Source organism: Aythya fuligula, chromosome 13, assembly GCF_009819795.1.
Source record: "Aythya fuligula isolate bAytFul2 chromosome 13, bAytFul2.pri, whole genome shotgun sequence".
NCBI lineage: Eukaryota > Metazoa > Chordata > Aves > Anseriformes > Anatidae > Aythya > Aythya fuligula.
In genome coordinates this window covers 13,740,223-13,883,190 of record NC_045571.1, presented here as the reverse complement: position 1 = coordinate 13,883,190, position 142,968 = coordinate 13,740,223, and the positions used below count along the sequence as shown (strand labels likewise).

The following is a 142,968-nucleotide window of genomic DNA, read 5'->3' as shown; positions in this document are numbered from 1 at the left end:
GCTGTCTATGCTTTCATTATGTATGAGATAACCATTACAGTAGACCTTCAGCAGTTGTGTTCTGTTGTCCCATAAGAAGCACACGCTATACCACGTGAAAAGGGATAAATCAATCCCAATGTTTCGACTGGTGCCAAAAAGATATACTCTCAACTGCTTGTTTTCTCCAGAGAGACCAAGCTCTAAGTCATTTATGTCAGTGGATGTGTTGTTAGTGTCATAGGAAAATGCTGCCCAAGAGCTTGTGTTAGCAGTCCGGTTTAGATCAACGCACACAGTGAACTGACATAGCTTAGGAACACTGTGGTTGATCAGAGATGCGTACTTTTCATTCCTTCCCAGTAAATCCAGTCTTTCTCCACGCAGAGAACATGTTTCTGTAAGAAGAAAAAGCATCAGGAAAGAGGGTAATGAAGGAAAATGAAGTGTCACTTCAAAGAAAAAGCTGCAATATGACCTTATTCAGGTTACTTCACTGAAAGTCAATTAAACAAAAAAGGAAAATTAAAAGTTTAATCTATTTCTGGTTTCTGCTGGTTTTGAAATTTAATTTTGAGAACACCCACACTACCAGTAAAGAGAAGATGAGTTTAATTCTCCAAAGGAAATGCTGAGGCCCTCAAGACCTACCAAATACAGAATTCAGGTCCACATAGTCCAACAGCTGCATGGGTGTTCAATGTAAAGGCATTGGCCTGGCATGCTCCGGGAGAAGACCTGTTTGCATGTTTGGCTCCCAAGTGACATATCAGACCCCTGACTTTTAGCCTTTAGGTTAGGGTTTCTGCTAATAATAAAAATAATCAGAATGGTCCTTCTCTCAGGCTCTAGAAAGTTGGTCTGGACAGCTTTTTTTTTTTTTTTTCTGGACTTGCTTATTTTTCAATTATCTAGTTATATCTTTACAACCTACTCATACAGGTTTTGCTGAGAAAGGCCAGAACCTCCCCGAGTAACACCAGCCACAGCCCCCCACTCACAGAGAGAAACTTGTCTGCATGCGACCCCACTGCACTTTAGTAATGCAGCTCTGCAGAGTAGCAGAGCAGCAGTTGTAACGGCCATAAAACAGCCACCTCAGATCAGGGATCAAAAGAGTAAGAAGCCAGGCCTCATGGGCTGGCCAAAGAGAAGGGAATCATTATGGGATGTATGACTGGCAGAGCTGGCACCCATCCCACAGTTGACCAGAGTACCATTGTACTCTACCGGAGACAGGCTGACAGATAGGCCTTTTAGGTGTCAGCCCTTCCAATGTCCTACAGCAGACATATTAGAAGCCTCTATCCAAAGCTGAGAGAAAGTGGGTACACTTGGCAAGATCTAAACATAAGTGCAGTCTTTTTATTATGGGGGCTTTATCTGGAAAGAGCTAATTTTTTTCCCCAACTGCACTGTGTGCTGGAAGTGACCCCAGTGCAACAGGGTGCATTTTAGAAACACAAATTATCTGTGTGTTCTGCATTCTTCTCAAGTAAAATTAAAGAAGGGAAAAAAAAAAAAAAAAAAAAAAAAAAAAAAAAAAAAAAAAAAAACTAATTATTGGTCTTTGGAGATCTATGGTTGAGTGAGAGGGTGCTGAATGTGTGAAGCACAGCTTACCATGGTTGACTCAGCACCTGAATTATTATGGGGGAATTTGGTTCTGCCTGTAGCTTCATGTTTTTCCCAGAACACCAAGAAGCAACTAAATGCACAGTTCCTATTTTACAGGTGAATAATGACAAAACTTCAAGGCTTTTTACCTCCAAACATGAACAACTCTTGTGATGCAACAGAAACTTGACATTTCACACCTTTTCATATTTTCTCATTTGCACTGACTCATCTGTGGCCCAGACTGAACCAGAAGAGGGTATTGTATCTTGCCCAGACCTGTAAGTCTGCAGGCCAGCATGTACTTAGGGATGCATACTAGGCAAGGACCCCAGCCCCAACTGGAGTTAGCAGCGAGAGGTCCAGGGCAAGGGTAACTCTTGCACTGGGGCAGAACAAGAAAAAAAAGACAGACTTCTATATATGTACTGTGTTTGGACAAACCAAGGGAACAGCACACACTTCCTGGGCTGTGGGGTATGCTGCGAGCCTCTGCCAGCAGCAATGGGCACCTGACAGCACCATTCCTATGGCTAATCCTGAGGGGAATTACCTGCAAGAAGGAAAAATCCAGCAGCAACCGTCAAGATGCAAAAAGCCTTGTCAGAAGGGGGCTGTCCAGGTCTACACGTGAACATCTTCATTCTTTAGGCATGTTCTGAAAGAAAGATGTTAACACTTACACACTTACCACATGCTTGGCTGAGAAATTCGGTCTGCTTTCTGCAGGTTGCTGAAATGGCATTTGCAGCACATAAGCCCAGAAGGCCTCACTCCCTGTGACTGAGCAGAGTCACTACATCAGTAATCTCAGTGGGGGTAACAGCTATATAACCCTCTGGTTTCTGCTAGTTTCTTAAAGAGATGAGGTCTAGGCTATCATGCTGTCAGTGCATGTTTTGTCCAACCATAACAACTCTGCAAACCTGCTATCTGGTTTCAATCTGCTCTGACGAAGGAGTCAATGTCTGAATTGGTGAAGATCCTACAAGTGTTGGGACAACATGAAGAGAAAATCCTGCCAGCAAAGTAAAGCCTGAAGTGCTCGTCCATGGCTCTGTGCCACAGATTCTGGTGAGATGGGGGATCAGGGGGCAGCAGCCAGGGCAAGAGGCATGAAGAAAAGCAGGATGCAAGACGGCACACAGACAGCACAGTCAGACAAACTGTTTTCTCACTGTTGGCCTTTGTCTACAAAAAAGCTTTCATCAAATTAATTAAGCCCTGGGAACACACTGGTAATTGGGGAAAGACTTGCTCAAGAATATAAACATACACTGAGCACTTAAAGCAAAATGGAAAGATGCCTCTCTAAGCTGGATGAAGTTTGTCCTGTTTTGTACTTCAGTTTGACTGAAGTCAAAGACAACTGTAGTTAAACCAGAGCAAGTGAATGGACAAGCAGCCTAGATTTCTGAGCATCCCAGACTCAGTGCTGGCATCCTGCACTCTCCCCCATGGTGGTATGCTTTCTCTACTCACTTCACTGGGGTCAAATGCCAGGGCTTGTATTGGTTTAGGACTACACTGGATTAAATCTTCAACTCATATGTATAAAAAACATCTGTAAGGGAAGGACTTTGTCCTCAGATCGTCTAAATTGGCCAAGCTCCACCCAGAGAAGTCACCTGGCTTAACATCAAATGCAACCCATACCTGGGGCTTTCCACTAAGGGTTACTACAGTCTGACCACTGACAAAATGGAAATTGTTCTTTTGTGTCCCGATGTGCACAATAAACATTAGAAAATTATTATTAAAAAAAAAAAAAGAGAGAGAGAGAAAGAGTTAATAACCACTTTCTGAGTTTCCTTTTAAAGCTGCACTTTACAACATTTACAGAAAGTTAAGAAATTTCATCCAGCTTTCCATTTAGTGCTGTGACAGCGACTTTTGCAATAACATTTAAGAAATAAATCATTATGCTCCCAGCCTGTGGTAACTAAACAGAAGTTCCTACATATTTCAGGTGATTCATACTTTCTCCTAAAAACATCAGTCTTTAAAAAGGTGCTGCTCAAACACTCACCTCCCTGCGTAGCACAGAAATCAAGGTAGATTTTTACCAAGTCCTCCACACTGCTTCTTCTGGCAGATGCCAAAACATAGGTAAAGAGAAACATGAAGAGAAAATCAGGTGGGACGTTGTGATGTTTTCAGTGGGTCAGGCAATGAAAAACAAGTGACTTCCATTCTGAAACTTCATTCCTTAGGTACTGGAAAACCTGCTGTGACAACAAATTTCTCCTTCCAACCTTCTTCATTATCATTCCAGCAATGATTTGCTTACTTTTGCAATAACGTTTAAGAAAAAAATCACTATGCTTCCAATATGTGATACTTCCCAGGTTGTATTCAGTTTAGTCCAGAGCAAAGTCCAGAACATGTAGCATTATAAAACACAAATTAGAAAGGAACAGATGAAGTGTTTCCCTTGTTCCTGGTTCAAGAGTGGCTGCAGTAAAGGGCATTAGTTTCAGTTTCCCTACAACAGCTCTCTAGCTGTTTGTAGTGGGTAACACTGTAATGTAAAGATCAACTTAACTGCTGCTTGCTACTGAGAAATATTTCATGTGGTGAAAGTGAGGAATGAGAAGCACCAGGAAAGGAGAGTCCCACATGGCTGTCACTTCAGCTACCTTGAGGTTGTCTTGAGTTCAGGGAGTTAGCTCTGGAGGAAGGAAATGGTTTGCTCAGGACCCTGGAGGGTTTGCCCCTGTCTCCTGCAGCACCGTGTGTGATCTTAAATGTTTTGGCAGTGGCTCCCAGCAGTTCAGCTCTCTAACTGGATCTGAGTAGGGAGATGAGAGGAACCAGAGAAAGCCTGAACTTCCCAAGGCTGCTTAATGCTGCAGTTCATCCTGCTCCTCTAGATAGCCTAGTCTCTAAACAGGATGGAAGTGTCCCTCTCTTCCGCTCTCCTAAGCAATCCAGTCCTCTGTCTTCACCTTTTTCTTGACAAATCTGTCTCCTCCTCTTGTATACCCTTATATAAGCATCCCAGACTGGAAGTTTCTCCTCTAAAGACCACTACAGCACCACTTAGCCAAACTGTCCCATTGCCCAGGGACTCCCCTTCTGCACTGCCTTCTCCCTGCGCAGCAGCACAGACCTGCTCATGGTCAGCAGCTGCTGCAGAGCACCCACACACCTTTATCCACCAGCCTCAGTGGGAGGTTTTGCTCTGTTTCTTTTATGGGCAGAGCATAATCACTGAAATTACTAGGCACGAACTACTTGCCTCTTCAAATCCACATTGCAAATGTCTTTTTTTCAGGTATTTACATAAACTCTTGCATGGAAAGCCATTCTTCAAGCATGGGACAGAGCAGGACTGTTCAAGGATGGGTGCTTTAGAAGTCATCCTTTTTCTATACCTGTTAAACCAGCATTACAGTATCATGGTATGGAAGGAGTTCCTACTGCAACCCCAGAGCAATTATTGAGAAGGCCTCACTGTCCCCTTTCTCCCCTTTCTCCATCTTCTTCTTTCTGTTTCCTGTTTTGTCTTCAGTTTAGTGTTTTTAATTATTCATCACAAGTTGTTTATTAACTTTGCTAGAGATTATTGCAAGGGATCCAGAAAACCCAAGTGGGGGCACCTCCTCTTTAACACTAAGTCGCAGGCAAAGCCTGATTTCATAATCAGCATCCCACATCAATTTCTGATCAAAACTGTCCTGGGAGTCTTTAGAAGAGAACACTCAGGACTCAGAGCAGAAAAAAATGCTCTCTGAATAAGAAGTACAATGACATGAACAGAAACAGAAAATGGCCATGAACACAGAACACTTTCAAACTCACTGTGGCCATTCAGATAAAAAGGAGTTTTGCTTTACTTTGGATGTGCGAAGATTTTTGCCAGGAGGTTGCTATGGTGACTTTTCAGCTTTCCCAAACCTCTTCTTACTATAATTACATCTCATAGCCTTTGAGCTGGGAATCTTTGATTCTTTGGATGAAGAATGTGGGTGGATGACTCTTCAGGATGTTTTTCAACCAGCCATATTTATTATAAAGCAAAACAAAAAGATTCATATCCTTGTGCCTTTAACAGCTGCTTACAATTCCTGTCAAACCTTCTGGCCTCATTGGCTGCCATCCTTCTGAGACCTTCTTGAATATTTTTTAACTAAAAGGCTTCCTCTTCAGAACACCTCAATACTGCACTGACCATCAGTTAAGATTGTTTAGAGAATGCTTAGATCTCAGCTGGACTGAGTTTTCTTCACATCACTGTGCATTTACATTTGGTCCCTAAACTAAAATACGCAAAATGAGAGGTTATTTTTGCATTTCCTTAGCTTTTGTTATTTACATCAGTTGTCGCTGATTGAAAGTTGAAGGCAAATATCCTCCTTATTTTCCTGTCAACAGACACCCCCATGTATGCACAATTCCCCTGGGATAATGCACCACTAAACAAGAGTTAAGGACAAAAATACATACCCATCAGTTGAGCCAGTGTTCATTCCTGGACCACAGACCTCCCTGTGCTGGCAATGGGGCTCTGGCATGCGTGAAGAAGCAGCTCAGCACCGTGCTGGATGGGGTTTGTTCACAGGGCAGTAGCTGACTGGGGCTGACCTCTGGACGCTGCCCTTCAGCACATGGCAACAGCAGAAATATGGTCTGTAAATAACACGCTTGGTCATAAACTGCAATCTTTCAAACTTTATTGTGAAGGATTAGGAATGATTTAGGATCACTAAATAAGGGTGGGAAGGAAAAGATTAGCAGTGTGTTAATCTTTCAAAAACTTTGAAGGATGTAAATATTACAATTGGGTTTGGTTTTTTGGTGCTTTTTTGTTTTCGGAGGTAGATAACAGCTACTCTGTGCAAACTGTTAGGATAAAATTGGTTTTTAGCACAAAATGATTTTTTTTCCATTCCTTTTTTATTTCAAAGCTATGAGAAAAGCTTTTTGATCATGATTTATTAAATCCCATAGTAGGTACGTTAGAAGTCTGGGTAAAATCCTTATGAAGTTCTAGGCATTCAAGAAGTATTACTTTAATACAATCAAACTTTTGGAGTTATTCAGGTCCTTTGCTGCAGGCTGATTCAAGAATGACATATATTTTTGATTCTGTCAAAATATCCCAGGTATTTTTAGAAGAAAAAAATTCAAAATTTTTCTACATTTGTTTTTAATTTTTAAAAATACATATTTTAAAATTAAAAATGGGACAAATATTTTGTGACCCAAAATAACATGTTCTGAAACATGTTTTCCTCTTTCTTTCTTGGTTATGTTTCCATACAAGAAATAGTAAAATTTTTAATGAAGTGAAAATCCCACTCTCCCCTGGATGATTACCAATGAAAGAAACTAGCCATCAGCAAACATTTTGCACCTTGTTTATTGCAGTCTCCTCTGCCATCACCTCACATTGTCCTTCTATGTGATGAACTTCCAGAACATGACACTCAACAGGACCACTGTGACTTTCTTTTACTGCCACCATGAGACAGCACTACTGTTTTGGCAGACCTTCCTGGGCAAAATACACATCTGTGCATCCCCCACTGGGCAAAATACACCCCAGGTGTTTGTTCACTTGCATCAATCTCATTGCGTGCAACTGCTAAGAGGTACAATCACTTTACTCACCACATGTTACAGCTGGAGCACTGGGCGCAGCTGTCTGCACTGAGTAAAGGGCTCATGTGAGGTTTCTGACAGCCAGAGTGGCTCAGCCTTGGCCTTTCACCTGCCACAAATGTTGTGTTAGCCCCAAGGATCAAGCCTCACCAGCATTTCTTCCAGCAACTTTAACAGAGAATCTTCTACATGACCCCTGAAGCTCTCAGCAGCACCTATGAGGTGGCTCATTGATCCAGTCCACTGCTATTGCTATTACAACCACAACATATAGTCTCTTAACGCTGGGATGGAAAATGCCACTTCTATGCAACACACCCATGCTCCACTCCCTTGCTTAATGGCCCTGGATGACTGCAGCATGAAGGCTTACATAAATTGCAGTGTTAATCTCATAACTGATTTTATTAGCAGTACTGACTCTTAGTCCTCTGGAACTGTGGATTATGAAAATTGCCTTGAAAATCATTTGACATGATGAGAATTTAAAACAGGACCAGAATGGCCAGAGCAGTTAATATTGTGTTAGATTCACCTTGTGGGACATTTAAGCAATGAAAGAGAAGAAAAACTGAGGTAGATGTGAGTGGCTGTAGTGGGATTTTATAAGAGGAGAGACAGATCTGTAGCAAAACATAACTGAAATAAATAAATAAAATATTCCAGAAATGACCTGTTTAAACCATCCTGTCTCCACAACAGAGTATTATTGAAGACACCTGGTCTGCTCTGAAAGCAGTAACTCAGATGCCTTGCTCTGCACAAGCTAATTTGCAACATTTATAAAACCCTAGACCGTGCAAAAGACTAGTGCGAGTCCCTCACGGGGACTCTGATAAAATCTTCCACATTTGTCACATCGGTCTGCACCACCCTGCGGTGCTTGAGTGCATTTAGCTGTCCTCAGTGAAACCAGCTGTGTCTTAGCTGCCCCCTGCCCACCCAGACAAGTGGATGCTGCAGACACATGTGCACAGACTGAACCTAAGAGCAGACCACAGGGCTTTGGACTTGTTGAGGTAGAGGGGATGTTCCTCACTTCCCTTGGCTTCTTTGGTTTTCCCCACTAAAATCCCATTTCCAGCCTACCTCACTAGGGAAAAGCAGTGATTCTTTCTGCTGCAAGAGTAATTTCATTAAGTACATCCCAAGATGCCTTCCTGCAGAACTCTGTGACTTTAAACTTCATCTCGAGAAACGTGAAGAATGGGGTCCTTAGACTAACGGTTCAGCCTCACTAGACCTCCCAGTAGGTGAGCCCAGTAAATACACACAATAAACAGCAGAAGGGCCAACAGTCACATACCATAATAGCTATGCAGGTAAACTGCAGATGCAGCTTTCATTTTATGAGGTATTTGTGACACACAGGAGGAAATAGTTTCATGGAATTGCACTTACGTTTTATTCTAACCAACTTCTCATCCTTCCCTTGTTAAAGCAGTAATCATGTTACAGCCATGCCAAGGCATGCAAGGTGCTAACAGCAGAGGGTGAAATCCTGACTCTGTGCCAGAAGTGACAGCCACTGACTTCAGTGGGAACCCAGTTCACTCGCCACAAGGAGCTGAACCCTGGCTGATTGATACTTGCAGATGTTTGCAGATTCTGGGCTGACTGGGGACCACTGGATGTCACTGTTGCCCCACGCAAGTTCTGCCGATGGGCCTTTTCCTGGGCTTACAGCAGGTGGCTCCTGCTAAGAAAATGCCGTCATTGAAGCAAGAGTGAAAGCAGCATAAAAAGGAGACGAACACTGCTTATTTTTCCAAAACAGCATTTAAAAGAAAAGGTAGAACTGCAAGAAACAGAGTGTGAATTCTGCTCTCAATTCATTGCTTCCCCAAGAGTGACATGAGCTTGTTTCCTCGGGGCTCGCAGCAGCATGAGAGCAGCTGCCCTGTGGAAGGTGACTTGTGCCAAGCTGGCACATGCTGAACGAGGCACAGGCTGCATCCCTGTCAGCTCCGTGTTGCTGCTTAATGTATGAGCCTGAGAGACTAAAAAGGTTGCTAAGCACGGCTTGCGGCACACTGTAACCCATCCGAGGAACAGCAGGGCTGATCTGCAGCAATAGGAGGAGAGAGCACTTTGCAAGGGGTGCACCCCACTGCACCCGGCTGGGGAGCCAGAGCAGCCTGAGCTATGCAAGCTATTCTGCTAGGAAAGTGCAGATGACGCAGAAACTCAAATAGATAAGTGTCATAGCCAAGATTTTTTCCACAGCCTGAATTCAGTGTGTCACATCACTGCTGCTTTTCTCATTCCTGTGGCCGAGGAATGTCTTAAAGCGATCATAACATTTTCACTAAATGTTAACCAAAGCCCTGCAAAAGCTTTGCAATTAAACATATGAGGTGAGATTCATATCTCATGTCAGTGGGTATAAATTCCTGCTTACATTAGACCAGGATTTAGCCCTGGTTGTGCAGTCAGGGGCCCAACACATGAGGACGTGTAGCTGGCAGCACACCACACTGTCCCATCAGCACTTGGTTTTCCCAGGATGGCCTGACTTGCTAAGGGGCGATAGCCCTTCTCTTTAATGTGTCTTGCAGGCTATGATTTATTCCTAGTTTTGGTTTGGTTTGGTTTGGTTTTTGTTTGGTTGGCTGGTTGGTTGGTTTGGTTTGGTTTTGTTGTTGTTTTGTTTTGTTTTGTTTTTTCCTATTACCGTGCAATGCCAGGAGTCTTCTTACTTAGTCTCTTACCAAAGAGAAATGCATTCTATCCATTAATTTTGCATATTAAATGTGAGTGGGAGAAAGAGATATTGTTTTCTCTCTGTTCCAGCTAGTCAACTGCTAGCATCTGGTGACAAGGCAAAACACTCATGCAGAGGTTTAGCCTGATCGATGGAAACATTGCTCTGGGGCCTTCCCTGAAGAAGCTGGGGATTTTGGTGCACCTCTCATGTAGGCGGTGTGCACCACACAAACTGCTACCAGATCCCAGTTACTCCTCTGCTGAAAAATGAGCTACACCTATCTTTTCCCACCAGACATACCTCCAGACAAGTGATCTGCAAAGGGAGAAAAGGAAGGTGGTGTCCTGTTTTAGGATGGGTGAAGGCCAGGACAGCTTGTTCTCAAACAGTACCTCAGCCCTCACTTGCCATCACACCCAGGGTCCAGGGGCTGGCCAGCAGGGGGGCTTCCTTCCCCTCCTGCAGCGGCCAGACCATGGTTACAGCAGCGCTCACATGGCCAGTGTTTGCCCGGGGTACAAAGGGCTTTGTCCTGTGGCTTCTGCCTCCTGCCCGTGCCTGCAGTTGGCTGTCCATTTTACCTCTGCTAGCACAAGGCAAACCTCACGGCATTCAGCGGTTTGAACCAGACAGGTTTATTCTCAGTGCACTCTCATGTCATCTGCACTTTGTGCAGAAAACTTTGGGAATTTCATAAGGCACCCTTTTAACTCTTTTAATTCCTCTGTAAGTAAGCAACGGCCTTCACTTAGCAACTGCCTGACTCATTTCCTTTCTGAGCAATCCCCAGGGTTCATTTGACATTACTTCCTGTTCACATTTTCTGCATCTTCTGATATTTTTTCCTTTTACAGCTGAGACAGGCAGTTAAAAATAGCAACAGGATTGCAGTGTGTTTGTAAAATCAATACTATCACCCCAGAGATCATCTCAAGCCCTTTCTCTGAATCATTCCATTTTCTGTTGCAAAATTACCGTTAAGTCTTGAGAAAGGACACATTTTAGTAGTCCTGAAAAAAATTCTTTATGAGCATGTTAACTTCTTCAGTACAATTCAGATTTATGTTTTGAAATACCTCTGAAATAATATTGACATTAACAATCTTGTCAGAGTAGAAAAAACAGACTGAAGGGATGAAAGCTTTTTGCCATCTTTGTATTTTCTCCAGATGCCTACAGGATTTATGGGCTTCTGATCCACTCTTCTGTACTAGTTTACATTATCATCTAAAACTGCCCTAACACAGAGTTAATTTTTTCCTGTACAGAGATACCAAAATTCCAATACACGGAAGCCCAAACTGAGTGGAATGAGCTACAGGTGATTATCTGCTCCCATTCCAGGTGATCCTGGTCCCATTCCAGAGCAAGGGGCTCACTGAGGTCACAAGAAATACAGCTTAAATCTGAGAACTCACTACCCATCCAGTAAAATGTCCTTTTGAAACCAAAAAGTTATGATCTACAGCTAGTGATACTTTTGTGACCGCCATTTGTGCTGGCAGAATCCCAGCTCGTGCTGCTCCCAGGTCGAATCCATCGTCTGGCAGCTGTCAAGGGCACATCTCTGCCAGGAGTACCAGGAGCCACAGCCGAAAGTGCATCTCCAAGCCCTGGGTGCAGGAGGTGCTCCCATCTAAGCCTAGGTTTGAATTCAGTGGGATGGATTTATCTTTGTAGGGACTGCAACACCCTCCCAGTTCCCACCCTGAACATTACATTTGTGCTGTTCAGGAAGTCTGGGAGCTGGAGAGAGCTTTTAATTGTGTTCTCCCAGCTCATTTCTAATTGAATTTTGCTTTAGCATTTGTACATGAGAGGAGCAATAATTGAAGGGGTAGGGACTCTGCTTGAGTCAGAAGCATACATGTTGAGCTGATTTATAACAGGTAATAACTAGGGCCTTACTGCATTGTTCCCATCAGGAAGAGAGGCTAAAAACCCCAGCCAGATATTTACATTATTGCACATAGTCTCGTTTCCTTGAGCACAGTAGAAGAAAACCAAGCAAACTTTCTTCTGTTTCCAAATCAGGGTCATGAGCATGGCCTACCCCCAAGACAGTCTGTCCTTCTGTTATTTCATGAGTCCATTAGATGAGTCCTTTTCTCACTGACACACAAACCACCTGGCTTCCTTCAAATCCTCTAGCCTTTACAATTGCAGGTGCAAGCTTTGACATGTAGACCACTGCTTTGGCTAGGAAACCAAAGAGAAACATTGACTCTTAGCTGTCATTATAGAAGTAGGTGGTAATTGCTCTTTCTATTCAGTTTCAAAGAGCAGAGTGGTAAGAGAACCACCAGCTTTAGCCACGTCTGCAATTGATGCACCCACCACCCCAAGAAACTTCCATAAATCCCAATTTATTCTGTTCTGCTACAGCTTGCTGGAGATAAATTTCAGATCAGATGCTACAGAGCACCCCTGTGTGCTAAATCCTACATTTAATCACTTCACGCAGGTATCCATGTTGTTTCATTTTCAGTATTAAACCACACAGTGTGTTCAAGTGAATGGTAACTTAACAGGCCCTACTGCATCAAAGGCTTTTAAGGAAAATTGTCCCATGGCAGCAAGATGAAATCCAAACGCAGAACACAGCTTTGTGCTTGTACCATTTCCCCCTGGAAATGAGCTATTTGTCAGAAAAAACAGCAAGCAGGCATGAGTAGTTCTTTCTTTATCTCTGCAGGTGGCACCAAGCATTTAGTTCTGAGACATACTTGCTCTTTTAAAGCTATTTTGAATATCTAAAAGTTGATCTCTGTGCTATCCTATAAACCCTTCCCAAATCAATATACATACTAGAATGATTCATAGCTAAGGCAATAGGTTCTGTTCTGATTCTTGTCCCTAGATGGCGGTGACATCAGATGCATCTCACTGAGGTGATGCAATGCTTATTCCACCAGCACCTGAGTAAAATCATGACATTTTCAGGAGCTTCCTCTCCCTCACATAGAACAGGAACTAAGCAATTCTGGCTAAAAAAGTACCTATCTTATAGAAGCCTGTATATGCATACTCCTTTAAATGTTCCTGCTAGGGGAAATGAAGCTGCTCCTTCCATCCTGACCACTGCAGAAGCCCTTACTCAGACAGGTCCTCCTGTGCACCATTTTCTTCCAAGGGTTCTCATGCTGTGGGTCAGCAGACAGCCTCACCTCACCCACCCTTCTCCTTTCCTACTGTGAAGCCCCTGGTCCTGTACTACTGGATGGAATGGGAATGTGTCTCTGAAACCCACAGAAGAAAGACAGTCCCATCTGTATTCTGTGCCAGTCCCCATGCCTATCTGTAGGATGTTTTTGCAACCCCATATGCCTCATTTAATTTTAACTCTTCTTTAATTTAAAGAAGATTATTAAAGAATTTAGCCTGGGTTCTTTAAGCTTTCAGGACTCAGCTAGGGATTATCAATCTTTGTCAGTTACCTTTTTGGGTGCTCCTTCACACAGATGGCCTGACTTACTGCATTGTGTCAGAATCACACTGCATTTCACTGCAGTGTTTTGGAGCTATTACTCTTTCCCCAGGCTAATGTATTTGCCACACTCATGTGCAAAGGAGAAAAAGACAGCTTCATGGTCTGAGCCAAAAAAAATGTTATGACTTATTAATTTAGCAACACATTTTATTCACCACTGGCACTACTGGCTGCTGAGCAAAATAAGGAAGTCAGATTCATCCTTGACTCCTGCATTTCAAAATAAACAAATCCATCTATAGTACTGCACAGTCACCCTCAGAACAACCATAAGATGCTGGGCTGGACATTGATGGAAATAACTGGAAATAGACGATATTATAACTGTTCCATCCTCATCCTGTTCCACAAAGCACTCTGTTGTTAAACTGGATTGTACGCAGGTTTGGAACTATATCCGTCACATCTGACAGCTATCTGCATTATCCTTGATTTCTTAGTTGGGCTATCCATGTACTCAAGGTACATACACAATAAATTTAGAACTAATTAAGATTTTCTTTTATTTCTTTGTGTCTTTGGGACACAGGGTCACGTATTATTTCACTTACGTAGGGTCTTTGGGCTACAACTGAGTGTGCTGCTGTACTCATTAAAATATGTTATAGAAACATTATAATACTTAAAAGGTAGATAGTGTCTTATAGTTTCAAAGCACTGTACAACCGTGAACTAATTGAGGTTCATGGCATCACTTTTAAGCAGATAAGGAACTACCACTGAAAGGTAAATAGCAGCCAACATTTATTACCCTGAGGTCTCAACTACAGCAGTTATTTTTCCAGGTGTGGGATAGCAAAACAATTGAGTTTGCTCAGATGTCACTGTGCAGTAATAACTGGTAAATGTCAGTATTCAGATGGAAATTTGAAATGGAAACCCCCCACTCCCCTATGTTGTTCCACCCACTCACCAGCAAAAGTTGCACAGCTATGGTGCTGTTATTGCAGAATTTGTCATAATTTCTTTTCACACAAGCTACGCAGCCTTGATTCTGCCCTGAGTCAGGGGGTAGAGGCTGTCTGAAAATCATGCCCCTGGGAATCCCCTGAGAGGAGACAAGCCTACAAACCTGGTAGGCCGAGCAGGCTGCTGTTGTACCAAGAAGAATAACCTGTATTGCTGGTGGATGAAAGCACCACACACTCAGATCTTCTGAAGCACTAGGCGCTTCTTTCTTTTCCATTTCCTGTAGCAGAGCAAGCTTCAAAGGGCCTCTGCATGAGCCTCCTGCTTTCATCCAGTGCTAAAATGCCTTGAAATTGGGACTCTCATATACCAAGGCAGGTGCTGCGTCACCCTGGTAAGGTAAGGGATACTCTTCGGGCCTTTTCAAATGTCTGTCCCTTTTGTTTTTGCACTGGACATACCATGCAACCTCAACCACTGATTTGCAGCTGAGTCTATATACACATGGGTATTATCGCACTGTGTTCACAGTAATTTGTATAGGCCACGTACCACAGGATTTCAAACCACTTAGCACTCACCACTGTTGACTTGAGCCAAACCTTCACATGTCAAAGCAGAAGTCCTTGCAAACAAGCTAGTAGAGGCTCTATTAGCAACTCTATGACCTGTGCCTATGACCTGAGCAATCATACCAAAAGCCATGCCAGTCCCAGCAAACAAGAGTCCTAGAGTCTTCCATTGGCAGGGACAGAGGGCTGAACAGTACCCAAACTAAAGAGTTTGTTCTGAAAAGCTCACTAGAGCATGGATTTGAGTGCTTTATGAAAGCTGTTTTTTGCCTACTGAGCATTTAGATGATTGGTGGCTGTTGGTCATGGCATGCTGTGCGTGGGCATGGGACAGTGGATGGTGGGTACACTGGTGGGTTCTGCTTAAATTCATGTCATTTATATGGTCAACAAGCATTGCCACAAAATGTATGTAAAGGATTCACACATGCTACTCCTATACCTCATTTATTGCAGAAATGTGTAAATGTCTTGCTAGTTTGGTACTCATATTCCTTGGGAAAAATAACTAACTAAATAAATAAATCTAGCTGTCCTTGGTAAAGATATAAACAAATGCAAGGCTAGAAGGTAACAGACTGGAAAGAGTAGATTTCTTGGGGGGCTACAACCCTGCATTTTGCTGAATCCATTGCCCAGAGCATCAATTTACTCATCATGATGCACTTACCTTGTACTCACAATTCTAATTACTGAGCCAGTGCTCATTACAGACAGATACACTGGAGACCTAATTGCAGAGTACATCACTGATTACATTAGAGGGATATGTAATAACTGATGGGCTATGCATGTAAAATGTAAGTGGCACACTTTTAGCATGTGCATGATTTGTACCTCTTATTTAGAAAACTCTAGTTACTATAGACAAACCTGACATATGCCACCTCTACACAGCAAAGTCTTGCTGCCGGCTTATTGAAAACTGATCATTTTATAGTCTTAGTTTTGATCAATTTTTTGGAAATGGAGCACATGTCCTTTCTCCGTGGTGGAAAGCCTACTTCTGTTGCAGCTCACAGTTGTATTTTGAAAATTAGTTCTGCTGGGAAAACTTTGCAAGCACATTCTCCAGCACTCAGTGATGCCCCATATAGCAAAGTTCAGCTCTCTGCAGCTCCCTGAGGAGGGGAAGCATGGAGGGAGGTGCAGGTGTCTCTTCCCTGGTCACCAAGGACATGACATGCAGGAACGGCACAGAGCTGTGCCAGGGGAGGGTCAGATTGGACATCAGGAAAAATCTCTTTAATGTGAGGTTGGTCAAACACTGGCACAAGCTTCCTAGTGAGAAGGCTGATGCCCTGTGTCTCTTGGTGTTCAAGAGACATTTGGACAATGCCCTCAATACTACACTTTAAATTTTGGTTAGCCCTGAAGAGGTCAGGTAGCTGGACTTGATGATCTTTTCAAGTCCCTTTCAGCTGAACTATTCTATTCTATTCTGTTCTGTTCTGTTCTGTTCTGTTCTGTACTCCTTGCTGCTATTGCTTCAAAACCAAAATGCTTTCTTTAGATTGCAATATCAAAGTCGTCCCAAAATTGAAGTTAGAAAACAGATGTGAAGCCAAAGGGATCATGGAATGGTTAGCTTTTGGGTGACAGATGATTAGAAAATGCTCAAGGAGAAACATCTGGCCTTTCACTTCATACTCCATGCCACCATTCAGAGCTTTAAAAGAAGAGTAATCCAAATGGGAAAACACAAAACCTGTTTATGACAGATGCTAGATTTATTGCCTGTCTCTGCAATACAGTCCACAGTTTGAAGAGTAAATTGTACTGCTGTTATTCTGTCAATGAATTCTCTAAACAACCCCAAAAAACTCAAGCAGGAAAAACAGCCACAGATGAGCTGATGCTTGTGTTTTAAAGCTCTCAGCTCCAAATCTAGCCACTTATCGCTCCTTTCTGAAACTGAACTCCTGACTTTCCCAGTAGTACAGCTCTAGTTGGGTGACTGTTTACCAAGTGCCATCTAATGGGTTCAAAACTGACTTTGAGATTAAATTCAGAGGGGAAAAATGTGTTAAAAAAAAAAAAAAAAAGAGTTTTATCTGTGTAAAATGAGCATAAGCCTGATCAGAATCTGACCCTGCATTTCTCACTATGTGTGTGCGTGGATGTGTGGGTGCAGGGAGGCAGAGGAAATATGTGACAGAAGTCATAAAAGCTCCTAGATAATGCCTCTAAAGTATTTCTAAGGCATTGCACAAGTAACAATATTCAGAGACATAAATTCAGACAGAAGGGATCTATTTTACGTGGACAGAAGAATACTCATGTGGAATACACGCACAAAGAAGCTTCTTTAGGCAAAACAAACAAACAAACACTGGAGTCATTTATCTCCTTGCCCTCTTTTTTTTGCTGGAATACAGGAACTCCACAGTGTTACAGCCTAAAACTGTGGAAGAGGCCTCCCTCTGTCCCTGCTGAGTTCATCTGCAGAATCCCACTTCAGCCTGTTCAGCTGGGCAGGGGTAGAGGGCCCATTTCATGGGCAGACAAGGTAGGGTCTATGGAAAAGCAGCCTGTGAGACCATGGCAGTCTTTCGAAATCACATAAGAAGCCAGTGGGAATTGCCAAAGCAGCAATCTCCATGCCAAAACAGGAAAGAACACCATAGATTACAGTAACAGCTACACTGCTGAAGCCTCTTTTCTAAATATTTTTCTTACAAAAAGGAACTACTCTGTTTGCTCAAGTGTTATTTCAGAATGAAATTGGTCTTTGAAAACTTATTAAAGTAAACCAAGAACTAAAATCTTTCTTGATATAGTTGAATAGAACTTTTACCCCTCATTGAACTCGATAAATTTGAATTAATTGCATAGGGAGAGGCAGATTCAACAGCAGAATTACCAGACTACAACTCCCAAACGAGAAATGGAAACACAGCTTCTTGACACTGCAAATGCAGCCAGTATCCATCTGTGCCAGGCACACAGACTGTCATTATTGCGTAGCCCTAGCAGTATCCTTCTCACACCAAAAGCATATTTGGCTTCTGACAGAGAGGAAAACAAACAGGATGTTTTCACCCTAAAGTACAAATTGTTAGCGCCCATTCCAGTGTGTGCTGGAAGGTTCCCCTTACAACCTGCTTGGAACTGCAGCTGGATGGCAGTGGGACAAAGGAGGGCTTTTCAATTAGGTACATCCCCAGATACTGCAAAAAGTTGTAATTTGGATTACAGTAGTTCCAGCTATTAAATGAATTTGCAAAATCATTATTCATCTTTAGAGTTTTGGTGGGTTTTTGTTGTTGCTGCTGAAAAGTGTTTACTGCCTCCTCTCCACCTCTGTGAGCAGGGTAGTGTAGCCGTCACTGACATGTTCTCCTTGGCTCAACTTCACTCTCCTTCAGCATGGGAACAGCTGGGCAAAAAGCTGCACATTGCCTATACTAAAACTGCGCAGGGAACAAAGATGATGCAAAGAGACCATTAAATCTAGGCCCGGCCATAAATCTGAGAAGAGCAAGCAGCAATATGAAGCAAAATGTCTACAAAGAGCTTAGAAAATAGGAGCTGTTCCTGACAAATATCACTGCTACTGCAGGTAAAGTATTCAAACTTCAAGCAAACAGCTTAAATCAGCTTAAGAAAGACAATAATTCAGCTCTCCTCTGCTCTGCCAAGAAGCTCTGCACATAATGTAAGGTAGCGTGAACAACTGTTCTTTTTCATCTAAGGAGACTTACTTGAAAACTGATTTTTCAAAAGAACCCACCTTTAAGCTGATAGAGAGAAAAACATCTAAGCAGTCTTGAGTTACTGAAAAATATGTTAAATTCTCAAATAACTGAAAAATTATTCTTTAGTCTCAAAATTCCCATGAGTACTCAGTTCTACAGGGAGAACAAACAGAAGGATTTTCAGATCGTTACATAGATTTGAGGGGTCATATAAAAGTTTTCAAAAAACATCCTCTCAGTCAGATGCACAGCACTGTCAGCATAATACTGTAACTCTCCACAATGGTGTTTTATCACAACACCACTTTGAACAATACAATATTCATAAAAAGACACTGCTGGAATATATTATCTCACTAGTACATGATGATAAGATTAAGTTGTTTGGTATTAGAAGTGATAAGGATTAGTGTTATCAGTGTTTGGCTTGTTGGACTTGTATTACATAGTGCCATTGACAATAATCACATCAAAATTTTGGATAATTTAGCAATAATTCAGTAATAATTACCAGATTAAGCTGTAAGGCAAAAAAACAGTGCGGCATTTGTACAATGACTCAGTGTGATAGCTTTGTACCTAAGAAAACTGATTCTGCTGATTCACCTTAGTCTTTTATTTGAAGAATGTATGCCCTCAAATGAGAGCAGGACAAGACAAGAAGGATATATAAGAAAACTATTTTCAGAACCAGTCGGCTACTCTTCGAATCCTGCAAAAAATTCTGGCCTAGATTTTGGCTCGTTGGGGCTGGGAGTAGCTTACTGTGGTTCAGCCACTATTGCTGCAGGCTCCCAGGCACTGTGACAATACAAATAGCTAGTGAAGACAGCACTAGATGTTTACACATGCTGTGAGCACTTGAACACAAGGCATCTCAGTTCAGATAAACAGATGCAGTGTTCACATGTGTTGTTTAGGCAGTCACTTTAGCAAATCTCACCCAAGAGATTAACTTTTGTTATTTACCAGTATTTGCTTGCTATCTTCAGCATACTCAGCCTACCAAACACATGCATATAAAACACAAATACAGTGACTGTTAACCTCGGAGGGCTCTGCTTGAAGGAAAGCCATAGAACAAATAAGTAGTTGTATGAACACTGAAAAGAAAATAGATGCTAAGAACAGGATTTTAAATTCCTATTTTGACCCCAGCTATAACTAAAATTCGGATGTCATGGGGAATACATATGTTAAGGCAACACCTAGATGTTATTCTGTTAAATGAGACCTGGCATGCACAGGATGACAGACAGGAAAGGAACGGACCTCTTTCCATATTTATTATGTTCTAGTGCACCTATCATACACCTAGCACTTGTTCATTCTCACTTTATTCCTTTTCATATATATTGGACTCCTGTGTTTACGAAACTATTATATAGCAAGGGATTTACATACAGAATTGGTATTACGCACATCAAACCATTTCTGCCAGCTACCCAAGGCAGCCACAGTATCACACTGCCTTCTCTTGAACTCATTTATCTTTTTTCACAGCTTAGTACATTCTATCTAAATTTAGAAGGCAGTTTTGCAACCATTGCATGGAATAACCCTTGTTCTGGCCAATAGACCCAAAACCCACAAGCAGGAGTTGTAGAACCACAGAGCTAGAAGAGACCTCAAGAGGTCATAGAGTCCCTTCCCCTACCCTATGATCAGACCTCCCCTTCTGGGTTGATGCTCATCCACCTACAGATCTCCATTGTCAGAGATTTACCACTTCCCACAGCAATCCATGGTTCCCTATTTCTACCTGATAATGTTTTCCTTAAAATTAACCATTAATCTGCCTTAATTAAAATCAAGTCTGTTGTCTTTTATGCTTTCCACTGCAGTCACAGACAACAGATTATCACCTTTCATTTGTCTCTTCTTTAGGCTTAAAACAAATCATAATTCTTTAACTTTTTTCATCTCAACTCATTATTCTTTTTCACCTCCTCTAGATCTTCTCCAATTGGTTTATATTTGCAAATAAGCTGCCCTAACAGTTGTCCTGCTGGTTGGTATCTTACCATTGATGAGCTGAGTGGGAGAGCTGCTGTATGTCTAAGAGCCTACCCTTCTGGTCATGCTTTCAGGAAGGGTGCTTCCCTTTTCACAATACTGTGACACTCTTGACTCACACTCAGCTTGTGACACCCCAGATTTTTTTCTGTTGAATTTGCTACTTAGCAAGCTCTCCCTTCTTGTCTTTCTGCAGCTATATATTTCCGTCCAAATGTTTCATCTTGCACTGGTCCCTATTTCTCTTCATTTTCCATGGTTTATGAAAATTTTTCAAGATCATCTTTAATTCTAAGCTTCTCCCTTCTATATCAGCATTACTTACAAATGCAATAGGAATGCCTTTCTATTTATGCCATTCTATTATTCAGGTAACAAACATACTAGACCATGAACAAAGGGCTTGATTCTGTATCTCTTATATTAAGCAATGTTGTCTGCTAACTTTACATACAAAGGATTATTCATACAGCTAAACAGAAGTGAACTTGAGCTAAGACTGAAAAATGGGGTCCTTAGAGTGCAGATGTATTAGTAACACAGACTGTTACAGGTACTTGTCCCAGCAGGAGAGTAATAAACAAGAATGTGCAGTTAAAGTCCATTTGGAAAGAATGTTCAATAGGTACAGCAGTTTTCATGCCACCAATTTTCTTCCTATCAATGACAGCAGTTACATTCACCACAGGAAACCCACTATAATCTGCCACAATATATGCTTTATGATTCTGGATTTAGAACATTTTGGAATACTTTCTCCTGATCATTTATTTTTTTTTAATCCTGTGCACAGATATATAGATAGATCTAATGTCCCTTGTTTCTAGTTTTAGCCCGTATTCATTGAGATTCTTACATAAATGAAGCTGAACACACATGGACATTTTACTGTTAGATACTTCAGTGATCAAAGCAGTTAGGATCTGCATGCCTACAGAAAATTTGGGGGCTGTTTTGAACTAGAATGTAAAACCTGTTATAACAGATCTCAAACTGAAGTCCAGTCAAGCACCACATCTAACGGTGTGTAACACTAGATAACTGGGGAAAAAGGGTAAGAAATAAGAAACGGGTGGGTGCCTCTTCTAATACCTTCCCCAGATCTAACAACGGCCTAAGTATTTTCTGAGCTAGCATTTTTAGCATCTGGGTCATTGTATGCACAAGCTTCTATTTAGTTAATTTCAACTGCTATTATTTTGATTAATTTTGGTATTGTTTAAACTGAAATAGAGAGCATAAAACCCCTAGAACCACAAATTGCATACAGTGCCATAGCTCTACTGACATTCATCTCATAATGCCAATATGCACCAATCAATTATTTGACCTAAAATATTTTGGAAAGAATTGTCTGAAACTATCGTGTGAAAACTAAAAGGACAAAAGAAATGATGGTAAAATTAAATTATTCACGTTTCCACGGGGACAATGGGGAAAAAAAAAAAAAAAGAAAGAAAAAAGAAAAAAAAAAGGACGGTCTTTAAAGGATTAGAATAAATCAGCTACTGCAATCAAATCTGCAAATGCAGCAAAATCGAAAGATGATTGCCAATGCTGCTGAAGCCATGCTAGGTCAAAATTTTAATGAAGTTCTTCTAAAAATGTATAAGCAGTAATTGCACGATTGAACTGAAAATCTGAGAAACAGGGTTAAACAGGAAATTAAGATGGAAGTTACAGTTATGATTGCTGAAACATTAGCTCAAACATTTCTAAGCTGCTCACTGAAGAAAAAGATATAATGCATTTTCCACATTGGGGCAGATTTTCTCAGATCAGTTATTGTGTGTTTAAAGATGAAAGATAACGCGCATCAAGCAGTATGTATATGTAGGGAGATCAAGAAGGGACAATGCCCTACTTCTAACTCAAGAGCTCTTTTATCATTCATGAATTTGATGTGCTTGCCCTTTTAAATTGCCTCCACTGTCCCACCACAAACATACCAAGTGCAAAACACTCGGTTTATTGGCCTTACTATAATTTATACTCTGAAGCTTTGCATGTGCAGAGTATCAGACATTAAATTCCAAGGACTGAGGCCACTTGTATTCATGTCTATTGAAATGGAAAGAACATAAAATAATATCTCACTGGAAAACTCATTTTAGCTGGCCATTCCATTTGTAAATGTTATCTTCAAGCAGAGAGATTTCTCCCATGACAGTTATCCTATTTTTCTCAGAGGGAAAAAATAAAAATAAAAAAATAGACATTTACCCCTTTTATTGCACAGTGTGTTAAACAAATTCTGTAACTTAAGGGACATACATGCAGCCTAATCAAACTTCAAAAGCACCCCAAACATTCACGAGCACCCTATGCAGATATGAAAAGTACAGCCTCAGAAAATGTCACTTATAGAACTTGCAAAAACATAAAAATTACATTTTTTTAGGTAGTCTGACCATTTTTTATACCATGACGATTGTAGTTTATGCTGTAGAGAATGAATATAAGCCATACTGGTGATATTTTGCAATAGCTATTGAAAGAAATAGGGGAAAAGATGAGGATACAGAACAAGGAATCAAGACACCTCAGCTGTTTTATTTGCTGTACTGCTTTGTACATGACATAAGTAGAGACTTTGATTTCAGTGACTCAGTTTTCCCACCTGTAAAATGAGGATAACATATCTACATGTCTCGCAGGGTAATGGTGCAATTTAATTTCACTGTGTATATAAAGCTCATTTAGATTGCTAAGTGGCAGATGCTGTATAAATGCAAGGTATTATTATTACACATATTACAAACACAAATTTGGGAAATTTGGCACAGAATGTTTTGGTTTTATCTCCTTTAGCTGCCCTTTTGTTTTAAATAATAATCATCATCGGTATTCTATAACATTGAGAGGAAACAACAGACAAAGGATTCTCTGTACACACATGCTGAAGTGGGGGAAGCCAATATAACAAACAAGAAACAAAGAACAGGGCAAGTCTGTAGTCTGAAAAAGCAAGTTAAAATGGAGCCCTGCTCTAAATTTTTGTAAGGTTCCTTTTTACTCTCTTGAAATACCACATGCATGATCTTACAGCTACTTTTTCCACATTCTTCCCATTTATGGGATAATGCTTTGGCCCTCTGGCAGGTAAACTTTCCATTTGTGATTTCAAAGGGAGCTTTCAGCATAAGGTCCAAAGAAACTAACCTTTAATAGAGCCACTGATGTTGTTTTATCCTTGCTCTTCCAAGAGCATAAACCTAGAGGCAATTCAAGAAGGAACCGCTCCAGAATTCATTGATAACCAAGGCAGCAAAGTAACAAGAGACAAATTTAAATTGTCATAGAACAATAATGTCTGGGAATTTCATGTATGTATGTATGTATTTATTTACTTATTTTTGTGAAAGCCTTGACCACCTCTCCCTTAACCCCATTCTTCTTTTGGAAATGTGTAGAGAAACAGTGGTGCTCGAAACACAGGACTCAACCCCCAGCACAATCGCAAGCCATTGTGCGCTGAGTTACAAATGGGGTGTAACCCAGCTCATACATTTGTGGCTGCTTGCTTCGTTTGTATTCAATGAATCTGAATTTCCATGGGACTGATAAATCCCAGGACGTGCTTCACCTTTACATCTGGGGACAACCATGTTTAGGGAATCAGCCACAGCATACAGCAGTGTCTGACAGCATTGGCAGCTACAGCCCCTGCTAGCTCATCCAGCTGTGTAAGTCTTCTAGAGCTCCAAGCCCACTCGGCATTTGTCACAGCAAGGTCACTCCACTTTACTATCTCAACTTCTCAGCCACCCAAGCTGAGACTAAAACTGGGTGCACCGCCTGAAAATTCACCTGCTTCTGCTTCCCCTGAGCCCCTCCACCAGCCTATACAGTAAGAGTGTTTGTAATGAGTCATTATCCTGGACATCTGGACAGCCAGCCGAGTTTATTTCGAGTGCTATTTGCGGGCAATTTATGATCACTAACAGCAGGATAACTTTTGCAGTTGCTACAGGGGCAGAGAGGTCCCCCCGGACCGAGCCGCAGTGGCGGCGGCGGACAGGCAGCGGGCTGGGGTGGGGTGAAGCACCGGGACTGGCCCTGAGGGAAGCACTGGGGGCGGCCATTTCTCGCCGGGCCTCGCCGTCCATTTCGGCTCGCTACGCCCCCGGCAGGCAAGCACCGCCCTGCCCGAGCGGCCGGAGGTGCGAGGGGCCGGCGCCGGGCGGCGTGGCGGCTCGGAGCAGCCCTGCCCGGCCCGTCCCAGCCCAGCCCAGCCCAGCCCCGCGGCGGCGCTGCCGGGCGGTGCGGAGCCTGCGCATTGCGCTGTGGCGGCCCCCTCCTGCCCGGCCGGCGGAGCCGCGAGTCCCGGCGCTGAAGATGGCGGAGGGCGGCGGTGGTGGTGGTGGTGGAGCGGCGGCGGCGCCCCCCCCCTCCTGCTCTTCCTCCTCCTCCTCCTCCTCCTTGAAGGGGCTGCGGGAGCAGATGGGTGAGAGCGGCCGGGAGGGGAAGGGCGGCTGCGGATGGGTGTGGGGGGGGTGAGGGCACGGGCAGCCGCCGCCACCGGGTTCCCCCCCCCCCTCCAAGTCCCTTTCGGGGCCGGGGAGCGGAGCCTGGGGCCGCCGGGGCTTTGTGTCCGGGCTGCGCTCCCGGGGGCGGTCAGGCCTGCAGCCCCCGCAGGGCTTTGGTTGGGTCCCGGCGAGGCGCCCTGTGACTGCAGAGGGAAAGGGACAGGATGTGGCATCGCTTCCGAATCAAAGATTTGATAATAACTTTTTTTTTTTAAAACTTTTGTCTTGAGACCCAAGGAAACTCTGCCTTACGTTTGTCCTCCAGTGCATTTATGTGCCTATTTGTGCAGAAGACCCCTGGTAATTCGTACTCTCTGCAATGTGTGTTGTGCACGCATGATGTATGTCCCAAGCGTAATTTCATGGCACAGCTGCACACATCAGCTCTGTGGGTGAGCCATTGTAAAAGATCAATATTTTCTTTAAAAAAGTAAGGACACAGAATCATGGATTTTGATTTAATTTGATCTAAACTAACCTGGACTATGTACAAAAAAACTACTGCGGCAGCCTACCACTTAATTGTTTTCAGTGCATCTGTGTAATTACATAAAGAAGAGCGCTGGCAAAAGGTCCTGAATGCTCAATTCATTTCTGGCAGTCTTTCTTCTTCACTGTGTTCTGTATCAGAAATATTTTTTTCTCTCTTTTGAAATTAAGACAATCTAATGTTTGAGAAAGATAACAGCCTGCCAAAAGATAGCACCTCTCACCTGCACAGGCCATGTCTATTTGATCCTTATCCTCGCTGCTAGAACTGCAGAATTTCCTTTTGCGCATTGGATGCTCTTATACTGTAGATCCCACGTTTTTCTCTGGCAGAGGGCACCCATGTTTGCTGACAGCTGTCATGGCCTAGATTTAGTCCCCAAAAAAAAGAGGTGAAATGTTCCATGAACCAGTCAGCTTCTTCTCTCTTTAACTACACACATGTGCTAATGTGCACATTGTGTTGAAAAAACAAAAACCCCTCACTAGATCCTAGAAAGGATAGACCTTGAGGTTTTTTTCCCGAGGCAACAAAAGTCACTGAACCAGAATCTAAACTTCAGTTTATATAGAATGGATTTCTACCACTTACGTGTTGGAAGATGAGCTCATTGCTAATCTGAACTGAAGCAATGCTGTCTGTGAGTGTACAGTTCTGTTCCTAACTTCTCCTTCACTATCTGGAGAAAGCAAATAATGTTTAGAAATCATCCTCACAATCCAGTGTTTAACAGTGGAATTTGTGAGATAATTGCCACTGTATTTGCTGCTGTTTGGCAGAGTTGTGAGCAGTAACTAAGTGATAGAGCAGCTGTTTGGGGAAGATCTGTTTAAAAAAAAAAAAAAAAAAAAGACAGCATGAGGAACCTTGTTCTGTCCCACGCTGCTGTTTGTCAGGTTTGGAGATGTGGGGAGAAGGACATAACATTTTGCTTCTGTAAGGTCAGATGGCTGAGCGGGGACCTTCTCAATTCCAAAATACCTGCTAGCCAGAATTCTAACAGCCAGACTCTGCTGGGCTGTGGACAATTACGTACTTTGCTGTCTTAATCTGCAGATCAAACATCTCTGCAAACAAATACAGTGCTGCAAGTACATTCAGTCCTTTGCCTTTGAACTTCTGGTTGGGAATCTCATGTTTAAGGCCACTAAATATAAGTGGGCAGCATCTTGCTGAGAAACCACGTCTCCTTCTGGTATGTGTGTGTATATATATGTATGTGTATATATACATGCATATCTATGTATATATACATATACACCTTTTGTGAAGTTATCTTTTGTGTAGGTTCCTTTTGTAGGTCTTTAGTACAAGACACTGCCAGGTCCTTGTTCCCTGCCTCTGCTTTCTGCTACCAGCCTTTTGATACTGGTTTGATTTTCAGCTGATTGGTACTGATTGCCTGTCTGAATTTAAGAAGAGATTGGACTGTGAACTTAGGCACATGGTCTGAACTTTTGGGTAGACCCGTGCGGTGTCGAGAGTTGGACTTGATGATCCTTAAGGGTCCCTTCCAACTCAGGATATTCTATGATTCTATGATTAGTTACTTTAGTCCTTGAAAATGTAGAATCCCAGGGTGCCACTAACTTCCTTATCTATGTGGTAAGGTTAAAGAGAATCGTTGTCTTGCAATTCAAGCTGGTATTGAGATAAGGAAAAGGTGTTTCTTTTTCTTTGAGTATCAGTTGTAATTAAGAATCTGCGCGCCAAATCATGCTTGCTGTATCAATTCTACAACTCCCTTGCAATATTTTTCTGCCCTTCACACCTGTCCAGTCTTATTTCCTTTAAGAAGGTGACAAAAAGCAAAATTTGCTTCTACAACCAGAAGCTATTGAACGTTGCAATCAGTGATGCATGAACAGGCAACTTCCATTACATATGAATTGTGATTATACACTATGAAACAGCAGCATGTAAATGGCAGATTGTTTCTCCGTTCTTGTGATCCACGCTGGCTGTTGTCACCCATCAGGGACAAAGAAGATATTTTTGCTCAGATTCTAATACCATAAGCACTGCTGAGGCTCATAAAGACTGAAGAAGTGGGGGATAGTGAATTACTTCGTAGGTTATCCAGTAAGTGAGGGGTTTTGAGTGGTATGGGTAAGCAGAATTTTTAAAATACATTTTTAAGTTGTTGTAGTCTGCATTTATTTTATTGTTTAACCTTCATTTTCACTGAAATACAAAGATCTCATCTTTCGTAGCATCAGTGACAGGGGATGTGTCTTTACTTTTGCCAGAGCTTGGATACACAGTTGCTAGGATTTCCACTTGTATTTCGAGTCATTGTAGTGAAGGTGCTTCAAAACATGCACTTTGTATATTAAAATGCTATATGTAAATTTTCCCTTCCAAGGCCTACACAGTCTTTTTGGGAAACCTGTTGCATGACATGGGACAAAACTAAAGAGCCTTTTTTCTTTGGCCTTTTCGACAAATCTAGCTGCAGGCACAATTCCCATTGCCTACATGGCCAAGCCCAGTTTGGTCAGTTGTCGACTAAAGCAACAGCTTCAGTCAATCCAATTGTTTGTTCTGCTCTGCTTAAGTGATTGTCTACTGTCTACCTTTGTCCGTTTTTCCTGGAATGCAGCTCCTTTACCAAACACCTATATACAGAATTTACATTAAAAGAAGTCTAAATAGATAACTAATAAGGAAAATTAGTTGCTCAAGCAAGTATTGAGGAACATGTGCATTTTTGTCTGGTCTCCAGGTAATAGACATCTAATAAAATGTGACTTTAGTGCACAAGTTCATAGCAACAGCTATGGAGGTACTAGAGAAGTGGTGTGTAGAGAAAACACTTTGGGACCCAGTAGCCTCATCAGACAACTGATGATTTGATCTCTGCACCAGAGCTTCTGGCTGGAAGAGAGGAAGAACTAACATTCACATTTGGCTCTTCAAAAGCCTTTCAGTTTTACAGAGTGGTTTTGACTAGAGGTGGTCTTCATAATTTTTCTGGGAAACTGTAAGATGAAGAATCTGCCTTTGTCAAGTTCCTGATAGCATGGAGGGTGGTACAGTAAAAAGCATCTTCAGTATTCAGTTGTCTTACTTGGTAGTGTTTGTACAGATGGCTCACGTGTTTTCCATCTGTGGAGCAAAGGCGGCCTGGTGACTGGGGCATTAAAGTGGCATTTGGTAGATCTGAGTTCAGCTTCTTGTGTTCTCAAACTCCTCATGGCTTTGGAGAAGGCCTTTAAGGTTCTCCTGTGCTTCATCTTATTATGCTTATACATAAAGAAAAAAAAAAGTCTCAAAACTATATGCCTATACAACATATTTTGGGAAATTTCTTATTCACAATATTCCATTTCCTGATTTCCCATTTGTTTTTTCATGCATTAACATTACAAAAGATACATTTGGATTCCATGCTTCAACTGAGATGAAAGTATTGAACAAATAATGACTTGCAAGGATCACAGCTGTAATGGTGGAAGCCCAGAGATTCAGTCATTTTTACTGTCCCTAACTGTATACAGCCTAAAAACATGATTGGAATCAAGGACTGCTTTTTATTTATACGCTTGTCTTTTAAAATAAGAAAATCGATAGGAGTATTTAAATTACTGATATAATATTATTGATTCTCAGTTCTTAAAAGCAATAAGACAGTTAAGCAGAAAAGTGAGGAAAATGGAAGAAATATTCTGGGATAGTCATAATTATAGAAGTACTGAATTCTGCTATCTTTATGTAAATATGATTAAATAATCAAAGATGCTAGCAGCCCCATTGTGAAAGGATATCCTGACAAATAAAATTCTGAGCATGCAATTCTAACGACTTCTCTGAATATGACTTACCAGATGACTTGGGATGCCTTAAAAACAAACCAGGGACGACAAATTCCTGTCAACCACAAATGAATTGGAACTATTTAGCTTCTAATTATGCAGCTTACAGCCAGGTAGTTCTTAATTGATGATATGCTTTTGATACATTTGCACATGCCTGTCCAATAATTAAAACTGTTTTAGATGTAAGTGATTAACTTGCTAGCGGTGTAGGATTCGTGGAAGAAGACCACATGTTGCTCGATGTGTTTTCATTTGAAGGAGAATCAGTAGCTGCCATGCCTAATGCCTCCGCAATCCACTGTTCACAGCCATGTTCATAAATGGACACAAGCATTTGCTCATAAGGAACGCTGCTCTAGATGCTTGACCTTTGATTTCTTTTAAAATATTTTCATTTTCTGGTCAGTTTTAAACTTCTGCCTTGCAGGTGAAGGAGTCCACAGTTATAGTTGCCTTTGACAAAAATCGTTACCATTGATAGTGTTCAGAATGCCTCTTCCTTTCCTCTGTTTTCTGTCTTCATAATTCACAGGGAACTTCTAAAGTACTGTTTTATGAGTATTTAGCTGGCTCTTAATTCACTGACACCCTCTGCTGTTTAAATGCACCGACCCGAATCCTGGAAGGGAGAAAAGATACTGCTGTGGCTTTTGAATAGCCTTCTCTGAGCAAGAGTTTTAATGTTTTTTAGTGTTAAAATCCTCCCAAATCAGAGGGGGGTTGGCTACAAGAGTATAGAAATTCTATAGAGATCTGTATACTAAAAGAACATGAATGAATAAATGTGTTCTGTGAAATTGAATGTTTACCCTCGTTTTAGTTTTCTCAAGATAATTGTGTAAAGAAACAGTTTGGTGGAACAGCGCTGATCAATGATACGTAAGTTGAGTTCTGGACGTTCAAAGCCTAGGACAGCAGTCTCAAGGCCAGACCAGCAAGTGTCACCTTACATTCAGCTTTCTCTGAAAGGTTTTCTGTCACTAGGTAATGAATTAAGCAAACCCATAGTATCTTGATTGTTCTCTCATGCCCTTTTACCCTGCTTGTGGGTTTTGTGTTGTTTTTTTTTCACCCATTGGTCATTTTTAGCTTACCTTCCTTGTAGTGAAATGCCTCAGTACTTTTATTTTTTAATTGCTTAGGTTAAGCACGCAGTTTTAAGAAAATTTACAGTTTAGTTCCTTTTGCATTTTGTGCCGCCGTGTTCTCGCTGTTGACCTGGCAGCATCTGATAGCACTGAGCTGGTGCATGCTGTATGTGAGTGCTGTATGGGTCTGGAGGTTGGTCTCTTAGAGGTAAATGCCAGCGTAGTCTCCCTTCTTCTGAAGCAGAGAGAGTGTTGGAATGGGTTCTTAAGCTGCTATAAGAAATTCATCAAGTGTAAAAGGCAAAAGCAGTAGTTTTCACTGCTTTCATGTAAAGGAGCTATTATCCTTTCATCTAAAGAAAGCTCAAAATTGTTTTCACAGGATTTGTCTCAAGTTAGTTGTGACTTGTCGTGCTAGGCTGTGTTCTGGCATTGTTTTGGCTGCGTGAATTAAACAATTGGCAGCCAGCAAATAAGAGGACAAAAGCATTTACAAGAAAATGCTTTGAGCAAGCAAAAGAAACCAAGCTACTCAGGAAAGGGGGAAGTAGGGGATAAGAGAAGTTAGCTAATTTCCAGTGTTAAGGGTAGTGCAATATAAAAGAAAGAAATCATAAAATAGATGTGAGAGAGGAAAAGAGGACAGAAGTTTGTCCTGAAGTTACTTTTCACAGTGGCTGTGCAGGTGTACGAAGAGGAGTCAATTTAAGGCAACCTCCATAGCTGGGGGAATACACCAGGTTTGGCTGACGTCTGTCTGTCCTTTTGCTGGCTCCTGGGCTGGAGAAGTATAGGAGGAACTCAACTGCTCTGTGTGGGTTCGCAGCGGGACTGCTCTGACAGCTGTTAAGCTAGTCAGCATGAGGGACAAAACACATTAAAAATAATTTTTGAATTTATTTAATATTTGAATTTTATTTGAATTATATTAAAAATATAACATTTTAAATTTATTTTTATTTCATTTATTTTTGAATTTATATGCAAAGTGCTAGTAAAGAAATAAAATTATCTGTACCAAAGAGTGAGTATAGATAATCTTCTGCACCATGTATAAAATGTCACCATTTTACCTTTTTGTTCCTTCTGTGGCTGTTAAACCTGTCTCATTCTGGCACGTTTGCATACACCTATATATAAGCATATAACCTATGTCATGTAACACTTAAATTTCATAGTGAACCCACATAAAATGATGTAAGGGTATATTTATTATATAAATTACTTTTGTTTTAGGATAGTGTATCAGGATATTAGGATATTGAAATTTCCACAATGCAGTAATAGGTAAATATTGATTTCTGCTACACTTGTGGATGTCCACAAGAGATTTTCAGTCATAGTTTATTTCAGCAGCTTTAAAGTCATTATTTAATAGCTCTTTAAAAGAAATCACTCAGAGTGGATGAAAGCATTTTTTGTTTGTCTTGCAGTTGGCAGACAGAGTTTGTGGCTGCCAACCCACAGAAACTTTGTGCAGAAATATTCTCTTTACATCTAAAATGCACCTACAGTGTGTTCTGTTGGAGAATTTTATTGAGGCATTTTAGTGCCTTGCTCTTTCACTGAGAAACATAATGAGCATTCCGAACTTTCCAAATCCGTGGCCTCCCTGTACCTGTGTCTAAGGAGGACTCTGCTTCTAGACAGCAAGGAAACAGCAGCAATGCATGGCCATTTGCTAAGGAGTACAGCTGGGACTGTAAGCTTTGTGTATGCCTTATGTAGGAAGTGTCAGCTCTAAAGAGAGGTCATTGTGCAAATGAGCTTGGTAAGCACAATGCAATAAAGAGATTAATAACTAATACCACATAGAGCACAGAAGTGATCTGAGTTGCATTAAACCTTTGCAGAGAGTTGGGAATACGTGAGCTGGGGAAGCATCCTCTTTGGCGTGCCTTTTTGTACAAATCGTATCAAAAGAGATTGGTGATTGGTGAAAGAGTACCTTCCTATTTAAAAAAAAAAAAAAAAAAGGTGAAATCATGCTGAACGCAAAGCCTTTTCACTTTACTTTGGGAAGGCGAGGAAGAACTGTGGGGAAAAGAGAGTGGCAAAGGAGAAAATGAGGGATGCAGAAAGCCACTGAGTAATTGAGAATAGAGTACCTGCTATGACTCAGTTTCATTACTTTCAAGTGGTGAGTAATAACATACCTTACTTGTAAAGAACCCCAAGCTGTGAAGCCTGGTCTCTTTTCCAGAAAAGGGGGGTGAATGTAGCTACTCAACCCTATAGAAGTCCTCTGTGTACATGGTATAGGCAGCGCTCCTACCAACTCTATGATGGCTTCTCAAAGAGGTGACATCTCTTCGTCCTCTTTAAGCCTTGTGCTGGAAGTTGCTTTCCCCATTAAGCAGAGAGAAGCATAACTCTGGTCTGAGTGGTGTGAGCAAGGTTAAAGTAACAGAATATGAGAGAGAGGAGGAATTAGGGAGACTCCCCATAGGAGGCTGGTTCACAATAGGTATCGCTAGCTTTTGGACCAAGCATTGTACTCAGCTGATTCTGCTTGTGGACAATGGGATAGCTTCTCTGGCTAGAGAAAGTTTTTGCAGATGGCTGCCAATTCATTTAAGAACAAATTTTGATAATTTGGCCTGTGCTCTTACTACGTTCAAGTTTGGTTTAGATTGTGTGCTTCCCTTAGGGAAATGTGTACAGAGATCAACCCACAAATTAACTAACAATCTTCCTGGTGCCTTGCTGAGCATGCCCTAGGCTGAAAAAGCACGTAACATCTTTTTGAGATTGCTTCAGCCATATCTTTGTAGATTTCCTAGTAAGAAGTAGGTTTTTTTTAATTATGTGGATTTTTTTTTGGATGTTTCCAGTTCTTAATCTAAGTATGGATATTTTAAGGATAATTGCAAACTTACTTTCTTGCAAATATATCTCAAGTATTTGTTTGTAGAGCTGCTAATTTGTATACTATAAATGCTTGTGTCAAGCAGTTTTCCAGTGGGAGCAGTACTTTTGATGAGCTGAACAAATCATCCTAAGATGCCTTGAGCATTGGGAAGAAAAACAGATTGTAGTAGAGAATTAGGTGCAGAAATAGACTTTAACACCACAGGACAAATGCTGGGGGGGAGAAAGCACATAAAGGTAATAAAATAGATATCCCACGTAGGGAATACGTCTAAAATGAAAGGCTGCAAATAGAAACTAGAAAAAGGGTAGGACAACAGGAAGCTCTTCTGGCCTGCTGAAGCTGAGAGACGGCGTGCACTGTTTTCGGAAGATCTGCATGCTTCCCATCTGGTGAGTGCCCAGACAAAACAGGAGAACCATCTGCTTCCCAGCTGGTCCGTCAGAAGGTGCCTGCTGGGCGGCACGCGTGCCGCTGGTGGAGCCCGTCGGCCCCCGCAGCCTGAAGGTGGGACGTGAGGAGCACCAGGGAAAACAGAGAAAAAGGGGAAAACGGGGAAAAGAGTGTGTAGGGAGGGGGCTGTTCCGTTCATCATTAAAAGCCTGGTTGTCCACCAGTTCGTGAGAGGGTGCGGTGCATCCTGCTGCCCAGGAGTAATGCTGTAAAGACGGTATCCAGTTTTTCAAACTGACTAATGCATGGTCTTGCATCTGTTTATCTTAACCTGTGGTAATTAATAGGTGGAAATCAGCTTAAAGGAAAATACGTGGAAATCTCAGCCTTGAATCCTAACTTCTTCCTGCTTTGGAAAAAAAGGTTAAAAGAAATAGGATCTGAGGAGTGTTACAGAAAGGGATTACTAGCAGCTAGGCAAAGAGTTACTGCTTGAGAAAAGAGCTAATGCAGTACAAAAATGACATTTTGCAAATATGACACAGTCTGCTATAAAATCAGAGATGTTTAGTGGGAAGTTCAAATTCGTTCTGTTTTATGCATTGCTTGTTGGCCTCTTGGCACCTGATTTAAACATTTGTGAAAACGTGTAGATTGACAACGATGCTTAACATTGAAGAGATCCTCTAACTTTAGTTTGAAAGGCTTACCCTGGGTTTTTTTTTGTTTGGTTGCTTGGTTTACATGATGAGTCAGTAAATCATAAGAACCAGAAGGATTGCTGTGAAAGTCAGCATATTCTGCTCTCCCTTCTGGTTTGGCACAGGAGAGGAAAAGAGAGCGGGGCAGCGTCTGGTCGGGTGAAAGACACCGTGAAAGACGATGCGATGGGAGCCCTCAACCTTGCTAGGTAAAGGGACGGAGCCGGTTCAGGTCCTAATGAGGCTTGCTAAGAACAGCAACTGTGTGGGTCCTCTGACAGTCTTGGCAGTGGCCAAGAGCATTAACTCGGCGCAAGGATAGAAATAGAAATAAAGCTTTATTTATAGCAGCGGGCTCTTCAGGGCATATTGGAAACCTAATCAGAACGGGAAGCGTCGTCATGCTCGGTGCGAGGGAGGTGCCACCAGACCCGTGCTGTTAGCTGGGCTGCGGGCTGGAGGTGAACCAGGACGAGTCTGCCTTGTCCAGCTCGTGGCAGCTCCTGGTGCTCTGTTTGGGTTGGGTTGGGTTATCTTGTCCGAGATGTGCTGGGCCAGATGTATAATGTTAGATGGTAGTGGCAGGGCAGAAGGAAAACTGCTGCCCAAGTTACCTCACCATTTTCCGTCCCAAATATCCCTATTTTATTATGCACAAATGCAGCTATTGGTACTGGCCACATGGGTGTCTTGTGCCTTTATAAATTTTAGCTGAAGTATTTAGTCTACTGTAAAATAAGCACACATATCATGCTGATAACAAATAATTGTTGTGAAAGCCTTTAGTGACTGCTGTGGGAGGGAAGCTCAGACTAGAAAGGAGATTTAGTTTGCCTCTTAGGGAATTTTTCTTCTCCAGGAAGTTTGCTGAATGTGTCCGTGAAGGCATCCCCCAGTATGACAGCACACAGTACAGCCTGTAGTGAAGTGGTTGTTAACTGGTTTCCTGTTCTGGGGTTTCCTGATTAATTACAGAAATACTAGGCTTATTTTACAAAAATAGGTAGGTTTTGTGGGAAACTCATTTCAGTGAAGCTTTGCTTCATAGCAGATTGCTGCATTCAGTATGAAAAAGTGTTCTAAAAAATCACAGGCATCTTATGCTAAAGAATATTTAAATCTAATTAAAAAGTCTTTTTACCATATTAAAGAAAAATAAGATCTGTGTTTTTTTAAATTTGTACAGTACAACAGTGTGCAGTTAATCTCCCCATACAGTAGAATGTTGATGTTGAAAATTACAGATTTTATCGTAAATTGACCATAAAATTGACAAAGGCCATTAAACCTTTCTTCTGATGTGAGATTTGGTGAAGCTGAGCTCACACATTTTGAGGATGCATGTAATGTGATAGCTGTTTCCCTTTTAATAATCTTGTGCTTAAATCTGTAGTTCGTTTTTAATTCTCATTTTGTTAGTTAAATGGATTGTTTTGGTATGACATGAAGGTGCACTCCTAGTGCCTCTGAATCTTGCACTTCCAAATTTGTAAGCATGTTGTTTCTATTAAAATTACAGATCATTGAATCAGTGATCAGAAATGTTTTAACTGCCATGCAAAATCCTTTGGCTAAGTATTTCTGGACCTTTTCCTTCTCTGTGCCCTTTGCAAGTTGTACTGGTTTTGTAACCCACTTTTATGTTCTTCTATAGAATCTCAAATATTTTTTGCAACCTTAGTTATATTTTTAAAATGAACTAATTGCCTTGTAGATGGGACACATTTTTAAATGGTGCCTTCTAATCATAAACATTATTTAAGTTTGGTGTGCTTTTTTTAATGAATAAATGCATAATCCCATAAATCCATAATAACCAGTTTGTTCATCAAGATTTCTAATAGTAAAATACTTCTACAGGTAAAGTAAGATTAATTAGATACCTTTTTACATTACAGCTTGCTTCTCTCTGTAACTTTGTTACAGAAATTTGGGTGTTTAAGTTTCTGGGAGTACAGGCAAAATTCCAGTGCTGGTTTTGACTAGAACCTGTGTCAAGTCGGGTGAATTTATTCTGTTGTGCTCAGTTTCCAGCTGGGCTGGGGTGAATTTTCTCAGCCCACCTGTGTACCTCTTTCAATGGAGACTGAAGAAACAATGCAACTGGGTTTCTATATTTCTCTTAATTTAAAATTGTATTTGAAGATGCTCGTATTTTTTTAGTCTTTGTGGCCTACAGGGGTATAAATGTTCTGGCTGTGTGTTCCTGTGCTCAGAAAAACCTGCAGTAGGCTGTTCTTCCTCAGAGTGTTTTCACATCTTGTTGTGTGCAGCAGATACAACTTGTCTGGTGACCTGAGCCAGATTCATGTCTATGTGACCTGCAGTACTCACAAAATCAGCTTTTTGACTGTCTTTTCATCTATGTGGTGAAATTACAGTGTGCCTTGTTCTAGCTCTTCTCGTTGCAAATTGGTAATCTTACCATGTCGCATTATATCAGGTCTCTTATTTGTTTGAAAAGAGCCTCCAAGATGCATTGGGTAGAATTGAGGAAGACTTTTGTTTGGGGCTGCAATGAAAAATTAATTCAAGACATGGCAACAGCTGCGGGTGACAATTTAGAGTTGCTGAATAAGTATTGTAATCAGCATTTATCACTGACATCACATGGGATTAAACACTTTGAGGTGATTGTTCTTCTTGGGCACAGCCTTAGGGAGGATTATTACCATGACAGAGCTAGTTGTCATGGCAATACATGAAGAGGAGAGAGGCTCTTCCTTCCTCTTTTCCTCTTTTGCAGTTTGCACTCCTCTATTAAAGGAAAGCCTGAGATCATTGACAAAGCTTTTTTTTTTTTTTTTTTTTTAATATAACACCAAAATTGCTATTCATCCTCCGTGTTATGGTTTAAATCATAATTACGAAGTGGATTACCCTTTCTGTTTAAAACAGGTGTTACCTTCTACTTTTTTATGTGTAATTGATGGCAAATCTGATGTGTCTGGTGCTGCCCAGTGCTTCCTCTTGCTTTTTCCAAAGTTAAGCATTTCTGAAAGACCCCAGTTTATCTCCCTGTATCTGTGAGCCAAGGTGACTTGATGCTGATGAAAATGCGTCCCTGGTGTAAAGATGCTGTCCATTCAAAGCTGGGCAGGGAAGTGGGGTAGAGCTGTCTGGCCCAGAGGCTGCCCTGCCTGCTCTCTGTGCAACGTTTTGCCTTCAGACCCTAAACATCACTAATTAAAGCGAAAAGGGATAGCAAAATAAAGCAGATTTGTGAAAAATGATACAGTAAATAGTCTCCCTGACTTCTTAAGGGCTCTTCTTAAGGGCTTTTGTCATTTAGTGAAATTAATATAGCCAGCATTCAATTTCTGTATGATTAACTGGGAGCCATAGTCCTGCAGTTCTCTGTATTCACCTTGGGAGGACTCAGAGAAGGTGAATTGGTCTCTCCACAATTGCTCAAATTACTATTTTGGAATCTAATTTAAAATTTATTTTTGAAGATCCAATTTCAGAAGTACAATGTAAGCATTCCTAATGGTTTACTTTATACAGCTAACCCACTTTCTTTTTCATGTCATGAAATAATGAAAGATGCTCAGAAACTTTTTCCTGCTTGGGTCTCATCAAAATATTATTCGAGCACTGCTAACAGTCTATTATGTTTGTTTAAGCCTGCAAATACAAGTGCGTAGCAAAAAGTTTTTATTAAGTGTTTAAGTCAGACTTATAACTTTACTAAATATTGTTTCTCTTATAATAGTTCACTATTAAATGTTCGATTTTTCTGAAACCATGTATTCCTTTTCTATGCATTGTAAAACATAAGCTTTTGTCTCTGTTGCTTTTACAAATAAAACCTGTGTCACCTCTGAAATCTCATCTGAAAAATTGTTTCTTCTTAAAAAATGAACAGGCCCGAGTTAGTTATTAAATTAAAGAATCTGCAGCCTCAAATAGAACTTGATGCTTTTATTTTATGTGTTTATTTCATGAGTTAGGGTTGTAGAAATTCTCTTAATATGGAATGATTCTTTCTCACAGTTGCTGCAGCCCAAGCCATAGCAGAAGAAAGAAGAAGCCAAAGTGGTGTTAGCCCTATTGCAGTCCAGACCTCAATAAACATAAAGACAGCAACTAAACCAGGTATGATTATTGGTCATTGTTCTTAATGAAGTGTTGGGTTTACAGGGAGGTTTTTAAAAAGAAGTTTGATTCTCTTTCCTTAGTAGTGATTAGAGCATGAAGTGCTTGTTTAGATGGTTCACAGATTCATTGAAGGTCTAGTTCTGATGACAGGCTTTTTGTTCTCAGTGCTCTCAGTTCAGCTGCTGAAGTTGCCTATCATTTCAGCAGGACATAACAATGAAGATAAATGCATTCTTCATGTTCTGGTTTGCTTGCCAGTTCACTTCCGTCTGAAATTCAAGTTTTTATACCTACAAAGACTCAGGCAGTCTTGGTTCTGCTTAGCCTGAAAAGTAGCTATCCTGCAGCACTTTGAATTTGTCAAGATGCATAAACTATCTGTTCCCAGATGGAGTTTTCCTAGATTCCTGTATTTCTTGATCATGGGAATTAATATGTGCAGGAATAAGGATCAGAGTTGAATTTGGAATAAGTGTACGTTCTACAACGTCTGATGTTTCTCAGGCTTTCTTTTGACTGTACACAGTGGACTTTTTAATCTTGTGCATACTTTCAGCTGCACCCATTAAAAAAGGATCGGTTGTAGTGAGGGAGTAGAAAGGGGAATGGGGAGGGTATTCTGCCTCTTCTTAGTTTTCCAGTTGAGATCTCTAATCTCTATATAAAATGTGCAGTGCTTTGGTGGTATGCATCTCTCAGGATGTTCCATAATCCTGTCAGTAGGAAAGACTTTACAACTACTTTATTTAGATTTAAATGTTCAAAATAACTGACAGTTACATGTCTTCAATTTTTCTTTTGACAGTGATAGATGGTTCTACTCTAAGAACAGAAGAAAGGCAAAGACTAGCCAGGGAACGTAGAGAAGAGCGGGAAAAGCAACATGGTATTTTCTTGTTCCATTTGAAATATAATTTCTGAAAATATTTGTGATAAAAAAATAACTTATGCTGTTACTCCTTGTTTAGTCACTTTTTTCAGCTTGCTGGAGACCACCAACCAGGTCTGCCCTTGGTCTTGCTTCAGTGACCATCTGTGAACCTGGAGAAAAATTAGAGTTGAGAGGAAAATATTACAGAGATTTTTGGCTTCTTGAAACTGTGTATTGCTTCTGTCCTTCCAGTTCTGAGGGACCACCAGGCAAATAGAGTCAACTTCTTGTTGGAAACCTCAGCAAAAACATTTCTGAAATGATAACCTTTATCTTAGAGCTTCTTCCTGTAGCCCTGAAGACTGAGGTTTGAGAAACACTGATTCAGAGAAAACCAAAAAGGACTTAGCTAGTTAAATGGCTTGATTGCCTCGAATACTGCTTCTCTTGTTTCCTAGCATGCTGAAAAAGCTCCTGGATCTAAGTGTCAGCAGTATATGCTTTATTTTAGCTAAGAATCTGAGACTTAGAGAAGAGTATAAAACTCTTGCCCAGCTTTATGCTGTTTGTGATGTGAATCTGAGTTTATATATGTGAAGCAAGAGATGAAAGGGTCACGGTATGCCCTGCAGTCCTTGTTCTCAGTCTCCCAGCTGGTGAGGAGCAGTGTCTTACTCTGGCCTGCATGTCTGTGTTGCTTAATGTGTGATCAAAGACACACAAAACAGGAATGATCGTCTCTTCCTAACATGAAGAGAGAACAGGACTGGGATGTACGTAAATTCAGAAGTATTTTTGGGGCTTTGTACGTAGATAATGCCAATGTGTTGTTAATATAATTATCTAGTCTCTAAGCTCATTTCATCTGTCTAGCCACAGAAACTACCTCTACTGTGTATTCAGGCACTAGATTTTTGTCAGAGGAGGTGAAGCTTGTTAAACTCTGCACAGCTGTATCTAGGTGGAGGCTGTGGAGAACAGTGACATAACTATTTGAACTCAGATGCAGTATCTACAGCGTTTTCCTGTGTTGTTGCCCAATGCTTTACATCTTTTCCATATATGTTTAATTCTAAAAAACTGAGAATTGCAACATAGAAAATTCCACCCTTTGATACTCAACTTACTACTTACTTATTAAGACTATTATGATGGCAAGGAAAGTGTGTATATACATATCCTGGCATTCCTGTCTAGACAGTGAAGTGTAATGGCAGAAAAGGTTCGAATTCATTGCCATCCTGGGGACAGAATTAGACATCTCAGTCATCATGTGAAGTGTCATCCAGCACTGCTAGCTAATCTTGCTATGTGTTGTAGTTTGAAGGGGTGATAATTTTGCTTGGTAGTCTTTTACCTCTAATCCGTGTTGTAATATCAATGAATAGTTAAGTTTGATTTTAATTTTCTCTTTAAAATTTACAGCTGCCAAAGAGACACAAATCCTTGAAAAGGAGAGAAAAGCAAAACTTCAGTATGAAAAACAGTTAGAAGAAAGGCAGAGAAAGCTAAAAGAACAAAAACAGAAAGAGGAACAACGGAGGGCAGCAGTAGAGGAAAAAAGAAAACAGAAAATAGAAGAGGAAAAGGTACTGTGTCTTGAAGTTCTGTAGTTGTATAGGAGCTCCTACATTATGTTCTTACCATGCTCTGAATGATGAAAAATAGAAAGTCTTGAGAATGCTGTGTGTGTTGGAACGTAAAAACATTTTACACATCTGTACAGTGGACACATGTCCTCCATCCCCATCCCTGGACTAGTTTTAACTATACCTGAGGAACTCTGGACTTTGGAAGCTGTGTTTGCTGTTTGTCCAGTGATTATTTTTGACATTCACAAAAACAAACAAGCCTCTATATTCCTAAATGTGTTGCTTCTTTTTGGTGCACTTAATAGATCCCATTTGTAAATTAGCATGGGTGACAGGTTTTAAACTTTTTTCGGCTCTGTGTCTTGCTTTCTGGCAGCCTAGCTGTGGTCAATGAGTCTCACATTCTTTAAGTTCTCCTAAATCATAATTTGTTACTATATGTTGTACACTTGATGTTACCTGTGTACTTATAATTTACTGCTTTGCACTTTGTATCAGCTGTTCTTGATTGACTGTCCCTTTGCCTTTGCTTTGATTGCACATGGAGCAGCAGAGCAGTATTTGACTTGTGGAGCATGTTGCTGGCTTCATAGAAGCAGAGAACAGAAATAAATACATTACTATGTGCCATCCCCTTTGACAAGTTGCTCTGCTGATGCATGTTAAATGTGTTGCAAGTTATGAAAGCGTTGATTTCCAGAAGCAGTGTCAGCAGTAAAAGCATAACACACACACGCTTTCATAAGCTAACTGTAAGAACTTGCTGTGGTCGTTGATGAGGAGGATGTAAGCCTGGCTGGATGTCCCCTTGGAGAATCCAGCTATCGTCATACTATTCGAGGAATAGGTATTTTTTTTTTTTTTGACTGGCAGTATTCGACACTGGTGTTTTATTATCTATAATCAGCTTCTGGGTGTGTTCAGATGGATATTCCATTTGAACTTCATGGAATAATTTACATTGCTGAAGAACAAGCAGAAATGTTTGGGGTGGGCCTTGACTGGAGTCCAGTGTGGTATTATCTCTTCAGTCAACTACTTTAAGCATAAAACATCCCTTATGCTTCAAGAGGTGCTGCCCCTAAGCCTACAGGATGTTTATTCATGAAACTTAGAGGATGATAGGTATGTTTTCAGTAGCCACTGTGGTGAGTGGTGAAGGGACTAGCCGATGAGTTTTTGATTGATGTTAACCTTGTCTTTTAATTGGTCCCTGGAGGAAGACAATCTTGTACATAGAGAGAGAGATATGTGAAGAATCAGGGAGGTAAGAAAATAGTGTGTACTTGACCTGTAAACCTTGCTTTCAACCAGAAAAGGAAAACAGATATCGACTTTTGGACTCTCACACCTGAAAAAAACTGCTTCTAAAGAAGCTATGTTAAGGCATTATTTGCCAGCAAGATATCATCTTCTCTTGTAATTTAGCAGATAGAAGTGCATCAAAAATACATAGTCTGCCACGTGCTTGTAAGGTTCTTTAGCCAAGTCTCATTTAGTTAATCGCCTTCCTTGGATAATGCAGAGGAAGAAACACAATAGCAAGCAATGTGGAAAAATAAGTGGTTCTCTGTAAGCCAGTCTTGAAGACAATTAGCAATGGTACCATTGAGATACCTGTCTTATAACAATTACTCAATTATTCTGTACAGCTGTGCAACTGATTATGTTGATGTATTGAGTTGATAACAGATTTTCCATTGTTTATAAAGTAAAGTCTTTAACTATGACTTTCAAGAATTACCACACTGCAAATACCTTCTCATCTACAGATTACATAAACGCTAGATGCTTCGGCATGTTAGGTAAACTCTAATTCAGCTTTGTTTAACAAGGGGTGAGGGGCAAAAACCAAGCTTTATATTTCAAAAAAAAAACTTTTCATTTTATCTTTTGTCTTTCTTGTATATGGAATGCTGCTTTCCTTCCTTCCTTCCTTCCTTCCTTTCCTCCTTCCTTCCAAGTTTACTTTGTCTGTTTTACACTGTGACTGTGTCAGTTTGTATTGTGAAACGGTGTTGAAAGAAAGTGAAAGTCTTACGTCCTCAGGAGGGAGGAACATTTGGATAATAAGTCCCCTTGGCATCTTACTCTAATGTATCGGCAGTAAATACTGCATCAAGAGATCGCTTGGGATCTGACTGTTCCAGAAAAGAAATCTGTTGTTGACACGTGGATAGAAACCTGGCTGATTGTGGAGAAGAAATGGTCTAGCATGATTACATTTTGTCTTTGTGTACAATAGATGAAGTTCCCACATAAGCAGTTCTTAGTCCTGGATACAGAAGAAAGCTTTGTTCGGTACTCCTCATCCTGTCAGCAGCGATTGCTCTAGTCTAGAGCTGATTAATCTTTTTTGCAGATTTTTTGCTTTCATATTTTGCTGTGTCTGGTTTCATTGTGTATCTATTGATGTCAGTATCTGTTAATACTTGGATCAGTGTTCATATAGTTCTCTGACAATACAAACAACCTTATAGTTACACTTGGTATTTTATAATGGAGAATTTCAAGCACCTCTTAGAAACAACTTGAGAATATAAATAGTGTAAAGAATAAGCAATTATTTTTGCTCAGTTTGGGCTTCATCCCTATTTAGAAAATAAGTAGTACTGTTTACTGAATAGGAAACCTGATGGCTATTTTAAGTAAAGAGTAACATGGATTACCTGTGCTGTCACTCAGTCTAATCATGTTTACAATTTCAAAACTATTAATTGTCATTAACATTTTTGTGTGATAGTTTTTGCAACAAAACAAAACATTTTAAATCTTGCTGGGAAAAAAAAAAAACAAAACCAAAAACAATCTGTATTTTGCCTTCTAGCATAGCTGTGCTTTATAGTTACATACCTTCATAGTGGTGTTGTTTAATAATAGGAGCGATATGAAGCAGCTATGCATCGTACCTTGGAACGGAGTCAGCGACTGGAAACACGACAAAAGAGATGGTCCTGGGGAGGGTCTGTAACGCCAGATTCAGAGAGCAAAACAGGTAAGTAACACCTTTTCTAGCATGGCTAATATGCATGAACACTGGCAGGTGTAGTGCTATTCATAGAGACCTGGGCATCCTTTTCTATGTTGGATCTTATAACAGGATCCACAGGTAGGTTTGGGGGGAAAGATTCCTGTCTGTACTTGTCCTGAAATGGTGCACTGGGAGAGATCTTTTCATGTACTGCCCAGCTGGAAGGCCCCTGCCAATAAGTAACTTTAAATTAGTTATTGTCCAGCAATAAAGTAAAGCCAAAAACTCTTCAGTTCAGCTTATCTTCTGAATTGCTGGAATTGTACTGGGTGTATTTCGACTTTTGTTTTAGTAGTGTCTTTTTTTGCTAGCTTGAGTGTTAGTTTTTAAGTGTCTGTTTAAAGCATGTTTAAAAGAGCTTATGATAGAAATAATCATGATAATCCCCATTTTTTTTGCTTGATTTAACATTGTTTATTATTTGACCTTGTAACTTACAAACCTTCTTCTTCCACAGAGCAACAGACCACAGATGAAGTTGGAACTGGTGGTATTGATTTCTAAAATTTTCTTTTTCTTTTGTTTTACACTCACTACTAATCATTTAAACTTGAGTTCTTGTTTCTCTAAAACTAAGAAAAACCATCTCCATGTAGATCTTCTCCTGGATCTTGGCCAGCTATGCAACAAACGTGATCCCTAAGTGGAAAGCAGTCCTCTATGTTTTTAACTATCCCTCCCAGCTAATTAAACTACAGCTTTGGTTGTGGCATCCTGAGGGAATTTTGAGGAAAAGGATATGTGCATTTAGGCTTTTAAAGATGATTAGATACAGCATGGGAAGAGGAGAAGAGAAATTCTTAGAGAATTGTATTCGAAAATAAATTAACTCGGTAGTCAGCTTTTTTTCAAAAACGGACATTTTGAACCTTTTCATTGTCTCCTACTTTGCAAAAAGTGTGGGGTTGGTTTATTTTTTGTTTTGTGGTTTCTTTTTCTATTTTTTTTTAATGAGCAATTGAAAATACTTGTAAAAGCAAACGATTTTTGCTAATTTTTTTGTAAAAGGGAATGGCTCCTATGTGCAGTTTGATTCTTTTTCCACGTAGGGCTTTGCAAAACTAGATGTCTTATTGTCTAAATGTAATTCTATGTATTTAATGTATTTTGATTGTAGTTCTGGTATTTGCCAGTGTGCAGAGTGAGCCATTCATAGGAATGTTTTGGATCGCTGATATATTTGTGAAGTCTATATGTTTAATAAGTAAAATTATTTCTTGTAGGTAGTTTAAGACAACAGCTCTCAGCTGAGACCCAGCTAAATCTGAATTCTGAAAATCTGTGCATGCTCACAGCATTACTAATTCAACACAGCTGTCTTGTAATCCTGACAATATGAGACTTGAAAATGCAATGAAAGTCTGAGTGAGCATGATTTAACTACTGTGCCTTATTCTGGCAACATAGCAGAAGCATATGTATTTTATTTAAACTTCTCTCCTCCCTTTCTATGCACAGCATGAATCCCTAATTTTCTTCAAAATTAGCCACTTTCACTGTATTCGTTTACCTGTTAAACGTGTTCCTTAGATATATAAATATTTTTATATATATTATCTCTATGTATTATCTATATACAAATATAGATAAATCCAGATAGCATATTCCACATTACCAAATGTCTTGGAACGTAGGATGTCACATTTGTCATGGGCATTTAGGAAAGCATTATTTTTTTCTCCTGGATTCTTTTCTACCTTCTCTAATTTAAAAGCTAAACTTTATAACCAACATAAAGTAATGCCTTTGCTCTCTTCTAATTTATGTGAGGAAAAGAGTCCTGTCTGTCCCTTTAATCATGAAGACTAGAATCACGGTACTGCTGAAGCATGTTACAAATAAACAGTCTTCCAACAAACATGTTCCTAATGTGAAAATAAACACTTAAGCTGTACCTTATGCTTCATGAAGTAGCGACAGGAAGGGCATGTATGTTCTGCTACATTAGATCAATTTGAATAACTTGGTGCCAATTCTGAAAAAAATGACTGTAGAAATAAACAAATAATGCAGTGTTTGACCAAGACACTTTTATGCACGCTGTTTTAAATTTCTGTTAGTCTTTAGATTGAGATTTCAAACATACTTCTGTCTTTCCTGGGCTGGATAATACGAAATCGTGATTGGATTCATTCTTGTTGTATTTATTCCTGTTTCAGGATTGTCCTTGGCTTCTTAACTTTCTGGAGCTCATTGCTTAATTGTTGTTAAAAATCTACAAAAAACATAGGATGCATAAATCCAGCCAGCCTTCGAGTAAAATAATCTTTATTTGATCCCTTTCACCTTATATTTATATAATTGCTGGAAAGAAAACAATTACCTTTAGAGTTTGGAATGAGCTCTGCTGCATTACATCATTGTGGCTGAGTAATGCACCTGCTCTGACAGCATGTCTAAAGCAAATTTCTATAGGGTATTTTTCCATCATCAATTTCTGTGGCAGATTTGGGATTAAAGTCTCCATCTCCATTTCTTGAAATGAAAAACACTGTGGGGCAGATTTCAAATATTCTTTATTGTATATGCTTTCTTGTCTTTCGCGTTGCTGTGCAACAAAAATAAGAAATCAGTCATGTCCTTCCATGAACCAGATATGCCAGTGGTAATATTTAGGAATGTTGACTGGTAAAGCAGTGTTTGTGGGTGATGGAGATAGCATGCTCTTGAAAGTAAACCCCATGTAACTGAACATTTCACCAGCCATCAGGCATTCCGTATTATGTACAGAATGTGATTAATTGAGACTGCACCAAATACCCCGCTGATGGTCTGAAATTTAAAAATTGATGAAAACCCTAGAGTCTAATGTTGCATTAATGACATTGCTGTCAGTGCTAAGATGAAACGTGCAGGGTGTGGGTCTGCCAAGAAAAATGGCAAGGCTGTGTAGTAAAGCATCCCTGATGACAGAGTCCTTATAAATGAGGGAGGTTTAGTGATGACTGCTAAGCAAAAGTAGACATTCAGGTGCACTTGAAGTGGAGACTTGTGCTATTAGAATAAAAAGTGGGTTGCAAGATTTTCCCCTTTCTAAATAGATTCTGTGTCCCCGTACAAACTCGGAAGGAGCTACAAAGCAGATAATTTTATTTTATTTAGCCTAATTTTATGTGACCCCAGATAGGCAGTGTGCCAGCACCCTCTGTCTCTCAGTGAAACTTGGCTGGAAGCTAGGGTTGAGAGCTGCTTTCTCAGTGATATTTGTAAGATACCATGTTCCATAGCTCCTTCCCACATTGCCAACCTTGATGCATAGTAATCATGTTCTTTCTTTGGCTTTGTTGCTGATTTTTTTTCCATACCATTAAAAAAACAGATGTTTAGTACCTCATGAATTATACGATGCTTTTTCCAGTTCAAGTTCCTTGTTGCAAATAATTTAGCTTTCCCATCAAAGTACAGAAGTATTAACATATGTTACCAGGCTAACTTACTTGAGAAAATCATGTTTGTCTTCTAAAGTTGTTTTGTTTAATAGCGATCTGTCCAAAACTTTGAGGTTTTCAGAAGCAATCTTGTGCTTGAGGTAGGGGAAAATATGAGGCCATCTGATCATATATTTTCAAATGTAGTGATCAAAAAAGCATTGAGTTCTAACAATTTTAGGCAATTAGCACGAAGTAAACTTTTTTGTAAATAGGAAAATTCAAATATCTGTATGATATGCTTTACCAATTTGATTTTTTCCAGTCAAGGTGTCAACTGTTTTTTTATCTGAACAGTCGTGTATAGACTGTACATTTTTCTTTCTAGTCTTCTAGCAGCAATTTCAGCACTTGTCTCTACTAAACAGCGCAGTCCACCTTCAGAACCTGTAAACTTGCTGAAAAAGAGGTATTTTGCATAGTGTAATTTTTCTCAAGGCAAGATTTAATTTTCAGCCCTCTGGGTCTCGGTAGGTGATTGACTAAAGCTCATAATTCATGTAGGTGCTGAAGTCTTAATTTGAACAAAGAGAAATGTATATAAAGTATCTCCATGATGTTAGGCATTTGACTCACGTGTGCTTAAATTAAGGCAGGAACAGAGTGGTTTTTTGTTGTTGTTTGTTTGTTGTTTTTCAAACCAGCCACTAGATGGGAGTGTTTCCCTTTGGAAAGACCCAAATACAAAAATTACAAGTTCCTGGTTTTTGTATATGAACTCTTACAAGGCTGTTTTAGTTATCAGAGTACTCAGGCTTCATTCAAAAAATACCATTTTTGTTACATTAGGAAAGTATCATCTAAGCTCAGATTTTGTTTCTTAACTAGATTGACTAAATTCCCCTTTCTCTTACCCCATGGAGACTTTCCTTTTAATTCACTGTGACAACAGCTTTCCATTTCTTTAGATTCAGCTTCAGAAGGTGTGTTCCACTTCACATGGGTTCGCATTTGCTGCTTTGAGAGGGAGACCCTTAGCTCCTCATGGTGCTTTAGGAAGTCTGGGTTGCGTACATGAATCAAAAGTAGAGGTAGGGCTGTCCATAGGAACAGCTTGTGCCCTGGCTCTTGCTGTAAGGAGCTGCTAGAGCACACTAGCCAAAGGGAAAAGAAGCTGCCCCTGTGGTGAGTAGTGCTGCTTTTTCCTTTGGTGTTTCGTATGCACTGATGAGTTCGTATTAATCATCTTTGCAGTCCAGTGTACCAGCACAATCAATTATTTGTGTTAGAAGTACAGAACTTTTGGTGTTTATTATGCTAGTCCGTAATGCTTTACATGCATTATCATATTCTACTTACTGAGTTTCCATAGCAATAGATCCATGCTTTTTCAGGGCTTTCATGCTTTGGAGTAGTGTTCATCCTGAAAGAACATTATTTGAAATTAAAAAGCAGGTCTTTATCTGGCTTGTGGTAAACTTAAAATTTTGCAGTATGAGTTGTGATTTTGTGTGTGTGTTTGTATACTCATATAGAAGAATTAATTAATGTCTCAAGGTGTAGTTGTTTCGGAAGAGTCGGAAAGCTGGTTGGAAACATGAAATTAAGGAACAGCTTTTAGGAAAAAAAAAAAAAAAAAGAAACTTCTGAAATAAAGCAGCCCTTCAGAAATAATCAGAAATAAGAATGCTTTCTTGACTTTCTCCAGGACTTGGTTTTATACTTCCAAAAGCATTTATTTTGCTTTGTTTTTCTTAACTAGTGAATGAATAACTGTTTTAACATACCTGAGTGGAAGTTACGAAGAAGGAAATTACTGTTATTCAGGTTTTGTTGTTACTTTCTCTGTCTAGTAACAACACACAATCTCAGTAGCATTTGTCTTCATGTGTTAGGAGCAGAGGGTTTAAAAATCACTTGTTTGCATACACATGCTTAAAATCTATGCTTTATTGTACTAAAACTGAACGCCTTTCCTCTGCATGTTACAACTGGTATTAATTGTATCAAGTACAATCAAAGGAAAACAAACAAACAACAACAATAACACTTCTGTTTCTCATTAAACAAAACTTGAGGTAGCTTTCAGGATGTAATACTTCCAAAGTTGTCTCCAAGGAAAATGTGAAAGGTTCCTCTGCAGGTATGAAGATGAATTCTAAAGTAACCACTTCTTTACACAGCCAGCAAGCGGTCCACCTCCACTGCAAACCTCAAACAAACAGAAGCTGTCATGAATAAACGTTTATCATCATCTGCAGCACTTTTAAATGCTTCTGATAGAAGTAAGTGTTTGTGTTCCTGCTGGTAGCAGGTATACTGCTTAACTGTTATTTGGGGAGGAGACATGAGGACAAATGATACTCCTCTTCCTCCCTTGATGTGTAATTCACTTCATATTTTGATCTCAAATGCATTTCATGCAATTTGTTAATCCAGCTTGACTGTTCAGGGCTTTGACCCAGTTGATGTGATCTCTGTTAGAGGAGAAGAGTAACGGTAAAGATTACTGTCTTTTTTATTATTATTATGTTTATTTCTGTAATCATTTTACTAAAGTCAAATCTTGGTGAATGATTGATTCATAAATCATTTCCCATCATCTTCAGGGGGTTGCATGCCTTAAATCACATCCTAAAATTTCAGCAAACTAAAAATAGTACAAAAGTAAAGTTTAAATTTTGTTAGACAGCTTTAGTCATTTGCTTGCCTGTGGGGAGGAAAAAATCAACACAGTTTTGGCATCTTTCTTTTGTGCAGGTCCTGTACTCTATAGACATGCTTTCTTTTTAATCTTAGAATTCTGCCTTAACCAAATAGAAAAGAATGCATAAAAAACTCTTGACACTTCTGGGAGATTTTTGGATGGGAGGAGGTTGTTTTTGTTTTGACCTGAGGTTCTAGTATGATTGTAGCTGTAGACTGCAGCACTGTCATTTTCTAGCCCAATAAAGACATGTAAGTTTGATTCTGATACACAAATTATGCATTTCTCAAACTGTTAGTACACACCACTGCTTCCAAGCATTCTGAAGTCTATCTTACTGTGTTAATGATTGTCAAGAAATACAAGTGGACTACAAGATAGCTATTCCTTTAATTTTATTTTTAAAGGGTTTCTGAGTGCGTTTGTGCTCTTGAGATCCTCTAAAATTTCTGTGGCTTCCAGTCTCATTTTTGATTTCAAATGTAGGTTTGATAAAGTTACTAGCTGCAGTGTGTCACATTTAAAATGTGCATCACTTGACTAGTTTTAACAGAGATCTAGAGGGAAGGGATAGATCTCTGTTTTTTTAATTCTGACAGGCTTAAATGTTTCACTCTTCTCACTTCCTCCTCCCTTCTGCCCCATCCCAATATGTGTTCACTACCTGTATTGAGGAAACGTGAAACAGACCTTCCAGAATGTAACATCAAGGTCATTCTGTAAATCCTAATGATCTGCCTTCTTCAATTAAAAATAAAATAATTATTTAATTTGGGAAAAAAAAAAAAAAAAGAATTGTACTAATCTACTTGTTAAGAAAAGTAAAGATTTGTATTAGCACATATCAGCTTGTTTTAGCATGAGACTTCCTTGTGGGAATCTCTTCTGTGTTTCATAGGAGCCTGCCTGTAACAGAAATGTTTCTTCCCAAGGTAATGAAAAGTATTAATAAGCCAAGAGCTGTTTAATATGAACAGTTAGGTCTACACTGAAGTGTTCTGTCAGTCTTACAACATTTGATCAAATTAGCTGTGCTAGAAAAATCTCTAACATAGACATGGCTAACACTATTTTTGCTGGTTCAGGTTGGAAGGTGATGCAGCAGAAAAACTTGTATTCATGCACTGTTTGCTTGGTAGGGAAATTGGTGAATATATCTATGCTGGCATAGCTGCAGGGGCAGTCTGTCTGAGTCACTGGAGACTGCTTGTGATCTGAAATGATATTTATGTATAATGTGTCTGCAGGGTTCAGCCTGGGTATGAGTCAGAAACAGGGCTGTAGAGTAGAAATTAAGCATCTAACAAAGGAAGTCAGTAATTATCAGCTAATTGGGATTGCTTTCAAACTTACTGTCTACTGTGAAATCCTTTGTGAATCTTTGTATGCATTGGAGAATAAAATCTCGGGTGGTTTGAAATGGAAGAAATTTGGATAGGACTTGTGACTTCTTGGATTAGCTGGATGTAGAGGGTGACTTACTGACAGATTTAGATCACCACAGCAAGTTAGAACAATTGTTCCTGGTCTGGTGTTCAAGAAGAAATGCCTGTTTGGTGGATGATGACGAAATGCAAATCGTAGAGGAAAATACGGTCACAAAATTGACCAGATTGCTTCTGCTGCGTGTATGTGTCTGGGAAGGTGAAGGAGCAGAATGCATAAATGAGAGAAAGGAACTTGTTTCTGGATCAGTGGAGTATTTATTCAGCTGTGTTAATTCTGAGCTGTACACTTTGTTTCTGTCTCTTACTCGTTCAGAATGTGAGCAGAGGCCTTTTAAAATTATTTATTCAGAAAGGCCTGCAAAGATGACGTCAGTAGCTCAAACGAGGTCTGTTAAGATTGGCATTATGTCTCTGTGATAAGCAGTGTACAGGAGTATAAGATATATGCATACATGGAGTGATTCTTCCCTATTCCAGTTTTCCTGCTTGTGAAGGATCTATACTAGGAAGTGACTTAATTGCAATTCTGTATATAAGGGAAGTGGGGCTGGTGTTGGAGGGGACCTTTTAGGCTTTTCAACAAAATTAATCCATGCGCTTTCACTTCCAGGTACCACAAAGCGAAGTGCCTCATTAAACAGGCTGAATAACAAAGTTCCTGTACATTCTCAGCAGTCAGCACTCAAAGGTTCACAGGTGGAACAGAAAGGTGCTAGAAACAAGTTCATTTTGAGAATTGGGAGACGGTAGACGGGGTATTGGAAATTGACTTTAAACCACGTCCCAGGTTCATTATCTGGGTTTTTACTCATGCGTTCACTGCTGTAGGTGTGGTCTATGCACTGTGGCGTAAATATTGTTATGCACATTCCAGTGCCAGATATTAGGTGATTTCCTAAAAACCAGACTTTAAAAAGTGGAAGGGGTGGAGGAGGTGAGGGGCTGGAGGGGCAGAATAGACAAATGCTAGCCAAACCATTTCACTTACAAGAAACTACTGGTTCATAATTTTTAGATCAGTGTTTTCAGCTGATTTCTTGGCAAAAGCAAAGCATGAGAATGACAATTTAGAAAATCATATATATATAAATACTTTGTTAAAAATAATCTTCCTTACGCTTGGTCTCTAGGAGGAACAGAAAAGAAGAGGAGCACATCTTTGAATAGAATGAGTAGTAAACCCCATTCCTCTCCTGAACTAGAAAAAGTGAAAAAGGAAGAAAAAACAGGTGGTTGTTTCATAAAGCTGAATATTTCCTTTAAAAAACATTCACAGTAAAGTTTGGATAGGCTTACCTTCACTAGTTTCCTTTGGTTGTTAAATCTCCAGGACTTTTTAAGGGCTTTTTAGTTATTCAGTGGTAAAGATAAAATTGTAAATAGTAAAGATTAAATTTCTAACTTGGGGCAGAAAAAAAAAATGCTGTAAGAAGGATTTGACTCTGTTAGGTTGTGCTCTAAGTAGATTGCAGAAAGTCTCTGCTCAGGAGAGAGGTGTATTTGAAAGCTGGTAGGATTAAGTGTAAGATACGGTAAAAATGTTAGTGATGTTTTCACTTCTCAGTTAAATCTTACTTTTGCTTTCTAAGCTCTCTTTCACTATTCAGTTTAATAGCAACTTCTCTGCTCCTGCTGCTCATCTAAACTTTCTGCATGTGAATGATGGAGGAAACTGGTTTCACTTCAATCTCCTTTGTTCTGTGTATTCCCCACTAGGTTACAAATATCTTTTTTTTTTTTTTTTCTAGGGATTCTTTCTAAAGCAGAAGACTAGCAACTTTTCTAACTCTTTTTTTCCCTTTAACAATTCTGAAACTTTCCTTTTAGCAGCTGTTGCCAACAGTGGAAAAAACATTATTCTTTTTCAGAATCTTTCCTGTTCGAGAGATTGATGAGTGCTGTCCATTTGTCTGTGCAAATGATGCCTGATGATAACCATTCACTTTGGCTTGAAAGTCTTCTGTTTATATCAGAATAACCTTTCTTGCAATGTAGAGTGTATAGCTCTGAAGAGCTGTGTCAAAATTTTTCCTATTTTGACTGACTTCAGCATTCATCCCTGTTGTATGCATCTGTCTCCGTGTATTAAATTGATTGCTATTAAGCAAGCCGAGGACAAGTGCAGCATAAGAGATGGCAGTGTTTAATCTTTCTGTGCTATTAGTTTGGATTTCTCTCTCCATGACTTGTATTTTTCTTCTAAAACTGCTATGATTTGCAACAATGCTCACAAACCTCCTTTGCTTTGTACTGCTTGTCTTTTTCATTATATGATTTCATGTTGGATCCTTTTTGATTTGTTCCCATCATTTAGCTCGCCGCTCCCAGGTCAGTCCTCTGGACAGTAGCGTTATCAGTCGCCTCCTCGCCCCTACACAGGCATCCTTAGCTAGGAGTAAAAGTGCTGCTACATTATCGGCTGATGGACAAGATCCCTCAGGTAACAGGAGGGCAGCAAAGTGAAAGTTTTTTGCAGTCGTTCTTCAAGCAAGAACTTAACATGATAGTTGCTAACTGCTGTGTTTCAGTCTGGATCAGACAGTTAATGTATGGTTATGTATAATATTACTTATCCAGTATTTTCTTTGGTCAGTGACAACTGATTCATATGCTATGTTGCGTGTTTATTTAGTAAAACCAGAGAAAAACACTGGCTTTTAAAACTTAAAGAGTGCCAGTTTACTTGGTTTGTGGAGAACCAAAATTCTGATACTTGTTTTGTTTTTTCCTTTTTTTTTTTTGTTTTTTAACTGACTTGGAGATCTGCATTTCAGTGTATACTCAAATGAATCTGAGAAATACTGGTCAGAGAACAGTGCTAGGAAATTAACAAAAGGGAAGAATAAATATATATATCATTTCAAAGGAGGCTGAAAGAAGTAAGTTCAAGGCCTAAATTTCTTTAGGGGGAGAAACTCTTGTAGAAACATGGCAAAGGGGTTGTCTTAACTTAAGTGCAGGGAGCACTGAGCTGGCTGCACTCAGAACGACTAGGAGTAGTAGCATACCAGAAAGAGTACATAGTGGAGAAACCCTGTCTGGCCCAAGTAATTTTACACTGCTCCAGACTGAGCTGGTAAGCTCACACAGTGGCTCAGTGTAGTACTAGCAAAAGAATCTCTACATCATGTTCTGTTGCAAGGAAGGCCTAGCTGCATTCCACATGTCTTATTACTGGTGTTAAGTATGCCCCGGTAAATACTTGTGTGGAACCAATGTGGAGTCCTTTCTCCTCTCTTACTTCATAACTTGCATTCCCAGTTTTGCTCATTTCTTTAGTGTATTCTTCCACTTTTTTTTTTTTTTAATCTTATGCCACTTAACTTGGTCCTTGTTAATGGTAACATTTCTGCACTGCTCCCCTTGTATAATCAGGTTTTTGGTTCATAGTCAGTGGTCATGTTTTTGCGCAGCTATCTATGTGCCACTTTTATTTTATCATGAATATTTCAGATCATGTCATGTGGGGAAATACCATCTTTTTCACCATTACTGACAGCATGTGACTTATTCACTATTGCTGAATTAAAGATAACTTTTACATTCTTATCATTTTACTTAGAAGTACTTTCTTCTTTTTGGTAAAAACCTACCTGTGCTTTAGCACAAACTAAGCACAAACAGAATACAGTTCTCCTTCCACAAACGCTGCAAATATAAAAATAAAATGTATTTTCCATAAAGTTACAAAATTAAGTGCTGGCATCTGTCACAATTTATTCATACTCTAGAAAACTCGCTTGTCTCATTTCAGAAGTAGATTTTTACATATATGTATGCTTGTCCATCTATGATTATTTTAGTAAAAGTAGTAATTAGAAGATATGATTTCTTTCAATATTGTATTATTTGTGAAGAGATTGACGCCTAAGGTAGAAAAGCTATTTTAGTTTAGCAGTTGATTCGTCTCTCTTATATGTTTATTTTACACCACTTAACTTTGATTTGTTAACGTGGATAAAGGGTGCACATACATAGTAAGAAAGGGGTTAGAGAGGCAGAGTAGAATAAAATACTGTTGCATAAATGCTTATTTCACAAGAAATGTTTGTGAAGTAATGCTCAGATTCCTAGAGTAATTCTGCTTTGTAAGTACATTGTGAACAGAAGGAAATTTTCCTCCATGAGTATGGGGGGAATGTACTTAAAATTTGAATGAAGAATTTGTAAAGAATCATGCTAAGCCATTAAAACTGTTCTGAAGTATTTGTGATGAGATGCATCTTGACTGAAATGAAAGTAATACTGGTGTATTGCAAAATCAGGCAATGTTTGGAAAAGCATTTTATTTTTATCTACTTCAGACTCTGCTTTCAGAATGGTTTTATTCTTAGTGCTGTTGCTTCCAAAGTACTAATCGTGTGGTGGTGGTGTCTGTGTCCATGACCCATTGCAATGTGCACTTCCTGTGATGTTTCTCTGTATGGTTTCTAACACACACAATCTTTCTTTCTCTCTTTTTCCCTCTTTTCTCCTATTCCTATGCTGTGCACTTGGTTCTTGTTTTGTCTTGTCAAATTCCTAACTTTTATAGAATCTCACCTCTGTCCTCGTTCAGCTTCAGCCAGTTCCATCAGTTCCCCAGTCCCAACTCCTAAAGTGCCCGTGCGCAGTCGTAGCATCGACAGATTGAAGCCCTCTGTACCCTCATCTGATGCAAGTTCACCAGATTCAACCCAGGTTTGTTCAAAATCCACAGGAATTAGGTTTGTATTAATCTGGGGGTTTGGAACAGTTCAGGATTTGTGTGTGTGCTTTGTTATTGAGATGTCTGATAGTGCGTGCTTCAAAAACATAGTATTGAAATAGAATTGAAATTTTATGATCCTTGGTCTCTCTGGTATCTTAATGGCAAGCTGTTTTCTGCTTATGGTTCCTGAAGTTTCATTTAGGTAACATAATGACTGGGTCTGTATTTTGGAACATAAAGGAAATGTGAAGTTCATGTTTTTGAGGAGTTGTATGTTTGTTGTGGTAGCAGCTACCCTGTCTTTAATGTATCCTAGAGTGAACATTATTTTATTATTACATATCTTCTTAGAAATCAGAGATGGAAAAACCATCCCCAGGTTCTGGGTTAAGACGCCCTCCCTCACCATCCGTGTCTGCCCGTAGAAGATCCCCTTCTCCTGCTAATTTGGTGAAGCGTCCTCCATCACCTTCTACAGTTAGGTATGTGTCCTGGTTAAATAGCTTATTCAGAACAAAATGAAGGCTGCTTCCTGTCTCAAAGAAAGCTGTGCTGTTAGAATTCAGATGACCTATGCTACACCATGTTGATATACACAAGGATTTCACTTGTGGTCTGATTTCTCTTTTTTTGCACGTTGAGGAATGCAGCACTTACTTAAGCCTTTGTCTCCTTTGTGCAGACAAAACTACTCCTGTTTTTTTGTATAATCTTTGCACTGAAACCAATAGGAAGCATGCAAGCTTCTGAATAAGTCAATCTACCTGTATTATGGTAGGAATTCCTTAGACTGGAATCACAAGGTTTATCCTTGACATGGACTAAAAGCAGAACTGATCTAAAAGATCTGCTTGGATGTTAGTCCATTAGTAGGGAGCCCAGGTGCCCAGGGTATTTCAGAATCCTCTGTTTAAGGTTAATGAGGAAGGCAGCAGTATTTGTGTATGTATTTATTTTTAAAAGCAAGGTGCATAGTACAAATTAGACCACTGTCCTCTGTTGTGTATTTGATTTTTTTGCTGATATCCCTGAAAAATATTCTTTACTTCAGCAGACAAAAGACTCGCCCACCTTCACCTAGTATATCAAAACAAAGGCCACCATCTCCTACTCCGATCTCTAAACCAGCACCCATCCAACGTCCACCTCTCATACCAGGTGTTATAAACATTACCAAAAAGAAAAGTGAAGCAGAGAGCAAACCAAAGGAAAAGAGCACAGAAGGAATGGGACAAGAGCAAGGTGCTTCACCAGCCTTGGACAGGGATGCAGTAGCAGCTAGCACAAAGACCAAAGAAGGTGAGTGCATCTCCATGACTGAGACTCTTATTCAAGAGATCTCCAGCATATACTAGAACTGATAAAATAATTCATTCATGAGGCAGACCACTGGAGATTAGGATGCTATAAGGTGGCTTATATAAGGCTTATATAGCAATTACATGATTATACTTATATAGTAGTTTTATGTGGTGGTGGATTTTAGTGCAATAGTTGGTTTATTCAGCTTGGTTATTGAAGACTTAAGTCAGGAGCTTTCAATATTATTGGTTGTACTATAACCTTAAGAAAAATAGAAATCCTGTTTGCCTTCTGGACTTCAGGTTGTTGAGAGATCTGTTAGCTTGAGGCTTGCAAAGTCAGTAGTTAAACTATACAAAGGTCTTTCAATGCATTCAATAGTTCTTATAATTGCTTGTGTAGAAACTTGCTTGTGGGAATAAATCAACTATTGGTACATCTCTGTCTGAAAGCTAGTTCTCACAAAGCTAGAAGGCTGCCTCAGTCTGGATTTCAGTGAACATGCTGCCTCAGGGAAAAAGTGGTCAGTGAATGTGTCACACTGAGAAATTACTGTGGTAGATTAAGGAGAGCCGTATACTGGATAAACAGTTAGTCTCCTAGTCCTTTTCATTGTGCCAAGTAAGCGCAGCCTCTGTCCCTCTTACTGGAAGAACACCATGTGCCATCTCCAGAACAGAGTCTGGGAGAGCCTTCTGATGAGGTCTTGAAGGCATTACTCTGTGGAGAAGGACTTAGGGGAGACTTAAGAGGAAAAGGTGGGATCTCTGGAGTTTATACTACAGCCAATGGGCAGTACTGAGGGTGAAAATCCTTCAGAAATAGGTAAGTGGGAACATATGCTTGCTGCACGTTACTGCATGTACAGTTCCTGTTGTGCATTCCTCAGCTGCTACAGTTGTCTGTGATTTTTGAGACACTTCCTGACATTATGTGATGTTGGATGTGAAATACTGTTAGTCATCTGAAGAACTCATTTATGGTATAGTTCTTTGAGCATATGTTCCTGTAGAAGGAAGCTCAGATATTGTAGTCAAATGTCAATGAGTTGCATATGCGTCTTCAGTGTCACGTCATTCATCTTTGCAGTCAGAATGTCCATCTCTCGATGCACATTGTGATAAACGTCTTGCATGCCTCAGAGAGGGCATAATCAATTGTTAATAGTGTCAGCAGTTGGTTGAAACCTCTATAACATGTCCTATTCCTGTATCTTCCAGTTCTGGAATACAAACACCTGTCCTTGTTCCTTGGATGCTTCACCTGTCTCCTGTCTGCACTGATTTCTGGAGCTGCATTAGCCCAGTTTATCAGTTTCCATTTTATTTAATTGCTAATCTCCAAGCTAGCCATCTTTGTAGTGGTTCGTAATGGGGCTGGGTGAAGCTCTTCATCTTTGGCACATATGAGGAAATTGTGGCCATGTTCTTCAATCTAGAGATGATGTGGTTTATCTTTTTCAATGTCTTGGTACAATGCAATATTGCCAAGAGAGGCAAAATCTTTGCTCTTATTAAAAAAAAAAAAAAAAAGTTGCTTTCACTTTTCACAGTGTGTGCAATAGATAATGAAGAAAAGGGACTAATGATGGATATCTGTGTAGACAGTTTACCTTCTGGGTTGGTGCAATACCATATTTCAGGCAGCTTCTGAAATCAAAGCACACCAATGGCATATGGCAAATCAGTCTCCAGGTCTTGTAGGTTCAACCTAATTTCAGCTTTGTGTACTTCTGGCTTCATACCATCTCTTCACCCTCAAACTAAGCTTGATTGCCTGTTGCTGACAGACAGCAATCAAGTCTTTGTCTTGCTCTTTGTGTCTTCATACTAAAATACACTGTTCTGCAGTAAAACACTTTCTTATTTTTCAGTGACTCGGAGCAGTTGTCATTTCTGGCAGCAGCCTTTCGCAGCTTCTTTGAGAGTTAAAAGGCTTGTTTCAACTTTAAGCATAAGTGCTCCTTCATGAGCTCTCACCTTATGCATGATGATAGGTAATAAACTATCATGGAGCCTTGCTTCTTTTCTATCTAAATAGTGAAGGCTTTGGAATATGATTCCTAGATTAACTGTGAATACATGACTTGCCTTGAAATGATCTGGAATCCTCCATGTCTCCAACTAATAGTACAACACAAACACATTTGTGCTCTTGTTGTCAGGCTAGAAAATAACAGTCCAGTAATGAACTGACACCAGTTTCTCCTCACATAGTAGATCTGTGTAGTACTCTTTTCATCTTGTTAAAAAAAAGTCCTGATTAATGGGAGAAGAGGAGGAGATTCAACTTCCACCTCTTCTTAAGTTACAGGTTTCCTGCATCCTTTCTACTTAGCTGGCAGGATAATACTGCTGGAGAGGAACTACTTAGAGCAGTCCATATTCCTAATGGCTGCAAGAATCTTAAAAGCACCTCATTGCTCTTAAACCACAGGCTAGAACTAAGTAAGATCGGCAGATCAGCTATTAGTCCTTTAGAGGCATTTTACAAATGTTCTGAGACAGCTCTCTCACCTGTTTCCCTCTTCACCTTTCTATCATGAAAATGACAGAAAAGAGACAATAATGACAGGTGGGAGTACAATGAAAATGGAGCTGAGTATAAAACTGTAGAATAATATTGTTAAGGCATGTTAGCCATCATGTTGGGAAGTCCCATGTCCAGCCCTATGGAAACAGACTACAAAAGGCCATGAAAGCACTATTGAAGTAACCATATGGGAATTGTCAGTAAAGTTTCAGCAGTTAAAATGCAATAGAAAGATCTTTCATAGACTTGAGGTCTCCTATACTTTTTGTTTTTATGCTCCCCCTGTTCTTTCCACATCTGTGGTATTCTGAATATTTTTTTGACTAATTTTCTATCATTTTTGATACCAGATATTCGTAGTATTTCAAGCTCTTATTACCATGTTATAATCCTAAAACCTATACCTGAAAAGCCTAAAGCTGTTAGGCTTCTTGCTGAGGACTAATTTATCTGTTTTAGATTCAGTTTTGATGGGGGAAAGAGTTAAATCAACCAATTTTGATATTGAGATTCCTGTAGTGTCAAAATGGGGGTGTTGTGCTGGTTGCTGTGCAAGTGCATAATGGAAGATGGTCTTTGATGTAAAACGTGTCTAGTTTAACCTGGCAAGACATTTGGGTGGCAAAGGAGAAGAGAGCCATTTTGATTTTCTTTAGGGTTATATACTGGCAACATTAAGTGTTGCCTCCCCCTTTCAAATGAAAAATTTGCAGAATATAGAAAGAAGAACACTTAGTTCATGCAACTCTTGAGTAGGCAGATTCTGCTAATAGTTCTCACAACTGCAAGGAGCCGATCTTTCGTACTTGAGGAGGAGGTGGAGGAGGTTCCCTTTTGGCAGAGCTCAGATTTAGAAGCATCGTGGTTGGATTCCTGTTTGTACCGACATAGCTGTATTTTTGCCCAAATAAGATGCAATGTGCATTCTGAGGAGGAGCTTCAGTTTCAACACTGGGTAAACCTAACTATCAGAAAACTTTTATGTGACTGCTCTCTGTCAGTGCTGTAATCCTTTTTCTGGGACTGCAAGAACAATTTTTATGCACAAAGCACTACTATGATTCAGCAAATAAGAGTGTACTCAGTGAATTATGCCCTATAGCTGCAGGTAGTGATTACGTGTCCACAGGATTTAAACAGATTTTCAGGTATTAAAGTGCCTAATGATGGCATTGTGTTTTGAATGACTTTTCTTTAGGTTGGAAGCAAAATAACGGATGAAACCCTGATGTCAGTGTTCATGAAAATTAACTTGGCTTGAAGGCTTTCTAAAACTTAAGCAAACGTATATGTGCTAATTTGTGAGATATTAAAAAGAAGAAAGACACATCCTGACCAATGTTACGGTTCTGTTGCTCTACTGACACCAAGAGTGAATATTCAAATGACCTCTAGTAATGGTAGAACAGTGTTAATTCTATAGAGTGGGATAAAAATCATAGTTATTTCCATATATATTGAGAGCAACTGGGTGGCAAGGGATTTTTATTTATTTATTTAAAATATAATTGTATTTATAATATATTTATTTATTTACAATAGCATCTCTGAGGTTCATAACACCAAGCAGGGTGAACAAACAAAAACTGCAGGGCTATATAAATGTCTACTAACCTGGTGGCTGGGGCTGTTTTGATCTCTATGTAAACCGGAGAATGATTTTTTGCTAAAATATGATATTGCTGAAGGCATTAGTATGTGCCTTCAAGGCCAAATTAAATAGGTGATTATTTGAAATGCATTCAATTTTATTAGAAGGAAGTTAAATATATTTCCTGAAGCAGTGTTTCTTCAGTTTTCTTTTAAGCGTTTCTAATTGTATTAGAATGAAAATATCTTATTAGAAATACACTTTAAGTTCCATGGTAATTGGAGAATACCATTAAACTGTATTGTCTGAAACATGGCTGGAATGCTGTAGTTGAAATGATCTGTTATCAGTGTTAGTGAGATGTTGGTGCGCTGCCACCTTCTCTTTAGGACTGCCCTTTGGCTCTTGTGGGCCTCTATACACTGAGTATACTTACTGAGTGATGAGTGCTGATCTAAAAATGTAGTGGGTTGGTTGGCCAAGAAAAAAATCTCACAGTTATAACATCTTTCTTAATTTTAAGTTGCTAGGTCTTTTTAACAGCAATTTTCTTTTAAACGTTGCAGAATCAGGTAGCAAAGCAGTAGCAGGGACCACCACAGCTGAAGAAGCTGCTAAAATCTTGGCAGAGAAACGACGTCTGGCACGAGAGCAAAGAGAGCGGGAAGACCAAGAAAGAATTCAGAGAGAGGAAGAGGAAAGGTAACAGTTCAGGAGAAGGAAATGTTTTCTTTGGTGGGTGTGGTTGAAATGGACACTTCAGTTTTACATTTTCCTAAGCATTAAATTTGAGGTAGGACAAATTGCTGTGTGTATCATTAATCTATACCTCAGTATATATGTAATGCATGGTCACAGTGCAAATCACTGCTTCCTTTTCCTAACAGTCACCAGTACTGCTTTTACTTCAAATCTAAAATGTGTTTTTACGCCATTTATATTTGTTTTGTTGTCTTGAAATATTCAGCCTCTCTGTATGAAACTTTACTTCAATGAATTCAGAAAGTGAGTACATTAAATCTCATTTTAGTGATCCTAAATCTGGATCAGAAATGTAGTAGCTAAATAATTCAAAGAAATAAATCAGTATACATTTGGTTCATCACAAAGAAGTTGTTAACAATAACAATTTTGTGCTGACCATCTTTACTCCAGGCCATAGAGTAAAGTCTGCATAAGGTCCTGTCTAAGCTTCTCTGTACACTATGGAGTATCAGATTTTGTCTGTTCTCTGCTCACTGGGTATTAAGTTGTCATGAACTTTAACAGAGTCTGCTACAGATCAGAAATGCATCACGCCCTTATTGGATTAGATCTGATGCGTACATCTGCATGATCTTGCAGTGAAACACCTCTAGTATATCTCTGGAACTAGGACTATAGAAGAAAAACTGTTTTAGAAAATTTGACGAAATTTGTTTGTCAGTGATTGAGAGCTTCATTCATGTTTTGGATGCAGGTGGTATTTATTAAATAGTTCTCTCTTAATCCAGTTCTCAATCTGACATTCCATTATTGGAAAAGCTGGCTTTGGACTTGTCTTAATCAAGAACATTTAAGTGTATAGATAGTTTCTTTCAAGTTATTCTGCTTTTTCCTTTGACTGGTCTGGATGGTGGCATTTGTAATTCCACACCAGAAAGTATCATTATGCAATTATTCTATGATGGACAAACTGAAAACTTTCTTGCTTTCCTAGTCTGCCTCACATGCATGCACACTTTTAAAGAAGGAAATGTCCAGTCAGTAATCTGTATCTTGGAAACACTAGAATCAGAGAAGAAGAAATGGCCAAGAGAGCAGTTGAAGAAAAAGCACGACGGGAAGAGGAGCTTCGCAAACAGGAGGAAGAAAAGAGAGTGGCTTATGAAGAACAGCAAAGACAAGCTGAAGAGGAAAGAATCCGTCGAGAACAAGAAGAGCAGGAAAAACTTGCAGAGCTTCAACAGCAGGTCTGTTTATTTGTACGATTCTAACTGTGTTCCTTGTACAAAGCTGCTGACATGTTTTTGAGAGGGTTGTCTTTTATTTTCTTTCATAGAACAGTTTTGACAAATCTCTGTGAGGAATGATATGAAGTAGAGTTCATCTTGTCCGTGACAGGAGATTGGTTTAAAGAATATCTTGCAGTTCTTCCTTGTCCTAGTGTTGTATGTGTTTTCTTCCCACATTTGATGAATTCAAGTGTGGGACAGAGGCAGATATTTTGGAAGTTTTCAAAAAATTTTTTTAGCCATCTGGCATGTTACTTTGCACACACAAAAGTATTTGTACTGAGACCACTTTACCACTGTACTGCTGTGTATTATAAGAAAACGGTCTGTTTGGAAAGTCATCCAGCCTCCTCTGATTCCAGATAAGCAAAAAGAAAGATTGGTAGTGTTTCCAAGTCTGCTTTTCCAGTTGCTAGATAGTCTTCCACAGCTAATATATGTGTACCTTTCCAAAGGCGTCTTTCTAAGCGAAGGAAACTGTTTTGAAGAAAGTGGACTTTCTTTAAATGAGATTAATTTTGAAAATCAAGGCAGCTTTACAATGAAGTGATTTATGTTTAAAGAGTTGTATCTTATGGACAGCATTGAAATGTGTCTCTGAACGTATCTTTAAAAGCTTGCTTAAGTGTAGCCGACACTCTAAGTAATTGTCATATGCTTTTATTTTCTTTCCAGTCATAGTGGAAAAGATTTTCCAGTGTAGAAGGAACAGAAGATGCTCAGCACAGAGTATCTTGCAGAGTATACCTCACTGCCAAGATTTTTAAATTAACCTTGAAACATACAGAATTCAGTTGCTGTCCTGTTACTTCATAAATTATCCTTCTTAGAAAAACTTCATCCTGAAGTATAGTTTGAACTCTGACTAGCTAAACAACATCCAGAAGATTTGCATAATTGTAATAAAGAATTGCAATTCTTTTCAAGTCAGTTTTTAAATGTCACAGTAATATAAATTTCATTTCAGTAACTGTATCATTGGCATTTAGCTGCAATGCATGGTACTATTAAATAGCGATTGTCTGCCACTCCTGTCTATCTTAAACCAGAATCTGTAATGGCTCTGCTTTTAGCTCTTGGAATTGAGTTGTGCATAAGATGCTCTTTTTCTTTCCCTTTTATTTTTTTGGCCTTGCTTTGTTTTCAGAGAGAAGAAGCTGAAGCAAAAGCTCAAGAAGAGGCTGAAAGACAGCGGCTGGAAAGGGAGAGAATTATGCAGCAAAATATGCAGGAAAGGCTTGAAAGAAAAAAGGTATGCTGTTTTGAAAGCAGAAAGGTTTCTCAGCCTAAAGTAGTTGTTGAAGTGTTAGTATTAAACTGAGCAGGCAGACTGTCTCAGGTGCATTTAAATAGAAGTAGTAGTTTTTTTAAAGCTAGCTCTGGCTTGTGAGCTTTAACAACAGTGAATAAAGTAGTAAATTTATTAAATATATAATTTATGTGGATGAACATTTAAACCAGAATGCTGAAACATAAAACTCTGTCATTGCAAATATTTTCCCCATTTTAACAGAGAATTGAAGAAATAATGAAAAGAACACGAAAATCGGATCAAAACGAATCCAAGGTACTTGTTTTCTTAGATCTGTAGAATGACCCTTCCCAGAGAAGGCCTTGTCTTGTACCCTATGTTCCTCTGTTATCTTTGAACAAACTGGCTTCCATATGAGGGTAAAAGTTCTGGCACACTAGAGTAACGTTCAGTAGCTTTCCATGGCATACATTCTTCTGCATTGCTTGTTCAGACCAAATGTCTTTGCATTTTTGTTCTAGGCATATAGAAACAATATGATCTGGCATTACCACTTGCAGATCAATTCCAAAACCTACTGATTGGTAATGATTTTTTTAAAAATTAACCATTCTTCTTGGGCTTTGGGCTAGCCTCTGGAATAGCATGAGAGCTAGGATTGAACCATTTGTGAAATGCTGTGAAATGCAAGCAATTGTGAATAAGCAAGCAATTATGAATAACACTTCCTGAATTCAGTTGCAGAATGAAGGGAAGTCTTCCTCCGAGGTTATCGAGGGAGAAGACATTGAAGAGGAGGAAGAGTTGGGACTTGAGAAGACCAATCAATCAGGTAAGGAAATTTGGTGAGAGATCTAAGTCGCTGCCAGTGTCTCAAGTGTTGTTTTAGCAGTGTTAAAATGTCACTCAATTTATAGCATTGTGATGATCTGAGACACAAATTCCAGAAAAGTCACAATCTCTGCTTAAATAGAGTACATAGTTGCTAGTTATAATAGAATAATCCTTATAATAATATATATCTTATGATAATAATACCATAACATGTAATTAATATATTATATTATTAATATTATAATATTAATATAATAATCCTTATAATAGAAGCTATTCAGAATTATTAATGCAAAAGGATTTGTGTATGAAATGCAGGCAGCATGTTTTCTTTTTACAAATGTATTTTGAAAGTGAAAAACAAAAATCATGTTGTTATAGCTTGCCTTTAGATTAATTTCTCTACAGAAAGAGAGTGCATCAAATTTTGGCTAGGATAGGTCATTTTGACACTTGTATTTTATTCATTTAGAACAGCATATCTGTTACTGAAGCTCTGTTTTTGTTTTTTCCTTCATACTTCCAGGAAAACTAAATGGTGTTGACTTACTCCAGGAAGTCAAGGGGCAGAAAGAGGGCTGTTTACAGACTGCACATAGCTTGATCTCTACAGAATTTGAGCAACAAGACATGTCAGAGTTGAAGGCCAGTGAAGTATTTATGAATGGGAGCGATTTGAAAAGCGGTGACGGATCTCTACTCTTTACTGAATTAAAGGATTCCAGGTGAGTCTGTGTAGGTGGCTGTTTTATTGTCAAAGCAGTTATCTGTCACACAAGAAATCCCTCTGTGTTTAAATTCAATTTACTACTGTATGTAGCACTGGATCAAATTTTGCACCCCACTAGTTTTCTGGTATTTCTCTGGCTTGCTCTGGGCACATGGTATGTACATGCTGTCAGTTTGCAGGTTCTTGCAGAGTCAGTTAGCTCAGGGTAACTGTTTGTTTAGATGACACCATGTTGACAGTACAGGCTTTGCTAAGTGATACACATAGCCAGCAACATCGCAGCGTTACTTGTAAAGAATGGTATTGACTTGAAAACTTTTTCCATTGAAATAGCTAGCAGTTCTTTTCATTAACAAAATGTTCAACAAGGAGAAGGGGGGATGAAACTGAAAAGGAAGAATAACCTACAGGAAGTTCTAGAACAATTCTAGTTGTGCTGAAACAGCAGATAAAACACAGAAACCTCCCTTAATGGGATTTTTTTTTTGGTATTTCAAATTTTATCTCTTTAAACATAGTTATTCCTATGTAATAGTGGAAAACGTGTCCTCTCATGCTAGTTCCATTTGCTCATCTAAATGCTAAAGGTTTAGAAATGACATTGCAAACTTTTATTTTTTTTAATTAAGAGGAGAAATGCACAGTGCTAAAATTAATAGAGGAGGGCTTCTTTAAACTTGCTGGTTCTTCATATCATTTCTGGAGCCAGACCTTACCTGAAAGTTATTAGTATAGTAAAAAGTTGTTACATGCTGGTGGGTCGTTCTTCGCCACTGGCTCTTGGATGGGAGATCCCATGTGGCAGCTGGAGGAGCTCATCTAGGGATGCCCTTCAGAATATGCACTGCTTTGCAAGCTGTGTAGACTGCTAATTCAGCTGGCCTGTAATGAATCTAAAGAGTAAATATCTAGAAATTGTAATGCTAGTATCCATTTGCTTTTTCCAGCCATCCTGCAAAAGAAATGGTTATTGATGACTCAGTGAAGTTGGGTGTTAATGAAGCTGATCATACAAGTGGACTTATTCAGAATCTTAATGGAAAATCTGATTCATGGACTTTTGAGGAGTTTATTGACGTTGGAGTACATTCCAGGTCAACAAAACTGAGTTCAGACAGTCTCTCTGCTGATAACTGTAATCAAAACTTGAATGATGCTGCTACAATACCTTCTAGTCCCAAATTGGCTTATGAGGAAGATGGTGCAGTGAATTCTTTGACCAAACCTATAGATTCTTCATCAGGTAATCCAAGCTGATTTCCCTATCTATCCCCTCCTCTGGCTGGATAATTAACTTTGTTGCATTTTTATTCTCCTTGCCTTAACTTCAGCTTCTTATTTTCAAGGCACTTTTTCCAATGTGTAGACTGGAGGAAAAGCTCCTTCTTTAGTGCTTGTAACTTGAATTCTGTCAAAAGGAGTCACCAACTGATGCCTTTTTAGGGATTTGCTCTATACAGCAGCTCAGGCCTGACATCAAGGCTCTTCCAAAGACACAGCTGAGCCCCTGTGAAGCTCCTGTTTCTCCTATCAGCACTCAAGCCCATCTGTTGTATTTTAGGCTTCTTCTAAAACGTCTTAAATGGCACGTTACTTTTGAAGATACTAACAGTTTAAAAGGTGTCTGATGTAACTCTACAGACAAGACCTGGCTGCTTTCCCCTTTCCACTCCTAGGCATGTTCTGTAACTTTTTGATGCTGATCTGCATGGTCTTAAAAGGTCTTTCAGGCTCTGGCAAGATATTAGCTGTCTTCTATACTTACCATAGCATAGTCTTTCACTTCACTGATGGGTGTAACACCAACCTTAAATTCCACCAACGGTTGTATTGCATTTTGGGAGGAGTAATAAAGCTACATGCACAATACTCAGAATTTTCTGAAAGAAACAGGGTTGCATCTGAAGCCAAACGTACTTGACAACCCAGGCCCTGATGCAGTACAGCACAGTGTGTCAGAGAGGCTTCAGCATACTAGTTTTCATAAGACTAAACTGCTCTGTTGTCGTAGCTAAACCCCAAATGAGCGTACTCACAGCAGGAGATCTCTGTCCACGAGATAAATGACTGCGTGAAGAGTTGAAATAAATGACAGTGGGGAAAAAACAAGACTTGCTATCTACATTTTCTTTAAGTGATGTGTAGCACCTTTTTTGATTAAAGTATAGCACTTTTCTAGACTGAACTGTTTCCTGAGTCTCCTCTGTCACTCTGCGTCATCTGAGTTTTGGTCTTAAGGACATAGTTATATTGAGACTTTCCTCCAGGCCTCTACTGTGTAGGCTGTGGGAATAAAATGATTTAATGTGATATTGCTGATCACATTTTTTTTCTGATCATTTACTCCTTAGTGAGGAAAGAGTTGCCTTTAATTTTGAATGTAAATGTGTTTTGAGATAATCCGTTTTAAGAATTGTGTATGCAACTCTGGAAACAAGTGCTCATATTTAAAAAAAAAAAAAAAAAAAAAGCTACTATGTTGATTTTGGACTGTGAGTTACTAAGTGGGTCTGTGTGCACCCCCTCACACGTAGACTCTGACAGTGATGATAGATGTATGTAGAATACATGCAGTATGATGGTTAAATATTTTCTTTTCTTTGCTCTCTGGACAGAACTGTGAACACTAGAGACCTGGAAATAATCTGATTGCACTGCAGTAATCCAGTGTTTTATCAAGTACCGAAGGCCTTGTTTTGAAAAGCTGCTTGTTTGCCTTTATCCATCTTCAAGTTTGAAAAAAAAAAAAAAAGCAAAAACACATCAGGGGAGGGATGACAAACTTCTAGATTTGCACCTTGAAACATTTCAGGGAGACTATTGTGCTGATGTTCCTTTTCCATTTGTTTAGTTAATTGTTGGATAGGATTTCCTTGTCTAAATATTACTTACTTCCCTCTGACAGACTTTACGCTAACTTGTTTAAGTCTTTTTTGTTTTCATACCAGTAATGTACAGCAATGTGCCACTGCAGACTTTCCAGTTTGCTACTGGTCAGATTTTAGATACTCCTAAAATGGCACTTGATGAAATAAGACTTTTTCAGTGGGTGTTAAAGCTCAAATTCATTTGTAATGTCCTAGAAAAAAGCTGTACGCTTTCATTCACATGCTATTTTTTAAATGCAAAATTGAGTATCTTCAGCTTTGAATTGAGAAGGAAAAATTTGTATTTTCCAACATCAAGTTTCAAAATATTTCAAAAATGTTGAAATTTCAAAAGTTTCAAAATGCAGCATTGTATCATCACTAATATATTTTAATCTACTGGAAAACATCAAAACATTTTACAGGATATGCACTAATGTTACAAAAAATGTTGAATACCTAGATTTGTTTGTCATAGTGCAGTTTAACATGTCATGCTTTTAAAAATGTTTTCCTTCTGATTTATTTATCTACACTCATGTAAGTATTATTTTATTGTGTACATAACAGTATTAGACCATTGAAGTCATGTTTTGTTCATGTTACTGTTAATTATTCTAAGTGTTCCTGTTCTAGCTTTATAACAGACTGCAAGCTGCATATATATATATTTCCCTTCCCCTGAAGCCTGTATTAAGTAATCTATTTAACCTAAACTTGCCTGCTTTTTACAGCATGAAGAGATTAACTAAGCATCTTCTGAAAACTGCTACTAAAAGTAATACTGCAGTCTTGTTCTTATGTCTGCTGTAATAGATATACTAAATAAGTGATTAATTTAAAGAATAGCTGTCTCAAATCCTGCTATAAACCATTGGCTGATAGTTCAATTAAAGTGAATCATCCAAGTGGCAGCTGAATTTTAAGTGGTTAAATGCAAATGTTTTTGCTGGAACTGCGTTCTTTCCTCAACATCTGCAATTGCAATAGGAAACCCTCAGCCTTCTTGCTCTCACTATTTGCTATTCAGAATATGTTAGAACTGTTTTAGACTTTAGAGCAGTGCCTTAGGTAAAAAGAAGAATGTATTTTTGTATGATAGTTATTTCAGGCAGAGACAATCACTCTAACAAAGATGCTGATATTTTTTTCTGTGCTGATATTATTTGTCGAATGGTCTGTTACAGCTCTATGTAAATATGTGCGCACTGTTAAATAAACTTTGCAGTTGAACAATGCTTTATTTCTGTAATGCTAAACATTACCTTACTAGGAGCCTCCAACCCCTTGCCGTGTTGAGATGCGCTCTGGTACTGCTCTCTAACTACTCCACACTGCAGAGTCCCAGAATTAGTAGCCTCTTTGGCAGTTGCATTTATATGGTTGGAAAGGTATTTGTACTAACACCTTTAGGTTTTGCTGTGTTTGTACATGCCTATAAGATTTTTCGTAACTGTTGAATTCTTTGACTTGTTTTTTACTGCAAGCCTTTGCCTTTTACTCGTAGCACCAGCATCTTTATGTTCTAACAGTGAGTCTAGAAGTGTTCTGTGGCCGTTGTGGAGCAGCAACCATCACAAAAACAGCAAGGTGCTGCTTTCTATTTATCCTGAGAGATTTCGCTGTTTCTGGTAGGTGTTTGTGAATGAATGGGAATGAGTGTAGTAGCATCTGGTTTATAAATATTTCTTTTTCGTATTATCATTGCTATGGAGGAAAAAAACAACACTTTAAACCAGCATTCAGGTCACTGAAGGGTAGTAGACTGTGTATGGACTGTTGCTGTACATGTGTTCTCCAAAGGGGTTTTTTTCCACACAGGTTGTTCTTGGCAGATGGTCTAGAGTCAGTTCTGTATTTTTTTTAGTTTGTGTAATTTTTTGCTTTGGTCCTCATGTATTTAAGGACACTATGGCAGAAAAGCTGGCTCTCTACTTCACTGTATCAAGGTATCAGACTTGATTGCAGTAGCTCAGCCATAAACGATGTCAATCAGGTAAGATAGAAAAATAGAAAAAAAAAAACAGTTTTGCAGACCGTAGGACTCCAAGCAGGCACTAGTCTCATTTTTATTAAATCATGAAACATATACTGACACGATAGGAGAGCTATGGTCATCGGAGCTATTTTTAAGGCACTTCTAAATGCATGTGCATTTTGCTGTAGTTGAAAGATTTTCTACTTATTAATGGATTAATAATTATATGTAGATGGCCTCATTTAAACAATAGTGTAAAAAAAGCTAGTGAGCAAAACTTTTGACAAACCATGCAAAAATCATAACCAAAACAAGTTTATGGAAACTTAACTAAAGCTAAGTTGTACTGCCAAAAGGTTGTTATATGTAAGAGAAAGACACTCCATACACTTGTTGCAATTTGGTATGGTAAGATAAGCAAAGTTAATATTGAGTTTCTGTTAATGGTGTGATATATATGTACCTGTACTTGTAAAAAGCATAATAATGGACCTCTCTGATCCTGAGTGCAATGTTTGCATCTCTGTTCCAAGGTGCTGAGGCTTGTGCATGCCTTGTTAAAAACACTTCATTGTAAGTTCTGAGCTTAAATGTATACTAAAGTTTAAAATTAGCTTTTTTTTTTTTTTTTTTTTTTTTTTTTTTTTTTTTAAGTTTAAGCCACACACAGATTATGGTACTACTTGGAATTCTAATGCTAAATCTAAATGGCGTTTCAGGCCTTTACACCAATAGTTACTTGAAAGCAAAGTTAGCTTTTTGCAACAGTACATGCTTTCTTGCTGCAGGAGCTTCAAAAGTTAAACCTGGTATATTTAGGCTATTTTAGTCTGTTTTATGCTCAAACAGAAAAAGGTAAAATTCTTAACATGCAAAACCTGCACCTTTACCAGGACTATTTTGAAAAGCAGGCCTTTAAAATCCATTTTATAGTAGTTGCTGTCTGCTCCTTACAGTCGTTTGGGACACTCAGCACAGTAAATTTTTCCATTATGGCAAACAAAGCGCTTGTTGGCCAGACCACGGGCACACTTTGTGCATTTGAAACAATAATCGTGCCAGGATTCATCTTCATAGTTAACCACACTGGTTCCTCTTCCAAATCCTGCTAGGAGAGAAAACAATTATAGGACGGCGATAGTAGCTTTTCCCGTGGCTGGGTTAGTCCATCAAGCAGCAGATCCCATTCTTTCTGCCTCCCGTGTGACCGTATTTATAACATTTAAAATACTAGCCCAAAATGCAACTGAACTGCACTGTTTGCTGCTCTGTATTAGAGAGATCCAGGCAGTTTAGCATAGGTATGTGCGGCTTGTCTACAACTAGCTTTTCCCTTGGATCTTTTTCCCAGGGAACAGTCAAGCTAATGGAAAGGTCAAGACAGAGCAAGAAGAGGTTGGGCTAAACAGTCTACCTTGTTCTTACAAGCTCAGATCTATGCTCTGAAATGCTGAATCAAATCCAAGACTTACAGGACTAGCAGGATAATGCACACATTTCAGAGCTGAGTCCTGTGCAATTTTCATATGCAGTCACTTACTGGGGCATGTAAAATATATTAGAAGTTAAACAAATTGTCAATTTAGGGCAATATGACACTGCTCTTTTTAGACTTCCAGTTCCAAGACTAAGATTGAAGTGGGAACAGTTCTACCTGGGACAGTTTGGAGGTAAATTTGAGGAGTTCAAAAGGTTAAGAGCTCAGTTACTAATTCAGCCTCCATCCAACAGCACATGGGTTATATAAATTGTTGGAAAAGGGCTAGGGATATTTGAACTGCTTCTGGTGTTGGTGGCCTCTGAGCTGCATCCCTTTGGCGATCACAGTTCTGACTTTAAGTACCCAGCGCCCTCAAGCTGCATTTATTGCAACATACCTGTAATAGGATTCTTGCAGCCAGCACACTTCTTGGCAACACATTCCTTGTAGCACTCAACACAGTAAAACTGATCCTCTACGGCTGTGAAGCGCTTCCCACCCAATTGCTTCTTGCAGTTGGAGCAAATGAAGCACTCTGAATGCCAAGGCTGTTCCTGGTAAGTGAGACCTCCAGAAGTGATGGGCTAGGAGGAAAAGGGCAGGGAAGAGGATTCAGAATCAGTACAGAAGAGAATAGGTGACACAGGTATGGGGTGTATGGTATAGGGGAGCTTTGTTATGGTGAAGATCACTTGAAAGTTTTCATTAAAATGAAATATTGCAACACTTAAGTTCCTTTGGACTGAAATCTTGCATGCCTGGAGCTTTCATAAGAGTTTATTTTACCTGCAATGACACTGCAATTCTACATTAATCTATTGCAAAAGTGTACAACAGCTGTTTTGCAAAACATTGTTTTGTAGCTTGAATACACAATACATGCTAGAGAGCTATAAACCTTCTTAGCCTTGCCCTCCCTAAAGCTAGCATATGTCTGTGCTTACTTTGTTTCAACAGATTTACACCCTACTCAAGTACTCATGTGCCACAGCCTCTAGCTCTCACATTATTACGTTACCAGCTGCTTGCACCAGTATCTCAAGGAAGAAACATAAGCAATGGTACAGCTACAAGATGATCTGTCTGGTGGTTTACTCTCCTAGCTTCTAACAGACGTGTTAGGGCCAGTTCTGGCACCTGCCCCTGCAAAGTGGAAGGACTTACATTCTTGCATTTAGCACAGGTCTTGGCAAATTTATGCTCGTGGCAGGAGACACAGTAGAAGTCATCACCCTTCGGGAAGAAACTCCCAGATCCAATCACTTGCTTGCACTGACTGCAAGTGAAACAGTCCTTATGCCAGACCATCTTCTTGTATTCAACGTTTTGGTCTCCTACAACAGACAGAAATAACTTGTTAGGTGGGATTTCAGGCCTGTGACAAGCTCCCCACCTCATGCAATGTAACATACCTGTAGGCAAGACCTGCCCATACAGGACCTTAATCATAACATGGACAAGGGAAGCACTGTTAATTTCTACATCCAACTTCAACTAGCCAGGGCCTTCCAGATTTTCTTAGGCATTTAGTCAGTTAGGTACCAGATCCTTTCTGAGAAGAGGATCTTCATTTGCAGAGCAATGCTTTTGGTAGAATTTACCTAATACTGACTATTAAGGTGAACAATCCACATGAGGGTTAACTGCAATGCAGCCTTTGAATACTTGTCTACAAAGGACAGGTAAGAGCAGCAGTCAAAACGTGTACCACTTCAGTAGTTCTGCAGATTTTCACCGTGATGCTCCTAACTGCAGCCTGCACAGCTCTTTTAACCTCCATGGTTTTGCCCTAGAACAGCACTCAGCATTCATATCAGTATTGCTAGTACCAGTACCTGCAATAATAGGCTTGAAGCAGCCCTTACACCTGGGTGCGTCCTCAGTGGCAGTGCAGTTACTACACCAGACCTTGTTGTTCTCCCTTAGCATGAAGGGCTCGTTCACCAAGGATGTGTAGCACTTGAAGCAGCGGAAGCAGGTGTCATGCCAGTAACGGTTCTTGAAATGCAGCTCCTGCAACAAACAGAAACAAAGTGAGCAATAAGCCCTTTTCTTTTGCTGAGCAGCTCTAAAACTAGTTCTTAAGCAGGGCTGCACTCAGTGTTTCAGGGTGCAACTCAGCTGCGAGCAGCTGGGGAAGGCCATTTAACCAAAAGCACTGGCACAAGGGCCTTACTTATAATCGCATTCAAATTGCTACAGATATGCGGGGTTTAAATTCACCTTGGACTTTCAAACTTCAAGCTTTGGGATTCAAGGTTCTATAAGTGTGGTCTTTTCATGTCATCTTGTTCCTTCTAGCTTAGGTGTATGTTATTATTGCCATAAACATAAAGCAATAAACACTTGAAAAACTGGAAAAAAAAAAATATAAATCCTATGTTTCCAAGTGCTTTGCCCATAAGATGAGTCTTTTGGGAGTCCTCACCGTACCTTGGAGTCGGCACCGATGGGTTTCTTGCACTCAATGCAGGTGTTGGCACAGATCTTGTCAAAGCACTTGACACAGCAGTGGCGGCCCTCCTTCTGCACGTACTTCTTCCCCTGCAGCGGGTCACGGCAGTAATAGCAGTCAAAGCGCTCTGACATGGTGCCCACAGTGTAACTGCCGGGCCCTGCAAGAGGAAAAAGGGTAAAGTTAGAACACCGAAGCCCTGATAACTGCTCAAGCTTCTTCCCATTACTCCTCATCTGTCCAGACCCAAGATGGCTCAGCCACGAGCAGACAGTGGGGTTATGTGCCTCGAGGGCTTGTTGCTAGAGAAAGCAGCTTCTGGAAAACAGAAAAAATTGCCCCAACGGTGCTATCAGACAGCTCAATGGTTTACAAAACAAGACAGCTCTCTACCAGCTGCACAGGCATTTTCCAGGCATCTCCTGCTTTGCCTTTAGGGCCTAGAATAGGCTAACACCATCGTGCTCAGAGAGGCTGGCTGCAGTAGACAACCTGCGTTCAATCACATCAATCATGAACTCATACACCTAGTAAAGGATGTCACATATTGACATGTCCCACGTCGTGTATTGCCACTTAGGATGTAGGGAGAGAAGTACCAGGAATTCAGAAAAACGTAGGCTAGAGCATTCAGCTCTGTGGGCTGGCTCCTGGCTGTGCTGCGGAGCTCAGCAAGGTCAGGGGCCGCCCTGCCTCCTGCAAGCACTATGCTTGCTGCTGCACTTAGCATAAGCAATGTGTTAGTAACGCAAATATTTTCAGTTCCCTTAATAGCCATCCAAGATCCAAATGCTAAATTTCTGCCTACAGAGAGGCAGGATGGGCTCTGGCCAAACACAAAAATGCAGCTCTCTGCCTCCTGGAGTGCAAACTGCTGTGCTTGCAGCGCTGGCGAGCTTGCTTGCTCCATGGCTCCAGGAACACAGTTGCTGGAGAGGGGAGCAGAGTCACACAACAGTCTTCCCCCATCACCTTCTTAAGAGGAAGGATACTGAACTGTTTTATTTACTCGTTTCACATCAAGCAAGGATAATGATACGTAATCACTCAGAGCGACTTGGTTCATTACGGCAGGCCCACTGCAGGGCTGGCAAGATCCCGTCTGAGGCACGGCATTATCTGAGCAGAAATCACCGCCAACCAAGAGCAGAATAGTTTCCATGTTTCCAGCCTAAGCCTGCAGCCCGCTGCAGCCCTCCGAGGCCTTTTGTGCAGCTTCCAGCTGCCTGTTTCACTAGGCTTTCACATATAAAGTCATGAGGAAAAACAAGAAAAGACCTTTTACATTCTTACATTTAAAGAAACTTCTTCAGTTCATGCCAGCAGGACTGGCCCAATGCATGACTGCTCCCCATGGCCAGCTGGCTAATGCTCCAGCTGCGAGCCCAGCTGGGTGTGGGGGTCTCTTGACCAGAGGATTTTCCACTTTGGCCAGAGATATAAGCTCACACTTTCCACAGATACTTGCCCCAGCCTGCACCCAGGCTCAGCCTTCCAGACCACCTCTGCTAAGTAACAGCTCTCTTCATTTCCCCACGCCCTTCCTCAGAGGAAGCCAGCAAAGCCCAGCCCAGAAGGCTGCAAAAGCCCTTGGAGGATATACGAGTCCCCGTGCATGTGTCTCCTGCATGCCTGTGGCCCCAGCTCAGCAGAGCTCTGCTTCCCCGTACTACAAGCAAGCTGGGATGCAACCTTAACCTTCATCAGTAACTGGACAGGAGCCGTGGCAGCAGTCTGGCAACGGGACGTCAAGAAGAAATTTAATTATTCTTTTCCCGATGGAGCTGAAGCACTGGCACGGAGTGAAAGAGAGAAGGATGCAGCCAGGCAATATAAACTGCTGCTGCTTCCTCTTGTTAGGTGCAGGAGGCCTTTCACACTTCCCTGCATAGCCTCACCTTGGACCCTGTCAAGCCCTGGTTTCAGGGTCAAAAAGCACTGAGACCAAAATCGCTCCCACTGTGGTTGGCTGCTTTGCTGTCTGTGACAGCAGAAATCAGCACAACGGTATAAATCAGAACCAATCTTGGGGTTTTGGGGTGTAGAGAAGATGCTCTAGGGTAGCTGTCATCCCTAGAAGGCCTGTGGGTCCCCTAGTGCTTGCCCTTGGCTGCTGGGTGCTGCGTGGGCAGGACTACCATGTTGTTATGGCATGAGGACCCGCTTACACAACCACTTGGACACCTGCCCAGCCCAGTAATTATAGATTTACCATCAACTGTGTAGCCCATCCTGATAGCCTGACACTGGCACGAGAGCCCCAGCCCACAGGATCATTGCTGCTGCCTCTGCGAGCAGCAGGGCTCAGCAAACACAAACGCACATCAAACCAAACACGTCCTGACCCGGGCACTTGCTACCCTGCAAGCCCAGGCAGTGGAGCAAGCTGGAACATTTCTGTTCCAGAAAACAGTACAGAGGATCCTGAGGAGAGAAACTTGACACAGGGAGGCAGCAGCAGAGGCAGGGGCTGGGTTCACACCCTTCCCTTCCCTTCCCTTCAACTTACTGAAGCAGAGGCCGAGCTGGCCAGCATTGAGCTCTGTGGGGACCAGGGCTGGAAACGCCGCCTTGCCAAGGTCAGGAGACGGCCACGTCCTGCTGACAACTACGCCAAGGGTTGTGTTTGTGCCGGTTCAAGTAAATGAAACAAACAAACAGCTGGGAAACATGGAAACTATGTGAGCCACCGCCAGCCCTGCAGAGCTGTATCAAGCGAGTGGGTTTTATTTAGAAGAAACGCAGTTGTACAGAGTCCAGGGCAAATGGTATCGAAACGCTCCTGATATCAGGTTTAGGGTTGCTTTCAACCAGATGTAATTGTGAGCATATGGCTCAGGGAGTAACACGATCCAGTGTTCTCGTGCAACGCATCATCTGCTAACGTGAGACACACATTTATCACAGTAGCTTTAGAGCCCCACAGACAATTAGAAGCTCCTGGCAGCCCCAGGAGCTTCTGCCCACCTTGTGCCATCTTACGGACCCAAAAGCCCCTCTCATACCTAAGCTGTGGCATGAATTTGTTCCCAGCTCTTACAGGAGCTTTCTGCCCTCAGCAGAACCACCCCTGCCCTAATCTAGACCTAGAAAGCCACCTCTGTCCTCTTGCCTGCCATGAGCACACAAACACTGACCGTGTTGTCCCAGCAAATGTGTGTCTGCCCACCCCTGCCAAGAGCCCACACCAGCCACACCGTCCCCTACAACCCTCCCCCAGGAGCAGCCCAGCAGGGGCTGGTGACGAGAGCCCAAAAGTAGTGGTAGCAGCTGCACTGGGACCACAGGGACATTTCCCTGGGGTGGAACAAACGTCCATCATGGCTTCAGAGCACGCTGCCCCAAGGAAGAAACGTTTGGCACCCTGCTGCTGCTCCCCCATGCTGTTGAGTCCCCTCTCACAGGAGGCAGACAGAACAGAACGGGCATTTGTTGTGTAACCAAATAAATACATTTTCTGAGTCTAGATTTTGGAAATGATTTATCATGATTTTGGAAATGTTTGTCTCCTTGATAACTTCAGGCTCCAGTTGCTCCATGTTCCCACCACTTAACTTTCCAAAGCTTAACCATGGCCTGTCTTTGTTGACTTGGAAAACAGACGAATCATGAAACTCAGGACACACCAGAAACTACCCCCACTTCAAGCAAGGTGTCCCTCTCCTACCAGCCTGGCAGAGTGCGGTCTAAATGTAGCTCCCTGATGAATTTGGCTACAGCTAAGGGGCGGCTGGCCAGACCAGTGGCCTTCTCGAGTATCAGGGTATTTGGCACAAAAGACCTGCTGGAATTCAACCCTAACATTTACCTGAACACAGAGGTACAAGTTAGCCACTTGTCCCAAAAGAGCATCTGCAGCTTTGCAAAACAGCCCCTTGGCCCACAGACAGACACGCGTGCCTTTCATCTTTCAAACAAAAGTCTCAAATATTTGGGCCCTACAGGTTTCCTGTGCACCTCAAGTCATGCTGATACCGTGCTGTAGAGCAGCCAGAGCTGTCCCAGCTAGTGGTCAGGGCTACACCACTGCAGCACAGCAAGCTTTGGGACTGGAAATGGTGCAGACCTGAGAAGCACAGCCCCACAAAAGCTATGGCATTAACACAAACCCTGCTGCTCCCTTCAGTTCCTGTCTCCCACGGCCCCGTGCTGGTTCATCCCAGTTCAGCGGGGCTGTGTACCACCACACAGCAGCACAGTGGTTTGCAGAACAAATGAAATCAAAGTGCTCAGCAAATGAAGCTGAAGCATAGCTGATAAGCAAAGCACTTAGCACAGGATATGTGTTAATGTCTCTGGGGGATATGTTTAAATGTGATAAACCACCAAGGAAGAACTTCAAGTGCGGTCTCTGAAAACAACCAGGGAAATTGTACTTAAACCTTACGGACTATTCTGTCGCTTAGGAAGGAAGATGAGGCTGAAGCTGTTAACCCTCTGCTGGGGTACTGGGCACACAGGGAAAGAGCAACTGCTTTTTGGCTGTCAGCTTTGTTGTTCTGAGCAGACCGAGTACACAGCCCCCATGCCACCAAGCAGTGACAGCACCTGCCTATTTCAGCTCAGGACCTGGTATCTGCTGCTGTGTCACCCGAGTCGCTACTCTCAGCATTCTTCTATATGTTTTGTGGTTTGCTATAAATACCAGGGAATACCCTTAAAAGAAGCGTCCTGTTAATCAGAAAGGAGAAGCAATGCTGAGAACTGCACCTCAAGGTCACAGGCACACTGCCCTGGACAACAAACATTTCTCTCTTTCCTTTGGCTTTGCAAATCACTTGCAGGTCATTTTCACTGGGAGGGCTGGCAGTAAAGAGCGGAGAGCTATGCTCTCCCATTGCCAGGCTGGGGCACGTGCAAGTCTCATACTCTATAATTCAAAAATTAGTCTGATGATAAAATAGAATCTTCTTTATTTAGAACAAGAATGGTTCCAAGTTCCTCAGGCAGTTGCCAAAATCATTCCCTATGGTCCTATTGCCACCATGTCTGAGCACATCCCAATCATTATTAAATCTTCACAGTTCCCCAGGGAGCAGGGACGTGCTATTAAAAACACCCTGCAAACACATCCCCCAGGGCTGACTTTCACACTTACTACAGAGCTCAGCTAAGGCTAGCAAAGCTCTCGGAGTGCACAGCACCACTGCCTAGAGTAGGCCTGAGCACCGAGGCAGAGTTTAAGCAATGAAGTCCAAACCTTTCCAAACAAGCTAAATCAGTCAAGGCCAAAAAAGTTCTGTTCAGTACCTGTGTGTTACCTTCTCCTCTCTTACACTCCCAGCTTTGCACGGACCTGCACCATCTCAGTAGCTAGGTGCCCTTACCATGCCCAGGTGTCCCCAGGAGCCTGACACGAGGCTTTCTCTGGCTGCGGGGTTCCTGTCCCGGGGCAAGCGCTGTGGCATCCCCCAGGTGATGTGCCAGGGAAAGGGGCTCCCTGCTGCTCTAAGAAAGGACATGGAGCTAAAACTTGGTGGTGGCAGCACTCCAGCTGCAGCATCTGCTCAGCAGACACTTTAGTATTTTATATCAAGCACAACAACGAATGCTGGCAGGGCAGACCCTGCCCTCGGTTCAGGTGGCAGGACCAGCAGCCAGGCTGGACAAAGGCCTTCACACAGACCTGAAGGCTGGTGCATTTCTGCACCCCCTGAAAAGTGCACAGGATGTCAGGTTATCACTGCTGTCATTGCTTCAGTTTAAAACTGGCTACTCTGGCTTGTGTTCATTGCCACGGAGCTAGAGATTTTGTGACCAGCCCCAGTCACTTGTCCAGGGAGTTTGGTAATGCAGGAATTCTGACTCGGCTCTCTCATAATCTCAGTGCAGTGCCTGAAATACCAAGCAAAGCCCAGTCCTTGCCCCAGAGAACATCTCCCCACAGGAACATGAGAAAGAAAAGAAAGAAAGAACTAGAAGTAGAATGAAGTGATGCTACAGTATCAGTCAGTCTGGTGGGCTGAAGTGAGCAAATAAATGTAATCTTACATCTGAATTGAATGAATTGCTCTTTTTAAACACCTTTGAGATGTTTAAAAAATGATACCATGGAAGTCAAATATCAATTGGAGACAGATATCACATAATGCGTATCTGCCTCACACAAGCAAATCCTAAGCGAGTTACATGCCATGCAAGAAGCCTCACGCTCATGCCTTGTCCCAGGTGGCTTAACATGAAGCTGAGTTCCCTCCCTAACTTTTAAGAAGCTCTGTGCCCCCGGCCAGGTGTGGAGCACCACGGCCCCCTAGCTCTGAGTGTGCAGCAGCTTGGTCTGATGCCCACAGGAGCTGCAGCCCTGCACTCCAGGGCATGTCCACCCCTTGGGCTACGTCCCATTAAGAGATGCAATAGCACTGCAATTGGATGTTGTCACCTAGGGCTGTAAATACATGCTGGGCACACACAAAATCAGTTTTTAAGAATCAGTCAAGTTTTTCATGCAGAGCTGACATGCACTGTCAGTGTTAATGAGAAGGAAAAATTAGGTTTTTATATTATTACTACTGGAGAGAGTCGACCTCTTTGATCTGCAAGATAAACACAGAAGAGGGAGCAAGCACACACCGCCCACTAGAGCAGAGCAAACCATCTGGGTTTACCCGCTGGGCTTCTGCTGCAGGTTTCCCCTGCCCCAGGCAGTAATGCCACAACAAACTGGCTGCGGGGAGAGGCGCCATCCCCCACCTTCACCCAGTCTTCCCCCAGTAACAGCTGAGCCCCAGCCCTCTCACCGCAGCAGATACGAAGCATACACCCAGTGCATTTTACAAACGAGTAAACATTTACAACATTTACAAGGCGCACAGCCCATGCCACCATGCTCTTCCCAGCACCAGTCCCACACACTGGTTACAAGCCTGTTTGCCATCATTAGTTACAGCTGCAGAGACTTAAGACCACGTTTAAAAGAGTTATTTCTCTGTTAGCAAAACCTTCCTCCCTGTTCAGCAGTAATTTCACACGCAGGGCTTCTCCCACAATGCAGACCGCAGCATGTCCACTTTACCTGTGTGCCTGTGGAAAGCCATGATTAACAGCCCAAAGTCACAGGCAGCCCCTGAGGCAACAGGGTGCACGGTCTCTTGGCTGATTAGAAGCTGCCTCTTTTGATAACATACATTTAAACGGAGGCTATTAATACAGACGGGACTCCTACCAGATGTCCACTCCCCTCCCCAGAGATCACAACCTTAATCCCCCTGGAAAATTCTTACCATTTTAGGTGATCCGAGAGAGAAGAATAGGATCCAGAGACCTCTGTAGGCAACATTCAAATACCTGCCCAGCTACTCAGCACCCAAATTAGTCCCAAAGGCAGAGAGTGCCTTAGGAACTTGACCCCATGCTAGTACTATTTGGCCTTGGCTTTAGAGCTAGATTGTGTCTCATAACAGTCCTGAGCTAAATTACAGACCCAGCGTCAATTCTGCACCGCTGCTGCCGAAGGGAAGAGGAGAATCATGGTCCCCAGGGCCAAGGGGCTGCGGTCTAAGGAACCAGCTCTGGACCATACATGAGGGGCTGTCTCCTGGCTGTAGGGCCCAGAAAAGCCAAGGGTTGCATGCTGGGGGACCCAGCAGAGATTATGGAGAAGCACCAGTAGCTACATTCCTGGGAGCTGGACTTGTATTCAGCATGAGAGGCAAGCTGAAGTTTTACTGCCAGTAAAACTACCGTACCTGGTCCTCCTCCAGCTTTTACCCTAAGGAACCTCAAGGCATTAATCATCCAGAGCGAATGAGTCCTTGAAGAGCAGCACTTTAAAAGCCAGGTTTCATGATTATTGGGCTTCTCTAGCATCTAACAGTATGGTTGGGCTCATTCCATGACAGGATTACAGAGAGCAATGGCTCACAACTATGCCCTCTCTGCTCAGGTGTCCCCAAAGCTCTGTAGCACAATGGGAATTTTGGTGACCTACTTCTACCCAAGCTATGGCAGGGAGCAGGGGGAGCTCTCGTCCAGGCTCACTCCTGCATGCAGACACAGGCTGCAGCAGCAGAGCCAGCTCCATGGCCACACGTGTGCTGGGTCATGCAGTCAGCAGCAGCACGTGTGGTCGGGGCCGTGGCCAGGGACGCCCAGCTGCTAATCCTGCCTTGACACCGACTCACCGCATGGCCGTGGGAAAGGCAGTTAGCCTCCCTGACAGCCAATGTTTATCATTCCAGTCACAGCCCATCGCGGTGGTGTCTGGCCTCCAAACAGCCTGGCACTGGGCATGTCACTGCTGCCCACCAGAGGTGCCAAGGAACTCCTCAGCTGTGTTTGTGGGGCGGAGAGTACAGAGCCTTCACCCCAGCACTAGGCTTGGTGACCGCCCCAGGCCTCTATGGCCATCAGACAGCCCCCATGTAGCACACATGAAAGGTCGGCATCATTCCGACATTCCCAAGTTTTCAGCATTGCCTGGAAAAGGCCACACTTGGCAGTGTGCTGTCCCAAAACAGCATGGCATGGATCCACTTGTGTAGCACTATGAGGCTGGGAAATGTGCTAACATACTAGTGCACCAAAATACTTTAGCTAGAAAAAACCCTACGTTACTCTGCCCCAGCTCATCTATAAACTCAAGCAAATTGTTTGCATAATTCAGATGGTAACAGGAACCCTAACAACTGGTATTTTCCTGTGCTAATCTTGCTGAGTGCAGTGTAATATTTACAGACATGAGTTCATTTTTGGCAATGCATGTCGAGTTTGCACCATTAACCATTCTCATTCCTTTCTAGTTCCCTACACAAAGCGCTGGCGTGCTCCCACCTGGCCGTCATTTCCTGCTTCCCCAGGATACCCTTTGCTCCCAATCACAAACAGTAACCTTTTCTCCCCACCCTGAAAAGCAGCACAGCATTGCTGTGCACCGCCAGCAGCTGCCACGTCCCACCCAGAGGTGGCTGCAGTCCAGCTGCAGTGTGGCAGCATCTCAGAGTCATGCGGAAAGTAGGGATGGACACTTGGCCATCAAAGCGCTTCTTGTGCACAAATGCACGGGTGTTTGCAGCATGACAACAGGCACGAGCTGGAGGAGGTGGCAGGGAGGAAGCTTGACCCAGCAAGAGGAGCAGGACCCAGCCCTGCTGATGCCAGCAAAGCTGCAGCGTGAGCCTCCCTGGAGCTGCATCTCATTGCACAGCTCAGAGGCCCTGGCAATCCCCCAGAGCCATCTGTACTAACAAGGCCATTTTTTGCTTGAATTTGTGGCCTCCTGGGCCAGCACAGCAGGAGATGGATGGGAACAACACTTGCTGAGAAGACAGGGCTGCTCTTGTTGTTTTGGCTTGTTTTAGCCATGTGACCCTGAGCAATTCCCATATCCCCCTATAAACCTCCTTCTTCCCTGCAAGCCCAGCTCCCTCTGAAGAGGATTAAACGCTCTGGTGATGCAAGGTACGGCACAAGCAACAAGGAGGGACATTGTTGCCCTGTGAAACATGGCATGAAGCAGAAGCCACCAAGCAGGAAAGCCTGCCCCTGAAAGACAGCAAGCCAGCCCTGCCTGAGCACCTGCCAGTGCCTGCAGACAGTGTGTGCCACTCATGGGCACATCGCATGGCCTCGTGCAGTATCACCATGAAGTCTCTGCTCCCATCTCCTCCGTGCCTCCGTGCTCTGCCAGAGCTGGGCAGAGAGAAAAGCATACTGCAAACACATCAGCAAGTGCACAGCAGGACACACAGGATTAGGTTTTCAGGTCTTTATCATGAAACCTCATCTGTCCTGGAGGTTTTCAGCCCCACAGGGAGCTGGTCTGGACACAGTCACTCCACCATGCAGGTCTGCCTGCAGAGCAGCATGGCTGGTGCATAGTGTCATCCGCTTGGATAGACAAATGATTCACATTGTGGTTTCCAGAGTATTTTCTTGCCCTAACAATCCTGCCAGAAAAGGTCTGGGCATCTCAGCTTGCCCACACATCCTACTGTCACTCAACAGGCTGCAAGTCCTAAATAGAGACAGTATAACCCAGGCATTGATGAACTATTAGTCACCATCATCAAAGAAAGAAGCAGGCAGCAGTAAATACGAGCAGGAGGGGGGCACCTGTCCACCTTAGGATTAACACTTTACTTTCTGCTTAGCAATGAACAGAAAACATGCACAGAAAAGCACAGCCACGGTTCAGTGGGCTCCCCACAAAAGCCGGGGCTGCAGGACATTCCCCAGCCTTTCCGTCCTGCAGGCTGTCAGGGCTGCTGTGATAGCACAGGACCTGCGTGGCCCCATCAGGCAGGGCTGCATCAGGCAGCACAGGCCTCAGCACCCCACATCCAGGTTTGCTCCCAACTTTTGCACAAACATTTCCTTCGTTTCAAGTAACTGCAGATTCAGGTGTGGTTTTTTTTTTTTTTTTTGGTTTTGTTTTTTCTTCAAATCCACTCGTAGCTTGCATGCAGTGTGCATTCTCCCACAGCAGGGAGCACTCCTTCTGCCCAGCCTACTGCAGACCTGAAATTTCCCTTGGCTCTGCTGAGGCAGAAACTAAACAAATTTTATGAACAGCTCCACTAACAGCTCTCCGCACCACGCTTTTTTTTTATTCCCCTCTAATGACACAGAAACACCAGCAGCATTAGGGTCCGGGACTGACACCGAGGGCTGATCCAGCTCTCCAAGCATTCAGTACACCACTGATGCATCTTGCAGGTGAACTCACGTGAACATAAGACGGGCTGGTTCACAAGGGAGGCAGCCACATTGACAGCAAAGACATCACTGCAGTGTCAGAGGACAGACATACCAGCCATCAGGCAAGACTCATGCTCTCAGGAAGCCAGCTCAGCCCATCCTCCATGGGATCCCACTTCCCACAGGGAAGGTGGAAAAGGAAACGGGCAGCACACAGCAAAAGCACCGCAGGTGTTTCCCTTCCTTCCATGCTGAACGGTCAGGTCCATGTGCTGAGCTTGTCAGTGCCAAGGGACGCTTTTAGGATCAGCTATGGACATGTGGGGCAAAGGAATTGGGGATAAATTTATAAGAAGGTAGATACAGGCTGGGTAGCCCTCCACAAACTAAGATATAATGTAAGTACAAAAAAAAAGAAAAAAAAAAAAAAAAAAAAAAAAGAGAGAGAGAGAGAAAAGACAGATGGAGAAGAAAAAAGAAAAATAAGGACAAGGGTACAGTAACAGACAGAAAAGAATGGCCCAGAAATAATGGAGCTGGAAATAAAGGGATCTGAAAAATAGCAAAATTGGAAAGACACATAAACGGGGTTTTTCCCATCTGCCTCCATCCACAGTCTGGACTGTTTCCAGGATTATTCCCATGGCAGCTCCAAATTTATTTGCCTGCTGCCATCTGCTCTGCAGCTCCCCTCTACACACGCTCCCGACTGGCACTTGTTCCTGTCAGCTGTTGCTGACATGGCAGACCTCTGGTGGCTGCTGAAAGCCAAGTGACACCAAGGCTTGAGGAGAGCATGTGTATAAATCAAGAGCTGCTTTGTAGGTGCAAGGTTTTGTTCAGCTCCTGTCTTGTATCAGTGGAAGAAGTCCCCAGTTTAGCATCTCAAAGCCAAACTCTCACCCACACCGGCCAGGCCCCTTCATTCAAAACTCCATGAAGAGCTCTGGGGCTTCTGCTCACCACAGTGCCCAGAGCTTTGGCTCCAAACCTCCAGCTAAGCTGCTTCAACAGTGCCGGGTGTGATGCCTCTCAGTTACCTCCGGCGCTCCCACCAGATGGATTCCACATGATCTCTGGGGAAACCCTCCCCGAGGCCAAGTGAGCTGCACCACAACCATCATTCCCCCAGCAATTACTTCAAAGCTTCGTGCTTAGGACAGCTGAGCTCTGTTAGGGCAGCCCTGGTTGACTGCAGACGTCTTTGTTCAAGTTTAGACGCAGTCACATGCAGGAGGAATGACCGGTGGAGTCAAAGACATGGCAGAGGTTTGCAAGTCATAGCCTCCCCCCATGGCTTAGCGCTGGCTTCACAACTGAAAGCATAACTGAAGTCCCTGTCAAATAAACACCATGCTGATGCCGGCCAGGCAGCATGGCAGTCTTGTCCAGGAGAGACGAAGTCTGATGAGCACTCACAGCAATATAACCTTACCATACCCATGCAATAAGTGCTCGTGTTGGGGCTTCACCGAGTAGTTAGCGAGCCTTCACTGAAATGGTATTTCACAACCTCCCTTATGCTCTCTGCACTGCTAATTGCTTTCAGTTACTTCTCATAGGCACAGCAGCTGGCTGAGTGGTGCTCTCCCCCCGTGAAGTTAAACAGCTCACTGTGGAGAGCACAGAAGGAAGTTCAGCTATGTGCATCACTGCCTGAAAGCTGGGTCATTCACCCTCACTGGAGATCTACCCATTACAGATCAGAAATTAGCAGCTACCCAGCCAGCAGCTCCCCGGCATCCACCATATGGGCCTCCAGCAGCCCTGCCACCCTGCTGCGTCCATTCAACGGGACCTGGCAGCCAAAAGGACGAGGTGAGCACCGTAGGCTACGCCTATGCTCTTCTTCCAAAGGCAGGGAACACACAGCATGCTGAGCCCAAACCCCACCTCTGCTATTTTATTTTCAGGAGAGAAGAAAAAGGAGCTCTTTGTGGGTGGACCATGATCCTGGCAAAAGACCTTCCAGGGATTTAGCACGTGGGAGACACTGAGGACACAAAGCTTCAGCTGGGGTGGTCAGAGATGGGTAAAGCAGATGATTCTCGGAACAGGGCTAGGCAGAAGCACGCTGCCTGGCTATGGGTGAAGGTAGGCCACCACTTCGATGAGAAGGACGTGCCCTTCCAGGCATTGGCATGCCAGCTGGGAAGACTCCCTGGCATCCAGCACACCATCAAAGCACCGCCCGAACTCAGCACGAACACCAAGGCCATGTCCTGAGTGCTGATTTAGAGCTGGTGGGAGCCAGCCCTGGCATATGGGTTTAGTAGAACAACCAGCCCATTACCTCAGGCACGGGACAGTCGCCTCCGGCAAGATTAGCGTTTGGCTATCTACGCTTTCTGTTGTTAGATGGCGCTGGTGGCTGAAAGGACCAAATCACCCTTGTTACACGGTTATTTTTAAAAATAACATTTCCCAAAGCCCCACAGTGCATAACCCTGTGTCCGTCTCAGATCCAAGAGCCAAAGGAGATCAGCTTGCAGGGCTGACGGGGTATTTTTGGGCACTCTGACTAATTGTCAGGACATATGCTGTGCATTCTTTACAAGGAAAAACAAAGCTGCAAAGTCCCCTCCAGTGAGGCCTATGGGGTTGGATTAGCCACAGAAGTTATTCTCAGTAATTCTCTGCTTTGGGAGGGTTTGATTACATTTCCAACTCCTGAAAAAAGTGTTTTAAAATGGAGGAAGGGGTCCGCTTCCTTGCAGCTTGACACCAATAAAAAAAGGCTGAGCCATGTTGCACCACCAGCAAGGGCAGAAGTGAAAACCCTTCACCTTGGAGTGACTCCAAACTCACAACTACTTTTTTTGCATCACACTACATCGGCATTCACTTGAACTGCCAAGGGACGTGCTCCAGGACAAGCCAAGGAAAGGACACTCATTTGAGGAGCATGAGGAGGCCCACAAGCACCCACACACTTGTAAGATGGAGATATGGTGCAACCTCCTGAGATGCCTTGCTCTGGTCCTGCATTGTCACCCATTTCCTCTGCTGAAACAAATGTCATTTAACTTTCCCCTTTTCCCAGGCATAGTTTGCGGCCAGAGTTCCTTTAAGCCAGTTCATGCTAATACTCTGCAAATCAGCACTTCAAGTCTCTCATGAAAGCCCTGTTCATTTAACAGCTGCACACCACCCTGCTCAGCCAGGCTCTTTGCTCATCTCCTCTTTCATGGAAGTCTGAAACCTTGCTGGACTAGGAGACCACTAGCTCTGCTTCTACTGAACTTGCCTTGGCTGTTCCTTCCCAAACTGACTCCCAAATACAAAGACTCGGCAAAATCAGAGAAATCATCCAGACTTCAAGAAGAGCCTGAAGCTTAAATGAATACATGAGTACTTTGCCAGCTGTGTCCCTCTTCCTCCTCCAGACTCAGGAGTGAGGTTCTCCTCGCTCAACAGCTGCAGAGCCTTGATGCACAGCAGCCAGACACAAAGTCCTCCTCAGACGCCATCTCCCCAGGAGGAGCACCTTTCACCAATCCCCTCAGCACCTCAAAAGCTCTTCACTCTCACACCAGTTTAAGGCAGCACTCACCCGGCTCTGTTTCTTTATACTTACTTATTAAGGCAACAAAGCCTCTGTGTGCAATATTGCCACAACAGTCAGGGACACGCAAGCCCAGAGCAGCCCATTGTTTCCCCATCACTGTGTGAGATCTGAGCACACATTGCTCTTCAGTCTCAAAGCTGTTTTAATGCTTTAACCCTTGCTGCTGCCACCCCTGTGCTGCTGGCCCACGCATTTCTGCTTTCCCTTTCTGTGGCATACAAACATCAAACCTTGTTCTTTTTGTTCAGCAGAAACACTGCACCAAAAGCGCACACATCTCACAGTGACAAGAGCTCTCTGAAGTCTCCACCACTGCTTTCTGCATATTTTTCCCCTAAGCTGCACAGCAATTTCCACTGAGAATAAGTGTTGTCGATTCAATTTCTAATAGCAGCATTAAAATGTATGAGCCATTTCTCTGGAGTCAGGAATAATTTTTTCAAAGTGCCTGTGTGCTACACGAACATAATTCTCATTTTTCATAAAGCTATCAGGATCCCAGGTCTCCCTGGAAATCATGTCAGATCAGAGCTGGGCAAGGACTACACCAAAGAGTGTTCTCCCTGGGGTGGGTTGGAAAACACTCACTCAAATTTAAAAAAAAAAAAAAAAAAAAGTTTTTAACCCTAAAAAGGGTTTTCAGGGTTAGGATTATTCAGTTTCTGCCAAAACCAGGGGGACCCAGCCTAATCCTCAGCCCAGGCCAGAGCCCAGGCCTGGTTTGCAGCATTGCAGCTGAGTGCCTTGATGGCAGCTGTTTGGGTGTTGGCAGGGAGCGAGCAATTTGCCTCCCCCTGGCATCCTCTTGCTCCAGTTCTAGGGGAACCTAGCAAAACTGCAGTCGCTTTGGTGTCTTTGGAAACGTTAAGATCAGTAAACTAATACTTGACAAGACCTAGCAGAGACAGACCAGCCCAAAGCAGCATGGGGAGGTAAGGTTATTTATGCTGCTAAACTGAATTTGCTCTGCAATTGCTGAAGCAGCAAATGCTTTCATCCCTCACCTCCACAGGGACAGGCCAGGGACTGACTCCTCTCCCACATTCCCACCACAGCTCTCACAGCAACAAAGCATGCTACAGCATTACTATCAGTGCTCACTCTTGGAGCAATGGGCAAAGCCTACAGGCTGTTACATTTATCACCCAGAAACCCTGGAATAAGAAAAATAAGATACTTAGAAGTGTGCTTAAATTTATACACAGAAATAAACCAACTGGAGTTGGTACAACCACTTATGTGTTTCATTAAGCCATCCTCTGCCCTGTGGCTGGATCCAGGCCCAAAAAATGATTTTGTTTTCTTTTTCAAGTAGCAGTGAGACAATAAATTGAGGGACAACGAGTAACACAGTCTGCAAAGGGAAGCAACCCTTCTCAGTACAATTGCTGCTGGCTGTCAAACTACTGTCCAAATCAAACTACCACAGGATCGGCTCCGTAAGACAAAAAAGCAGTGTTAATTGCACACAAGTGCCAGAGAAAACTGTCAAAAAGCTAAAGCAGATGTGAAGCAGTGGCTTGCTTTCTCTTAAAATGAGCTTGTGCAGCTGCATTACATGAGAGCCCACAAGCGCCTGCATTCCCCTGGGAACAGGGCAGAGCCATGGGGAAAGGGAGAGGTTTCCAAATCCTCAGCAACTTCTCCAGCAATTATGAGGGACTCTGAGTGTGGGACTCTACTGTCACCTTGCTAAATTACATCTATTAGGCCAAATTCTCTTCTCAGCTGTGCTACAGCCAGCCCAGTAGCAAACCTTGCCTGCTTTATACCAGTGTTGAGCCATGTTAGACTCGGTCCTGGCCAAGCCCAGGATCTGAAAAGTATGGCAGTGATTTTAGCTGTGCAGAGACAGCCAAAAGAGCAAATATACTTTTGTACCAGTAGGTGAAACGGCGAGGTAAGGAGAGGCTGATGGAGGAGAACACAGCCAGGAGAGACATTGCAGACCTGCAGGGATGCCTGTCCCACCTCCAAAACCCAACACCTACTGCTCTACACCACAGAAGAGAGGAGACAGAGAATGTCAAACCCTACATCGAATAACTCACATGCACGTTACACAAGCAGTGCCTCATCTCCAAAGGGCTACTGAAAGCAAAAGACAAAATGCCATGGAGCAGCCCGTTAGCTGCCTACCAGCTCGGTTATGGGCAGCACAGGGGATGTGGCAGCCAGGTCACAGGGCTCTGCCACCAGCAGAGTAACGCAGGCTCAAAGCCAGCTGCTTGGGTGGCACAGGCGCTCCTCTGAGAGCGCTCCCAGCAGATGCATGCAGGTGAACTCATGCTTCCTTCACCCAAATCTCACTCAGTTGTAACTCCTCACGTTAAAAATCACCTTTTTCAAATGCCACCCTACCCAACTGTTAGGTTCTCCTCCCTAGAGTTGATCACTGAACATACTGGCAGCTGTGATACAGAGCTGCCCGTGATGCTGAGGGACTTGGTTGTGTCACCAAAGCATTTTCCACATGGCCCCAGAGAGCGGCTAGAAGAAATCCACCCACAGGCCTGGAAAGGATTTGCAAGAACACAGAGACCTGTCAGTCAGTGCTTGTAAAATTATAATAAAAGACTTCCAGAACATAAAAATACCTCTGCTGAAACCAATGTACTGTTTATAGACACAACCTTTGTCCCTTGCTCTAGAATACATTTGGATAAGCCATGCAGTTAATCCAAAAAAAGATTGAGTTTTTGTATCATGTGAATATGTTTGTGGATTATGTTTCAGGGGCTCAGCTTTTGTCTGCAATTGTGCTGTTGATAATCAGTATCTGCTTTCAATCACTATGTCTTAGAGGATTTGGTGAACTCCATCAATGGGCCTCAGGCTTATGTGCTGCTCCATCGAGACCTCCACCCCTAACCCCTAGCCCTACTTCTCTTTTGTGTCTCACCCCCAAAGGCAAGAGGAGAGCACGAGCAGGAGCATGGGGTGCTGCAGTGCAGCTCTGTAGGTGCTGCTGGGAAGGAAGGGGGAGAGTGGGTGCTTGGGGAGCACTGCAGGGATGGGCAAACACAGACAGGTGCCAGGTGCCATCACCAACATCAGCCCCTCAAACAGCAAGTCCTGGTCTTGATACTGTTCCGGTTATGTAAAGCAGTGGGTGCAATAAGGGCCAAATTTTTGAGGTCTTAATGGGGTACATTGCAGAAGGTGGGTCAGATTTTTCTTAGTCCTTGTTCCAGAGCCCGGAGCAGCAACAGGGGAGAGGCTCCACTGGTCAGATTCAACCATGTAACTTCAGATGCTTAAAAGCAGCCTTTGCCTACAAGCCAGGCATCGCAGTTTACCCCACAGTCCTTGCACAGGGAGTGGTTTCCAAGATAGGGGAGAGAGCAGAGGAAGCAGTCACTAACCCCTTGGGGCTCTCTGACCCATGGTCCCCCTGCGAACATCACTGCTGCATTTCCAGGAATTGTGAGGGCCTGGGCTCAGCAACAGCCCCACGCACTGTCCCCCGCACGAGCTCATTTGCAAGGCAAAAGCTTCCTGGCAAAGCAGCTTGCAGAGTGTCCAAATGTCGGCAGAGCAGACAGCGTTCCTGGCGCTGGCTCCCTTTCCATCCGGCTGCTCCAGCTCAGGCACCAGCATTGCTCAGAGGATGAGCTCATCGCTATTTCAGGTTGAATTTGCACTTGGCCATCTCCCTGGTAACCAAAACAAATTACTCATTGGTTTATAGTAGATTTATTGGTTGTTTGTTTCAGTGTCTAGTGAAGTGCACAGAGTTTCACCACACTACAGCAGCGATGTAGCCTGGTGTCCGAGAGCGCGTAGGACGGTATTTACAGCCACTGCCATGGAGATGAGCTGTGCTAGCACTGGAGGTCAAAGGGAAAGGTAACCGTGGGCTGATCCCAGAGACGTGGAACTGTAAAAAGCAGGTGTGTGGCACAGCCTGAGCTCACACATGGCACAGATGTTGCCGCACGGCAGCCTCCTGCCACCCCAGACACCGGGCAGGTGTTGGCTGCCTCCAGCACAGCAAAGCAGCCAAGGAGAGGCCGCTCACGATCCTCCTCACCCAGAAATGAAATAATCCTTCCCAAAACAGGTATCTGACACTAGTATATCCACTAACACCAGCTATCATCAGCTTCATTTCACAAGTCAGAACCATGAGGACACGAGCCAGTTATAGGACTCGCTGCCTGTTTATGCTCTTGGACAGGAATTTTCCCCCATTCATCATCACAGGCACCAGCACAAAGGGCACAGAGAAGCCAGGGAAGCAGGAATAACTCCACTGTATTTGCCCACAGAGTGCTTGAAAGGAAATCAGCAGTTCCCATTTTTCTGTCACACCTAGACCTGAGCCAAGATACAGCTCAGAAGTTGCCCAAATTGCCATGTACATTTAACAGAGGGTTTAGGCTTTTGTTGTTTTTTGCTGAATGTGTTTTTGCAAGAAAGAAAAACTCTATCCTGATGATCTCAATCCGGCAATCCAAAACGTTCAGAAGTCCTGCAGACACATAACCGGTGGCTAGGGCCCCAGCCCTGCCTTCCCCAACAAAAGCAGTCAGGTTGTGTCCCCTTTTTGCAGGAGACCTGCTGCAATCAGCCTGTCCTGCCACACAGGCAGGTCCAAAGCTTCCACTTTTAGTTGAAAACGGAATAAAAGGGAAGATGTCAGCAGATGGCACACTCATGCATTAAACGAAGAAAATCGGGATAAAATAAAAGAGACTTCAGCCCCTGCCGAGCACCTCTGTGCCTCCACAGGGTAAGTGTGGGCTGCCTTCTGGTCCTGCTCTGATACTGCCAGCCGTGCCATCTCCAGAGGCAGCTCCGAAATACGTTACACATCAAGTGGCATTTACCTGGCAGGCTGTTCCCGGGTGGAAGCGTGACTGGCTTTCAGTCAGCAGAACAGGGGTAGACAGGAAACAGTATTTGCATGTGCTGAGTGAAATATATAGCTCTGTGTATTTTTAAAGTTAGATGAGACCAGAGAGAGAGAGAGAGGGATTCTTGCACTCTCGACTGCTCACTACTGGCTCTCCTTTGGTACTGTCAGAAGCAAGACCAGGTCAAGACAATGCGTAGAGATCACCAGGGAATTTTAAAGAGGAAACAAATCAGTAGGAATTACTTATATTTCTGCATCAGCTCTGAATTAGGACCACACAGCCCACTGCTTCTGGAGGTGCTGTCTGCATTTGCATTCCCTCAAACCACTGACAACCCTGCAGCAAATGCTGTACAGAAGAGCAGGATGCAGTGCCTGGCCCACAGGATGCTAACAGGATCCTAACACTGCCTCAGCAGGTTGTTAATCTGAACGACTGGTCCAATGGATCAGGTAAATCATGCTAAAAAAAGAAATATCCATGTAGCGCCCAGCAGCAGCATGACTGCACAGAGCTGTCCCAGGGTAGCCCATCCCTCAGGATGCAGGTAGTCCTGGGAATGGCACATCTGTGGGACGTTTAAAAAAAGCTCTCTGCTCTGCCAATAAGAGAAAGGGCAAAGCAAGAGGGCAGAGCACGGAGTGAAAAAGACTCAGGAGTCCAAAAATGAGAAGAGAAGACAGAAGCTGGAAAGGCAAGCAGGCAGTGCCTCAGAAGTGACTAATTCCATGCCTTTGCTCCAATGTTTATTTTAGAAAAGAAGAGATAAGAAAGGCAGCTGGTGGTAACAACTGCCAGGGGAAGCCAGTCCCAAACTAAACAAATTGCAAATGCCTTGCAAGTAGCCAGCCAACTCAGAATGATTCCCATTACTTGGGGCATTTCTTTAGAAGAAAGTACATTATTTTCTTCCACCCCACCTTGGCATTAGCAATAGGGAAGCTATATTTTGGGTGGCTTCATAGTTACTCTAAGGGGTACTCAGCCAGGTACCACTGGAAGCACACAAAAACTGAGTATTCCCCACTGAAGGCACTGTGGAAGAGCTGGGACAAAAGCCAACTAGCAGCCACTGTGGGCCAGACCAACTGTGGGTTTAGTGCTGACCACTTATTTTTCTTAGCAAGGGAATAAAGGCACATCCAGCACACTGGTCCATAACACAACATTCTGGAGAATTGAGTGCTGGTGTTCTGTTTTTTCTTTGCTGTCTTCGGCCAAACAAAACAATGGAGACCAATTCTTGTTCTGCCAGAAGCTCTGAAATCCTCTTCTGCTTAGACACTGCTGTGATACAGGAACATTCACATACTGGTGCAGCCACTTTGTCACTAAAAGTAGCTTGCAAGAGTCAAAAGCAAAAATAAGTGGATCACTCATCCCTGTGCCAAGTGTGCCTCCAAAAAGAGTCCCTTGGCACTTCTAGCACATGTAAGTGCTTGTTAACAGTGGTCCCTTAAACCCTTCATGTCAGGACATGGACACCACTGGAACTAGCCATCATTTGATGAAGCTCCCGTCTCAAAGCATCAGGATCTCTGATGCCTTGAAGACAAGTGGGACAATTTTCCTGAAGGAAAAGCATTTTTCAGCTATTTATCCTGTTCTTCCTCTCATCTACATCACAGATGTAAAAATGTCTGAACTTGTTGAACTGTTGAGCTACAGTAAAATAAGAAGTAAATGGACTCTGGAGGATTTTATTCCAAGTTATTACACCTCGAGATACACCTGTCAGGCAGATTTTATTCTTTTCCACTCCAGCCTGGTGTCCCCTTTCCAGGAGTAGAAAGGCACCAAAAACCAGGAAGGCAAAAGAGCCACCCTGCACTGCTTATTCCCAGCAGGAAGAGCTTTTTTCTGTTCTTCCTTTGAGGTCAGGGTGACAATTTGTGCTCTGCACTTGATCCCAGCAGATCACAAACGTAGTCATGCCCCACCACTTTTAATCCCTCGCAGGTACTGGCTGTTCACTGCCTACTCACGCATCAAGCAGCCAGCTCTGCTGGGCAGGTGAAAGCGGAGGTTTCCATTTCCAGTTCTTTTCCACTACACAGGAGAGAGAGATCCCAAATTACATCAGTCTCTAGGCTCTGCTCAAGAAACAAAAAGACCAGGCACATCCGTGGAATGAGTGGATCTTCTGAAAACACCACTCTCTCCAAGCAATCTGAGGTCAAGAGGTTTTGAATTTCCTATTTGCAAAAATAATGCAGCTCTGTAATACCATCCAAACCAAAATTGTAACTTTGCCTTAAAGTTTCCAGTCAGGCGCACAGCAAAATACCACCACTTCCACCCTGGGCTGCAGTTCCCTTGCTGTCGGGAACCCTGTCATGACTGTCCAGCCTTTTCCAGGCCACTCTTTAATTTGGCTTTTTTTTTTTTTTTTTTTTTTTAAAGATTACTTCTATAGGACCCTTTTTATCCCACTCCAGCATGGCTATAGTACAATCCTTGCCCTGATTTTGAACAGGGCAAGGATTTTTTTTTTGACATTTAGCTAAGTCCTAAACGTCATTTTAACCCTCTTCTCTCATCGGATATGAGCCCTATTTCCACAAGGGACAAACTGGTTCCTGAGAGGGAGAAGCACAAGAGCATCCACCCATCATCGGTCCCCCAGACAACACTGCTCTGTTTTGCTCCAACAGCAGGAATTTGCTCTGGCAGCACTCTTGCCACCACACACGCTGAGGTGATGTCCCAGAGCTGCCCATCTACAAGGGTCCCAGTCACAGCACGTCGGGGAGCTGAAACGCACCGGGCTGCACCCTGTGTCTGAACCCAAGGGAAACCCCAGTGCCTTGGCTCATACACGCTGCCAAGTGCTGCAGACGGTTTTGCTGGAGCACAGGGATTACAAGACAGAATATATAGCACAGTCCTTCTAAAACTACGTTGCAGAAGTGGAAACAGGCATTTATCTAAATAGCGTTTAATCCTTTACAGTTCTAGTGTCTCAAGAGCCATCTGGTTAAAATTCCTCTCCAAATCAGGATATCTAAATGAAACATGAGGTCTCTTTCTTCCTCCCACACTTGCTCTGCCAAAATCAGACTTAAAATGACTGATCTCAGACACTTTTGTTTTGTTATTATCCCTGAATCTTCCATAATAAAGAAATGGAAGGAGAAAAAAAAAAAAAAAAAAAAAAAAAAAAAAAAAAAAAGGAAAGAAAGAAACCACAGTGAATCAAGCTGAAGTACCTTGACTAAAGCTGACAATGTGTTTTATGTGTTTTTCATAACAAAAATCACAGGTCAGGTATGGGAAGGTTCCTTATATACACATTATTTGCATTACCTTTTCAAGCAAAAGTTATTCTGCCTAACCAAAGTTACAGAACTGCATCTGAAACCTCAGCTTTGCTACCTAAATTCCCCAGCATGCCCCCCAGAAAGGGGTTAAGCTCAAAAGGGCATCATTTACATAGGCTACTGATGATGGGGCAATATTATTCCTGACTCACATCAATATTAACCCCACTGAAGCACATTTCCCAGCTCCCCCATGCTAGGAGTTGTGGGTTCATAGCACTACCAGCAAGTACGTTTCCAAAATGGAATAGGGAAGGCAATCACACAGGTGTAGTGCTCAGGAACAGTGGGATATCCTGCAACACTGAACAACCCTATTTTCACATAGGTATTACACAAAAAGAATTGTTTCCCGGGGGTAAGGAAGGCAGTTATGTAAAGCTTGTGTTATATCCTAGTACAACGGACACGGACTGCAAGTCGTAGTTAGGGGATATGGGCCTAGATCAGAAATAAAGCATGTCCTACAGCATCATTCCCTCATTCGAGGGCAGGGACCTGACAGAACTCCCAGGAGCTGCTTCGTGCCATATGTCTAGATTTTCCATTCATGGTGCAGTCCGATGGAGAGGCTGTTTCCGAAATAAAGGCCAGCCAAGATGGGCTGAAGAGTGTTTATATTCAAGTGTTTGAGTACCATAAACGATGCCTCCTTTTGAACAGCTGCCTTTATTTACATCCAGGCAGAGAATTATACCAGCATACGTGGAGGCAAGCCATCATTTACAGCAGGGAATAACTTCTCCTGTTAGAAACACTTCAAGAGACCAATCCTACAGACCTCTCCTGGCCAAAATTCCCCAAGAGCAGTGCAACTCAGAAAGCAGCTATAAACCCCAGTCCTGAACTGGTTCCTTAGAGCTCCAGTACAAAATCAGAACAGTTAAATTTCTTTTGTGCTGAGCTCTTGTGGTGCTAGCTCTGAAACACCCCCGTTTTTCTACCAGGTATTAGTCAAAAATGAATTTTTATATACTGCATTCTTTATCAAGAAATTAGGAACTAGTTTGTATTCAAGAATGCTGTACTGGGGGGGGGGGGGGGGGGAATAATATATAAAAGAAAGAGGGCGTTGTCACGGAAATGAAGTATGTGGGTGCTTTTATTATTTAAAAAGAAAGTTTAAATTTTAAAGCCATATTTGGTTGCTTGATCAGCTATTTACTTTGTACATCATAGCTTAAGAATTTAATGAGTTTCCTTTTTGAAAGTAAAAAAAAAAAAAAAAACACTTTTCCTCTCAAAACAAGGTAAGAAACTAATTGGTAGATAGATCATTTTAATCATTTTTCCCTTTCATGTGCTAGAGTACAGTGATTTAAAAAGCAGCTACATCCATTTCTAGACCACAGACTAGCTCCTGCTTATACAAGGTGAACTGAACCAGTCATATGCATTAACTTATCTTTTGAACAGTTGATAAGGATTAGTGACAGAAACACCCATCTTGCAAATACGTAGGTGAATAGTTTCACTCATACAAGTAACTCCACAAACACAGATAGATACAAGGCGCAGTATTTGCGTAAAGTTAAAGGTGTTTGCATTCACATGGGGACAGCTGCAAGCGAGGCTTGTTAGAAAATCACAACTGTCCAATACTCCATAATACAGAAAGCTGAAGATGCGATAATTATTAGCTGAAAGCTTGCATTTCCACCTTCCCCAATTCTGTTACAGCCAGCATGCTCCTACAGTTCAGTGGGTATCGTTCCCTGCTTTCCAAGAACATCACATCACCTGAGGAGCTGACAAAACAGCCACTAGTTTAGTTATTTCCTCCTCAGCTGTCATTAAAAACTTCCAACAGGCACATCTGATCCCCCGCCTAGGAAAACAGGCTGCTGACAGCTCACACACGGCTCTGTACCACTGCAAACACTCCCGAAACGCCCACTCGGCTAGGAAGCAAAGAGAAAAAGCTATATTTATACCCCAGTGGCTGCCTGTACTTTCAAAGCCATCACCTTCCAGGAGGGAATGCGTGCATCAGAGAAAGGATGCGAGAGAAATCAGAAGCAAGAATTCAGATAAATCCCACACCCAAAACTCCCCCTAAAACAGAGGCAGTCTCTGAGGTTAACTTGGTAATCCATGAAAAAATCGTTTGCTAAGAGTGTTTCAGAAGTACATTACAGACTCACAGACTTCCCGTTTCCCCCAGCCCTGCTTTCACAAACCCTTTCCCAGCCGATTCCCCAAGCCGAGCAGCCTCAAGGCAGAGGACGCCCAGCAGGAGCCCTGAAATCCCAAAGCCCCGCAAAGTGCGGGATGCTGAAAGCCTCCCTGCGCTGCTCGGCAAGATGATGCTCGAGAAGGGAGAGAGGGAGGCATGTGCTTACTGGCTGCCGGAGAGCCTGGGAGCTGCTGCGAGGTGGCTGCTGCCCGGAGCAAGAGCAGGAAGGGATGGAGCACACCCGGCACAGCTGGGAGCGACGTGGGAGCGCCTCTGGCCAGGGCTGTGCCTCCAGCCCCTGGCCGGACAGCCGCTGCTTAGACACTTATAGCAGGGAGGCGCGTTGCAAAAAAAAATTAATCCAGCCAATAGCACCGGTCCTGCCTGGGGAGCAGCTGGAGGGGGGGGAACAGCCTGCTCCTCCCAGGGCCTCTGCACCAGCCCTTTGGGGGGAAAACCCAACCAGTAATGGCATTTTGCTGGCAGGGCTGCTCTCCCGCTCCCCTCCAGTTGTAGCTGGGACCCGTGGGATTCAGCAGGCTGGGCAAAGCAGTGCTACCCCCAGGGTGTCCCCCCAGAGCATTTCACACATGGAGAACGCAGCACAAAAACTTTATCTGGGGAGTCAGGGGGAGAATATGTTGTCGGTCTCCCATCCTGCCCAGAACACAGTTTAAGTGATACCAAAAGATGAATATTTTCTTCAAAGCAAATATAGAAAAAGTACTATCAGGTGGCAAATCATTCCCACATTTAAACAAATCTGCCTGTTTGTGCCGCACACCAGGTAAATCTGGCAACATTCACTTCTGTTTTTTCCCCATCCCTTATCCCATTTGTTTTCTGCTCATGTATCTTCCAACATTGTCCTGCTTTCTTCCATGCTCCTCCTATTGAATACATGGCCCAGCAAGTTTATTTTCCACAGGAGGTGCTTGGGTTGGATCTCTTGCATTACAAATAGGTTTTTGTGGTGCCTTAGAGAACCACAGAGCTTCTGAGTAAAGACAGGAGAGGCAGGGTGAGTATGCTGGGTATACCACTCGTATTCTTGGAAAGCAGATCACAGAACTGGGGCCAAGGGATTTCTGCTTGTTTAGTAAAAAGAAACAAACACTGCACTAGAGTAAACACACCCTTTCCAGAAGCATTTGCATTTCTGTGTCTGTTTCTCCATGCAAACAGGTGAGTACCACATTCTTCCAACATCCCCATCTTACACATTAACAACGTTCCTTGCAGCTACAAGAAAGCTGGGCTGTCCTGAAGTTCAAGGCTCAGACTGTCACCACTTGCCAAGAAAAACTTCAGGCATACGTGAAATACAGATATGAAACACCGATATTATTTAGCATTATAGACTGAACTGATCCATTTTCATATGAATCTAAGTACTTGTAGGAAATCTAAAAGCTGGCTAGAATCTAAGCTAACTTTTTTTTTTTTTCCTCCCCCAGCAGCTCTCTCAGTCCACATAAAAACTTAGTTACCATCAGAAATAGGTTTTCCCTAGTGGCCCTCTCAACAGGAATGTTAGCAAAAGCCTCCTGACCAGAGATGGGTCATTACCCCTGCCACCACAGGGGTATTTAGGGAGTGACCCTGCATCTTTGCTGATGCATCTTGGAGGAGCACAATCACTCTACCAAGCAAGCAAGCCCAATGGCAGGTACTTGCAGCCCACCAGCAGTGCAACAAGTGCAGGGAACAGCACCTGGCTTCCACCAGGACCCTCTGCCTCTTATTTAAAATGTTAGATGCCATCTACAAACAACGCAAACCAGAGATTTTACTGTCAAATCCCAAACACCATTCACCATCAAAAACAGATCTAAGGTACAACATCTATCAGCCTAATGGCATAGCAGCTAAACAACAAAACGACCTGTTTAATGTGTTCCATGTCACTATTACAAGTCCCCCCATGATTACAGCAAAGTGTTATTTAAGCAACTCGTTGCTCTCCTCAGGCTTCAGCTAAAAGCCTGGTCCCGCACACACTGCTTGCTCCAGACCCCACTGGCTTTCCTGGCCAGCCTCATAGGCACAACATCACATCCAAAGAAGCAGCAGAATAAAGGGCCATGAAGGCGTGTGGCACAGAGAATTGCTCTGCCCCACTTTCAATATTGCTGCTCCTGACAGCAAGTGAGTGTTTGCAGTACCAGACCTTAAATCTGCAGACTTAAGATGACCGATATACCTGACGCAAAAAAAATTTAAGCACTCTTAACCTCACGCATATCAAAATAGCAACTTAATTCTGTTTGGGGAAAAAAAATATTTAGAAAATAAAGACAGTATGCAACTAAAGTCAAAGAAAAGGCACTCAGGCATTGTTGTATTACAGATACAACATGGCACTATAAAAGTCTCTGCCAAACTGCTGTATTAAACAAGAATAAACTGCAAGAATGACACAACTCATTTCACAGGGCTGAGACAACTCTGAGTCAACCCCATGCTATCACCATTGCTTGCTAAAGAATATACCCAGTTATTGCACACACTGATTTTTGGCAAACACAGTAAAACTTTTTTTTTGTTAAAAAAAAATAAAAATAAAAAACGAGGATTCTAATGTATCCTTGACTGGCTATCCAAACAAAATGAACTATGGGCAGAAGCACTTAAAACTAGGTCGGTTGAATTACTCACCCAAAAGCTAACTGCTAGGAAACTTTATTTGGAAATAGCAGAGCTTGTACAGTTGGGCAAGGAAGCTGCTTCACAGCAGAGCGCCCTGCAAGAAACCTCACAGAGCAGGGCAGAACCCCTACAAAAGCACAGATCTTACCTGGGGGCAGGAGATCTTGTCCACGCTGCAAGGAAGAAGGCATCAAATATTTCATCATCTTTGAGACCTCCGGCTTGTTTTAATTCCGTCACTCCGCATCCACAGAGGAGGTTTTCTGCACCGTCTGGCCCATTTTTGTAAGTCGATGCTCTTCAGAAGGAAGCCATTTTGGGGTGCACCCATGCAGAAGGAGGCTCGTGCACCACTTGGGATGGCTTGGCTGTCCTCCTGGCTTCCACACACCACGCTGGGAGTGACATGCCCCCACAGTGCTCTCAGGTCAAGGCTAACAGCAGTTACAACCATCCAGTGTAAGGGAACAGGGCCACTGCACTCACCTGCCTCTGTGGGACATCACGGCCATACAGAGCCACAACAGCTCTCCAGGCCAGCATGGTTAGCCTGTCCACATATGCTGGTCTCTTCTCCTGGCATGCAGGACATGAGGAGACCTGGACTGTGCCTCAGCCATACCAGCTGCCTCAGCTCTTCCTTCACATCACAGCTCGTCCCACAGCTGCCCCACTCCAGGTGGGGGTAATTACCAGTTCCCTCCATTAGCTCTCTGCAGGCAAACCTCCTTTCTCACAAGCTGCATTTCTCCTTCCTACAAAACCACCTGGAAGAGCCCTTTTCTTCTCCCAAGTTGCAGCCTGAGGGAGGCAACCATTTGGGGGCTCCAGTTGTGCAACCACCACCACCACCACCACCTCCTACCAGTGCATGAGCACGGGAAACCTTCCTGGAGGTGTTTCAAGGAGTACAAAAAGAGAGGAGAGAAAGGGGAGAAAAAAAATAAAAATATAAAATAAAATAAAATAAAATAAAATAAAATAAAATAAAATAAAATAAAATAAAATAAAATAAAATAAAATAAAATAAAATAAAAACAGGGAAGTAGATGCAGCAGTCTCCATGCCCTGTGCTCCCCACCATTTTGCTGCTCTGGGGACAGCTCGTGGCCAAGCTGCGCCCCCACCCTGCAGGCAGCTGGGCCTCACCTGCAACACACTAATTACTGTGCAGGCCGTTAGCAAAACGTCTCCAGGCAGGCAAAGTAATGGAAAAGCTGAACTATTTCAGAGTCATTCCTCTTGGGGAGCAAGGGAGGGTGGGGCTTTGGGGGTTTTATAACGGTGTGGTTAAAACATCAGTGATGTAAACCCTTTTTCCACAGTTTAATGTGCTGGAGGGGCTGGGCTGCCTCAGTTGAGGAGCAAACCATGGCTCTGGGCCAGGTGCACCTCTGCAAAACACAGGCATCAGTCAGCTCTCTGAAATGGGGAGTGGAAAGCAAAGCCTGAAGAGCAATGGCCAGCTCTTCTTTCAACCAGTGAACCTCAGTAGGAGATGCGTGCTCCACCATTTCCACCTCACTGTTGTGGAGCCCGGTGAAGGGCTGTGTGCATGCACATGTTCAAAGAAAAAAATACTGGAGTATTAGTATGACCTTGCTAGCTGGAAAAGATGCTAGAGCAATGCACCACAGACAGCAAACCCATCCAGGTCCAAGTGGGATTTGCTTAGATTTTGCTCAGCTTCTTTGTCTCCAATACCAGGTGGTAAATAAAACTGCGAAACAGAGAGCACCACTGACAGAATAAGTCTTCTGCAGTAAAACCAGTCTTTGCTTACAATGTAATTCTTCCTATCAAAGTAGTTTGGACACTGCACACATGCATATGTGTGTAGTAAAAGAGAGGGATTAAATTGCTGCTGAGGGGTATCTGTGGATCCTTCTCCATCAGTGGCTGCACAAACTAGCCAAGGATGAAGCAGGAAGTTCTCCTCAATTTAGGGGGCTGACAGTAAGGCACTAAACAGGGGGTTGGTTGCTGCTAACCTACTCATCTTTCCACCACTTAATGTCAAAATATATCTGTAGCATAGCCCTATAATGCCATCAGCAAACCCGGATCAACAGATCAAAAGAGATTTTCAAGAACTGGAAAATCACCTGCTGAAAGACCAGTGGCGAATGTGCCTGTGAGTAATTACAGTGACTGCGTTATTCAAGGCATCACCACTACTCAGATTTTCCTGAGTGACACCAGAACATGCACTTTGAGAGAGTATCTAGCTAGAGATCGTTCCCACCTTTAAAAAGCAACTGCGGGGAGGGCTCAGCTATCAGGTTAAGAGGAGCGGCTGTGTCAGCCTGCCTGTTATCCTTTGGCAGAGGCCAAAATGCTTCTCCCAGTACAAACTGCTCCTCCTGTCCATGGAAAATTATGAAGGTGACTCCCATTTATAAAGGATGATGCACCCTGCAAAATGGACGCATCTGTTGGCTCTGTGGGTACATTTTGAAAAGGCAACACAAAGGAAGGTTTCCACCTCTCTTTCCAGCAACAATATAGGTTTTCAAAGAATGTTGGCAGCACTGGCAGGCATTTATCTGCAGCCTGCAGGGGGCTGTTCAAACACGAGGTTTTCTGCCAAGGGTAGGGCTTGAGGTTTTCTGCTGCGTGGTTATTTGAAGCTCAGCATTTCCAGCCACGTTCACACACATGGTCCTTGTGTTGTTTCGTTTCCTCTGCTGCTGGATGCGGAAGCCACAGGGTACCCTGTATGGAGCCGTGCTCCAGCTGGGCAAACACCCATGGGATACGCTAGCCCTACGAGCGTGCACACTTCTGCTTTGTCCTCCCCATGTACAAGCTTCTTTTGGTCTTATGGTTTGTATAAACCTTGTCTAATTGCCTTGCAGAGCCCACAGACTACAGCACAGGGAATATCCTGGGCAAACAAATAACTTTGCTCATGCAGAACTACTGCTATGACTAAAATTCTTCGGCCACCATCCACTGAAGTCAAGTAAGTTTCCATTAACTTCAACAGCTGCTGGGTCACAATTTGTTTAAGTGTTTCCAGACTTTGGCCCTTCCAGCAAACACCTAGGCCAACCCTTTAACAATAACTGAAATCCATCAAATATTTGAGTATTTGCATAAGCAAACCAAATAAAATTTGAGACAAGGTTTGGTTCTTCTTAGTCTTTATCTATTACCAGTTCTGGGTGGATACATATCCAGAGAGATTTATCAAACAAAGGATACTAATAGCAATGAGGTAAAGTGATGGCAATATAATATTAGGTTTTACTTTTAACATACCAAGGGGATTTGTGAAGGTATCTGTTATCACCACCAAAAACATGCTTATTTTTATCTTACTATACATAATTACCCTAACAGTGGTTTTTTTCCTTGGTGTCAGGCTCACCACAAGTTTCATGTTCCAGATTTGAAAAATAGCTTCCAGGCATCAGATCAAAATTAGGCTCCTTTATTAATTTTAGCTTTAGATTTTAGTCTCGGGAAAGAAAAAATAATAATAATAATAAAAAAATTCAAGGTACCCACAGGCTAACATAAGTAAAATTAGTGTTTTAATGGCAGAGGAGTTTTTCAAAGCATGACAAATTTAATTTTACTTGAGTCTGCAGCTAAAATCAAATCAATTAGAAAGCTGAGGACCATGAAAAAACACACACAACTGGATTAGATCATTGAAACGAACATGAGAAATGATAGGCACAGCATGGGCTGAAACTTAGAGAGTTAGCCTACAGCTCAGGGAACCAAAATTGAATTCCTCATCCTGCTACAAATGTCTTGCTTGACTTTGGCTGAGTCATGTAACATCTGTCCCTCAGGCGCTACCTGCCTGGCTCTGAGGCTGCGGTGTAGACATAACCCAGAAAGGAGTAGTTGTGCTCAGCGCCTGCAGTCCCTCACATTCCTGGCTTGTGGCTGCCTTCACCCTGTCTGCATGCCCAGGCTGGAGGGGTTCACCTGATCTCACTTGGGTTTCTGCTTGTTCAAAAGGACATAACAGGACTTTTTTTTTCCCTAGGGATGGATGCATCAAAGAATGAACTGCTTGGCTTCTGTTTAAAATGCAGACTTTGCAAACACAACTGATAGGTAGAAAGAGAGAGGAAGCAGCAGGGAGAGGTTGAGATACCAGCTATAAAAGCAAGTGCCCATGGAAAAGAAAAAGGTTCACAAAGCAGAGCTGGAGACAGCAGCAGCACTGCAAGGGGCTCACACAAACCTCCTCCGCTACCATGGCCTCTTCCAGACCTCTCTGCTCAGATGTGGGACAGGACATGAGAGTCACACGCCAGTCCCCTCCACTGTCAATGTCGTTGTGGCTGTCTGAATGAAAGCCTTGAGCTGCCGAGTCTTAGTATGTGCTCTGCTGGCTTTTCACAATTTTATATGACTCACAGTTAATGCCAGTGAAAGTCTTATTTAGTAAGAGAAAGGCATCTGAAGTGATGGAGAAGCTTGAATTTGCTGTGCTCCCAGGTACCAACCTAAGCTCATCATGTGGAACCTGTGCCACATCAGGGTGCAAAGTGGGGAACAAGGCTGCTTGTCCCAGGACAGGGATGGGATCAGCCCAGGGGCTGGAGCTGACACGGGTCTCCAGCTGAAGAGCCCAGCATCAAGTCCTTCTAGCCAAATCAGAGTCAAGTCCTTTTCTTGTACATAAGGGTTCTGGGAATCATATTTACTACACAGCCCTGGGCTGATGGTAATAAGAGAAGCCAGGTGACACCTTTCTGCCTATTCTGCTTGTTGCTTGTGCCCAACAGTACTGGCCACGTGAGTATTCTTACCTTCTCTCTCAATTCAATCTCTCCTTACATGAAAAAGCTTTTATTAAAATTATAAGGCTATTTATAGAAGGTTTAGTCTCTAATAAGGTTGGGGGAAGAGGGTTATTCCCTATGTCAAACAAGGTAAGAGTATCCCCTTAAACTGTGTGCTTCATGTTGGCTTCATAGTTAGGCAAAAAGAAAATCTGTGAGTGCTTTTCAAAGGCTTTGTATCACAAACAACAACAACAAAAAGAAATAGTCATGGGAAAATTACAAACTGTTTGGCACTAAGGAAATTATGAATGCAATTTCCTGAGTTCTGTGCTAAAAGAGCTGCAGTAAATAGCTGTCAGGCAGCTTTCTCTACCAAAAGATTTTAGACATGATACCACTCTGTGAAGGAGATTTGTCTGTGCTGGACTTTTGCTTTCCTTCCATTTCAGAACAGATTTTCAGCTGATTTAGTTCAGCTGCACAAAGGGAGCATGGGTGTGTTTTCTATGGTTTAAACCAAGTTTTCTGGGAGTCAGCTTTTATGTGAAAATGAGGAAGCTCCCTTTTTAGCTGAATTCTGCTGAAGAAAAGTGATTTAAAGATGGGCTGCAGTCAAAGCTGAAAAAGACCCAAGAGAAAGATCTCAGATATATGCATGGATATAGAGAAACTGTCTTTCTGCCACTTCCATACTGAAATAAATACCTTCAGTAAAAACAGATTGTGAGTTTTTTTTTTTCCCTCGGCAGCACCAGTGAGGGCTGGGAACAGATGAAGGAACTGAACCAACAGCAGGGAAAAATATTTGGCAGTAGAGACTTTGGATCTGGGGAAGAACGTGAGAGGTATGCCGAGGCTGGTTAGATTTTGACAAATGAGCAGCACGCTGCAGCGCAGGGTGGCGGAGCCCGTCTGCACAGGCTGGAGGCGGATGCACACGTTGACCTCGGAGTAGTACCAAAAGCATTTCTGTGCAGCATCCACACACTCACAGTAGGGCCTGGGGGGGAGGATATGGTCCTGAAAGGATGTGCTCCAACAGAGTGTCATTAGAGACATCTTACTGAGGTGGCCTTGTCCTCCTGACCCCAAGAGGAGAAGGCCACTGGGTGCTGTGTATTCAATTCCCACCTCCCTCATGCACATCAGGGCCAGTCTGTGAAAAACACTGCTAGGCTGACTTTTAGGGACTCAGCAGTGCCTCCTGCCCCCTTTCCAAGGCTTCTGGTTAGGATGTGGGAGCTGGTGCCTGGTGGGTGCAGGGGGTTATGCTGTGCTGCGGCACTGCAGCTGGAGCCAGCCTGTGCCCTAGGCACTGCTGCCTCGGAGAAGTGCTGCAGCAATGCCCCTGGCTCCTTCACAGAGGTTTCTGCCCCTTGAGCAAGCCTATGAGTGTCCCTGGCAACTCAGAGCCACAAACATCAAGTGGTAGGAGCCAAGAGGGACCAGCCAAACACGAAACCTGGTAACTGGGGTATAAATATTTACACCGCGCCTTGGCTCTACTCACTCTGCTGCATCAGGAGCACGGCCAGACACAGAAGGCCAGGTATTAACTGTCCCACTTGTTGTGGTCCAGGACTTCCAGACGGACCATAATCCCCACCGCCTCGATGTCCTGGGTCAGATCCATGCCCCAGAAAGCTGCAGGTGCTCCTCGTGCTCCTCTTCCTAGCCTGAGGGTGCCAATGCATCGTCTTCCAGTCTCAGCATATCTACAGCATTAGATTTGCCCAAATGTTCCCCAAATCAGCCAGTCCTTGCAGCCCAGCCTGCTCTGTGCTGCTGCTAGCACAGCTGCTCCAGTGCCCTCCGGCACAGCTGCCTGACCCTGGCTGTTCTCTCCTCCCTGGGGCGATGCAATTCAGCCTTGTGAGCACTGCTGCGGCTTGGTGCTTGCTCTGAAATCTCTGGGATGATCACTTTTTTTCCAGGGAATATTTTACTCAGCTCCTACACCCTTGTCACGAGTGCCATCAGTCTATTATCAGCTCTGTCATCGGAGCACAGGCTGGTTCCAGCTGAAGCAACAAGTCGCTGATGTTGAGGCGTGTAACGGTGCCAGACGGTGCTGGCATCTCTCTAGCGGGACAATAGCACTGAGCCCTTTAAGGCATCTGGCCCAGTGCTAAGGCATTTTATCGACAGCAAATATCTCTGCAACAAAGCTCCTGCTGGTGAACCAGCCCATGCTAAGCAGAAATGAGGTCACAGGGGAAATTCATTTGCCTTTTGTAACAATTTGGGCATTCTCATGTAAGCAGCAGACACAGCTCTGAAATCCCAGAGTGGAAAACATGACCCGGACATATCTTGTGTATTTGCAGCGTTTATCACTTGCTTCACCAGGTAGTCACGCCTGCTCTGTCAGAGGAATCCAGTCTCCAGCTATTGCCTTGGTCTTGTACCTTGAAAAAATGGACAGCAATGCAAATAGTGACCTTAGACCACTCAACCAGACATACCTTAGATAAATAGCTTTAGGTTTATTCCAAATCTAAAAAATATGGTGGAGTATCTGGAGAAGGGAATAAGATTCTGTTAATTCTGTCATCGAGAAAGAGGGGCATTTCCAATTCTCTCTTATTACAGATCTCAAAAGCTTCAGAGGCCAGGAGAATTCACACAACGCATCCTGAAGCACCAGTGATTAATATTAACTGCCTGGGAAAAGGGAGAAGTCAGCAACACTGCATCTGTTGTTCCCCTTCCTCTTGTACCTCTGGGAGATTTAGGAGCAAGCTGCATCACAGAAGAGCAGATTCAGCCATCCATCACAGTGTGCAGAGGAGCTACTTCAAGGTGCTGCAGAGAATGAGGATACAGCAGGGAGGTGGGAGACAGACACCTTGTCAGAGAGGTGGCAATAGCTTCTTCTGCTGTGTTTGGAGTATGAGCAGGTCAGGAGCTTGTCACGGACCATGGACACCGGGCCATGGAGAGAGGAGGAGGAGAGGAGGTGTCCTTGGCAGAAAGATCCGGCCGAATTCGGGGTGCAGAAGTCCCTCATGGACAAAAAGTGCTCAGGAGTAGCTGCTGGGTACCTGCAGCTCTCGGCCATAGTTTAGCTTGTGCCTGCAGGAGGAGGAAGGGTAAGGGAAATGTTCTTGCTGCTGTCTCAGCCTGAGCACATTTACAGTACAAAATGCTCTGCTGCCCCGTGGGTTGGTATTTTCCTATTCACAAAGCATCCTTTGCACCACGGTGCCTTGCCAACTCAGCGCAGCCCGTGTGGGTAGGCTGGGATAACTAACCTCGCTGCTGCTGGGAGCAGAGCTGACACACTGCATACAGCCGATGGCTTTAATTTATACACTTTTTATCTTTGTCTGCATTCCTGGGAGCTTATGCATACGGGAAGGGGAGCGATGCTCACACGTGTCCTTAGAAGCAGCTGTGACCACACTATTCTGCGAAACACGCCGGGTTAGGAGATCGCAGCCATATAAGGACTCCTGGGGCCAGAGCATCGCTGGCACCCCTCGCAGGAGGACAGATGGTGGAATTTCCTACAAAAGGCCAATTAAGAAAGATCAAATCCTTTTGTATATATATACGTCTAAATATTTGACAACAAGTTCGACGTGCTGCTACCTTGGAGCCCTGAACCTTACAGAGTCTCCTTCAGCCCTTGTAGCCCCTCATGCTGCCTCTGAGTGCTCATCATGGACTGTAATGGCTGGATTAAGCAAAAGCACCAAGATGGCCTGCGTAAGGGCTGCGTGACCCCACAGTAATATGCTCCAGAGCCCCTGGTTCCCAAATCCGTTCTGAGAGCAGACCTTTGCACACCCCTGGTGCTGTCCCGCAACCCTGAGGAGTGGCAGACTCGACCTCTGCTTTCCCCAGCTTTGGGCTCTCCGGCCTCCCCACCACATCTCACTCCGCAGCAGCCAACCCACCAGGGCTTTGCCTTGCTTGTTTTGGGGCTGCTCCAGGCACTAAGTGCCTGATTGCTCCCAGCGAGCAGAGGAACACAGGGTGCTCTGCCGGGCAGCACCGGGAGATGTTGCTACACGGGACACGGAGTACACAAACACTGCGCTGCCTCTGGGCTCTCTCAGCGCCTGGCAGGTTTCGCTGTGACTGTCAGCAAGGACACCAGCTCTTCATCAACTCCTCATCTTCCAGTTATTCTCCAGTCACAGACACAGGTGGCCCAAGGATGTTTGCAGCTTAGTACTGGAAGGCTACAGCTGGGTCTGCGAGTGAACATGTTCCTAGCTATCTATACGGGATTTCCTCCAGCACACAGCCCTTGGCTGGTGGCACACGCAGCGCTGGGGCTGTGACGAGCAGCAGCCAAGCCGAGAGAAGAGGCTGGCACCACTGCCAACAGCCATCCCAGCTGCAGTCACCCCACAAAGCCCACAGCTCGTTCGAGTGCTGCAGGCTGGGTGTCGCATGTGGAGCTCGAAGCAGCTCTGACGCTTGGCAGCAGCTGCAGAAAGGCTGCACCCCGGCTCTGGAGGGCCACAACTGATCCTGCAACGAGCTGGAGACCACCAGCCTTAAACTGCAGCTGGGTGCTGGTAAGGTGCAGGGAGCACAGCAGGGGATGGAGGGGCTCTGGAGCAGGGGTGGACTGCAGCCTCTGCACCTGCAGGGACACTGGTGGCAGACAATTAGTGGCCTTTCCAATATTGCCATCTAGAGGACCCAGCAAGGACAGGAGATCCTTGCAGGATATGATAAGGAAGATTCAACAGCTTGCTTTTTTTTTTTTTTTTTTTTTTTTTAATTTTGCCTCACATAAAGATTTTGTCAGCGTGGCACGGATGGAGAGCCAAGTGCACAGCACCTGAGCATGAGAACACAGGATTGCTCTGAAAACAGCCAAACAGCCCTGTGGTTCTTCGGAGGCTGTAGGTACCTTTGGGAAGGAAGGCAGAGCCGATGTCCTTTTGGCTGGCCTTGGGACAGCAGTGGAAGAAAAGTTCTTGGTTTTCTCAGTGCCAACTCATTACAAAGGAACCACTTTAAACCAAAATGCCACGGACATTTTCACAGCAAGCGTAGCTGTTTAGCAACAGAGTTCCTCTGTTTTGCTAGCACAACAGAGCAGCTTTGCTCTCTTTTTTGTGGTGGGGGATGGCTCAACACAGGCTTGGTGCAGTATGCCCCTGAGCCAGCGCTGAATTGCCCACCTGGACCTGCAGGGTGGGGGACACCTGTGTACAGGCACGGCTGTGTGGTGGCGTGGTCCTTCCCTCTGCTTGCCAAAATCAAACTCACAGCTACGTAAAGAAGGAAGGTAACAGACCTCTGCACTGCTATGGATGGAAGACAAGGGTTTATGAGGTTTCAGAGGCTGCCCTCCCGCAGTGAAGCAGAGCTACAAGGTATTGTAATACCCTTAGAAAAGCGAAGGTTGCCCTTTTTGAAACAAAACCCTCAAAAGCAGATTCCTGAAGTTTCCCAAATGACCTCAGTATTGAAAGATTGTAAAGCATTTGAACAACAAACCTCTTCTGCTGCTCCCACAGCACTCACAAAACCAATGTAGAGGAGAGATGGAGGGCGGAATCACCTCCAGAGGACAGCAGATCTGCTGCAATGATCCCAGCTGCAAAATCAACAAAAACACTGGGCATAAAAGTCCAGGAAAGCTCGAGACTCGGTTTTGCAAATGCCCCTTGTAATGCACAGGTCCATGGAGCTCTGCAGGGTGGCTGCAAGCAGCAGCACTGCCCCACGGGTTTTGCTGTCCATGGATGAGCGTGGGGTCAGCAGCTGCTGCCTTCCCTGGCTGCCAACAGCCGTGAGCAAAGCAGTCCAAGAATGTAAAGCAGCACGTCTTCACTTTGCTACAGATTTATTTCCATGTGAATTAATGAAACAGTACACACAATTCCAGAAAAAAAAAAAAATCTTTTATAGGCCCATAATCCTTCTTTCACAGTACAACGCAACAGTAAAGGATTTAGTCAGTGTAAACAGAAGGTCCAATAGTGATCATCAGCTATCACAGATCAGCTGCACAAACACCACAACTACAGGGTTAATGCCATTACCACACAAATTGACAGTACTAGTACAAACCATAACTTTACCTACAATGCTTTTTCATGTGCAAAAACCATGAAAATTCAATTTACAGAAGGAGGGCACCTTCTCTAAATCTCCATGTGAGCTGTAAACTGCCTCCTTGGGGCCGTCCTATCTACTTGGCAAAGGGTCTCAAGGGCCTGATTCTCTACAGTAACCCTTAAAACCAACTGCAGCATACAAACCATCAGGGCTCTGCATCTGAAACCCAGGCAATCATGTGTTCTCTGCTGCAGCAGAATAGAGAAAGTAATCAGCTGAGGATGAATCTGAGTCATTTATTAAAATGCTCACGAATTGCAGCGTACATTCATTCTTTCACCAACACTACTTGAAATAGTCCTGCTTATATGACGTATGGATCATAGCAGAGTTCACAGGTACCCCATAAAATCATCTCTTGTTAACTGTTTTTTCTTAAATGTACTAATTGAACTGGCATCAAAAGCCGAGGCTTTTGGTAACGTGCTGGCAAACTTTCAGGATGTGGACACATTATTCAACTGGGAGGGTCAGAGAAAGAGGAATGCCACTAAGGCTATGGGGAGACCTTAGGCTGTGGCCATCACGCAGTGCTCGGCTGCAAGCTTGCACCTCAGTTGGGATTGCCTGGGCTGGAGCCCCGCGATGCCCGCATGCTGCTCTCCTGCCTGGAGCCTGGCAGCTGGAGCAAGGACACAGCGGCTGCACCAGCGTCAGCTTCGTAAATTGAATTCATAGTCTGACCATACAGGAAAAAACAAGAGGTAGTTATTTATCATACCTCTTCAAAAAGGCAAAACAAAACACAAAAATAAAGGATGTAGAAATGATGCAGTAAACCTAAAGTCAACATGTACCTACTTTTTTTTTTTTTTTTTCCTTTTTTAAACACGTGAAGTTAAGTTACAGATGTCATATAAAATGCACACTTTATGGAATTCCTGCATAGCAGGAAACAAAGAGGCTAGCGCTAATCCAACAGCTACATTAACAGCGAGACTGCCATTTATTGGTGCAAGGAAGATTTCCTATCTAAATATAAACAGAGCGTACCCCCCTTCTAGAGGAGACCTATGGCAACACCTATACATTTTTTGTTCAGAAGGGAAAAGAAAGGATTTTCTTGGGGATAAACTGCCAAAATAATTAGTTTCACATCCGTAAATTTAAGGCAATGTTACGTAGACCTGAGAAAATGAAAAAAAAAATCGATTTTCTCAACTATAAATATACACACAAACTTTCGGTATTTCCTGTCTTCTCCAGCTCTCAGGTGGTGCTGGGGAAAACAGCTGTAGGGAAACTGCTCTGCGGTCTCAGGATCGGATCCTAAGAGATGCAGAGTTTGTTGCAAGGAAAGCTAATGGGAGCTGGGAGAGCTCACCCTCACCTGGCTCTTTTTCAAATATTCTCTTTTTAAAACACTTCTGTTTAAGCCTTTCGGAGTGGGTTAACTCCAGAACAGGCTATAGTGCACCAGTAACCCTGAAAGGTTTGTATACCAAAACTGCAGCTAAAACAGACAATAAAATTACATACAGTAAATTTCTGTGCTCCCCCCTTTTCAGGAGGAAAAGAAGGATGTCAGGGTTAACAATTTCACTGCACCTTTAGCCATTCCTGTAGCTACAGAGTAAATCCTGTAACACTAGTGTGAAATCACAAATTGTTCTGTGCTCTTCCTTGGGAAAAAAATAAAATAAAATCAACTTGCAAACACAGTTCATTAAATGGTAAGAGACATGAGAGAGATCAGGTGGGTATTACAGACACACAGCATGCTAATGCTAAGGAATTATTAAACAAAGTGCAATGATTTTGACTATACAGGAGGACGGACAGATGGACAACTCCCCTTCAGTACTACCTAGATGCTAAATGCCTCACCTCTGGAGAAGCCTGGAGGTACCGTGTCAGTCTGTAGCCATCGAGGACTCTGCGGTCCAGCACGGGCAGTGGCAGCACTGCAGCTCAGCTACATCCATGGCTTCAGCAGAGGAGCTTCACTTGCACAAAGACACGGTCGCTTCCCAAATGTGAATTTGGTCACCAATTCAGGATTTGATGGCTGCTTCTACAAAGCTGCTTGTGCTACAACTGAAAGACAGACTCAGCCCTAAAATCTGTGCACGCCCTGGGCAGCTTCTGCAGGACCAGCTCCTTCTCCCAGAAGTGACTACAGCAGGACCCATGCCTCCATCCCACTCTGGGGGCTCCCCCACTCACAGCTAGCAGCGTGACTGATGTCTGACATTAGCCTGCTAAAGCAGTGGCTTGGGCAGAGCTGACGGTCACTAAAAAGCCGAAAATCTCTGGATCCCCAGTTCAGGTTCCCACACAGCGAACAAGAGTCTGCAGTCTGACTTTCTGCTGACATTTCAAACGCAACTATCCAAAGATCAGAGGCAAAAAAACAATCCTCATCTGAACAGAAAGCAACTCCCACTGTTCACCAGCACCTCCCTACCCCACTCTCCCACGTTCAAAGGATGAACAGGGAGACAGCTCCTTTACTTACCCAGCTGGGAACTAAACCCCTCATCAAATCACACATTAAAGAAGCTCACTGTGTGCAAAAGACTCTTACGCTAAAACAGTTCCACCCTACACAGTGCAGTCAACACAGTTTTTAACTTAAAATCGCAGCTTGTTCTTTACAAGTGCATGGCAGAGAATATTTATATTCTTCTGACACCATATAAATAATATTTATACAGCTTAGACATTTTGAGACATGCATTAAACTTTAGGTAGTACACATTTCTTGATCATATATGCAAATATTACTGTCAATTAAACCGAGCAACCTTATGCTGGACCATGTCTTGCGCTATCCAGGACGTTTGAGGGTGGCTCCGAATCGTCCATGGGAAGGACCAGGCGTGTTCCCCGGATCACGAGTTCATGGTCCCCAAAAGCCAGCTCCCGATCGAGTGCATCTTCGGAGCTGTTTCCGACGAACCGCCGCGACGTGCCGCTGGACGCAACCGAATCGGTGTTGACGGTGGAGTCCCCGTAGGTCAGACTGATGTCCCCATCGTTCAAAATGAGGTCAGAGTCATCGTCCTTCAGCTGCTCTTGATTCTGGGCAACAAACAGGAGGGAAGTGCTGTTTAACCCTTCCTGAAGGGCTGTGTTTGTTTGTCAGCCCGAGCGTCTGACCTCCCCACAGGCTCCCAGCAAGATGCAGCACCCAAAGGCTACACAGAACTGTAAACACATCAAACCCCACTGACACCACGACACAAAGGACACCAAAGGTGGCATCGGACTTACTTCGTATGCCTGTGGACTTGTCAGGCACCGGGCAATCGGCCCGCAGCAGCCAGGGAGCGTGGTCGTGAGAGGAGGACCGCTGTGTGTCAGGAGAGGCTTCAGATAGCTGCAGAGAGGGTTAAGGAAGAAAAAGGAAGGCGGCGAGGTCGGGGAGTCGAGGGGTGGGATGCAGAGGCAACAGCAAGGAACTCAGTGTCTTGAGGAAAGAAACACAAAACCCTGGAAGCACAAAAATGAAAGGGATGAGCAAACCGAATTACACGAGCAGGAGGGACACAAGTGGACCAGGACACAATCCTGTTAAGAGGTTTTCCAGCATCACTTGTCCTGTCATCCTGCACCCTCCGCCTGGCAAATTACTCCCCTGCTAGCTCGTAACAAAGCTTTTGAAAGGGAGGAGAGACACTGATCCAGCAAGAGGGCTATAAATGGAATGTCCCTCTGCCTCCCTGTCCTCCTGCCATGGGGAACTGGGACCAGAGACCTTTGGAGACCCTCTGGAGACCCTTCCAGCCTGAGAGCCCAGCTTTGAACTTAGCCACTGCAGCACTTCCAGTAAGTGCAGGTGGGAACAGCCACAGACACGAGGAAGTGCAAGTCAGGAAACAACTGTGAGATGGGGAAGCAAATGCTGGCTCATCTGCAAAGCAGGGAGGGAGTCGTGCTCTGAGTCAACAGAGCCCTTCGGGCACGGGGGACCTGGCACGGCAGGCACTGACTGCAGTTCAAGGATACTTGTGATCGAAGTTGTACCACATGCGGAAGAGCCAGGCGCTTTCTGCCTTTGTGCTCCTCCTCTCGCTCTCCGGGACACCCTGTGAGAACACAAAATGTTAACAGCAGCAGAGCAATGTACTGAGAGCGGGTTACCCAGGGGAACGTAGGAAAATGCCTTCCCCACCACCTCTTTGGAAGAAACCTTTGGGCTGCAGCGAGCATAAGGACATCACTCACACCGCGGCAGGCTAACAGTGCTCGCAGCACCAGGCTCTGCATTTAGCAGCATCAAAACAGGGCAAGCACAGAGCAACTGCTTTCCTGCTAGAGCCTTCCAGTTTCTGGCCCCAAGGTTTTAAGTGCCTCAGAACCAACAAATGCATCCAGACATCACGCTTAATAGCGACTGGCAGGTCCAGCCTCCATCAAATCACACTTGAGATGTAATATGCAAATAATCTTGTGCCATGGGCATTCGTGGCTTCCTTTTAGCTGGAGAAAAACACAAAGCTGTTTGGAGGGCACCGTGTATGTAATACAATTACATATTTCACAGAAATTTGGCTTTCAGATTTATGGCTCCAGGCTGCCTCCTGTATTTGGCACTTTCCTTCCAAGAGCCCAATCAACATCTCTGCACAAAACGAACCTCCGAGGTGCAGACCCTGCACTGAAATCGATCAGAGGCACAGCCACAGCACTGCCAGGCTGCAGACACACAGCTGGGGGCTACCAGGCAGGTGGTGCCCGATGCCACAGGGCTGCAGCACGTATCCCACCACGGTCAGTGGTCCCCACTCGGCCACGTAGCTGCTTGCAGCAAGCAGGAGGGCACAACAGAGGTGACAGCAAGCCTGAAGATGCTGCATAAAATGGGGCAGTGAGTAGCATTTCTGTCCTGCACAGGACACTGGGATGAGGCAGAGAGCTTCTGTGTCATGCATGTTTTGATATTAACTTCAAAACCAGTGAGAGACCAAATGTTCTGTGGCAATAACGTGGACTGACTAAGCACTGCAACATTACTTCTAAGGCCTTCTTTCAAACGGAATAAAGGAAGCCTCATTATAACTACAGAGGGCACAGAAAAGAGATGATTCCTATGGACTTCAACTTTCACCAGAGGAGCTAAAAAGCCTTCCTCCCCCAGCTGGAAGGGAGCAGGGCAGAGAGGAGCATTCACACAGTGCCTGACCCCTGTGCCAAAGGGCACAGCACAAAATTCCCCTACCAGGACCATCCGATGGCAAGTAGCAAAGCCCTGCACTCACCACATTCTCCTGATCCGCATCCACGCCGACTCTGTGGAGGAGAAAACACACAGTGAGCACAGGGTGAGCACAGGCAATGCCAGGCAGGTACCTGCCGCATGTCTTGGGGAAGGACGGGATCTTCCCGTTGCCTTTGGGGCAAGCGCAGCGCTTTCAGCAGCTGCTCCCCCTGCACAGGGGGATGCCCCAGGGCACAGGCAGGAGCTCTGCAGGGCCATGCAGCCGGTCCCATTTGCCCACCTGGTGGCATCCCTCACACTGCCTCGTGTCACGCAGCCGCGGGCGCCGTGCGACCCGCAGCAGCGGGGTGGGGTGGTGGTGGCCAGGAGCCCCCCACGCCGCCCTCACCTGATGTTCAGGCAGGACAGCATGGCCGTGGTGCCCCCGCCGAAAACCCAGACCGTGAAGAAGACGATGAGGAGCGTTGTGCTGAACATCATCTGCCGGGCATAGGTGGCCGTGTCGCGGATGGCCAGGGCGAACGCCATGGCTCCTCGCAGCCCTGCAAGGGGAAGGGATGGCAGAAGAGCAATGTGAGCCTGCAGCAGCAGAGACCATATTCACTGTGGGCTTCCCATATTCACTGGATCAGAGATTATATTCACTGCCCAGCCTCCCCTGCCCCATGTGATTGAACACCAGGGAGCCCTGTCCTGCCCAGCCTCTTCTCCAGACGCTGCCCTAAGAAGTTGCTCAGGGTGAGGAATGTTTGGAGGCCAGGATGCATCAACGTACCAGCAAACATCATCATATGCTGTAAATTTGTTCCAATCTTATTTCTCCTCCCCAAATTCAGTAAAAACGATAGCGGATAAATATTGGCAGCTCTTCCTAGGAAGATAGCAAGCTGGATTTGTACTTGTTAAGGAAACTGTTCTTCCTGCGTCTCCCACTGTATCCCACCTCTGCATGCTGAGCCAGCAGAAGCACGAGGAGCTTCACGAGCACCAGTCCCTAGGATGCAAAGACAATAACCCAGCTCTGAGTACTACAGCAGTGTGGGAAGAGCATGCTCCTGCCTCACCAAAGCAAAGCACAGATTGCAATTCAGGAATATCACAGAGGACAAACGCAAACATATAAACAAGGGAAATGATGAGAGGACGGGTTAGACAAGAGAGAAAAACCACCAGTTCCCACTGTATGCTCTCCCCTGCTGCGCTCATTTTTCACCACAAGAATTACTTGTCCTTTGCAAAGCCCAGGTTTCACAGCTTCCACAACCTCTCTGACATTCCCCAGCACACCACACTTCACAGTTTGGCTTGAAGCTATAAGCCAGGTCCCATTCCCAAAGATTATTCAGCAAAATGAAAGCAGCAGCAGTTGAGAGGAAAAAAAAATCTAATACTCTTTCTGTTTTCATAGCCTGCGAGACACAAGAATCAGCAGCCCCTTCATATTGCTTTTATCTTTGAAGCTGTGTCTTTTAATACCAGCACCCAGATGGCAAAAATAATCTTGCAGCCAGTATTCAGTGCAGCCCAGAATAATATGCAAAATGCTTCCAGCTTTTATGTTCTTTCCTGAACATCACGAATTTGCATAAGAGATGTATTTCATGATCTTTCTCATGAATGAGCTATTTCATCAGCAAGCTAGCCGGTTCCTACTGAAAAGGCACAGCACACAATCTCAGTCTAAGTACCCAAATGCATTTCTAGGCTCTTCACTCCCTTTACCCTACTGCAGCCCTGCAAAAGCTAATCAGGGAAATTCATCAAACCCTGCTGGAAACCCATGCATCAGCACCGGTGAAGATAACATTTTGTTTATCTGTATAAACCTGCTTCAGTGCAGGCAAAGGGTGAAAATAATTCCGCACATCAGAACTGGCATCCCTGTGAAACAAAACAAAAAAATCCTTCACGTCCTCACTCTTCTGAGATGTATTAGGGCTGACAGCGTCTCCGCTAGCATCAGCAGAAAGGGAAATCCCTTCTCGTCTCATCATTGAGAGGTAACTACTGTAGCTCTAACTGTTATTTTGAAAAAAATGAAGTGTTTTTTTTTTGGTGGGTTAGCCAAATGGAATAGCACAGAAAAGAGGAAACAAGGAGGTATCAGCAGGTCCCCATTTGCAAAGCTGCTCCTGTACCACGCTGCCATGGGATGAAGCTTGGTGCTCCAGCACCATGTTCACATCCAGCACTGAGCATCTCAAAAGCTGACAAGACAGAGAAAAGACAACAAAACAAAACAGAAAAGCTGGGAAAAGAATCTCCATCTTCTTAAAACAACCAAAGGCACCACTACACAGGAGAAACTCCCTTTTAAAAATAAAGCTAGACTGAGTGGGAAAAAAATCACATTTGAATGAAAAACACACGCTAGGAATGAGGCAGCTCTCCCTTTCTCTTCTTGTTTTACAAAACGAACTCCAAAGGATACAAAAGATCCCACCACAAAGGTAGGGTTGAAGACGTGGTTCTGGAAGGTGAACAGTGCAAGTCCCATGTAGGAGAAGATGAAGTTTTCTGCCAAGAAATTCAGCAGTTCGAACAACTGAAAGAGGAAAACAAATTAAAAATGAATTAAACATAACTCAGATTTAACAAGAAAAACATGTTAGCCCATCCACCATACAATGAATACTTCTGCAGGAGCGACTCCAGCAAAATCCAGCTGTAGACTGGCAGATGCACCTAATTCTGGCTAGAGGGAACAAAAGAATACTAAACTGCAACTCTGGAGAGGATTAAGGGGACTGAGGTGCTCTCACCTGCTTTGTTCTGTGTTGGGATTCTGTAGATAAGTTGTTATAGGTATAATGAGCCTGTGTGATCCCACAGAAGAGTACAGCCACCACACCTGGGGAGCAGAGCATCACGTTAGACTCGTGGCCACGAAAAGGGAGCAGAGCTGCACCCAGCACTGTAGGGTTTTTGATACAATAACCCCAAACCCCCAAATAACTGAACTTATAGAAGCAGAGGGTCAGTCCCATCTGCAGCCAATACTTAGAGAAGCAAAATTCAATAGCACCATCATCCCTGCAGATTTCCATTCAAATGCAGGGCAGTGCTGGAGCTTGCCTGTAAAGCCACACGCCTCAGCCAGCAGGAACGTGCTCCAGGACATCAGGAAGAACAAGCCAGTCTCCAGCAAGGGGAACTCCCGCAGTTTGGTGAACTTGGTGACGTTGCAGATTGTTAAGGACAACTTGGAGAGAAACTGCAGGCTGAGGGAACGTCTAATCCTGCTGTGTATCATAGCAGTACTGCACAGCCTGCCCCTAAAAAGGCTGTGGCATTGCCTCTCGTTAATTTAGGCATAAAATCGTGAAACACTGGGTCTGGCAGAAATGCCACATAGCAAAAGAAAAAGCTGTTATGTAAACACTTGGAAAAACAACAAAAAGGATATTAAAGCTGTCACAACTCCAGTAGCTGCTCCCATTGCAAAAGACCCACTGAATATCCCCAGGAAGATCCCAATAGACTTGAACATCGCTGTGACATCAAACGTGTGGCTGTTGTCGCCTGCTGGCTGGTACGCAACAATTGAACTGAAAGAGGGAGAAAAAGCACACATGGGAGCAAAACACTCCTTAGTCTGGGGAGAGGGAGATTTTCACAGTGCTGCATGAGCTTTGCAAAGTGCTACAACTGCTGCAAGCCCTGAGCGTGAGAAACCCTGAGCTCAACCAGCCTAGGCAAGGCTCTGCATTTGCTCCTTCCAGATGCTATAAAGCATCAGACTAAAACCCATCTCTTGCACGATCCCCTACAAATGAGTTTGCCAGGCAACAGTTCTTCATTTATGATGGCATTCTGGGGGCTTGGCATCAGGACTCTGGAAAGCCAGGCACTCTGGGAGCACAATGCATCCAAGCAGGCAGCCTACACTTCTCTGCTGACGCCACCTGATGTGAATATCCCCTGGAGAACTGCAAGTTCCTCAGTTTTACTGCGTTTAACGTGTGCTACCTTCCTTTTGCACTGCTCTGGGTTCTGAGGGGAAATCTTGCAGGGCAGCGAGGCAAACGGCACAGTGCCAGTTCACAACAGCAGCGCTGCTGTCTTCATCCACCAAACTTTAATGTTTCTTTTTGACAAGAAAACCAAGAAGATTTTCCATGGTTGGTGGATCAGCCAGCCACGCTGGTGTCCCCCGGCCTGTGCTGAACGTGCTCCCTCCGAACCCCTGAGCAGGTACCCAGAAAGGCCTCGATACAGGCGGGCCCCTATCCATCTCCTCAATCCTGTGTTAATATTGACTCCTTGTTAGCTTTCTTTGATGTAAACTTGCTGAGAACATTAACTTCCTTGTCAGCAGTCCCTCGGCTGGCTCTGTTAAACCTCTCAGGCTTGAACTTTAACTAGCTGCCGTTTCTGTTTAACCTCCTGAGTTATGCTGGAACGGAAAGTTACCGTCTCATGAACACATCCTGCCACTTTCCTCCCTAATAACAGACCAACATTCTTCTGCAACACGAGTGATAACCCTACCCTTGCCAACACGTAACGGGTCACTTCCCTTGCTAAACTTCCCTGCTTGTAATAAATTGTATTTTTTCTCCATTGTCTTTTATGCCACAGCCCTCAGACTTCTCCCTGAGATTTAAGTTCTTTTGTCAGTTCCATCTCCTACTTCCCATTCGCCAACATGGTCTCATTCTGGGGTTTTGTTGTTTTGTGTTCATTTGGTTTTCAATCCAAAGTTTCATTTCCCCTCCATAACTGACTGTGTGGATGGATGTCAGTTGTGCACTTTAACTTATTGCAGCCTTCCTTCTGGTTTTGTTTTTTGCCCGACTAATAAGAAACTCAAGAGGGAGAAACTAAATGGGGAGGAGCAAGTAGGAACCCTGGGGCCACAAGCTGCAGCCTGGCCCCGCACTGCTCGCTGCTTTTGGTTCTGGGTTCGATTCCTCTTTACACGGCCAAATCCTGAATCAGGTTCCCTGCCACTAACCCCACCGGAAAGCACCTCCTCACAGGATGGGGAGTGGCAAAGCCCACGGCTTTGTGTGTGTTGCTTCCTCCCAACACCAAGCCCCTGTGCTCGGCCGGACACAGCTGGGGCCCCTCTTCACCCCAGGGCAATGCTGGCACCCACCCACGCCAGTCCAGGTGTTCCCCCAAAACCCCCAAATCCTCCACATTTCCGATCCACCCCTCCCAGCCACCAAGCTGTGGAAGCAGAACTGCCCCTGCCGCTCCCCACTTATGCCTCTTCCATGCAACAGGCAAGTGCCAAGCTAAATTTAATAAAGGGGAACCACAAATAAGAGCTGCAGCGGGTCTCTTTTGCTGCTTGGAAGCCCTTGAGAATTAAACACGCTGCTGGACAGGTCTGCACACAAACCTTGCATCAAAACAACGGCTGGCTGCAGCTCAGAGCTGCTGGGTTTGGTGCAGATTATCTTATTCCAGAGGAGGGGGGCTGAACTCAGCTCGTGCAACAAGGAAGGGAGGAAATCAGAGCTACAAAGCTGGGAGCAAAACAGTGCAAGGGGCAGATCAGAGCACATGGTGCAGGCACAGATGCATGCACAGACCCACCACAAACTCCACGGCCCTGCTGCTGAGCCCACCAACACCTGGCAGGCTCCGAGCCCCCGTCTCCTCCTTGCTCTGTGTCACTTCTCAAACATGACCTGGCTGCGCAGAGTTTACTCTCGCAGCAGTGGTGACACATCCAGCATAAAAACCAGAGTGAGCAATACAAACAGTTCTAGAAACAGTCAATTTAGTAAATACAACTCAGGCGGGTGCTGATACGAAGCTCACAATATGTTACTTGCTGCCTCCACATCAGTAAAACCCACGCAATCAGCACGCCGGCTTGACAAGTATTCCAGAAATATTTTCTGCATTAGTCTTAGTTATAAGTTAACCTGTCATGACTGCAGATACTATATATTCCCAAACAAACTCCCATGATGGCAACACAACGGAAATGCAGATAAAATATGTCCTACGTGCAGAGGACATAAAATATTAAAGAATGTTATAAAACACTCTTTAGAAAGGCACCGGCTTTCCAGTTCAGGATGCTAACTCCAGAAATACCATCTTCTTGAGGCATAGAAAGTGGGCAGAGAAAGGAGACAGCTGCTTTACCAACTGTCTCCACCAAAACAAAAGCGGGTACTTGTGGATGGGAAGGCAGGCAGGTAGGAGCAAAGCCATCAGCGAGAGGTTTCGGTAGGATCCTGTGGCTGAAAAGCAGACGTGGTGCTTTTCACATTGCAGAGAGACATGAAAGCTTCCTTCTGGCTGGGTCAACAGGCCATAAAAGAAAAGCACAGCTATCCATCATGCAACAGGAAGCTGTAGCTACAATCCATGCTCCCAAACAGTGGTCTTCAAGGAGGAGGCTGATCAGAAGATCACTAAAGCTTCTGGGGACACTTAATAGGGAAATCTGCTCTGGCCAACACCAGTGCTCCTATTTTTACAGGAGCAAGGCCAGGTGGCTCCCCCCAATGCCTGACACAGAACATACATAACAATTAAAAATAAAAACAGAACACACTTACGAAGACAGCACTATGGCAACGGCATCATTGAGAACGCTTTCGCCAAAGAGAAGGGCATACAGCTCAACATCAACCTGGAGTTCATGGAATATGGCAAGAACAGTCACTGACAAATAGAAAAATAGAGAGACATTCAAGAAGGTGCCGTTATTGTGGTGTAATCAAAGACAAAACATCCCTTTTAGAAAGCTGCCTTCCTTCCTTTCTTCCCCTCTTCATCAAATGTAGGTAAAACGAGGGGAAAAAAAAAACACGTCTAACATACCTGGGTCAGTAGCTGATACGATGGCACCAAAGAGGAGGCAGTCAGTGAAGTAGAAGTCTCCCCCAAGCTGCCCAGTGACCTTCATCAGCGCCACACAGCCGTACATGACGGAGCTGTGGAAGCAGAAGAGACAACAACTCGTACCTGCAGTGTAAGGAGTTCCCCGGAATCTGCCAATTTAACCCCTAAAGTTGTCCAAGCATAGGAGAAGAATACCCTGAGAAGTTGTATTGCATGAGCTGAGCCTGGTGAAACACCAGGGTTTCAGACCAGAGAGCAGGACCGTGAAATCCAAAGCACTGACAGCACAGGAGCAAAGCACAGTGCTGGGGAGGAGCTGGTACCACGACTGCTCCTCTGCCAGCACAACACGGACAAAAAAAAGCAGCAGCTTGTGGGACAGACCATGACAATCACCTTGCAATTGCTTCACAATGCTTGATGTTAACATGTTTCAATGGAACGACTTTTCAGTTGGCCTGACTTTCAAATGTCCTAAACTTGCAGCTAGGAGCAGATAATGAAGGCGCTGAGTTTGCTTGAATCCCCCTGGATCTCCAGTGGAAAACACCCTACGCAAGCCTGCACGTTGCTATTCAGAACGGGAATTATCTAGCTCCCTCTGTGCACACAGATAAATAATTTGAAACACAATCTGTGTTTGCTAGGCATCTGCTTCCAGCAAGTAAGGACAGGACATGCATTTACGATCCTGCCCTCTACTCGTGTGTCTCACACTTGTTTGGGCTCCGCTTTCAATAATTTCAAGTCAGTGCCTGTTTATTCTCAGGGATCTGCAGAACTTGCCTTGCCGTGCGTATAAGCAGCCTGTACGGGATACAGGAAAGCACTGTGCAACGAGGCAGCAGCCACACTGCGCGGCCAGCAAAAGCAACGTTAGCTGCCCTGCTGAGTAGCCCAGGGAGCCCCCCTGGCCCTCACTGCAGGACAGAGCTCTGTGTCCACACACAGCCCTGCCAAAAAGCCCGTCCGGCCACAACCTCTCACCCGATCATCAGGCAGGAAATCGCAGTGCCAAGAAAAGCGTAGGCCAGGATTGATCCCAAGTTTCTGAAGAAGTGCCTCTAGAAGGAAAAAAAAAACAAACAAACTGAATTACACTTTACTATTTATTTCAAGCCGTGCCAACAGATAGGTACCTGCACAGCACCCACAGCAACTTGTGCCTGGCTTGAACACTGCGAGCTGTGTGAGCTTGGCTGAATAACGCCTCACACAATGGCACATGCAGCCAGACCAGCACAGCAAATGCAGCACTAATAAACATCATTTTCCTGTACTGGTGTATTGAACAAGATGCAGCTCCGAGTCCTGGGGACTAATTCCTAACACAGCACAGGACCTCCTTCCTTTCCCAGAGATAAACAGGATCATTTTCCTTTCCCTCCAAATCAGTACTTCAAAGAGCTGCTGCTTCCTAAAACCTTCCCACCTTCTGAAGTGTTTCAGCATTCCAGATGGCTCAGCTGGCCTAAAATACCCCTGCACAAACCCATGCTGGAAATGGTCGCAGTTGCTGACCCTTCCTGGGATGAGGGATGGGTGAGACCTACAGGGACACTCTCAGCCCTGCCTCCTACCATCCTGCGTGTACTGGGAACACCGTACCCAATTCTGCAGCCTTGGCCTGCTGCAGAGCAAGCATTAAAACACTCTCAAGTATTAAAAATGCTCTGGGGGCAGAGGAACTGAAAGTGTAGGCACTGTAAAGGCACGTACCCTTTTTAAGCTGTAGCCTGCATAAAATATAATTGGAGGAAGCAATATGTTGAAAAACACCTCAGGATCAAAAGTCACCTGTAAATAAATTTAAAAAAAAAAAAAAAAAAAAAAAAAACAGTTAATCGGTTTGTTAAGACTTTACAGGACGAAACACAAAGAATGACATAAGAAATACCCTGTACTCCCACCAGATGAAGCGCTGTTAGGTGAGCATGGAGGAATCAGGGCTCTTTCAGATGCACAACCCCGAGTTTAAACAGCTCACGTTACGATCAGCTGAACCTAGAGCTTCATTACATTGTGTATTCAGCTTACAATTTATGGGACCAAAGTAAAAACATAAAAATGCATTAAAAAAAAATCACATAATGCAGCAGATACGGGATTTCTGCATTAGCATGCACCCCACGGAGCATCCCTCACCACGAAATCGCTCCCTTACCTTTCTCAGCATCTCATTATCCTGGACATTGTTGAGCTCCTGGGCGCTGATTTCCCCCTTCAGGGTGTACTCGTAGAACTTCCCGCTGACGTTCACCAGCAGCGTGGCCGGACTGGTCTGCACCTGGCAGCTCAGCGTCACGTTGTTCACATCGCTGGGGACGTGGATGCCGTAGCGCAGCACCACACCAACCAGGACGCCTGGGGAGAGAGGGATGTGGGGTGAGACGAGCAAACTGCCGGGGTGGTCACCGTGAGCATCTGCAGCTGGAAACCTGACAGGATCACGTGTCGCCAGTACAGAAATGCACGAAACCTTTCCTTTTGGTAGAGGTTAAAAAGGTACCAGAGACTCATGAATGTTCTGAGGACGGTGAGCATCCTTCTGACACGAATTGTTAAAACATTCCTCACACTTCATACGATGCTGTCTCAAGCTGGGGAGAAGAGATGCACTCAGGCATTGGCCAGCACAGCAGAGATGGTTTTAGGTCACTTTTCTGCTGTTTTTCTGATTTTTTTGGGGTCGCTTAATCCCATTTCTGAACCATATGTTTATGAAAAAGGTTGCAAACATGTGGAGACCGCAACACTCCGAAAGTTACTCTATTTGCCTCCGAGGATGCTCAGGCTCTTCACTGCTGCATTAATTAAAATCTCGCTCTGCGTTTTCCTAGGGGCAGGGCACAACCCAGACCAACACCAAACTCCTTCCCCATCACAGTCCTACAGGAGCAGAGAACGGGCACAAGCTCTGCAGCAGCAGGGATGGAGACCATGGGACTCACCCAGCACCTCCTGCAGCCAGTCCCCACGTGCCACCGGGCTCTCACCTGCTCTTCCCTTGAAAGCACCTTTCCAGGATGACATTTGCTCATTTTGCTGACCTCCAGAAGAAAAGCCCCCATGTCCCCTGCCAGGGGATGTGATGTGCAGCAGGGGCACAGCTGGGGCTTAGCTCCTGTGAGCTTCCTGCCTGCTCCAGGAATAAAGTAAAGACACGAGGAAATGCAAGGCAAGGATGTCAGGAGCATCGAGGTGCTCCTACAGCCTTCCAGAGCTACCCCTTTCAAAAAAAGTTGATTTTGGAGCTTTAGGGAAGAGTCAGAAACCTCCTGCAGCAGCTGCCTGTCTTTTCTCAGCTGGAAACCTACCCCGAGACACCTTTCAATGCTGGGGCTCACCGCTTTGAAATGAGATGCCCAGCAAGGAGGAAGGAGGGAGAGGCTTTGGTTGCGGTTGGAAATTTAGAAGGGATCCTGACTCACCCACCTCTTGGCTCTTAATCCTTGTCCCACAGCAGGGCTACATCTGATAGCAGCCGTGGTCGGCCTCGCCGTCTCGCCGCCCCACGCAGCTGTTCCCGGCCCCGCGTGCCAGCCGTGCTCCGGCCGGAGCCGAATTCCCAGCAGTGGGAGAAGGGAAAGGGGACGGGCAAACCTGCAACAACCGCCGAGACCACTGGGCTTGGGGCTGCTAAAGTTTGTCTTGCCCTGCAGCACACGCAGAGCTGTCTGCATGAAACAGAGCTGGGTGGGAAGAGCATGCACAACCACATCCACTCGCACGCAGAGCGCTCAGGCACCCAGTCCAAGCCAGCCTCGCACCATCAGTTCCTAATGTTGAGACAAAACCAGAATCACCTGGAGGGAAAGCTGCAGGGTGCCGTGCCCAAAGCCAAGAGCTCTGGTGTAGAAACAGCCCGACCGTGGGCCTCACACCGAGCTTCCCCACGCACCTCCCATATCAGGGAGCTGGCTGGCGGCACCTGGCACACACCCGAGCTGCTGGCAGGGTTTTTCAGCCCCCCAAACCAGTCCTGTGCTAATGGGATCACGGCCAGAGCTGGAGTACGTCCTCTTGTTGCTGACGGCCTCTTAGGAAGTGGTTGGAACGCTCCTGGCACTCGGAGGGCTGCCCTAGCTGCAAGCCGTGAGCCGCCCCACCGGTATCAAAATGGTTTTGCTGCCAAAAGTTTTACAAAAGTGAGCCCTGGGAGGGAGCTGAGCGGGGGAACCCGACACCGGGAAGCTGACAGCTGAAAGCTGCAAGGAGTGAGGAGCTAAAGGCAAAGCTGGAAAATTAACCGAGTTCTATGCAAAGCGCAAAAGATTATTTTCATTGCATTTATCCCAAAGAACAAAAACCCATGGGCTTTTTTTTTTTTTTTTGGTGCTATGGAACGCTTCTGAGCTAAGATTTAAAATGAAGACTACTATATTACCATCCAGGCACTTAACAATGGCAGCACGCAGGAACCCCCAGGCAAGCATTAATCCGGACACCAAAAGGGAAGAAAAACACAGCGAGCACCTGAAAGCATCAGGCCAGCAGACAATCGGGATGTCTGCAACCCAGGGGCGAACCAGGAACCACTACAAGGAAACTAAACTTCTAGAGAAGCTCCTGCCACATCCACCACCAGACTCCGGGAAGAAATGAAACAAGACTGCTCATTTAATTGTCCTAAATGTTGAGTACCCAGGGTATGGGAACCTAATTTTAAACACTGAAATGAAGCCCAGGGGCTGCTGAACATGTATTGCCTATCACTCTGAAACAACTCCGGCTCTTGAACAACAGCTCTGAGCCAACAGTGTAATTTGTAAGGTAAAACGCCACCCGAAGCAACAGCTTGTAACTTGGGGTAAAAGCACAGACTCCGTGGAAACCCTGATGGATTTCAGCAAGTAGAGATGCAGAAGTTTTGACTTAGTTGCTGAGGTTTCTTTAATTAGAAAAAGGACGAGCTTTTACCAATTGCTTCTTTGCCCAGATGTAAAGGTCTGTTTTGCAGGCTGCCTGCTGCAGCACTTCCACATTTTCCACCGACTTCCCCTGGGCTGAGAGCATCAGAGGGGACCAGGCATGGCAAAGCAGAAGCCGCACTTGCTTTGCTCCCGGCGGCTTGCAGGCTGCTGCTGTAAAACAAGAGCTCTCGCCAACCTCTGGGAACTAACACATCCCTCTGCCTATGGTGGCCGCCTGACCTGAGAGGGCGATGCCAAAAGCCTTGACAGCAGAGAAAAAGTCAGAGTTTTCCACCTGACCTGGCGGGTGAGGTTCCTTATTTTGCCAGCAATTCCCTCAGTGCGGTCTGCAAAAGAGCAGACGGAAAAGATGTGTTTTAGGGATCATCGGGAGACCGAAATGTCACGGGCTGGGCTCTGGCACCAAGAGGGGCGCTCACATGGGCAAGGGACAACAAGGGGAAGACAAGTGCAGCAGCCTCACCGAGGGCTTGCAGGAATTTGTACACGCAGCCCAGTATTTTGGTTATATTTTGTGCCCCCAGGCTGCAGCAAGCTTCTCCACCCCTTCGTTCTGAAAGCCGCCTCCAATTAACTGAGAGTTAGGATGACAAAAGCCAAGGGCCCGAACGCACCAAGCCGCAGCCTTCAGAGCCGAGCTTTCCGCTGCGTGGGGAGCTCAGCCTCGTTTCTGCTCCCACCGAGCTTGGTGGCACATCACCTGCGACCAGACTGGGAGAGGGAAGAAAGAAGAGATGGGGACTGCAGAAAACACCTTGTCAACCCTATATTCCACTGATCTCGCCTCGATAGGCGTCTGTGGCCGCGTTAATCATTCCCCCAGCACAACTCCCAGCCCTGCTCTGGTCGAACTCCAAGGGTGACCCTGGGCGAGCCCCGTGCGTTATCTGCTGGCCATGGCCAGGGCACCTCGGGAGGCCACTCCCGAGCACCTCAGGCGACAGCAGCCCAGCATTAAAGCCCAACCCTCGATCCACAGCCCCGCTGCGGGGCAACACGAGCACCTCGCAGGGGGGGAGGAGGGACCGGGAGCCCCAAAAGGAGCTCAGGGGACCCCCCGGCCCCTTCCGAGCCCTCACCGTAGATCATGGCGAGCCCGGTCTCGTGGAGGAAGCGGGCGCGGCGGTGCTTGAAGAGCCAGATGGTGAGGATGGTGAGGGTGAGCAGCAGGATGAAGACCAGCAGGTTGGCGCTGTCCTGCCGGTGGCTCTCCTCCGCCGCCTTCTCGGACACGATCTCCTCCTCCAGCGCCCCGGGACGAACCTCGCCGCCCGCTGCCACCACCCCCACCCGTGCCCACAGCCCCACCGCCAGCACCGGCACCGGGCTCAGCCCCGGGCCCCGCCGCGGCCCCGCCATCGCCCCGGCCCCGGCCCCGGCTCCGCCGCCACCAGGAAGCGGCGCTGGGCGCAGGCGCCGCCACCTCCCGGTGCCGGCCCCGTCCCCGGTGCCGCTGCCGGCCCCCTGACGCCATCAGGCGGCGCCTCGGCGGCGGGCAGGGCGGGCAGGGCGGCCGGGATGGCGGCGGCCTCGCTGTGGAAGGGGCTGGTGGGGCTCGGGCTCTTCGCCCTGGCTCACGCCGCCTTCTCGGCGGCGCAGCGTGAGTGAGGGCGGCGGGGAGGGCACCGGGAGGTGTTGTGGGGTGGGGATTTGGGGGGGAAGCGGGGCCCGGTGCCCGGCATCGTGGGCGCTTGGGGCCGTCCGCAGCCGTGCGCTTGTCTCCCGCAGATCGCTCCTACATGAGGCTGACGGAGAAGGAGGACGAGACGCTGCCCATCGACGTGAGTGTGGGGCCGCGGCGGCGGTGTGGGGACGGGAGGGGATGAGGCGGCTCGGCCCGAGCTGCCCCCGGCCCACAGAGCCCGGCTGCCCCCGTCAGAGCCAGCACAGGGCAGGGCCAGGCCTCCAGCCCCTTCCCCAGCACCACCCGGGGACATCTCGCCCCAAGCCCCGAGCACGGCTCCTTCCTCACCCCCTGCAGCATAAACATCCTCCTCCCTCTGGCTTCTGCTGCCTGACATTTGTTTATCCGGCGTGGCTGTGCGCCCGTTTGAGCCCAGCACAACCTGCTTCTGCAAGGGTTTCTTGCTTGCTTTTTTTTTTTTTTTTTTTTTTTTGTGGTGGTTCAATTCCACTTCAATTATTATCCATCGTGTTTTTGCTTAATCTGAAAGTTAAGGAGGTGAAACACCCACCATAACCAGGACGTTTGGACAGAGCAGCAGCTGTCACCTCTGCGCAGCACAGGCTGGCCGCTGACCCGTTTCTCAGAACGAGTATTAGATCCTAAAGTGCACAAGAGCAGGGTGTGCTGTCCCCCCGATCGCGGTGAGGAGCTGTGTGGATCGATGCAGTGCCCGTAGTACAGCCTGCCTGCCTGATGCCGGGAGCTCTTGGCTCTGCCACCATCTCACGGTGCCATCTTTCCGTGCCTCAGTTTCCCTGCTGTTGAACTGCCCACCTCTGTAAAGCACTTTCTGTCACTGGATAAAAAGTGAAAAAGATGCTGTTTGACAGATGAGATTTTTTTTTTTTTAAAGCAATTATATTTAGTAATCCGTATGTTGCATTGTTTTCCCTCTCCTACAGATAGTTCTTCAGACTCTGCTAGCCTTTGCAGTTACCTGCTATGGGATAGTACATATCGCAGGAGAATTTAAAGATATGGATGCCACTTCAGAACTAAAAAATAAGTATGTTTTATTTCTTCTCTTCATAAACACATGTATCCGTTACGCTCTATGCAAACAGCACGTCTGCACAATAGCAGGTCTCTCTTTAGCTCAGCTCTTCTACGCGTATTGTAGACGTAACACAGGAACAGTCACATCTGGGAAAGCCAACAATGTGTGGGACATAAGACAGAGTTAGATAACCGGAAGAAATTAAATAAACTTTTTGCTTTTCCCCATCCAAAATCCTGCTGAGCAAATTTAGTAGAGGAATTAAATGTTTGCCTAGGAAGTAAGAGCTTAGCAGTCACAAACTGCTGTCACGAGATGGTCTCAGATCTCAGGGGAGTACGCCTGGCTCACCCTCTGCTGCACATTGCTTCTTCACAAGAGCCTGAACTATTGTAATCTCACAGTCTCAGTCAAGGCAAAATGTCAGACGCCTGAAAGATTTTAAGAAAATAAAGAATTTTGAATTGAGATTTTGGAAAGGATAAGAAGTGGGGTTGGTAATCTTTCTGGCCATTCCCAAAAGCCTAGGAAAATATGGAAACTGAACAAGTTGGCATTGCTATATTTAGTGCTTACCTAAAACCCTTAGCTTCAGGCATGGAAAGGGCTGGGAAGCTCACAGTGTCAAGTTATTAACACAAGTGACGTCTGAAATAAGGCTGTCACGTTTGGTGTGTATGTAGTTAGTAATTGTCAGAGCTGCCCTTAAGCTCAGGGAAGGAAAGGAAAGTTTGTCTGCAGCATGGGGCAGCTTCTGCGTATTGAGCAGTCAGTATTTGTCAGGCATCTTGGCTTTGTATCTCTTCTGTGACTTGGTTTAGGAGACTTACAAAGTGAGCATCTCTCCCTAAGCTTTGGATTCAAAACTTGTATTTCTGCGTACGTAAAAGCTGGTATGCCCTAGACTGACTCTTTCCAAGCCCCTATTCTGAAGTAGTATTAACGTTGACTTTTTACCTTTATTTTGAAGGACGTTTGACACATTAAGGAACCATCCATCATTTTATGTATTTAATCATCGTGGTAGAGTATTGTTCCAGTCCCCAGACACAGTGAATTCTTCTTCAAACCAAGATGCTTTGTCATCCAGCTCGTCACTGAAATTTCGAAAACTTGAACCTCTGCGCCGCTAAGACTTTTACAGAGTATAATAATAATACAGGACACTGGGATGTAATATTCAAGTCGGGGATGTAAACACTTTTTTTAATTTCTGGAGCAGTATTTATATTGATCTTCCAGACTTTATAAAGTATATATATATAAACTAAGGACCTTCTTTGTACACTGTTAATGGAAATGAATTGTGAATTGGCAATGCAGTGTAAATTATTCTACAATTATGCTGTGAAACACATCTTCAAATTTTCATATATTAAAAAAAAGAGTTGCAGGTGACCTAACTTCAGATAAACAAAAAACAAGCTAGTTTTTACTGTGGTTACTGTTCTTTGATAAGAGGGAATGTTTGAGTGCTATTTATTTTCTCAGTTTGCTTGCACTACAGTTTATGGAACTCCTTCAGAAATACTGTGGGCACTGCATCACTTAACAGCAGAAAAAGGGCAGCGTCTCCTGTTCCTAAAATGCCTCGGAGACCTGCATGGTGTAGGCACAGGAAGTCAAAAGGTTGCTTTTATTTTTTTTTTTAACAATACTGGAAAATAGCTGTGTGAAGGTTGTTGTTTTTTTTTCTTAGTTTTTCATTATCACATTTAATTTCTTTGTTGCTCTCCTCTGTTTAAGCTGTCCTATGTTGCCCCAAGTTGCCTGGGATGTAGCTGTACAATTGGTGGCTGTGTGGGGAGGGCAGCTCACTTCGGATCACATAGATCATCTTCTATGCTCAGCTTGTTTACCCACGCTATTTATGTTCTGTTTGGTTGTTCATATAGGAATGTTCCTCAGATGGCTGAATGGTGTGTTAGTACCTCAAAATGGCACTGGATACTAGTTCCCAAGTCATCTTCTACGAGATGTTTTTAAGTATCAGTAAGAAATGTCCCTTCTGTAAATGTTACAGGGGTAGAGTCCAGCAGCTGTATCTGTTTACTGTCATTAGTACAGTACAGGTAAACAACAAGTCATGGTACTAGCCCCTTTTCTGTCAACAGAGCCTTTAAAATTGATTTCGTTTTCCAGCTGAGCCCTGTGTTGATTTAAGTTGACTGTCTTTGATTGTCTTAGGACGGATGATACGCTCCTTAGCTCTACTGGCTTCTCAATTCTGACCTCCACTTAGGGGCTGAATGAATGCTAAATTTTTTCTTGCTCTGGCATTTCAGTCCAGAAATGGAACGCTCTTCTCCCACCTACCTGCTATAGCAAAAGAGATGGTAATGATGGGGCCAACTAGAATTTTGCATAGTCTGAGGATGTCCCACTGCCTCCGAGCAAATTCAGCCTTTTGTCCTAGCATCTGTTTTTTTAAACTGCTAAGAACCGTTCCAGGCAAAAAGCTTAGCAAAAATACTGTGTTAAATGAAGCCTCTTTTTTCTAGCTCTGCCCATCCTATGGAGTGGGTGCCCCAATGCTAGAGCAATATCCATAGCTGCTGCTCTTCAATCACTCTTAAGCAACTGGGTTTGGTTAGAAAGGGTTACTCTGCCAGCTGAAACCTGAAGTGTTCTGGTTCCCTCCTCCTAGCTGGTGTCACAAATCAGCTCTTGACAACTGCTGTCACCAAAGGCCTCTGAAATCGTGTCAGGTCAGCTCTCTATTACAAAAAACTTTCCTTGGGGAATTGGGCTGCTGTGGTAGCAGTCGCTGCATGGAGAAAATGGCTGAACATCAGCCAGCTGTCCTTGCAAGGCCCGGAGGAAACTGCAGAGAAAAGTAGTGGAGAGAGAGAGAGGCAAGGCAGGAGGTCAGTAACCACCGTACCAGACTGATCCTACAACCGTGGTTGGCAGGGAGCCATTTGGAGAGGGTCTCTTAGAGCAGGACTGCTCACCCGTAATGTCTAAGAAGCCCCATTTGTGCTATGGTAAGGCTATGTGGACCTGCTCACGGTGGGTGGTGCTGCTGTGTGACAGCTCTAAGTCATTCTTGGTGAAAAACATTGCTTTTTCAGACTGTCGTGCTAGGAGCACCCTGTTGGCTGCATCAGGTCTCTCTTGTGTCAGGTAGCCTTACTCTTCAGCAGCAATGGTTATATCACAGAGCTGTACAAATTATTTTTTCTTATTGATCTTGCAATGTCCAATAAAAACTGATATCCTAAAAGTGTTTGGGAGTCGTCTGTTTATTTCTGACCTGGAGCCTGCTGCAGCAGGTCCCTGATGAGTGCATATTGAACAGTGCCTGCCTAGTATTGACAAGCGGGCTTGCCTTCCTTGTGGCAGCTCTGCATGAAAATGTGCGCCTGGCCTGGCATTCGGTACTAGAGATAAGATCAGTACAGGGAATGAAAATAACGTGCTACAAGTGGCTGAACAAGACGCTCAGGCTGAAAATGTTACTGGCCTGGGGTTCTCTGCCTTTGCAATTCTTAGTCAACATACCTAGTGGTGCTGACATGGCTTCTGCCTTCCATTTAACCATAGCGAAGGCTTTTCTACTGTGCACTAATAATCCCTGGCCTACCCACAAGGACAGGCTGGAGCAAGGCCGGGTATTGCAACAGTTGCTGGGGAAACTGGCAGCAACCCCGTAGGGCTGGAGATAGTTACCATCGCGGCCTTGGGCGAGCTCATTTTTCACTGGCTGTTCTGCTTTTCTTTGGGGGGATGTTGGAAAGTTATCAAAGAAGGAGCTTGCTTAACTACGGCATCCATCATGATTGCACCACGAAGAAAGCAGCAGTCACCCTTCAACCACTTGCTGTGCTGCCACGGTTGTCTGCATCCAGCACTGAAGACGAGCGTGTAAAAACGAGTCACCAGCATCTTAAAGAAGGAGCACCTTAACCAGCCCCCAGAGGTGCACTGAGCTTACCTTGCAAAGCGTGAGCAGTGCAGCTCCTCACAGATGAGCCGCCCTTCTAAAGCAAACCAAAAGTTGTGCCAACAGCTTCTTGGGTCAGCCCGACTAGGAAGAGTTTCCAAGCCTGCCCAGCACGCTTTTGCTGCCATACCTTCAGCTGATTTGGCTGCAGGATGGGATGTTTCTACTACATTAAATAGGAAAAAACCATGCTGATAATTTGCATTTGTTGCTGACGTAGCAGGCTTGATCTGCCTTAGTTTTGCTGGTTTCTCCAATCCTCCTCTCCAGCCAGCATCGCTTTCAGTGGGGAATTTGTTTCTTTAGAGGGGGCAGGAGAAGTTCAGCCCCCAACCAGGCTCAGCGCCCAGCGCCTCTGCTTTGGGGCAGAGGTCGGCAAGGGCTGAGCTGCAGCCCCTCCTTTGCCAATAACTTCAATTACACACGTTAGTTTCCAAGCCTGGCAGTCACCGAGGCACTTACCATCTGTGCAGCTCCAGAGATGGAGCGCACTGGAGCTGCCTGCAGTACAGGGAAGCAAAATACAGCCGTGAGCTGTCAGTGCTGCTCTGAAGGCCCAGGTGTGCCTTCTCCCTGCTGCTGCAGAGCTGGCTTGAAGCCTTCTGGCGAAAGCTGGAGGCCAACCACCCCTTCCCAGAAGCTCACAAGCACAGGCACAGCTCTGCCCCTGGAGAACACAGGAAATGGCAAGCACTTTCTGCTCTGAAATGATTTTTGGCCTCCTGCTCTCACTTCCCATGCTTCGGGAAGCCCCTCTGGCCCCAGGGGGACAAGGAGCCTGCAGCGCTTCCCTGCTGTCCCCAGCCCGTGCCTGCGTGGAGGGGAAGGGCCCAGAGAGCCTATTTCGAACGTTTAAACAATCAGAAAGCTTTGGTACCAGCTTTCCTCAGCCAGAGCTAGTAGTGAAGGCAAAAGTCCCCTTGGCTGGCTTGGCCTTGAGGTTCACCTTGAAGCTGTAATCACCTGGGGGAGAACCACAGCGTGAATAAATGCGGTGCTCGAGCAGGTAAAAGCCTTTTAATCAGTCCCACATTGGTCTCAGTGACACGATGTCATTTCGAAACACTTTGGACTGCAACAAAAAGCTATATCCTTAAAATGGCAGCTAATTAATTTTCCCGTCCTGCTCACTTAATCCTTTTTCCAGCCAAGGAAAGGCAAGTGGGCGTTCACGAAGCAGCGAGGCGGCCAGGAGCCTGGCAGGGCGAGCAGGAACGTCTGTCAGGACACAGCCCCAGGGCGCCTTGGCAGGGGCCCAGGCTTTGCGGTGTCACAGCTTATCAGGCCGTTTTCAAGAGAAGAAGGGGAAGAAAGGGTGAAATCTGGATGAACACAGCAGGGGTTTGTCCCAGGCCAGCGGGCCAAGGGAACCCCCAGCCCCCCCACGGGGACCCAGCTCACTTTTCCCTCACGTTTCGGGGCCGGACGGAGCGCCTGGTGCTGGCAGTGCCCTCCCTGCCCTTGCTGCTGCTGCTGCACCAGTTTCCCGGGGATTAGCAGGAGGCACAGCACGCTGCGGGAGGACTTCGCTCCAGATTTAAAAGAAAAAATTCCCCCTTCCCCCTCCAAGGTTTTTCAGCCGCGTGTGTTAGAGAAGCTGAGGGCCAGCCCCGCAAGGCCAGCCTGGACATCCTGCAAGGCCCAGGCCAGCATCCTCTGTGCCCCGGGGGGTCCCTGCTGCAGTGCAGGAACTAACGAGTGCCCGGCCAGCCGAAAGTGCTGAGGCGGTGATTTACGCCCTTGTCCTGCGCATGCAAGTGCAGAAAACAGACGCTTGCCTCAAAGAGCGGTTTTGGAGGAGACAGGTCAGCAGACATGCCAAAAATCAGCTCGCAAAACCCCCTCGAGGCTTCCTCGCTTCCCCACAGCAGCCGTGCGGGCTCAGTCGCGCTGAGGGCAGCCCTGCAGGAAGGCAGCAGCTCCCTGCGCAGCGCAGAGGGCAGGGAGGGGAGAGAAAAAAGGCCACACAACCTCCCCTCCGATGCAAACAGAGCTCATTTCTTCCAGCATACCTGATCAGGAACAGCCTGCAAGGCTTTCTCCTCTCTGCCCTTGCTTCTCACACGCAAGAGGTAACTGCGGAGCTTCGAAGGGCTAAAAATGAGCCTCAACACCACGACGTGCCCAGCAGCCCTGGGACACTCAGCAGGGATCAGCTACCACGCAAGTTAAGACAGGAGCACTGAAAAAAACGAGGTGAGTCATTGCAGATGTGGCTACAGAGGCGCAGAGAGGAGGCCGGGTGCCCTGCACCACACACACCCCGCTCGCCATGCACTGACCCCAGCCCCAAGCTGAGATCGTGCCAACAGCCTCCCTGAAGATGCAGCCTGGGCTCAGGTTTCTGCCTCCTGAGGAGCTCCCGTTCCGCACATTTGGATCCAAGAATGAACAGGGCAAAGCTTTAAGGGGCATTTTCAAACCCCTACCGGTTTCCTACCGTGACAAGAGCAGTCCCGTGAAGTCAGAGCCTCCTCAGGGCCCTGTTGCATGCACTTCTGGAAGAAGCCATCCCCCAACCTACCCAGCAGCAGTTTCCTTTCACAGCCCGGCCGGGACTCACCAGCTTTACCTCAGGGGAACACTGCCCATCCCCAGGGAGGAGGCAGCCTGGTTTCCCTCGCCCCATCTCACCCGCTCCGGGGGCAGGCCCCCACCTCCTACGCCACTAATGACTACTTTGGATAGCGGCTTCCACACCCGGCCCACTTGTTGGCAGAGGGAAGAGCCCTGAATCTGGGCACGCCAGAGGAATTTAAAACACACTTCTGCGACGGCTGAGAAAGACAAGGTGCAGAGCAGCTCAGGTCAGAAACCAGAACTCGAGTTTGAAGAGGCGGCAGTAACATCCCCAGCACCTATGGGCTTTGGCAACATCTCCACAGCCTCCTCCCGGCCTCTTTTTGAGCTCCCACTGTTCTCCAGCTCCTGAAGCACACGGCCAGCCCACAGCAAGACTGTGGGGAGGAGCCCACCGACAACACGAGCCCAGCAGCCAGCAGGCTGCTTTGTGGTGGGATTTCCAACACCAGAGAAAGTTCAGCGTACAAGACCAAATTAGGGCATGGATTTTATAACCATCTTTGCTAGTGAGACACTGTGTGACCTCGGGTAAGTCCCTCCATCCATCTTTAAAGACACTCTCAGAGGAGCGCCACAACACTAATTAGCAGCCCTACAAGTGCTCAAGATAGTTTGTCCAAAATACCCAACCGCAGATGAATTGGAACAATCCCATTTCCAAATTCTGCAAGCAACTGGGATCCAGGCTGCTCTCAGACCAGCCACTTAAACAACATAATCAAAGCTAAACGTGCCAGCTGTGCATGAAGGATTTTAATACGCTGCATGGACCAGAAATTAGCCTGAAGAACTAATGTTATTTTTCCATGTCTGGGATGCCACAGTCAAGCAGCTGCATTATAACCATCTGCAATCAGCAAAAAATGTATCGCTTGCTAGTCTTGGGGAGGAACGCTCATTTTATTTCCATCCAACTTACAAAAGCACCCTGGAATCCTGAGGCACCCGTTACCAAGAGATCAGGCAGCTACTACGGCAATGAAAACCGCTAGGTCTTCCTGGTTCTGCAGTCAAAACCCAATTATACCGACCGACAAGTTCCTAAGCTTCCCAAGTTGTGCACACAGTAATGGCTCATGCCACCACCACCTCAGGAAACAGTCCGTGCGTTTCCACAAACCCAGCCAAAACCTAGCTCTGGTTGCCTGTCACATACCCAAAGCTCCCCGCGCTCAGCGGGATGGCTCCGAGCTGTCCCTCCCTGCAGAAGACCTGAGCGCAGCCTCGCTTCCTTCTCTGCACAGCTGCGAGATGAAGCAAGAGGGGAAGCTTTCCAACTCCGCCCTTTCCAAAGGACTGCACATCTCTTTGATATGTTCTACGTATTAAATATTTACAAATAAAATATAACATTAAAATATGCACGTACTTTGACAGAGTGACAAGAAACAGACGGACCACACGGAACAAGCTGTGCCCTTTTAACGACCAAACTGCTTTACAAAACCCTCCTCCCTTCCACTGTCCTGTGAGGCAGTGAGTATTTTACAAGCAGGGCACGCTCCTAGCAGCTGCTCAGCACTGGTGAGTGGGGCACCAGTACACAGAACACTGCCAGAGGTGCTCAGTATTTTTCGGGACGTCTCGCAAGTCTGCTTGCGTCAGAGGAATGATGGAGATCGGAATGACAGCAAGCATGTATAAACGCCAGGGATCCGCCTACTTCCACTGCTGTTGGAGCTGATCCAGGAAATCAAAAATATCCATGAAACTCCCATTGCAAATGTAGACATGAAATTTCCCCAAGCTCTCAGAAAACAGATAAATCTGCAGCGAAAATCTGATTGGGGGTTTCCATTCCACTGCGTTTCCCAGACCAAACTACTCAACTTCACCATGAATTGTGTATCAGCTTCAATTCAGGCGCAAAAGCTTAGAAAAGGCACCTTCTTTAGTAGCTTTCCAGCTCACATTGAAGGCTAATTTTGTTTTCTTTACATGGTATCACGCAGTCCCCATTCCAGGCAAACCCACATGGCTGTCAACCCAGGGCAGGCATATGCAGCTCTTCTTTTACCACATCTGAAAACATTCTCCACCGAGCTGACCACAAGGCTGTACGAACAGTGCAACTTCTTCCGTGGCATGGTCTTTTTCTGAACTCTGAATAACCAGCTGCTGACGGTACCAGATTTGCACTCCCGGCCCGAGAACTGCCTCATAGGCTTCTTAAGCAAAAGCTCTGAAGTGCAAAACCAGATCAAATGGAAGCAGCTTTCACAGCACGCAAGGCACACTGCCTGTCCCACTGACTCCACCAGAACCCCCTACCCACGGCTCTCTACTTGGTGGGTAACAACAGAGCTCTTGCAAAACTGTCACACTAGTTAGCCACTACTAAGAAACAGTCGCAAGCATTGTCAACACAGAGTGAGAAAGAAAAACATCACCACTAAAGCCAAGCCAGCAGTCTCCTTTCAAGGATGCAACCGTATGCCAAGTTGCAGCTGAATTGGAAACATGGGGAAAATCAGATTCATCCGGTCTCTTTGGTTTAGTCTTCCCTACCTGAAATGCCAGTCTAAAACAGTTAAAAACACTGATCACAAGGTTCAGATTTAATAGTCCAAGTTAACAATTCCTGCAGACCACAAGTTTTTCCTAAATCCCAAAGCATTATCCTTCTCCAATTTCTTCCTTTTCCAGTTAGGGCAGACTTCAGCTCGTTTTTGCAGTCGTGAAAGCAGCAGCTCCTTTTAAATCCAGTGTCTACCATCCTTCCTTCAGTTCTCTGCCAACCATCGCTTCTGCCAGATGATTTCTGAGGCGTCTTTGGCCTTGTTTTCAGCTTAATGAGGTTGCAATATCTTCAAGAGGAGTGCTGCATTTGCTAAAGGTGTGGTATTGCCATGCTGGCTGGTATGAAGCAGTATAGTTCAGCTTTACAGTTTGCTTCCGTTACCCAATCTATATCTAGTCTTATTTTTCTATCTAAAGTTTCCTAATAGGTATCAAAGAACAGACAAAACCAAATGCAGTACCCTACCTCACTGCAATTACAGCCAGTTTAGAGGCAAGACCTTGAGAAAATTACCAGGGGGGAAAAAAAAAAAAATCTTTTCCACCCCTTCCAGGAGCAGACACAGGAAGAGAAAAGAAGATAGGAAATTGCTCGGCCACTGCAAACACGAACAGCAGAGTTACAGCCTCCCTGGCATTTATTTTGGAAGATGACAATCATTTTCTGATGCTGGCTAGGCAAAAATACACTCCTGCACATCATAAACGTACAGCACGTGAATTAGGAGCAGCAGCACCTAACAGAGAATTTCCAACCGACCGGACCCTAGGAGCTACAAGGCTATGGGCTCACTTTAGGAAAGAGGAAAACTCCTTCAGTTTACAAGAGAAAACTAAAGATAATAAGCACTGAGGATGCCCAGTTAGAGTCAAAAGAGACAGAAAAAGCAGAATACACACTGCTATCTGGACAGTTTAACTGTGCTGCATTATTTTAACTTTGCGTAAGGGCTCAAAAAAA

At 44.1% G+C, this 142,968-nt stretch overlaps 4 protein-coding genes across 5 annotated transcripts; 2 read left to right on the top strand and 2 right to left on the bottom strand.

The window, feature by feature from the left end:
* The first annotated feature begins 24,891 nt into the window (after window positions 1-24,891).
* On the top strand, window positions 24,892-70,634 carry MAP7D3 (MAP7 domain containing 3). Of its 2 annotated transcripts, XM_032196529.1 has the most exons (21): window positions 24,892-25,042; window positions 38,483-38,584; window positions 39,393-39,473; window positions 40,884-41,047; window positions 43,931-44,045; window positions 44,539-44,571; window positions 49,633-49,734; window positions 52,215-52,313; window positions 52,735-52,833; window positions 53,919-54,044; window positions 56,139-56,284; window positions 56,646-56,776; window positions 57,349-57,593; window positions 62,286-62,421; window positions 63,491-63,671; window positions 64,861-64,965; window positions 65,227-65,280; window positions 65,704-65,797; window positions 66,326-66,524; window positions 67,477-67,772; window positions 69,145-70,634. In XM_032196529.1, the coding sequence occupies exons 1-21, from the start codon at window positions 24,934-24,936 to the stop codon at window positions 69,150-69,152; spliced, it is 2,625 nt and encodes an 874-aa protein (XP_032052420.1). In that variant the 5' UTR covers window positions 24,892-24,933; the 3' UTR covers window positions 69,153-70,634. The 2 variants fall into 2 exon arrangements, with proteins under 2 accessions (XP_032052420.1, XP_032052419.1); XM_032196528.1 differs by lacking the exon at window positions 69,145-70,634 and having other exon boundaries at window positions 67,477-68,978.
* Window positions 70,635-72,026: 1,392 nt separating this feature from the next.
* FHL1 (four and a half LIM domains 1) lies at window positions 72,027-109,131 on the bottom strand. Its single transcript, XM_032196530.1, has 6 exons — window positions 108,784-109,131; window positions 75,288-75,469; window positions 74,690-74,867; window positions 74,019-74,188; window positions 73,252-73,438; window positions 72,027-72,479 (listed from the first exon to the last, which is right to left on the bottom strand). The coding sequence occupies exons 1-6, from the start codon at window positions 108,965-108,967 to the stop codon at window positions 72,325-72,327; spliced, it is 1,056 nt and encodes a 351-aa protein (XP_032052421.1). The 5' UTR covers window positions 108,968-109,131; the 3' UTR covers window positions 72,027-72,324.
* A 3,940-nt stretch (window positions 109,132-113,071) lies between these two features.
* On the bottom strand, window positions 113,072-131,748 carry SLC9A6 (solute carrier family 9 member A6). The gene is made up of 17 exons (XM_032196439.1): window positions 131,744-131,748; window positions 131,354-131,697; window positions 127,505-127,704; window positions 127,060-127,137; window positions 126,328-126,404; window positions 125,320-125,432; window positions 125,055-125,160; window positions 121,934-122,075; window positions 121,603-121,708; window positions 121,290-121,378; window positions 120,959-121,072; window positions 119,303-119,414; window positions 118,916-119,069; window positions 118,568-118,598; window positions 117,315-117,394; window positions 116,580-116,685; window positions 113,072-116,387 (listed from the first exon to the last, which is right to left on the bottom strand). The coding sequence occupies exons 1-17, from the start codon at window positions 131,746-131,748 to the stop codon at window positions 116,112-116,114; spliced, it is 2,133 nt and encodes a 710-aa protein (XP_032052330.1). The 3' UTR covers window positions 113,072-116,111.
* A 19-nt stretch (window positions 131,749-131,767) lies between these two features.
* Window positions 131,768-136,187, top strand: MMGT1 (membrane magnesium transporter 1). Its single transcript, XM_032196381.1, has 4 exons — window positions 131,768-131,874; window positions 132,003-132,055; window positions 132,864-132,967; window positions 133,929-136,187. Exons 1-4 carry the CDS (start codon window positions 131,793-131,795, stop codon window positions 134,089-134,091), a joined length of 402 nt encoding a protein of 133 aa, XP_032052272.1. The 5' UTR covers window positions 131,768-131,792; the 3' UTR covers window positions 134,092-136,187.
* Window positions 136,188-142,968: the final 6,781 nt, after the last annotated feature.

What these genes read in the sequence shown, in the direction of transcription:
- MAP7D3 (XM_032196528.1), top strand. Translation starts at nt 24,934, where the DNA reads ATGGCGGAGGGCGGCGGTGGTGGTGGTGGTGGAGCGGCGGCGGCGCCC. An exon ending in TTCACAGGTGGAACAGAAAG is followed by an intron (nt 52,314 to 52,734) that starts GTGCTAGAAACA and finishes CTTGGTCTCTAG; the next exon opens with GAGGAACAGAAAAGAAGAGG. An exon ending in AAAGGCTTGAAAGAAAAAAG is followed by an intron (nt 64,966 to 65,226) that starts GTATGCTGTTTT and finishes CCATTTTAACAG; the next exon opens with AGAATTGAAGAAATAATGAA.
- MMGT1 (XM_032196381.1), top strand. Translation starts at nt 131,793, where the DNA reads ATGGCGGCGGCCTCGCTGTGGAAGGGGCTGGTGGGGCTCGGGCTCTTC. An exon ending in CGCCTTCTCGGCGGCGCAGC is followed by an intron (nt 131,875 to 132,002) that starts GTGAGTGAGGGC and finishes TGTCTCCCGCAG; the next exon opens with ATCGCTCCTACATGAGGCTG. An exon ending in ACTTCAGAACTAAAAAATAA is followed by an intron (nt 132,968 to 133,928) that starts GTATGTTTTATT and finishes TTTATTTTGAAG; the next exon opens with GACGTTTGACACATTAAGGA.
- SLC9A6 (XM_032196439.1), bottom strand. An exon ending in ATAATGAGATGCTGAGAAAG is followed by an intron (nt 127,138 to 127,504) that starts GTAAGGGAGCGA and finishes ATTTATTTACAG; the next exon opens with GTGACTTTTGATCCTGAGGT. An exon ending in CTGGAGTTGTGACAGCTTTA is followed by an intron (nt 121,709 to 121,933) that starts ATATCCTTTTTG and finishes ACAATCTGCAAC; the next exon opens with GTCACCAAGTTCACCAAACT.
- FHL1 (XM_032196530.1), bottom strand. Translation starts at nt 108,967, where the DNA reads ATGCATTGGCACCCTCAGGCTAGGAAGAGGAGCACGAGGAGCACCTGC. An exon ending in CGTGCTCCTGATGCAGCAGA is followed by an intron (nt 75,470 to 108,783) that starts GTGAGTAGAGCC and finishes TTCCTCTTGCAG; the next exon opens with GGCCCGGCAGTTACACTGTG. An exon ending in CTTCAAGCCTATTATTGCAG is followed by an intron (nt 74,189 to 74,689) that starts GTACTGGTACTA and finishes TGTCTGTTGTAG; the next exon opens with GAGACCAAAACGTTGAATAC.